The 144,179-nt window shown below is 37.1% G+C and overlaps 3 protein-coding genes, 1 long non-coding RNA gene and 1 pseudogene across 5 annotated transcripts in view; 4 read left to right on the top strand and 1 right to left on the bottom strand.

Moving 5' to 3' along the window:
• Positions 1–32,352: 32,352 nt before the first annotated feature.
• On the bottom strand, positions 32,353–35,772 carry LOC109081936 (tripartite motif-containing protein 16-like). The gene is made up of 5 exons (XM_019096895.2): positions 35,612–35,772; positions 35,191–35,466; positions 34,865–34,927; positions 33,383–33,430; positions 32,353–33,159 (listed from the first exon to the last, which is right to left on the bottom strand). Exons 2-5 carry the CDS (start codon positions 35,447–35,449, stop codon positions 32,648–32,650), a joined length of 882 nt encoding a protein of 293 aa, XP_018952440.1. The 5' UTR covers positions 35,450–35,466; positions 35,612–35,772; the 3' UTR covers positions 32,353–32,647.
• Positions 35,773–45,663: 9,891 nt separating this feature from the next.
• On the top strand, positions 45,664–48,905 carry LOC122134935. The gene is made up of 3 exons (XR_006153229.1): positions 45,664–45,812; positions 48,644–48,751; positions 48,844–48,905. It is a non-coding gene; the product is annotated as an uncharacterized LOC122134935 (long non-coding RNA).
• A 39-nt stretch (positions 48,906–48,944) lies between these two features.
• On the top strand, positions 48,945–51,546 carry LOC122134933 (annotated as a pseudogene).
• A 12,132-nt stretch (positions 51,547–63,678) lies between these two features.
• LOC109099903 (phosphofurin acidic cluster sorting protein 2-like) lies at positions 63,679–134,292 on the top strand. Its single transcript, XM_042712243.1, has 24 exons — positions 63,679–64,037; positions 89,601–89,688; positions 94,401–94,490; positions 96,061–96,186; positions 101,953–102,110; positions 103,343–103,421; positions 104,630–104,713; positions 105,796–105,855; positions 107,454–107,601; positions 111,538–111,632; positions 113,000–113,086; positions 115,878–116,014; positions 120,842–120,974; positions 121,086–121,190; positions 121,608–121,714; positions 121,861–122,015; positions 122,410–122,520; positions 122,619–122,721; positions 126,074–126,116; positions 128,782–128,824; positions 128,921–129,062; positions 129,393–129,616; positions 129,725–129,838; positions 132,854–134,292. The coding sequence occupies exons 1-24, from the start codon at positions 63,811–63,813 to the stop codon at positions 132,967–132,969; spliced, it is 2,775 nt and encodes a 924-aa protein (XP_042568177.1). The 5' UTR covers positions 63,679–63,810; the 3' UTR covers positions 132,970–134,292.
• Positions 134,293–140,465: 6,173 nt separating this feature from the next.
• LOC109057359 (kinesin light chain 1-like) overlaps positions 140,466–144,179 on the top strand; it is a 25,653-nt gene continuing 21,939 nt past the window's right edge. For both annotated transcript variants that reach the window (XM_042712241.1, XM_042712242.1), the window contains exon 1: positions 140,466–140,619. The gene's annotated coding sequence lies outside the window, so the exon portion shown is untranslated. The remainder of the gene's footprint in view (positions 140,620–144,179) is intronic.

Genomic DNA, 144,179 nt, shown 5'->3' with positions numbered 1-144,179 from the left:
TTAAAGTTAATGAGACAATTAAGTGACTAATTAAATGATGATTGTGCATTAGTGATGAACACCTGCTGTTATTGAGAATTACAGAGGATCAGATGTTGATGTTTTATTGGTTAAAATGATGCCACCATCATAGAAATCACTGTTTGCTTTAGTTGTGATTTTGACCCTTGACTTCTTATGTTAGATCTTTCTCTGTAATACTGCATGTGGTGTGGTAAAACAGAGAGAGATCAGTGTTGTACAGTGAGCAGCTATTAGCTGCTTTACATGATGAATTAGTTATCATGAGCTATCCTGAATATATCCAAATTAACCTTTTCTTTGTTGTATTTTTTCATTCATATATTTAGGTTTTGCATTACCAACCCTGTGAAACTACAGCTTCCAAGCAAAATGTTGATCTAATAGTTACTGTGAATAATTTTTTAACTCCTGTACTGAGTCGACACACACAGACATCAAGAACCAGCATATGAATCTCAACAATGGTGACAGTCAACGAACTGCTGGAATGCATGCTGGGTGACACCATAGTAAAAACTCCCATCATGCACTGCAGTATGAAAAATTCTTGTCACCACTACTAAGGATCATATGATAAGTGTTCATGTCTAAAAGAGCTGATACAGATCTCTATAATGATAGATAGAAAGAAAGAAAGAAAGAAAGAAAGAAAGAAAGAAAGAAAGAAAGAAAGAAAGAAAGAAAGAAAGAAAGAAACAAACAAACAAACAAACAAACAACTGTATTGGTTCTTTTATATATATTTATATATACAATACTGAAGCGTTAACATAAATATAAATAACATTAACTTTTTTCTCCATTCAGTAATAGTCAATGTCAGTCAATAAGCCACAGAGACCACTTCATCATGTTCTTATTGAATGTCAGTCAATAAGCCACAGAGACCACTTCATCATGTTCATTCAACTGAGTTATAAGCAGAAAGTGTAAACTAATTTTGACAAACTATATATCATTCTAAAGATCTAAGCCTCAAGCATTGATGGCAGATTGCTGTTTTTCAATGGAAAGCTTATAAAGAATGTATTTGCTAAATTTGTGTAAGCAGTACACCAAAACATGAAGAATCAAAAATCAGTATGTACCAGATTCATCTTAATAACGAGTCATAATCGCATTCACAGCTGTAAATCCCAGTTTAATTAGAAAGGTAAGTGCCCACTGAATGACATCCCAAAGAGCACATTTAGTCCAACGAAGCAATAACGGATAGTAATTCCTTTGTTTACATACATTTCAGATTTGAAATACAAACTCATGAGACATGTGTATAACGGATCCTGAAGGTTTTCTTCTGATTAAAAGAATCACGCTTCAACTGATGTCTTAACGTTTAATATTTTCTTTTCAAAGAGTACAAGTGTCATCTTCATCGCCATCTTGATTATTTTTCGACATCACTTGAACATCGTGACACCCTTTGGATATCGACATCTTTACATCATGACACCGTGAAAAACTGAAACAAATAAAATTACATTCAGATACATAACCTGTGAGTGTGTTTCTGTTTTTACCGCAGTTTAACCAAGTCTGTTTCTTACTGAACAGCAATACTGAATATCAATACACACAATACATAAACCTTGCAAAGTAACAGATGAAATCCAAAGTATAAACAACATACCGTGTGCGCCTTCTAATCAAAATCCAGGAGACATTAGGAGACATTTATGTAGACATTCTTTCTGCAAATCGTACAATTAAACAGCTCTTAGCATGTGCGCATTTCTTTTTGGATCTGATACTCAAAATGGCTAACTAGATCATGTGACAAATTCAACTAATGTTACACATTTCACGAGTAGGTGTCACTATTAACCAGTATTTATAATACTCAAATACAATTTACAAATGAACATTCATAAAACATTACACACCGTTTGTGAACTAAATACCTTTTCACAAAAATAAATGACTGAAATACTTAAAAGAAAATTCAACCTTTTCAGCGACAGCTACAATGTGACTTTCACAGTAGCCACAAATGATTAGTAATAAGAGTTAAGAGCACACTTAATGGAAACACCAATAACTATTATGGTGACTTAAAATTAAACAAAAGTTAGATTTAAACCCCTGTTAATTCTCAATAAGAACTTATGTAGGCCTCTCCCAGAAATAAAGTCAGTCTGTTTAGTAATAAGTGAAGCTGGTAATGCTGTTTATGGAGTTGTTTAATCCTCCTCTGCTGAGATCTTCAGAGATTTAATGTCTTTTATCTTCAGCTGATTTCATCTAAGGCTGTGGCTGCAGTCAGTTGTTGTTGTTGAGTTTCTGTTGATCTTTTATTTTCTGTTCTTTTCTTCCATGATTCTGCTTGTTAATGGGCTTATTAAGGCTGAGATGACTCTATATTTAATATACAGTGATTTTGTGGCACAGACAATTAGAGATGCACACAATATTTGACTGATAAATCATTCAATAGAATAATCAACACTTTATAAAAGAAAACACTCTTCAAATCTAACACTTTTTATAGCATTGCAGATGAATAATGTTACACTGTTTAAATCACTAACCTTTATGACTATTAATTGATGATTTTACCTGTTTTTCTCTTTCGCTCTGCAGGCTGTGGAACTGCAGTATTGGAGAGGAAGGCTGTGCTGCTTTGATTTCAGCTCTGAAATCAAACCCCTCACACCTGACAGAACTGGATCTGAATTATAATGATCCAGGAGACTCAGGAGTGAAGCTACTCTCTGCTCTACTAGAGGATCCACACTGTAAACTGCAGAAATGTTATTGAGTCAATGCTTTAATTTTTTATCTTGTATTAAAGCAGATCTTTTATTGTATTTTATCTTTCTCTATATTTTATCGATCTTAGAAGAAAAGTAGTTTAAATAGTAATAGTAGTTTTAATAAAGTCATTACTGGTGTGCTGTTAGGAAATGTCAACACTTGTTGATACTGTTTTCCTTAATCTTCCTTAAGCGAAAAAGAGGAAAATATTTAAAATACTAGAAAAGAGATATCATTGCTTGGCTGTATAATTTCAACACCATCAACATCAATTCCATGTGACAGTATTAAATCTAGAGTATGGTTCTGACAATGAGTAGGTCCTGAGACGTGTTTATAACAGTAATCTTGGGGGGTAGACTCATTTAAATAATGTAATCATCAGGTTTTAGCCAGGTTTCTGTCAAACAGAGCACATCTAGGTTATGATCAGTGATCATATCATTTATCATATGTGATCATTTATGATCATATCATATCATCATTTGCTTTCATAGAAAGGAACCTGATATTCAATAAGCCAAGCTTTATCATTAGTTTATCCATATTGCATCTGTTTTTTATTTGTTGAATTAAAATGTTACTTTTAAATTGGTTTGGTTGTTTTTTTGTATGTTCTAGTTCGGTGAACAGACACAGTCTCTATAGTGTGATATCTAGGTGAAAGAGTCTATGTGCTGAGAATTAACGGACTTATGTGACATGACATCCAGCCATTGAGTGACGACATTCTGTTATGTATCTCATCACCATGGTAAGCAAGGAGGGGACCAGAGCATATTACAGTGTCTGACATCATGCTTGCAAATTCACACACCTCTTTAATGTTATTTTTAGTGATCTCCGACTAGCGAAGTCGAACATCATTAGCGCCGGCATGAATAACAATCTTACTGTATTTACATTTAGCATTAGAAAGCACTTTTAAATTTGCCAAGATGTCAGGTGCTCTGGCTCCTGGTAAACATTGGACTATGGTGGCTGGTGTCTCTATTTTCACATTCCGTATAATAGAATCGCCAATAACTAGAGAACTTTGATCAGGTTTCTCAGTGGGTGCTTCACTGAGTGGGGAGAACCTGTTTAATGTTTTGATTGGAACAGAAGAGCAGTGTTTAGACCCACGACTATGCCGCCTCACAGTAACCCAGTTGCCCTGCTGCAGAGGCGCTGTTACTGGAACCGAACAATGTATAGGACTCCCTGAGCTAGTCACATCCAAAGCCGTATCTAGAGGCCTCACATTTTTACTGTCCTCAATTAAAGTTTGGATGCATGCGTCTAATTCTAAAACCTCTGTCAGCCTAACTAATTTCCTGCATTTATCACATGTGAATCCCTTGTCGCCAACAGAGAGAGAAACTATACATGTGGCAAGCGGTGTAAATAACAAAAGCAGGAGAAGCCATTACTCACCATGATTGATGAATGATTCTTACCACAGTTGTTTGATGAACTTGTAAAAAAAAAAGAGAGAGTGAGAGAGAGGAGATTAGAAAAGAAAACAGTGATAGGCACGAATGGAAAAACTAATGACAAGCTAACGAGTGCTAACGCGGTGCAGGTGCGCTGCACTCTTGGATTTAGAATAAAAGCAAACGGTCAAATTAATCAGATTAGATTGATAGATAATATCAGAAATATGGTGGGAATTAAGTTATATTTTATCACTTTAAACAAGAGAGAGTGATAATAATCTAGAGATTCTACAGAAAAACAAAGCTACAAGGAGCTACGATCACAAACCAGCAGCACAGGAAACAGGAAGCAGGAATAAGACTGTCCAACAGCGACACCCGCAGGTACCTCAAAGTGTGATAACAGTCACACTTTCAGTGGAAACAATACAAGATCTAAACAAGTGAGTCAAAACAACATGTTTGCTATAGTTGAGTTATAACAGTTAGACAAGCCAAGAGAAAAGGTGATTGAGTGGTATTGGTTATGTTTTTACATAATTATCATTTGACCTGAATCACTGAACTCATTTAGAGCCTAATCTCTGAATTAGATTTAATTTGATTTCAGAATCCCTGCTATTATATAGTATAATGCAACACACACACATGCACACGCACACACACAAAACAGTTTAAACTCAAACAATGGACAACAAAAGAAACTCCAAGAAACTGGTACTTCCTTAAACATCTGAAACAAAGTATTAACAGACTAAAACCTGAGTGTTTTGTGCAGGGGTGCCTGTTCTCCACAATCCTGTTCCTGGAGATCTGTCGTCCTGCAAAGTTCATCTCAACCCTGAACAAAGACAACTGAACCAGCTAATTTAGATTTTCAGGAGCAATTGGTCATGGTGTGTTTGATCATGTCTGGAACTGAACTCTGCAGGTAGATCTCCAGGAACAGTTCTGGGCAGAGGCCGGCACTAATTAGTTGTGGCAGAGCTACCAGAAGAGGCACAGCAATGATGGAACTTAACTCACCACGTTGAAACAAACAAACTAATTTTAAATACAATATCCAAAACAAAAAAGGGATACACAAGTGTAAGAAATGAAATGTTGTACACACAATTTACAACTTAAAAGGGTATATGAAATGAATAAAAATGAACACTGCCATTTTTGGTTCTGTACAGTACATAAGTGTAGTTTTCTCAATCACAATAAAAAGATAAAAAAAAAAATTATATATATGTGACCTTATTGATTCTTTAGTATATATAGTACACAGTATGACCTCCTTATCTGCAGTCCTAGCCCAGAATTCAAAAGACTTTAGGTGTGTTTGAATTAAAGTGACATTAAAGTACCCCTTTGTTTGCATTCACGTAATGATTACTAATGATCACAAAGCTGACTGACCATACAATGCTTTTATCTAAATGGATAAAACACCAAAACATTACATGCAATTCACAATTGCTTTAAAAACTTTAAAAGGAGGCATGGAATTACATTTTTCTGTGCAGCTGCTATTGTTAACAAGTGTCCAAATATGATTTTAAATATGGCTTCATAACCTGCAGTCCTAGTCTAGAATTCATAAATAATACTGTTTGCATTAACTCAGCTATTAATTAACCATTTTTAAACATTCAGGATGAACAAATTAACCCCCCCCCCCCAACCCACCCAAGCATTACAAATATTTGTACCTTTTTAAGCTTGATGTGCGTAATTCATTCATTCATTCATTCAGATTCTGACCATGAATGATGTTTCAATGTTTCATAAAAGACGCTAAGAAAAGTGGGGATTAAAGTCCAAAACCTGACTTGAAATAACCTAACAAACCGATCAGGACTAAAGTTTAAATTCACGCAATCTCACAAATTCAATCAATCTCAAAAATTCGACACAGACTCAATGTGTCGGGATAATTTGATGTGCAGGCTTATTCTTAAGCAGCCCTTAATGTCGATCACGGATCAAATCGATCCTCCACAGCAAATAGCAAGTATTTGTGCCGTTTAATGCATTTGAGACATTGTGTTTTCCTCAGTGCATAACTGACACGTCACAGGTATACTTTTTATCTGTAAATGCTAGAAAGTCATGCAAATATATCCATTTTGCTGTCAGGAGTGGGCGAGGCTTACGTGAGTGAAAGAGAGCTGCTGCATGCATGCGCACCAAACAGATGGAACGCAATAGAATAATAGCGCAATAATTCTGAATAAAATATGCATTCTGCTAAAATATTTGTTGTTGTACATTAAATGTGATGTAGAATTTTAATCCTACATATAAGTGTATTTTTATGATAGCAGTAACTTTAAATCAAATGTAAGCTAAACACAGCCCTAATTACTAGCTCAAATGAGTTAATGTGTATTCCTCTTATCATATAAAATATAGTCTGTTTTATATTTATTTTAATTTTTAATTTAGTGATTTTTAACTTTAAATTTAGTGTTTTTAATGCTTTAAAAACAAATTTTATATTGTAATGTTTTAATGTTCTACTAATAACCATAAATACAGCTGTTATAAAACCGGACAGAAAGGCTGCATGGCTAGAAACGGCTGATCAACTGAATGCGCATGTAGCAGCATGTTAAAATGTTTTGAAATATCTTAAAACAAAGTCATTATATCTTAGGCACAATACATTAAATACAGTCGATTGTAGCCTATATTTTTATTTATTTGATTTGTTGCATTTTTTGCATACTCTTATTTTTGGACTGATAACGTCAAATAATTGTATGTGAGAGAGTCCGCACCATAATATCAATGCGTTCTTATTGGTCAGTGTCAGAGGAGCTCAGCTTAGCCTCAGAGTTAGCGTGCTCCTGACCAGGTTAGTTTCCCAGCATAAGTTGCCAGAGTGACTGAGCTTGAGCTATGGTAATTTTGCTTTATGAAACCAAATCAAGTAAAAATAAGTCAGACTAACTGAAATAAGCCTGGCTTATTTGGTAAACTTGTTTTATGAAACATCCCCCAGGAAACAAAACTTAGGGTTGTCAATTGAAACTAAATTATGTGACAGAAATGTCTATCCACATAAACAACTGAATACAGCTGCAATCAGTGATGGGCACAAGCACAACATTGCATGCATTTAACTGTCTGTTAGTCTTTGCTTGTTAGTAATATGTTTTTATATTTTTTTTTACATGTGTTTAATCCGATAAGTATTTGGTGATTTTGGTAGCACTTAGCTAAAGGCTAAATTTTTTTTTTTAAATATAGGCATACTTCTATTCTTATGGGCCTTGAATTAAATCCACAGGAAACTAATAGAAAATGGAAAAATACAGAACATTTTCTGAGAGGTTCAAACTACAAATCAGTCACAGCAGTAAAAAGCCCACAAAAAACAAAAAAAAAAAAACAAACACACACACTTATGCATACACAAACTGGCGTGACTGTAGCAGAGCAGATCAGTGAAAACATCAAAAGTATAAAACAGAAGTCACATACACACACAGAGAGAGAGAGAGCGAGAGAGAGAGAAGGCTGAATTAGAGACTGTTTAGCATTTAGTTGACAGAAAACTCAAAATTAAAATTTATAACAAAAAAAATCTAAACTTTAAAAAAAAAGGTTGTTTGATTTGATGGTACTGATATTGTCTAAATGTACAGTATATCTAAACGAAATGCCTAATAAAAGAAATTCTGTCTGAAAACACTGTTCCCTTTCAGTCGGTCACGTTCTAGGTTATGTAGCGTATCAGACCCGAACCAGACAAATTAAAGATTCGATCAGGATCATAGTTGAAACATGAGGAGCCGAATTCCTCAGAGAGGCAACAGGATGTTGTAAATCAATTCCTAATGCAACAAGTCAGAAGCAAGTCCACTAAACAAACAACTCTTTCACAGAACAGCTTTCAACATTAACACCATTAGAACAATTATTGACAATTTAAGTTCGGAAAAGAGATTGTCAAATTTGGGGCAAGTAATCAAGATTGATGGTCAAAGAGATGCACAGCCTGACCATCACATGTAAACCCATGAGAGTAAACAAGATCGTTGGATTGACTTCCCCCCACCTAGCAGAACCAGACTGAAATTCCTAAGGGGACCTTTTAACCTCTGGTCTCCACAGAACATCCTTATGTCAAAGAAAAGCAGAGAAACTGTCTTTTACAGATGAACACAAAAAGACTTCTAAAGGAATATCAGTCCATTGCTTAACTCCATATCATTTATAAAACCCACACATTTGAATATCATGTTTCTAATCACTTATTGTTTAAGTCTTTTTAATAACTATTGAATAGCTTAAGTATTCATATTCATGTTTAGTATGTGTGTGTTCTAATCTTCTTGCTTGAAACGTTTCTGACCATCAGTTATTTGTCAAATGTATCATATTCTTATCATAGGAATCATGTCCAAAATTATACCCTGCAAGAGCGGGGAAAATTCGGACCACGTGATTGACAAGATAACATATGATTTAAGAATGGGTAGGACAAACATCGCAACACCCCGAGCAACTTGTGTGAATGTGTGAGTGTGTGTGCTTATGTGTTAGATTAGTTTATATGGTTTATATGTCTTAGATTTATCTAATAAAGCCTTATTCATATTGAAAAGAGAAGTATCTTGTGTTTTGTGCTTACAAGTTAATGTCTTAAACTCCCGATCTTGTTACTGTGCCAGTTAATAGTGTTTTCACTATACTTTGGATATTAATATCCAGTGCAGATTTGATGTTATATGGCTCGTTCAGTAAATCGCTGGCCGTTTCAGTGATCAGCCGTGAAACAGTGATTCTTTTCAAATTCCCTTTAAAACCTTAAATGATTCCCTTTGAGCTAAATTGACCTGTTTACCTTACAGTTACGTCATAAAGAGACTGACGAATGGGGTCTCACCCGAGAGCCCAATCACCTTCGAGTGGTAACAAAACGAGCCAATGGTACACAATGTACCTCGGTCTGCGGGATTTGCATCGTGAGCTCTGCCCCGCTGTGTGGGTATATAAGGAGCAGTGCAAGCAAATCGCATTCAAGCTTTCGCTTCGGAGCCGAGCACCTCGCTTGCTGCTTTCACCGGAGTGTTTACAAGCGAGTCAGCTGGTGTTGGTGTGACGGCGCAATTCAGCGTTTCATCTGAGCTTCCTACATTCAGCTCCCGTGTTCCCCTGAGTGCTTCAGCACCACTGAAAGAGCTATTTCATATTCCTAAAAGAGAAACGGGTTGTGTTTGCATCTTTTTAAAGATTTCATTCCGCCCATGTGTTTCTGGGTGTGGTCGATATATGGCTCCTCGTGACGGCCACGATCGCTGTGTCACGTGTTTGGGCTTTCAGCATGCTGAGACTGCATTCGTGGATGACTTATGTTCTCATTGCGGGGACATGACCATCTCGGCGTTATCGGCGAATCCTCCACCCTGTCCCAAGCGCTCGAGGCTGGATGATTGGTTCCTGGGGGCCGATCGTGCTGATCAGCAGCACCCCCCGCTGGTTCCTTTCTTTCCGGAAGTGCACCAGGAAGTGACCAGTTCATGGAAGGCACCTTTAACTGCCCGAAACCGTTTTGGTGCTTCCTCCGCCTTCACTGCCCTCGATGGCGGAGCAGCCAAGGGGTATGCTGGGATTCCCCCAGTGGAGCGCTCTGTTGTGATGCAACTGTGTCCTCAGAGCACCTCCGCATGGCGTGGTGGTCACAAGCTTCCCTCCAAGGCCTGTAAGTTCTCATCCACGCTTGTGGCCAAGGCTTACAGAGCTGCGGGTCAGGCCGCTTCTGCCCTGCACGCCATGGCCACCCTTCAGGTCTACCAGGCCAAGGTGCTCAGGGCACAGGCTCAGGGCTCAGGCACAGGGCAGCACTGACCCAGGGGTTTTGCAGGAGGCACGCACTGCTACCGACCTCGCTCTCCGGGCGATGAAGGTTATTGCGCGCTCCTTGGGTCAGGTGATGTCCTGGGTCACAGGAGCACTTGGCTGGTGGCCATGAGGGGAGTCTGATCAGACTCAGCTCCTCACCTATGGCTAAACCTGGCGGACATGAGGGAGTCTGATCAAACTCAGCTGCCTGGCAACTCTCCCCTGTGGTCTCCTCCACTCCCGCTGGCCACTTCGCCCCGCGACCCGGTGGGAGAATTTTGCCAGTTTCAGCAGAGCCGGCTTTCTCATGCTCTTTGCCGCTCCTCTCGGGGAACAAGGTGTCCATATCCTCATCTACCTCGAACTGCAGTCTAGCTCACTCTCAAACGTGGTTGGGCGAGCACAGGGATCTGGTTCTCAGATCGCAAAAAAGAGCAAAACTCTCCTCTGTCCTGCCCCAGGGTATTTTTTGGGCCTGGAGAAGGCCTGCCCCTGACATTTGTGCTTTTTTCAGTTTCTTATAAATATCTAAATGGCTAAAGTCACACTGCAGCACAAACTAGGCTATAATAATATGTGAGCAGCATGTATGTAGATGATTGTGCCAAAAAAAATGTTATGCGTGGTTAGTGAAAAACTAAAAATGTTAAATCACTTGAATCGTCAAGGGTGGTTCCCCTGAACTGGAGCTTGTAGCCTAGAATTTTTTTTCCTCATCTTGTTCCCTCACTCACTTACAGAAAACAATATATTGATTTAAATTTTCTTAGACACTTTTTGTTGGTAAAAGCATATGCGAGCCAACTATCGCCCCTGGCCGTGGTTTCTTTAATGAGCCATCAGTCACCTGTTCACTGAGAGGGATGAGTTACAAGAAAGAATGGAGGACAAAATAAATGTACTATAATTTTATGTTTGTAGTTTTATTTAGAATATATTTAATTATCCACACACCTGTGGAGTGCAGACAGTTGGCAACATGCTTCCTCACCGCTCTTGTTCCCAATCTTAATTTCTCCCATTGCCAGTTTCCAAGGGAGTCCTGGCTCCTCTCGGGGAAGCCGGCTCGAGAACGCATTGCCTTCTCATGCCTTCTTTGTCGCGGAGGGAGTCCTGGCTCCTCTCGGGGAACAAGGTGTCCATATCCTCATCTACCTCGAGGACTGGCTTATTCTAGCTCACTCTCAAACGTGGTTGGGCGAGCACAGGGATCTGGTTCTCAGACACCTCGCCCGTCTGGGTCTTCGGGTCAACTGGGAAAAGAGCAAACTCTCCTCGCGTTGTTTTCAGCAACAGAATTTTGTTTTCAGCAGCATTTTTAGTTTAAAAGTAGACATGGAGGGCAAGAGAGAACTCTCCTCTGTGCAGAGGATCTCCTTTCTCTGTATGGAAATAGACTCAGTCGCCATGTTCACGCAGCTTAAACGCGCTTATGGCCCTTACGAGTCACTGCTGAATTGCCTGAGTCAATTCGAGGGCAAGAGAGCGGTTCCACTGAAACTGTTTCAGAGGCTCCTGGGGCATATGGCGTCCGCAGCAGCAGTAATACCGCTCTATATGAGACCACTTCAGCACTGGCTTCACGACCGAGTCCCAAGATGGCCATGGCCACAGGGCATGCTCCGAGTGACCATCACTCCGGCCTGCCTCTGAACCTTCACCCCGTGGTTGGACCTCTCGTTTCTACGGGCTGGGGTGCCATTGTGCAACGGGCATACTGCGTCAGGTTCCTGGACAGGACCCCGACTTCAGTGGCATGTCAATTGCCTCGATTTGCTAGCAGCATGGCTTGCTCTGCACCGCTTCAGGGCCCTGCAGAAGGACAAGCACGTTCTGGTCCGTACGGACAACACTGTGACCGTAGCGTACATCAACCGTCAGGGCGGTCTACGCTCCCGCCGCATGTCGCAACTCGCTCGCCATTTCCTCTTGTGGAGTCAGAAGCATATGAGGCCGCTTCTTGCCATTCACATTCCGGGCAGGCTCAATCGTGCAGCCGACGAGCTTTCATGTAAGCAGACTCGCCCTGGGGAATGGAGACTCCACCCCCAGTCGGTTCAGCTGATTTGGGAACACTTCGGAGATGCTCAGGTAGACCTGTTTGCCTCTCCAGAAAATTCCCACTGCCAGTTGTTTTACTCCCTGACCAAGGGCACCCTTGGCACGGACGCTCTGGCGCAGAGCTGGCCACTGGGCCTGCGCAAGTATGCGTTTCCCCCAGTGAGCCTTCTTGCACAGACGTTGTGCAAGATCAGGGAGGATGAGGAGCAGGTCCTTATGGTTGTGCTGTTTTGGCCCGGCCGGACCTGTTTCCCCGAACTTGTACTCCTCGCGTCAGCCCCTCCCTGGCCATTTTCCTCTGAGGAAAGACCTTCTTTCTCAGAAAAGGGGCACCCTCTGGCACCCGCGTCCCAATCTTTGAAACCTACATGTGTGGGTTCTGGACAGGTCACGGAAGGTTTAGGTACCTTGCCACCTCAGGTGGTAGCTACCATCACCTCGGCTAGTGCCTTGTCTACCAGACACGCCTATGCTCTGAAGTGGAACCTCTTCGTCACTTGGTGTTCTTCACGTCGTGAAGACCCCTGGAGATGGGGTCAGTGCTTTCCTTCTTCAGGAAGGGTTGGAACGAAGGCTGTCTCCTTCCACCCTGAAGGTCTATGTGGCTGCCATTTAGGCTCACCATGACCCTGTTGATGGTAAGTCTCTTGGGGAGCATGATCTGGTCACCAGGTTCCTGAGAGGGGCCAGGAGGCTCAATCCGCCTCGCCCTCATCAAGTTCCCTCTTGGGACCTCGCAGTTGTTCTATCGGCACTGCAGAGGGCTCCCTTCGAACCCTTGCTCTCAGTAGAGATACAGTTTTTATCATTGAAGCTCCTGCACTCCTGACGGCTTTGGCTTCGGTTAAGAGGGTCGGGGACCTGCAGGCATTTTCAGTTGACGAAGCATGCCTGGAATTCGGGCCGGCCAACTCTCACGTTATCTTGAGACCCCGGCCTGGATACGTGCCCAAAGTTCCCACCACTCCTTTAAGGAGATCAGGTGGTGAACTTGCAAGCACTGCCCCCAGAGGAGGCAGACCCAGCCCTGGCGCTGCTCTGTCCAGTACATGTGCTCTGCACTTACGTAAACAGAACTAAGTGCTTCAGAATCAGAATCAGAATCAGAATGAGCTTTATTGCCAGGTATGTTCACACATACAAGCAATTTGTTTTCATGACAGAAGCTCCGCAGTGCAAACAGAATGACAGCGACAGAACAAAAAACACATAATAAAGAATAAAAAATACAAAAAATTCAAAAAAATACAAATAAGTAGGTAAGGAATGACAATATACAAATGGACAATTGTATGGCAGGTATATTACAATGAGCAGTTGTGTATGTACAGGTATATTGCAAAAAATTTAAGGTACACTAAGTATGTGTGTTAGATAAATAAGTGTATGTGTATGTAAATATAAATAATGTAGTGTGTTCCACAGTTATTATCAAGTGTTCATTAGATGGATTGCCTGAGGGAAGAAACTGTGCCTGTGTCTGGTCATTCTGGTGCTCAGTGCTCTGTAGCGTCGACCAGATGGCAACAGTTCAAAGAGGAAGTGAGGGGTCCAGAGTGATTTTGCCAGCCTTTTTGCTCACTCTGGATAAGTACAGTTCTTGAATAGAAGGGAGGGTTGTACCGATGATTCTCTCAGCAGTCCGGACTACCCTCTGTAGTCTTCTGAGGTCAGCTGAGCTGAACCAGACAGTTACTGAAGTGCAGAGGATGGATTCAATGATGGTGGAGTAGAACTGTTTCAGCAGCTCTTGTGGTAGGTTGAACTTCCTCAGCTGGCGAAGGAAGTACAACCTCTGCTGGGCCTTTTTCACAATGGAGTCAATGTTAATGTCCCACTTCAGGTCCTGAGAGATGGTGGTTCCCAGGAACCTGAATGACTCCACTGCAATCACAGTGCTGTTCATGATGGTGAGTGGGGGGAGTGCAGGGGGTTTCTCCTGAAGCCCACGATCATCTCCACTGTTTTGAGCTTGTTAAGCTCCAGGTTGTTGAGAGTGCACCAGACAGCCAGCTCTTTAACCTCCTGTCTGTAAGCAGACTCATCACCATCCCGAATGAGGCCGATGAGTGTGGTGTCGTCTGCAAACTTCAGGAGCTTGACAGAGGGGTCCTTAGACGTGCAATCATTAGTGTACAGGGAGAAGAGCAATGGGGAGAGAACGCAACCCTGGGGAGCTCCGGTGCTGATTGTACAGCTGCTGGATGTGTATTTTCCCAGCCTCACTAGCTGCTGCCTGCCTGTCAGGAAGCTGTTGATCCACTGACAGACGGAGGTGGGCACGGAGAGCTGAGTTAATTTGGGCAAGAGGAGGTTTGGGATGATCGTGTTAAAGGCCAAACTGAAGTCCACAAACAGGATCCTCACATAAGTCCCACCTCTGTCTAGGTGTTGCAGAACATAATGCAGTCCAATGTTTACTGCATCGTCCAGAGATCTGTTTGCTCTGTAGGCAAACTGAATAGGATCCAGTAAGGGTCCAGTGATGTCCTTCAGGTGGGCCAGCACCAGTTTTCAAATGACTTTATGACCACAGATGTTAGAGCCACAGGCCTGTAGTCATTTAATCCTGTAATTTTGGATTTCTTTGGGATGGGGGTGATGGTGGAGCGTTTGAAGCATGAAGGGACTTCGCATAGCTCCAGTGATCTGTTGAAGATCTGTGTGAAGATGGGGGCCAGCTGGTCAGCACAGGATTTCAGACAAGCTGGTGTAACACAATCTGGGCCTGGTGCTTTTTTCCTTTTCTGCTTCCGGAAGACCTGGCACACCGCATCCTCTCTTATCTTTATTGCTGGTGTGGGGGAGAGGGGGGTTGCAGGAGGTGTGAATGGTGTGAGCGGTTGTTTGGAGAGGTGTTCATGGCGGGTTGCAGGAGTGGATGGTGTGAACGGTTGTTTGGAGAGGCGTTCAGGGTGGGTTGCAGGAGTTGTGTGTAGAGCCCGTGTCCTCCCGGGTACTCGTCACTTCGGGCCAGTAAGGACCTGCTCGATGTCAATTCGCTTGCTGCGACATTCCACTCCACGGACTGGATACGTGCGCTATTCCCCTCAGGTGAGTTCCTCAGTTCAGAACCCTAGGTTCCTCCAGCACTGTTGATGTCCAGCACTTGCGTGCATGCCCTATCCCTCAGCCCTGTATGGGACTAGGTGCCTACATGTGTTGTGATTCCCCTTTCTGTGGGCAATCCGACGTGTGTATTTCCACAGTAAGTCTCTTCGTAGCATGTGTCTTTCCCTTGGCAAGCACCTTGCCAGCTCTGTCGTTGAAACTTCCACCAATTCTTGTGTGTCACCACCTCTCGGTTGATACCTGCCTTGTAAGTCCTCCTATGAGCAGGCAGCCTGATAGCATACGTCCAGCTGGAATATGCTACCCAGTGTATTCTGTGTCAGCTATAGGCCCTCACTCGTGCTGGCCTCACGACAGGGTGCTATCACTCACACGGGTCACTGGAAGACAGCCATGTGGCATTTTGTAAGGGACCCCATCCGTCAGTCTCTTTCTGAAGTAATGTAGAATGTGACCGACTGAAAGGGAACGTCTAGGTTACGTATGTAACCCTTGTTCCCTGAAGGAGGGAACGAAGACGTTACGTCCCTTCGCCACATCGCTGTTCCGCTGAACGGCCAGGTCACTGGGCTCGGCTCCTCAGCGAAGACTTGAATGCGAGTTGCTTGCGCTGCTCCTTATATACCCACACAGCGGGGCGGAGCTCGCGATGTAAATCCCGCAGACCAAGATACATTGTGTACCATTGGTTCGTTTTGTTACCACTCGAAGGTGATTGGGCTCTTGGGCGAGACCCCATTCGTCAGTCTCTTTCTGACGTAACGTCTCCGTTCCCTCCTTCAGGGAACGAGGGTTACATACGTAACCTAGACGTTCTCAACAACAAGAATCACACAGTTCTGATTAAATATAGGCCTATACAGTCATCTAGTGGTTATACTACAGTATTGCACTTGATTGCAAGCATTTCTTTCTATTAATATGCCTCCATTCATTGGATTTTAAATACCTTTGTTTTAACTTACCTATTTTTAACTTACTAAATTAATAAATGGTGTATAATTTAAGACAGAATATTGTTTAGTAGCAGGAGATGCCCTCAAAATACAAAATATTAAAGAAAAAGCCATTATTATATGCCTCTGAGGCATGTCTAAAATAATTGTATTCAGAAGAGTGGTCAAAACAGGAAGGGTTGAAACAACAACAAAGAATATAATCCACGGCAAAGGCAAAATAGTAATCCACAAAAACAGGCAAAGGTCAGGTCAGACAGCAAACAATCATAAAAAGCAGGTAAGCAGTCCAGGGTCAAAGAACACAAAGGCAAGATAAGGAAACACAGGAAAAACACAGGAACTCAGAAAAACTACAGGCTAGCAATACTCAGCGATGTGTTTAGATGAGTGCAACATTTATAGTGTGAGACTGAAAAGGTAATGAGATACAGGTGAAGGCAATCAGTGATGATGAGTCCGGCAAAGGATTATGGGAAATAAAGTCTGTGAGAGTGTGACAAGAGTGGTGGGTGGAGTGCCAAGAGTCAGGGGTGGAGTGCTCTCTGGTGGAGCTCATGGGCACTCTAGCTGATGATGATCATGACTGGTTAATCTTGACAGTTTTATGAGAACAAACATGAAGACAAAAAAAAAAAAAAAAATTCAGATAAATTCTGAACGATTTTATCAGAGATCGGAACTTAGAATTATATTTATCACCGAGACCTGGCAGAACGTTGGTGATATGAATGTTCTTGGGGAACTTGTTCAGAGTAATTTTAATGTCCTATATTCACCGCGAATGACTGGAAGAGGAGGGGGCTTGGCCTCGCTTTTCAAAGACTCTTTTACATGCACCCATCTTAATATGGAAAGTTCTTCCAGCTTTGAGTTTGAACTTTGAACATGTTCTGTTCTTTATCGGCCACCAGGACAAAATAAAGATTTTATTTCAGAGTTGTCTTCCTTTTTAGGGGACGTAGTATTGAATTATGACAAAGTTTTAGTGTTGGGAGATTTTAATATTCATGTCTGTTGTTTATCAAGCTCCTTGTCTAAATACTTTTTTAACCTTATAGACTCTTTAGGTTTTCAGCAAATGGTCAAAGGCCCTACTCACTCTCATTTGATGATTCAAAGGTCACACACTACATTTGATTCTGTCCCTTGGTCTACCAGTCAGTGACATTATCATAGATGATTTTATATTGTCTGATCATAACCCCATTCTTTTTACTGTCTCTTTTCCTCATCAGCGTAAGAGAGGCAGCTCTGTAAAGCGTTATGTGCGATCAATTAATTCTAATACCCAAGCTGATTTTAATGTAACTTTTATGAATACAATGCAGGATCTAGATGTAGATTTTTTTCACCTAATACTGATGTGGAGGAATCAGTTCATGGGCCTTATTTTAATGATCTAAACGCAAAGTGTAAAGTGCATGGCGCAGGTGCACTCAGGGCGTGTCTAAATCCACTTTTGCTATTTTAACGACTAGTGTTGTCACGGTACCAAAATTTCAGTATTCGGTACCGATACCACTGAAAATCCACGGTTCTCGGTACCAATTTCGGTACCAAAGCAAAACACAAAAATATGCTAATTAAAAAAAAAAAACTTTTTATCACTAAAAATAAAACCAATGCCATTCTTTATACTTATTTACAATTGTGTTTAAAGTTTTTCTACAAGTAATATAATTATGAAAAACAGTAAAACAAGTTTCACCCCAAATTTAATTTGTCTTTTAATTAATGAAATTTAAACACATTTTTATTTTTTGTTAAATAAAGAGGATTTGCTATTAAAATTAAAACATGGAAGAAATATTGTGTGATTTATTTCTTTAAAAAATAAAGTTTTATAAATTTTTTCAACAGTAGTAGCAGTATCATATACATTCTACTAAATAATAGTAATATTTCTAGCACAGTGCCTTTATGTAAAAATGAACTTTTATTTTGACGGGTTGCAGTGTGTCCAACAGCATTACACTCCCCCGCCCCCATATATACATATATATGCAAATTCATTTTCTGCCAGCAGGAGGCGCTTTTAGAGCAGGAGAGATACAGGATTCTCCGGTAACGCCTGCAAAGCAGCGCTGAGCTCACAAACGCTGCCTTATCAAGCATCACATGCAAAATGAAATGAAAATGAAATTGAAAATTTTCTAAATACAGTCGGTTTCCTTCTGAAATACAGTGAAATTTAACTCTCAAATTAGTGAAGTTGTCAAAGTTAGCTTTTTTATGCTACCCAGTGTATTCTGTGTCAGCTATAGGCCCTCACTCGTGCTGGCCTCACGACAGGGTGCTATCACTCACACGGGTCACTGGAAGACAGCCATGTGGCATTTTGTAAGGGACCCCATCCGTCAGTCTCTTTCTGATGTAACATCGAACGTGACCGCCTGAAAGGTAACGTCTAGGTTACGTATGTAACCCTTGTTCCCTGAAGGAGGGAACGAAGACGTTACGTCCCTTCGCCACATCGCTGTTCCGCTGAACGGCCAGGTCACTGGGCTCGGCTCCTCAGACTCCTCAACTCTCAAATTAGTGAAGTTGTCAAAGTTAGCTTTTACCAATTAAGAATGATTAGTAAGATCAAGCCTTTCTTAGCACGTACAGACTTGGAGAAGCTCATTCATGTTTTTATTTTTTCTCGATTAGATTATTGCAACTCACTTTATTACGGTACTCAATCAAAAATTTTGGACAGATTACAAATGGTTCAAAATTCAGCTGCAAGACTACTGATGGGTACTTGGAAGTATGATCACATTACCCCATTTTTGAGATCATTGCATTGGTTACCAGTATCTTATAGAATTAATTTTTAAATTTGAATTTTTGTTTTTATATCCCTGCATGGTATAGCCCCTCCATACATTGCTGATCTTATTCATGTTCAAGAGTCGAAGAGATCATTAAGATTAAATGGACAAAATCCCCTATATGTTCCTTGATCAAAATTAAAGTTCAGAGGTGACCGTGCATTTTCGGTAGCTTCCCCAAGGCTTTGGAACAGTTTGCCAGTGTCTTTGCGACAATTATTTTCTCTGACCGATTTTAAGAAGCAGTTAAAAACATATTTTTTTCATTAGCTTTTGATCAGGAATGAGTGCAAAGATATTGTTGCTGTAGTTATCCTTTGGTCTGTTTTGTATGTTGTGTACTGTCAATTTTTAGGGGTTCAAGCACGCAGTGCTGAAACCCTATTGTAATTGTTAGGATTTTTATTATTATTATTATTATTATTATTATTATTCTTCCGCCCTTAAAACTTAACGGGCAGCCCAAACCGTAAGGCCTAGAGAGCTGAAACTTGGTCAAAAGGTAGTAGTCTTGCTCGCTACTCAGGCACAAAGAACCGGCCCAATCGGCCTAACGGGGGCGCTACAGCGCAAAAAACTAAATTTTCAGACATTTTTGGCCGTAGCTCGTAAACCGTTTGTCGTAGACTCAAAAACATGGCATCGTTGCAATCCTTGGGTTAGCCCGAACAAAATTGCTCTGCATCGTTTTCTCGCAAAATCGAGTTTTATCTGAAACCTACTTTTGCGAACTAGTCCTAGGTTTTTCACCCGATCAGAACCAAACCACTGCAGAAATATTCTCTGGACACTCATTATCAATAATTATCAAAAAAAAGTTGAAATTTTTGATTCTTACACGAAACAGTACGCCAAAAAGCATCTATGCTAACGTTAGCCAAATGTTATTTTAGCTATAACTCTTGAACGGAATGAGATATCTTCATCAAACTCGGTACACATTTGTATAAGCTCAATCTTTGGTCAAATAAAAAAAATTGCGCACCTCTGCCACTTGGGGGCGCTATAAGACAGAAAAAACATATAAATAGCTCTAACTAGGCAACGGTTGGTCCGATCGACTTGAAAATTGGTATGCAGTTTCTTTGTCTGAAGGGGCAATATTGCCTATGAGGACATTCGCGTATCTCAAAAAACATGGCCGCCATTGGCCAATGAAATTCAAGCAACTATTAGACAAGGTTAACGGAGGTTGATCGGAACGAAACTTGGTGGGGATGTTCGTCTCATGGCCCGAAACGTCTGTAAGAATTTTGAAAGAAATCGGCCACTAGTTGGCGCTAACGAGTTTTTTGGCTCTGTAATCACTAGGCGTTTCACATATCCATGCAATATGGATATCATTTGAAAGATCTCCTCATAATGCACAACTTTGCCTCAAGAACCATTACTGTCAGTCAAATCGTTCATTAATTATTCATAATTATGTTAAAAACATACTTTTGCGAACTAGTCCTAGGTTTTTCGCCCAATCAGAACCAAACCACTGCAGTAATATTCTGTGGACTCTTTAGATCAATAATTATCAAAAAAAAAATTAATTTTGTCCTTTGGTTAGCTATAACTGGGTCATTTTTAAAAGGGGCGTGGCCAAATATACCCAATAGCCTATAAAACCTAAATGAAAACTCAAAACTTTATGAAACTTGGTGGAAACATGTAGCAGATGACTCTTAACAAGCATACAAAGATTCATGGAGATCACACCATAGGTGGCGCTATAACTGTTAAAAGGGCATCAAAAAACACAAGATTTCTACAGAAAATGACCTCAAATTGTAGAACATGTTCATATATTCACACAAACACTAGATCTTCATATCTTAAAATAGATCTCCTCATTATGAACAACTTTGCCTCTGGGCCTAATGCTGTCAATTAAATCGTTCATTAAATATTCACAAATAAGTTAAAAAACTTACTTTTGCAAACTAGTCCTAGATTTTTCTCTTAATCTCGATCAAACCACTACAGAACGATTCTCGGGACTCTCTAGATCAATAATTATCAAAAAAAAAAATTAATTTTGTACTTTGGTTAGCTATAACAGCTTAATTTAGAAAAGGGGCGTGGCCAAAATACCCAAAAGCCTATAAAACCTAAATGAAAACTCAAAACTTTACGAAACTTGGTGAAAACATGTGTCAGATGACTCTAAACAAGCATGCAAAGTTTCATGGAAATCGAACCATAGCTGGCGCTATCACAGTAGAAAAGGCCTCAAAAACAAAAGATTTATATGGTAAATGGCCTCAAATTGGTTGAAAAATGCTCATATATTCACACAAACACTAGATCTTCATATCATATGATAGATGTCCTCATTCTGAACAACTTTGCCTCTGGGACCAATGTTGTCAATAAAGCTGTTAATTAAATATTCAAGATTATTTTAAAAAGTTACTTTGGCAAACTAATCCAAGTCTTTAAGCTGAAAATCATTAAAACCACTGAAGTACAATTCTCTAGACTCTGAAGGTCAATAATTATCAAAAACATGTTGAACAATTGCATTTGGACAACTATAAACCAGTAATTTTTTAATATGTTCTTTTCATAGTGTACACAAAGGCCTATTAATACAAACAGAAAGCCCACAAATTATCAAAACTGTGTAAAAATAATGCATAATTTTATTCTAAACAAGCATGCAAAATTTAAGAAAGATTGGGCAAAAAATACACTATAACAGTTATGTTTAAAAAGACAGTGTTGTTTGAGTAAATGCATTTTATAACCACTAGATGGCAGCGGAAGACCACTAATGGTCTCATTCAGCTAAGTTAAACAGTACTGTTCAAAGGTTTCATGAATTCATGTCAAAACATTAATAAATTAACTGTTATAACATTTTAAATCTAATTGAGTCAACGTTTTCCATTTTGTTCATACAGATATATCAGTTTTTACAATTTGGCCACATTATGATTACAGTTTAACCAGAAAATGACATCTAAACTCTTAAAAAAAGAAGACTTGCAATAAGTTTATTGTCACCTATCACTTATTTCAAATACCTATATCTGCAACAAAATGTGTGTGCATGTATGTGTGTCTTTGTCTTTGTATATGTGTGTGTGTGTGTGCATATGCTTATAGAGTATTAATATATTAGTCTAATAATTTACTTTCAGTGTGTGTGTCTGTCTGTTAGCCTGTTCTCCATTTTGGATGTGTTAACTGTCATCCATACATCCAGGTTGGCCGAGACCACCTCAGAAGCCTTAATGTGCTTGAACCCCGGTAATCGCTGCTTGCAGCTTTAATATTATTTGTTTTTATATTCTTTTAGTTGAACTTACTGTACAGCACTTTGGTCAACTTCGTTGTTTTATTGGGTGCTTTATAAATAAAGTTGGAGTTGGAGTTGGAGTACACATTATCACTTTTTTTACATATCAAAAGAAAACAAAACCAAAGATAATACACAATCACTAGTGAAAAAATAAATAAATAAATGGCAAATTATTTTAATAATTTAAGAAATAAAAACTAAGTAATAAAATATTTATACGTAAATTATATGAACATAATCATGTTACACTTAAGGTACGATGGTAAGAGATTCAAATTAAAAAATAATTCAATTAGAGCTTACAATAGCATCAAGCTACATAAGACAATTTATGAGATTATTAGTACACTTTTACTCAAAACTCACTTTAAACCCAGATCGAGTGTTTGTAATAACTTCCTTTTGTGATCTCATGTGGAATTTGGTCATTTACTGTTGTAAAAATATGCTATTTATAGCCTTTTATATCGCTGGACAAGTTAGCTGTGACGAGTGGGGAGGGGCCGAGAGCCGTGGGAACGAAGCGAGGCCGGTGGAGTGATTGGGAAATGAGCGACACCTGCTCCAGTCACCGGTCTCGAGTCCCACGGAGGAGATCGGGAGGATACAAAAGAGGAGCGACGACAGTGAAGGAGAAGAGAGGACCAGGCCTGGGTTTTATTTTGTGTTTGGTTTTTGTTTATGCGCGGCAGTCGCCCGTGAGGGGCTGTCGCGCTGTTTTGTATTTATTTTGTCATCAAAGATTTATTTGAATGTTCACCGGTTCCCGCCTCCTTCTTCCCGTCATTATGGAGTTTTTATCGTTACATTGGTGCCGAAACCCGGGAGGAAGGAGGGACGCGCTGCCGAAGATCCCTCGCCGCTGGGGTGAATCCGCGGTGCCATGGAGTAGGGCGTAGCAGTCTGGCCCCGTGGACGCTTGAGGCGGTGGGATGGAGTGAGTTGCCGGGGACGGACGAACTTACTGCCGGCTGCACGTGATGTGGAGGGGCGGCTGCCATCCGTGAGGGGGCGGAGGAGTCGGCGACGTTCGCCAGGTGGCCAGAGCCTGCTACCATCCGCCAAGAATGGGGAGGAGCAGGGAACGGGGGACTCCTGCCAGCTGCCCGAAACCGGAGGAGCCGTCGCCGTCCACCGGGCGGCGGAGGAGTGTCGTGCCGTCCACCGAGGGCCGTCCAGTGCCACCGCCAGGCACCGCGGAGGACTTCACACAGCCGGTGGAGGGCCGAGCGGCAGCGTGTCTGGGAACCGGAATTTTTTTTTTTTTTTCTCCTCTCTCCCCTCTCTCGTCTCCCGTCGCTCCTCATCCTTCCATCTCCTTTTCTCTCGCCTCGTCTGTCCTTACCCCCGGGTTCCCGCAGGTCACCGTGAGCGGTCCCCCCCGGAGGGAGGAGGGGGGGGACTGGAGCGCAGTCTCGGGAGTACCCCCCCGGCCTGCGAGGGGTGATGGGGGTATGTGACGAGTGGGGCGGGGCCGAGAGCCGTGGGAACGAAGCGAGGCCGGTGGAGTGATTGGGAAATGAGCGACACCTGCTCCAGTCACCGGTCTCGAGTCCCACGGAGGAGATCGGAAGGATACAAAAGAGGAGCGACGACAGTGAAGGACGAGAGAGGACCAGGCCTGGGTTTTATTTTGTGTTTGGTTTTTGTTTATGCGCGGCAGTCGCCCGTGAGGGGCTGTCGCGCTGTTTTGTATTTATTTTGTCATTAAAGATTTATTTGAATGTTCACCGGTTCCCGCCTCCTTCCTGTCATTATGGAGTTTTTATCGTTACATTAGCATTTCAGATGTACATTTTCAATGTTGTTATAAAATGCCCCAAATTTCAAGCAAATCACATACAAACCATTAACTAATGTAATCGTTTGTTTATTATTTGGATATTTCGTGGGTACAGAGGTTTCTCTGTGTTGTTGTGGTCAGATATCAACACGGAAGTGTACAGGAACTGCATCACAGGATAGGACGGGGCGGGATATGATGCACAGTTATGATGGACAAGACATGGAAGAATCAGGTCTCTGTCAGTGGCAGCGCGAACACGGAAGAGTAAACACAGTGAGACAGTGCTGGGAGCGGATAATTATCACCAGATCGCGTAAATCAGTGGAAAATGAATAGAAATTACTATAAACCCTAAAGAAACATTAAATAAAAACCAGTAAATATATCTAAATATCTCCCTGTATATGCAACTTTGGACTATAAACCCTTATTGACGCTGTTCAGTGAATCTATGTGAACACAAATAAACCACTGCAGACATGACTGAATATGAATGTGTTGTGAATTTCTAATCTAAAAATGACTCATACATATTTATTATTTTGCACTCCTGACATAAATTACTAAATTACTGTCACTGCAACAATGTTTTATCAAAACAGTGGTCAAATATCGAAGCTAGAATCTTTAAACTTTCAACTGATGCACAGTTTCTCCAGATCAAGTAAGAGAGTGATGTTTAACTTGCTGTTAAAGTGAAACAACAATAATCTGGGGCTGTCGCCGATCTTTGACCAGAAAGGGGTTAAACATGTCACTTCCTGTTGCCAGCAGGTGGCGGTATGGCTATAATCAAATACGGGCATGCAGGTGTGTTCAGGACAGGACTCTTATCAGACTTGTTAAAGTTGGGGCAGATATTGGACATTGTATGTACGAGTTACAGTTATGTTTTGCTTCACTGCAGTAATAGCATGCTTTAACACTTAGCTATGTGTTGATAGCATGTTTTAGCATGGTTCTAGAATGTTGCCAGCCTATTTAACACTTGTTGATGCATTTTATTATGTTGCTATGAGTCCATAACAGTGTTAAACATGTCACTTCCTGTTGCCAGCAGGTGGCGCTATGACTGTAGTCGAATATGGGCATGTAGGTGTGTTCAGGACAGGACTCTAATCAAACTTGTAAAGTTTGAGGCAGATTGGACACTGTATGCCTGAGTTACAGTAACTTCCTTTTTCACTACATTAACAGCATGCTTTAGCATTCAGCATCGCGTTAGTTCAGTCAGGCCACGTTAGTCACGCTTGCATCAGCTGACAGTCAGCTGTTCCTGACGTGTACCAATCCAGTCTTGACACCTATCATATGCGGTCTATTTAAATTCCCATTCTTTAGCGTCTCTTCCGTCGCATCGCTGCTTGCAATTAACTCCCTCCTCCAACCCCAACTCCACCAAACTGAACCTGTAATCCAATCTAACTTTGTTCTTTCTTTACAGTCTCTTCATTGAAAGCAGTGTCTATCACATTTCGTTTACAACTCATGTAATTGTGAATTGTAATTATGTATGCATATAATGGTTCTGTTCTGTAACCCAGGGGGGTTTGTCTTGCTGCTCTCAGGCGTGTGGAGTCTTGCCCAGAACATAACCATACCGCCAACACTAACTGTATGCAATATAATTGTCATAAATATACTTGACGGAAGTGGTCCTGATTGAAACTTAGCTAAGTGCTGCTAGCATGGTTAAGTATGTTTCTATACTTTTTAATATGTTGCCAGCAGTCCATAACGGGTACTTGACACTGGACTTCAGGCATTTTGGCACTTCACTTTTTAATATGTTGCCAGCAGGTCAAATGTGTGCAGTTTGGGGCAGATTGATAACAGTGTTAAACATGACACTTCCTGTTGCCGGCAGATGGCGCTATGACTACAACCGAATACAGGCATGTTGATGTGTTCAGGGCAGGACTCAAATGTGTGCAGTTTGGGGCAGATTGGGCATTACTTGCCTGAGTTACAGCAACTTCCTGTTTCATGGCGAAACATCAAATTTTGTCAGGCCGCCAGGGACCTGCCCCTTGACGAAAACTTCGCAATTTAACGTCACAAAGGTCTTATGATGGCCCTCACCAAAGAAGAAGAAGAAGAAGTAGAAGAAGAAGAAGAAGAAGAAGAAGAAGAAGAAGAAGAAGAAGAAGAAGAAGAAGAAATGGAGCAATTCCAAGAGGGTCCTTGCACCGCGGTGCTCGGGCCCTAATAACAATTTTATATTATTGTTCCTATGACAGTAATACCCATATTGTAAATCAATTGCATTGTACAATAAATTAAAATAAGTATTTCACAGGAATATTATTTTACTTTACACTACAATAGGGAAATTACAATACTTTTCTCCTAATTTCTACACTTAGAAAGAAAGAAATTAGAGCCAGCCACTGCATTTTAATCATGATACAAACAAAGATGCTGCACACTTGTAGCATGAGCAGTATTCTATTTAAATATGATATATTATTTTAACAATTTAAGTAAAAACAGAATAGTATGACTTTAGCTATGTGAAATTATACTAAAACATGGCTGTCAAACTCAATTCCTGGAGGGCCGGAGCCCTGCAGAGTTTAGATTTAATCCTTATTAAACCAACCTGATCCAACCAGACAAGTCCTTAAGGTTATTTGAAAACTATATGGTACTGTATGAGTGTTGGAGTAGGGTTTGAACAAAACTCTGCTGGGCTCCAGTCCTCCAGGAATTGAGTTTGACACCCCTGTACTAAAACGCATGCACACAAAAACAGCAGACTGGCTGAATGAAAATGCAAAATGTATTCTCTGACAGCAGGTAGCACTTCTGGAACAGCAGTGATGAAGTGTTTCCTTGGTTACTCCTACAAACAAAGCAGGACTACACTTATTAACACTAGTTTAATATGCATTATACGAAGGTAAGAGGGGAAAATGCCATAGGGATTTTTTTGAAGACAGTCAATTCCCTTCAGAAATACATTCATATAAACCCCTACCCCAATATTTATATTTTTATTCCAATAAACTGTGCCTCTACAATATTTTCTCTGTTCGTGTCTGTTAATTTTAGGTTTTGTTTGCAAGTGATAAACCCTTGAGGTTTAATTTTGATGGAACTGCAGTTGAGGAATTTTTTTTTCTTTTCTTTTTTTTCTTTTTCTTTTTTTTTTTTTTTTTGTGGACAACTCCAGCTTCAGTAAAAACAGGTTTACAAATGCTCAATACAAATCTAGTGAAATACTGTAGTTTTTTTTTTTTTTTTTTCAATTATTTGTTATTTTTGCCTGCCCCATATAAAGTGATCATTGCCGAGCACATCGGTTAGTCTCGACTTGCAGCGCTATGATTCTGTTCCGCGCTTCTGACTAATGTTTTTGAACATAGTAAACAATAATGCGTGGTACTGTAGGGAGCGGCCAGAAGCAGCAACGAAATGTAGCAAAGTTACTTACCTGTTCAGGGCTTCAAGTCAGTTTCATCGTAAATAGGCTACTGTATTTTTTTGTTTGTTTGTTTTTTTTTTTTAGTTAAGTATTAAACTAAATTTTTGCCTATAGTATCCCATTATTATCCTCAGTCACAATACTGTTTGATACAATATCATTATATCATTATTACTGTAAAGCTGCATTAATAAATTTAGCAGACAGATGTTCACATTGATTTATAGTAAAGGAGGGAGCTAGAGCAAACAACACAAAAATATGTGTCATAAAAATGCAATAATGTTTTGTATCATTTTTCAATAAAATATATTGTACTAATTTTGACATTTGGGCACTTGAGAAAATTAATTGAAAAATATTTGAATGAAAAATGCTATAGGTTTGTTAATATTGGGTATTAAAGTGATTTTAAGATAAAATAATAACACGTTGTCCTAATGTAATACTTTGAATTTTATAGTCAAGTCACCTTTATTTATATAGCGCTTTTAACAATACAGACTGTAACAAAGCAACTGAACAGCATTAAATAGGAAAATAATGTGTCATTAAAGCAAAAAGGCAGTTCATCATTGAATTCAATGTCATCATCCAGCTCAGTTCAGTTTAAAAAGTGTCTATGCAATCAAGTCGACGATATCGCTGGAAATTAAGTGTCCCCAACTAAACAAGCCAGAGGCGACAACGGCAAGGAACCAAAACTTCATCAGTGACAGAAATGGAGAAAAAAACCTTAGGAGAAACCAGGCTCAGACGAGGCTGTAAAATAATGCTTCTACGGTGTAATTAAAATAATATTAAACGACTGTCTGTCAATTTCCCATCATGCATTTGGATTTACAATAAAAACATGAATACAATGCGTTGTTGTGAAATGTATTAATTGCTAACAGTGCAGTCACCAGACAGAGGATTCACCCATTAGCATTATATAACTGAGATGGCCCAACATTTAGACACATAACAGTAAACCAAGTTTATAAATATATATATAGAAAAAGAGTAGAGAGATAGAGTAGAAAAAAATGTCTTGATTTTGATTTTGTAGCCTAAATTGGCTTAGTCATAGCCAGCTTCATCTTTTCTAGATTTTGGCCAGATGTTTTAAATGAGGAAAAAAAAAAAAGATTTCCCAGTCAAAACTTTAAAGACATTAAAGCATTTTTTTCAATATATTTAAAATGTTTGCTGCGTGGATAAAAAACGCTACTTGTATAAAATTTGAGAGTGTTTAGCATATGAGAGTGTTTTGAGAGGAAAAAAATATAGGCCTATGTCACATTTTATTATTACATTCAGAAATAATGTAGGCTAAAATACCGAAAAATCAAAATGTTTACAAACATTATAAACACAGGCTATTTTATTCCCTTCCCTTTACAACAAATCCTCTGTATTTAACAGTATTTAGGCTATATAAACGTCAAGCCAAAAATAAATTAATTTAAAGGGAAACTGAAGCCTATACCTCTCGTTTGGCACAAATACAAATGTTTCCATATTTGCAACGTATTTGGATGCTAAAATAATATTTATTACATATGGGTTTTACACTCAGCTCGCATTATCTACGTAAATCATCATCCTTCACAAAGGCTGTAACAACACAGTGATGCTCTGGTCATGCTGAACGCAACAAAGGACTATTTCAACTGAGCATTGTAACTTTTATATGTTTCTTTGTAGGTGTTTTGTTTTGACAATAAACAGGCTGCGAAGTCAAGGGAGCAAAAATGTTGTGTGCGCACATGAGGCGCCAGTGCGATCACTGCATTGTTTTCCCAAATGTTAATTGTAATTTAGTCAGATACCAACGCTGGTTTGTCAAACAAGCAAGACATCATTCATCACTGTAAAGTGATAATAATAATGATGATGACAATAAAGAAAGAAAGAATGAAAAGAAAAGAAAACTGTAAACTTTTGAAAAATAGAGAACGGCTTTCCACCCTCATATTCCTTTATGTGAACTTTGGATCACGTCACAATGAATAGAAACTCAGCACATTTTTTTTCCTTTCATTTTGTTAATCTGTTAATGATTTAAGTGAAATATATTTATACGTTTTTGTGCCCTGGTCTGCTGCTGCGCTTCACTGACAATGACCTGTTTCAATGGCAAACGCTTTAGAAGTTCACTGACGACTTGTCACCAGATTTTGTCACGCAATTAATCGTTCGTTCTCGAAATTGAAAGTGATCAAGACATTTCTCTAGTGCACAATGTTACAAGAAAGAAGACTCCCCAGTTTAGCTGTAAGTAATAGGATTCTCCACGCTCGCAACATTGACAATAACCTGCAGTCAAAGACTTTGCACACCAAAATGCTCGGAGAGCACGAAGGATTCAGAATTTGTTTTTGCTTGTTTGTGGTTGTCAGTTAATAAAAATAATAAATAAGTTAATTTCAAAAGTTCAAAAATTAACACAAATATAAATACCCTCAAAATGTATCATATACATCTATTACTTTAATAAATTTAATTTTTTATTTTTTTTTTACTGTTCATATACTGAAAGACATGAACAAGACTTTTGCTTGTATAGTTTTTTTAAACAGTTAGTGAGTCTTATGTAGGACAGTGTTTGAACTGAAACATGTTGGCCATTAGCCTATATGAAATGCATCAATGCAATGATAATTCACCACATTCATGACTGATAAATCAGTTATGTAAATGGGAGAGACGGACTCAGCAGTATACTTGCAGCAGGCGGACAATAAGTTTTCGTAGCTACATGACATCACTGCTGGTGGGAGGGGCCCCATCTCGTTCTTTGCGGGGGGCCTGAAGAAACAGAAAAAACTGAGACAGACTAAACCCAGAAGAACTGTGGCAATGTCTCAAAGACGCTTCAAGAAACCTACAAATGTACCTGAATAACTATGAGCAAATGCACCTAGGGCAAAAGCTGTTTTAAACGCAAAGGGTGGTCACACCAAATGTTGATTTGATTTAGTTAATAGAAGTTAACTGATAAAGAAAATCTATTTATGGCATTATTTTTGACAGCATCCTCATTTTACAGTATTTTTTACACAAGTGCCAAACTTTTCACTGTACTATATAGCTTTACAGGTTGGTTTCTTGAGATCAGATCTCTGTGGAACACTGGCTGTTGTCAGATTACTTGTGCATACAAAAATCTCACTGGATTATTACAATTAATGGTAAATATAATGTTTGAAATGTAAACTGATATTTCCTACTGACACACAACAAAAGATAGAAATAACTTAAAACCATTTTTTGTTGGTGAAAATACTAGTAGCCTAAGACTTTTGCACAGTAGTAGCTTTTGTGTGGGTTTAAGAAGTGTACTTAAAAACATTTTCACACATCTCCTCCAAAATGACCAACAACCAAATTAGTTTATATGTGAAGAAATTAGTTTATTCACAAACTTTTTATGAGACGAGTATTTGACAAACTACTCAGCAAACTACTTCCTTTCACCGCTGCTTTCTGATGGTTTCCCTTATGAAAATTAAAAAAAATAATAATAATAAAATAAATAAATATATAAACATGGTTATAATAGTTAAACCACAAAGTAACCATGTTTTTGCTACACTAATCATAGTTTAACCATGGTATTTGTAGAAAATCTGGTAATAGTATTTTATATTTCAAATACATATTTTAAATAAATGTAGTGAAATACTGCCCGTCCCTGATGACAACGATGGGAGCTGAGAGGCATCAGTGGAGCAGATGAATCCAGTGGACTAGATGGAACCAGCGGTGAAAGCAGGGAAAACAGTGTGGGCAGGTGACAAGATGGGACTGGACCCGCTACAGGATTTCTTCATTGAGTTCAGGGGTGATGTCGATGGTGGGAGCTGACTTTGCAGTAAAACAGATGAGCCAGTGCATCTCAACCTGCTCAGAAGAGGACTGACCTCACAATACAGACTCCAGGATGGACCCAGTGGTTGGCTCTGGCTCGGTGGTAAGAGATGGCTCTCGCTCATGGTCCGTGGTGGGCATTTGCTCAGGTGTTGAACTCAGGTTCACAATAGAAGATCTTTCATGCTCTCTATAGGACACTCCAGACAGGGATGTTGAGTCCCGTCCCATCAGAGAGATGGCTGCTGGAGATGGAAAATGGGCCAAGGAGTCAGAGAAGGTGTTTTGTTGTCCTTGGTGACTCCCACGGTAAGAGAGAATGCACACAACCATAGGGTATACAATCCACAAACTCAGCAAAGGGACAATGATCCTCCCCCAACACACTCTCAGAAATAAAGATACAACAGCTGTCACTGGGGCAGTACCTTTTCAAAAGGTACACTTTTGTACCTATTAGGTTCTAATATGTACACTTTAAGTAGCAATATGGACCTTTAAGGTACCAAAATGGACCCTTTAGGTACAAATATGTACCTTTTGAAAAGGTACCGCCCCAGTGACAGCTGTTGCACCTTTATTTCTGAGAGTGCAGTAACATCTGGTCAAGGCTCTCGCCAGCCCCAGATGAGAGGTGTGAATCTCTAATGATCTCAGCAAATGTCATCGTATAAATACAGTGTCTGGCTGTTCTGCAAGTAACAGTCTCTCTTGTTTAAGATTCAGGTCGGTTCATCTGTCATGTAAATATTGTTACTGAAAAGATGCATGATATATCACAAAGAATATTTTAATCAACACAGAGAATATTCACAAGACTACACAGATAATTTAATCATATTTAACTCTGAACCAACAAAGAATTGAAGAACCATGTGTATAAATAAACAAGAGCGAAAAAAGGGACCTAAAAGAGTCGATAGGTGACAACAATCATTAACTAAGGAAACAATAAGAGGGAGTAATTAAGGTTAAAAATGAAACTTAAGGAACATGTAAATATGAACAGAAATACAACAAAATTTAATTAAACACAACAAAAAATAATTTAATTTAATGTATTTATTCATTTATTTTGTTTACATTTGTTACCCTTGAATTGGAAAGTTAGTTTTGTGTAAGAGCTCATTGTTTCCTGAAGGTGTTTACTGACACAGTTTCTTGTTTATTGCAGATTGGTTCAATAGTTTCTCTTCTTATAATGAGAAGAATGTTTGTCTATGTAAAGGATTTATTCCACACATTAATTCTGACATGTTATTTCAGTGACAGAGGCTCAGGTGCAGTATTAATGTCCTTAAGAGAAAAAAAGAGACTCTCTATAATCTATACTGATTCATCAACACAGTTTCACTGATCCTTTATAAACAGTAAACCCAGCATAGAGCGGCTGAGTGAATGTGGTCTGGACTGTGTGGATGAGGCTCATTGTGTGAGAGACACTGTAGAAGGACAGAGTTCCTACACTGTGATCCACATACACTCCTATTCTCCTGCTGATGGTCTTTACATGGAGATCAGTCTCTATGTTTTTGTGTCTGAATGAATAACTGGAGGAAGAGCAGTACAGACTCCAGGACTGATCATTACGTCCAAACACACACTCAACACCTCCCTTCCTGTTGATGCTCTTATATGAGACTGATATATACACACGTCCACTCCACTCAATCTCCCAGTAACAGCGTCCACACACACTCTCTCTACACAACACTTGCTCCCAAAGATCAAATCTGTCTGGATGATCAGGATACGACTGGACTGTGTCAGAGAATGTAATCACTCTGTTGCTCTCAGACAGACGGAGGCGTTTATTCACTGTGTTTGGATCCAGAGTGAACTGATGGGAATCTGATGGAGATAAAACACATCACGATCAGGAATTATGAATCTGTTTGAACATTTCATGCAGCTGAACTCTTCATGTTCAGTGTATCATCAGATTACCAGGTATCCTAAGCAAATCATCACTTACTGCATCAATTAAAACTCTCGTGTCATGTTTTCTTTAACCTTTATAGGCAGAACAAGAACACAAAAGTGAGATTTACTGCTTGTTTTCTTACTGACTTACATTGTAGGAAGTCGTTCCTGATCCTGGGAACAATGTTGGTGACTGTGACTGTGGAAATCAAGACATGGACAGTGTGATTCTCATGGCAAGAGAAAATTATCCCTGCACCCATTCCCAAGACATTTCTAATATGATGTTCTACATGAATATCTCATTTATGAAATCACACAAGATCTTTTTGAGCTTGTCTTCTCCAACAGAAAAAAAAAAAAAAAAAATTCTCCAACAGTGAAAGGATATTTTGAAAAATGTCTCTGCTGTTTACGGAGCCCAAATCATGACTGTATACATGAACTGATTAAAGATTTGATTTAATATGAGAGAATATTACTCGGGTTTCATTCTGTCCATCATACAAATCCCATTGCTTCAGAAGACTTGGGTTAAAGCACTGAAGTTGTATGGATTACTTTTATGCATTAGCAGTTGTATTATATGCACGGAGCCCCCCACATAGCATGCAAAAGAATAAAATAAAAATTATGAAAGAATAAAATAAAGCATATTTCATCATATTTGGAAACTTGTAAGGGTTCAGTTTGAGCAGATGATTTTAGCATCACTGTCATTGTCAGAGCGCTTTCCCCCAGTACATTCAGCATCTGGATCATATACACAATCTCAGCCATATTCTCAAAACAATCATTTTCAGTGCCTTCAAAATCAATATTTTGCTGATTGTGGTGGCTTTTGTTGCTTCTGTGAGAAATCACTCTCAAAGTCTTGAGGTCTTGAGAGAATTTATTATCAGTGATAATGAAGCCGAGAGACTGCAGAGAATCTAAAGAGTCTGTGACTACACACTCTTTTATACAGTTTTTTCTCAAGGCGTGTTCTGTACATTTCATACATAGTCGTAGCAGACAGGAGGCCTCAATTTATGTTTTATGAAATGAAGAGGCCCCATCGTATATTTTGTCTAATTTCAAAACTGGACGTGCAACTTTGCCATATGTCCACACATTTCATTCTCACGCAGGCTTCTATACACACAGGCAAATACATGATTTTGATAGTAAAAAATCTTAATACATAAATGGTAGTATTGCAAACAGATCTCTCAAGTGCTTTTTACTAAATTATTAGTATTACTTATACTACACTAATAGTATCATTGGTGTCAATTATTATTTCTTATTCACATTATATTGTGAATATGCTATTTATTCTTGAATAAATATGTTGTAATGTTGTTTTCTCAACATTAAACGTGCTGTTAATTTATCAAACACTATCAGAAAATTATGTTAATTCAATGTGTAACTAGCCTATAATGTAATCATCTATAAACCTATGAGAGATTTAAAGATTGATTCAAGACTAAACATTAATAACTTGAAATGTTAAAGAGCATCTGCACAACAGACCTAATGTGGGAATCACCAAGATCACACTTGACAAATTGTGCCTTCTTAAAGGCCACATCTGTAAGAACTAACTCAAATTTTGGGTTTCTCTGTACAGACAGTAATCGATATTTACCTCTCATCAGTTTTGATTTGGGTCCAACAAGCACAGGATCCTCAATGCTGCTGTCAGCCTGATCTGTGTGAGAGAGAAACAGATCAGAATGATACAGTAAAATTAAACCACATAAACACATCAGCAAAGCAAAGAGGAAAACTTCAGCTTAAAGCCAACATATATATGAAAAAAAAAATTAATTTCAATTTTTATTTTATTTATTTACAGGGAAATTAATTTCAATTTTTATTTTATTTATTTTTTTAATGGCACATTAAATTCCATTTTATTTTATTTATTTTTTTAATGGCACATTTAATTTCAGTTTCACTTCAAACGGTTACCTTGCTTTTGTTTGTTCTCTAACTCATTAGCCAGGTTGTTATGGTTCATCTTCCGCAGGATGTCCACCGTGATCTTCTCAGCTTCTTCTGGTCCAAAGCGCTTTAGCAGCAGATCTACTGTGTCAGTAGTGTCTGCCTTCTCCAGAGCAGCAGCTGAAAGGATCTTATGATTCTTTAAGAACCATTTAAACCTCTTCAGTCCTTCTGTGTCTAGATCATCCAGAGTGGCCAGAAGCCGCTCTGGAACATACGCCATCATCTTTCACCGATTCACTCCTGCAGAATAAGTAGTCAGTAACTGTCATCTGATTTGTGTTAAACAGCTGTATGTACTTTGAAATGGTTATATAATTGTTTATTAATGAAAAAAAAAAAAACTATTGTGATACATTCTTAGTGAACTGTGTATTTACTAACTTACCATGAAAAATTAGGACGTTTGTATACGTTTCTTGTTCTGTACATGCGCCCTTGTCCTTGAAACTTGTCCTTCGGAAAGTTTTAGTTTAAACTAAACCAAAACCTTACAGGAAACAAATTAAACTGGTTTTTCAAGTGACATGAGTGTTTTGTGTTGTGACGTGTAAGCCAAATCAGATGTCAGAGGCAGTATGTGGTTTCTTCTCATTGGTCAGTAACACCTGTCAATATGTATTATGAAGAATACAACATTGTTCATCAATAATCCTCCCTCTGCTCAAGAGATGTTAACACAGTTAATAAATTCATGTTTAATTATAAAGTATACTTGTATCTAGGTAATCTTTGTACTCCTCATAATAACACCCCAAACATGACATTGTGTCAGTGTAAACAGACTTTATGAGCAAGGATGGATGTTGCCGGAGTTCAAACACCTGCAATGAACTGGGAAGCAGCCAATCTGCCTGAAGCATGGTGCAAGTTCAAACAGCACACAGAGATAATGTTCAGGACCTCTGGGGAAAAAAAGAATGAAAATGTAGGTTTGAAGAGCCAATTTAATACATGATCACTGACTGCAGGCAGAGCAAAGATCGTATTATGTTGAGCCCAAAGCAAATGTGTTATTTGCACATTATAATTCCATGAGATCATGAGCGTTCTGAGCTTGTTAAGAAGGACTGTAATTATGCGAACAGTTACGAGATGAACTCTATAAGTACAAGAAGTTCAATATGATATCAATATTTTTTGTTACAATTAAAACAATATTGGTATCAATACTGATTATTTCTTAAATGGGTATGTGGGTAAGTTAAAACATTCCATTTAAAGACAAATCACATTTACAAGACACAAACTGGCCATTAATAACAAATTTATCACAAAAGCAAATATGAGCACATTTAATAAAATTCTGTGTACCAATAGGTTAAACTCAAATTTTACTGAAATAGCGTGATTAAATAATAATACATTTATTATAAAAAAGGGTATCTTAAGGATTTTTAAATCCTTTGGCAACATATTACACCATAAAATGACAGTTACAACAGTTAAAACAGTTACGATATGAACTCTACAACGTCATCGTATACATCAGCCAGGTGAGGATATTCCTGTCACAGTCAAACTGTCCAGAAAGTCACTATCTGACAAGGATACAAGCCTTAGTGAAAGTATATACATTCAATATTCAGTCTTCCTGTAAGTGACTCAAAGTTGGAAGAAATCAGAGCTCAAAAAAGAAGAAGGAAAAAAGAAAGGATCCACAATTTCAGCCATTTAAAGGAGTCGTATAAAAAGAGTTCTGCCTGAGGAAAAGAGAGGAAAATGTCCCCTGGATCCACTGGAATGAGCTTTCTCACCTGTGTGGATTAATCTTCAATGGTGAGAAGATTGTTGTTCCTGCAAGCCTTCGTCCAGACATCCCGTCACATGAAATGACCATAAGGGACGTTGGCTAACATGCTCATTTACAGTAAATACTGTAGCTCACGTTGTACCTGGTTTTACTACAAATTAAACCTAAAAACCATGGTTTTACTAAAAAAAAAAAAAAAAAAAAAAAAAAAAAAAAAAACATGGTTACTATAATAAAAACCACGGTAACCACAAATTAACCATGATTTTGCTACACTTACCATAGTTTAATCATGGTATTTGTAGTAAAACTATGGTTATAAAAATAGTACTAAATATGCCAAAAACCATAATTACTACACTTTTACTATAGTAAAACCATGGTTAATTTTCATAAGGGCTTCCCTCTGCCCAGTTAAACCCAGCTACTTTCCAGTTGTCCACTGCCTATTATGACCGAAGAATTGATTTACACACATTTTATAGCCGCATTCATTTCAAGCCAATAGGCTACGTTTATTATACAGTTGTGTTATACAAGCATTATATACCACCAGAAAATACACATTTATTTTTTATAAATAGATTAGTCTATGTGGAAATTGATTTTTTTTATTCACCGTTTTTCTAAGCTGGCGCAAAATACAGTGTATCACAGATCACATCAGGTCATCTGTAATGTATCTGCTTGTTTTACAATCTCTTTTTTTTGTAATCAATTTTTTTATTGTTTTTAATTCAACAAAACAATATCCATTCAAATAAACAAAACAGGGAAGGGGGAGCAACAGACACATAATTCTTTTTACAATCTGAAAGAAGAAGAAGAAGATAAAAAAAAAAACTTTTTATGGTCATTCCTTTATATAGTCCAAAATAGATGTTTAGCCTTGTTAATTCGTGCTGGGTTTAGACATATACATACATACATTTGTAAATTCACAAGTCACTATTTTAAGGAGGCTATGAATCCAAAATGTTTTTGCACACATGTGCAGAGTAAATCAATTTTGTATTATTGTCTTCTTTGCAGCTGTAAAACCAGCAAACAACATTCTCTTCTTTAATAGACTTATACGGGAGTTAGAATCGTCATTGAGAAGACATAAACATGGATTAGACACGTAATCAAGTTGTAGTAAAAAGGATAAAACAGAATTCACATGAGTCCATAGGTTGACAACAATTGGACATTCCCAAAACATACGGAGAAAAGTACCTGATGATACAGTGGTACAGATATGGCAGTTATAGGTTGATTGCAGTTTCATTTTAAACCTTTTGTAAGGAGTTATATATGCTCTATGGATGACTTTGAAATGGATAAAATGATGATCCAAGTTTTTACAAGTTAAGATTAGATTAGATTAGACCACACCCTCTCCCAGTCGACCGATAAGTCAAAATCTGTTAATTCACGATTCCATTCCACGGTTCTCTGAAGATTGTTTACATTAAGTTCTGCAATAAATTTATTCAGTAACTAAGAGGATGAGTTAGCTGTAGCATTAGGGTGAGATTTATCCAGTGCAGGATTTAAGACAGCATTAAAATCACCATCCATCACTAAAGAACAATCAATCTGAAAATATTTGTAAAAAATCTTCCTCATTCGGGCAGTAAATGGAGACCAGTGCTAACCTGTCATTATGTATTTTACAGCGTATGAAAACAAATCTACCCTCATCATCATTCCCATTATGTTCAATAGTTAAATCTAACCTCCTATTGACTAAGATAAGCACCCCCTTAGTTTTATTACGAGAACAAGAGAAGGCTGCCAGTTTGTAATACTTGTTTTGAAAATGCGGAAATCGATTTACGATGCAAATATTCTAATATCCGGGTACGCTTAATAGGAGAATTCAGGGAGTATATGATCATTGCCTTATGATATTGGGGTAAAATCACCCTCCGTAAAACCAGCATAAAAGAACAATCCCTCCAAACCACAACTTATGAGCTACACCATGTAAAATCTTACACATAACAGATAATGATCTGGGCCAATGGCTTGTGGTCATACAGGGAACACAAGGGCATCCTTCATGAAAGCATTATCCTAAAAAACACAAATAACACCAATAAAGAATACCTTTTATTTTACTTCTGAATTATGGTAGATGTCAAATTGTATAATTTATGCATTCAGTACTGACTGGAGAGGCTAGAAGATTGTGACATAACATGCATGTTGGCAGTGTATATGCCTTTGCCCTGTGAGAGTAAAACGAAAAAATAAGCAGACTACCACTTGGCATTCAAATATGAAATGAAGAAACTCTCTAAAATGTCTAAAATATACTACAGCTGATATAAAATAATGTGAAAAAAATTTACGCATGTACTCAAACCTCTTCATAGACGAGTATCATGCAGGCATTTATAGACCTATCTATTAACATATTAAAATTAACTGACATTGACTCTTAGCTAATAATTCAACTATAAATGTTGCAACGTTGCACGATTGCTGAACAATAATAACGTTAGTGATTATTTAACATACCTCTTATTCGTGTCACTTCTGCTCTGATGGCTCATACTGTACAGCCTCTGCCTACTGGACGCATCAGGAACAACAGGGCCGTGAAACTGTCTGGGCCATAGATCTGCCTGCTCCAGGTCTGCAGCCTCCCCCTATAGGATAGAACACTCATGCAGTGTATGTTTCATTCATACTAATTTAACACACAACCTGTGTTGTTTTTTTAACACATCTCTGTGTTTATATAAGGACTACACATTTTGTGTTACCTTTAACTCGACTAATGTGTTATTCCTCTTTACACAGAAATGTGTTGAAACCTTTACACACTAATGTGTTATAATTACACAACTTGTGTTATATGTTATTTTTGATCAATCTGAACAGAACTTGTCATGATTTACTTTTGATAAAAACAAAGGTTTATTATTGTATGTTAGTTTGGCATTTCATTTATTGTCTACCCTTTAAATTTGCTTATTAAAAGAACAACAGCAGCAGCAGCAGTATGGTGTAATAATTTTTTGAAACATGTATTTGGTACTTGCTACCTTATATCTTTACTCTTTCCTTTCATTCTTTTCATGGCTTTGGAAAACTTGTCTTGGATGTTTTTCTACGTCACTTTTTGCATAACTCCGGGTCGTCAACACCATGCTTCGTTGTAATTTCTTTCTAGAAATTAAATGCTTTCTCTGAATCTTTAAAGTCTCTCCACAAGCGATTATACAGGTGCGGATATATCTGTGCCAGCTCAGTTATTCGATACTCCAGTGTATTCATGTTGCTAGTGACTAGGCTGGAGATATTGTTCTCTCTTGTCTGACCTCCATTGAATGAGAAACAAACTGGGAAAAAAAATCACACGTCAAAGAAGGTGGAGTTTCAGAACACACCCACCGATTGCATAACCATCACGGACCAATGGAAGCTCAAATACAAAAACAAACTCCCCCAGATAGGTCGCTTTGGTCAGCTGTTTCGAACTGCCGAAACGAACTGAAAACGAACTTCGTTCCGGCCTGTTTTCTTTCGAAATGACGTCATATCAGTTCGTTCTTCAATTTTGTTTGAAGTATATCTGGGCCTTAAGTGTTTATGTCTAAAAGATCTGATACAACTCTCTCTCTCTCTCTCTCTCTCTCTCTCTCTCTCTCTCTCTCTCTATATATATATATATATATATACATACATAGACAAATAGATATACATATATCGAACTGTATCGACTCTTATATATATATTCAATACTGAAGCATTATGGTGTTATTTGTTTAATAATTTTTTTTGTAGCTCTCTGTTCAGTAATAGCTGAACGTCAGTCAATAAGCCAAAGAGACCACTTCATCATGTTCATTCAACTGAGTTATAAGCAGAAAGTGTAAGCTAATCTGTTACTTCAAGCTTTTGATTCAGCAATGAACAGAATTGCAATTGTTTAGAAGCAAATGACTTTATATTACCAAAAGGGTCAATAGACAAATTAAAGCAAAACTTGACCACAATCATGGTGGCATCTTGTGTTTTTTTTTTCTCTCTTTCTTTCTTGACCAATAAAACATCAACATCTAAACCTCTATTAATTCTCAATAAGAGATTCTGCAGACATAAAGTCTGTCTTTGATTAGTAATGAGTGAAGCTGCTGTTGCTGCTGTTTGTGGAGTTGTTTAATCAGATCCTGAGAGATTTAATGTCTTATTTTTTCAGTTCATTTCATCCAAGGCTGTGGCTGAAGTCAGTTGTAGTTCTTGTGTTTCAGACAGAGGTGGATAGTCCAGGGGTCAGAAAGCTGTCTGAGTACATGGATGGAATAAACATGGCAGGACTTTTACTTTTTGACCCCTGGACTTTACACCTCCGTCTGTAATATATTTGCTTGTTTTACACTCTTTGGCCACCAGGTGGTATTGTGAGCAAATTAAACCTCCAGAAATTAACCCTTTTGTGAACCACCTGGCTGAAAAGCATAAAGCTTCATGAGGCTTCACCTCGTCATCACTAGTGATTGGCTGCCAAAAATGAAAATAAAAACATGAACCTAGGTTTTATACATTTAAAGGGGACCTATTAAGCATGACACATGATGTAAAATAAGTCTCTGATGTCCCCAGAGTGTGTATGTTATGTTTTAACTCAAAATTGTTTTAACTCATTTTTTATAGCTTGTTAAAATTGCCACTTTTAGGGTATGAGCCAAAACGCATCATTTTCATGCCTTCCCCTTTAAATGCAAATTTCAAGCTCCAGCAAAATGGTGCTAGCCTTTGCAGATAAACACATCACTATTAGTACAAGCCTGTTATCTTTACAGAAAATGCACTTGGTTTAAAAGTCAGTCATCTGATTGTACTGTATATAAAAAATGCACTTTATGAATTACACAGACAGGAACACAGCACAATAAAAAATAACTCATGGTGCCATCGCATGCTGTTACAAACTTTATAAGCCCCACTTGTGAATTTGAGCTCGTCTAATTCCAGCGGTCGACTTCACATTGCTTTCATTTGCAATTTTAACTCCCACTTTCCTATTCACGATCATTCTGGTAGCAAACAGACAGACAATGGCAGCTTCAGCAACATTAGTCTTACAGAGTGCCTAGATGGTCTTTCAGAAAGGCAATTTGGTAAATTAACGCGTGATACTTACTTCTTCCAGAGGTGTAGCTGGATCACAAACAGTTGGCACTGCTCCATCCTTCAGGAGAAACTTTTATGCAAAACCTGCTTTATACTGACCTTCATTCACAAAGCAGTCTGGTGTAAATGATTTGCGCAGACATAAACAAATTTAGGTAGAGTTGAGGGAGTATCATCAAAAACAAAATGAATCCACCTCGTCTTCAGTGGCTCAGATTTCAGGAGTAAATGGAGAGAGCTATGTGCATTCATATATCCAGCTACAGAACACCTAAAGCGTTTGGAAGACATTCTCGTCAGTGCAGCAATGGTGGACTGTGTTCAACTCACCGTGAACTCGCTCAGGGCAGTTCTATGTATAAACGGCAGTGTCTGTCAACTTTCGTGGGAGGGCCCTGTGGCTAATGTGACGTCACATTAGCAGCAATGCTGAGAGACACTGCTTATTACTTATGGGGAGTGGGTGGATTTCTTATCATTATAGGGTGGTTGTGTACACACACTGCCAACACACATTTATGTCCAAACAACATGTGAAAGTGAATTTTGCATAATAGGTCCCCTTTAAGTTGTATTTATTTATTTTTATTTGTTTGTATTTATTTGTTTATTTTAGAGCTCTTTATGGGCTACTATATAAAATACATCGAAACTGCTCTCCACCAAGTGCTATTCTACCCAGAATTACACATTTTAACACCCATTGTGCATTAAAAAGCTACACAATATGTGTCAAAATGCAATCAACACACTCTGTGTTGTTTTTTAACACATCTCTTTTTGCAGTGTGTGTAGTCGCTCCGCTGAGAACTCCAGCCCCGTTGGTGTTTTTTACAGGATGTGCTTTGTAAGTATTATTATTGAAGTTTCTGCTCTCATCATTTAGTTTTATTCCTTGAGAATACAGTTCAGTTTATAAAAAATTATAAAAGGTTCTGGATATTCTTTTTGTAATTTTGCAGTAGATGCTATATTTGTCTTTTGTGAAAAAATAAATAAAAAAATAAATAAAAGATTACTGAAATTGGTGATGTAAATGCCTTAAATTGATGAAATTGTGTTGACTGATCACAAACAAACTTGTCAGCATTACACACTTTAAATTAAGATAAAATTGTGTAAATGATGGGTGTGATCCATCACTCCATAACAAAGGAGTTAATGCTCTAAAATCTAAATGGTAGGTCATGTAGTAAAAATAGCATATTGTAAATAAAATAAAAAATAAAAATCTAAATTCACTTCTATGATGTTAATAATTTACAATATACAAATATAATAAAGTAGTCCATAGAACTTGTGTGTAATATTACATGTCTTCTGAAGGAATGCAATAGGTCCACAAAACAGATTTCAAAGGAAACGTTTGAGCAAATGATAATTCACCCTTATGAGCTGTGATTTAATCCATTCTGAAATATGTAAATGTTAAATTAAAAGCATTTTTTTTTGTCACTGTATGCTTTTAGAGCATTTACAGTATTGGAATGAAGAAATTCACACTGTACCTATTTTTGTTTTTTTCTACTTAGGATGTGGATGTAGATGCAGAATTCAGTGAAGCAGTTGTAGGCCTGCTCACAGTTCTACCAGAAGACATGCCCTCATTGTGGAAGCATTAAAGGCAGTTGTGTTGGAGGGAAGAATTGTCATGGATGGGTTGTACAGGCCTGTATTTTATTTTTTGCTGTTCTGTTACAGTTGCTTGATGCGTGAAAACAAACATACAGTTCTGAAAATGCTCTGTATTTTTTTTACAGCGTTCCAGTAGGTCCAGATTATGTTAGGACAGCAGAGTGCTGTTAAGTCAAGAAGTCTGTAAAGAGTATTATAAGAACACAAATGTTTTAAAAGCTTAGTTTTGCCCTCATTAAACTCAGTGTTTGAAGTGGGCCAGTACACACAGTGTGCACGTCTATATTTTAGCCTTTAAAGTACCTACACTTTTTTGTGCGCACCGGCACTTCTGAAATGTTGCTTAGAATCAAAGCGTCAGGGTCTGGGTGATTATATGATCCCATGTATGATTAGAAAGAACACTATATAAATCACACTACCCAGGCGGGATCACCTCTCAACGTGAATGAATGCAAGCAGAGTGTGTGGGGCACGAGAGCAGGTCAGGAGAGGCACACATAGTAGAATAATTATTAGTTATTGATTACTAATTTGAATCAGTACTTTATAACGAAAATAAAATCTTAAAATGAAAAGAAGCAGGCTGTTGCGATCACATCATTGGTAAACTCCTGGAAAGCCCAAGTATCCAGTAAATTAATTCAATCAGTAAGTTCAAAACAGCGCTAATGCAGAGAAAACACGGCCGATTTCATCAGCGATTGTGGAGACAATAGTAGTCTCAGCCTCAGTCGTCACGCCCATGGAAGTGAGACTAAAGGAATAGTGACTTATGTCCAGATGTCAGTAAAATTATTCTTTTCAGCTTGTATTTTGTTTAAAAGCAAGAGTGTTTTATAATGAACGCTGATAATGCGGTGGTCAGAGATTTGGCGATTCTGAATGGATCCGTATAGCAGTAAAGGCAGGTGATTTAGTGGTCTTTGGCGTTTCCCTGTGGTCCTGTTTGGTATCGCAGATTGACTTGTGCTAATTTGTATTGAAAACCTTTTTTATTATTGATTGGTTGATTGTGGCACTATACATACATGGTGAATTATTAGAAAGTGCTTTTATTTATTTAATATAAATAAATAAATAATGAAATTAATTATTTAATAAATGGGGGGGCGGGGTTGAATTCCAGCACTTCGAGCACTGAGTAAACTTACTATTAAATCTTAAGTAAGATTAGTAAAAATCCTACGGTATTTTAACTAGAATTGACTTTAAACTAACTAGATATGTATTACTTAATTTACTTGGGAAGAGTTTGCTTTCTTTACTTTAAACTCATTATGAAATTAACTTCAGTTTTACCTTTAAGTTTACTTTGCAAAAATAAGGCTGTTTCCAATTTTTTTTTAAGTAAACTGAACTTAAATTAGAATTTAGAAATTTACAGAGCAGCATTGAGAGACTGTTGAGAACTCAGATTATTGTGTAGCACAAGTCAGTATTTATTTGTTTGAGATGTGTGAGAAATACATTCATGGGTTATAACTTTGAATAATACAGAATGAAATTCAGTATTAATGGAAGATTCTAAACACCGTATGATTTGTTAGGACACTTACTCCTCCTTGTCAGGTGACACATGAAAGCGAAACTATTACAGCAGGTTCTGATTTGTCATATGAGGAAATAAACAACATTAAGAGAGAAAACACAGTATCACGTGAGTATCACGATTTCACAATCATCTTTGATAACTAAAATCCATCTAGACTGGTTTAACGTGAACTACAACAATAAGCAGTATCAGATATTTTGAAAGTAATGACAAATGACAAATATTTAGAATTTAAATGACATTAGGAGAGAAAAAACAGAGTCTGTAAATCATCAGATTTATTTTAACACAGTACTTGAATTTATTATTCTGTTTGTAAATAATTTGATATTGTGTAAATAATTGTTTTTCATGTGTGCAGGTCATTACTGTGAGGCAAAGCTGGATTTGAGAAAATGAATTGCTGAGATGATTTATAACTCACTCTGTGGACCTGCATCTGCTTTTAGATGAAACCACGGCCTTCAGAATGAATCTCTCTGAAGAAAATGAAACAAAGATAAAGACAGTCAAGAGGTGAGAGAACTTGAAATGTTTGACATATTTAATGTTCAGAAACAAAAAATGCATACTACAATAGCATTTAAATTTTTAGTCTGATTCAGGGAAGTGAATCAGATTAACCTGTTATATATACTGTAGGTGTGGTGTGTTATAGACTTTGTAAGGACTGTTGCTGCTGGATGAAGGGGTGTAAAACACTTGAGTAAATTTATTCGATTACTGTACTTAAGTATTATTTAGTGCTATTTAAAAAGACTACATGTAATTCTACATGATAACAATTATGAAGAAAAAAAGTGCTTTTTACTCCTTACAAATTTAAAGTAAAAAGTAATTTTTGCATTTTTATTTTATCATATGCATATTCAATATGGAAAACAGAAGCTCAAAAATGCAGTGAGGCTTGTTTTCATGCATCAAGCATACACATTTCAGCTTCAGTTAATATTTTCATCAAGTAAATGTCTGGCTTCAAAAGTTCACCGTCATTTGAGGAAGTATATTGAGGTACTGAAGTCCCCCCCATTTTGTCCATTTTTATAAATCTGTCAGCTGTCTATGTAGTATAGTGGCTGAATGCACAATACTGAGGACAATTAAAATCAGACATGAGAATTTAAAAACAATTCATAATCTGCTGGGAATTATTGTTTTTTTAATTATTATTAAATGTAACAAATCTCCAAAAAGTGTTTAAATGAGCATTGTATGTTAAATCAATTATTTATTACAATACAAGCGTATTACAATGATATACTGAGTAACATTTAGGATTGTCAATTAATATTTTTATGATTTGCTCATTAATAAATTAATTAGTCACAAATATTTCTATATCAATATTTGTTGAGGGAAAAAGAACATTAATTTGTGTATTTGGTGTAAAGAAATGTGTTTATGTGGTTTAATGTTCAAAAAACACATTATTTTCCACATACTGTACATTATTGTTTCTCCTCTATGACCCACCTTCTGAAACGCGCCAATTTTTACAAAGCTCATCATGCTGAAAAGCGAGGTGTGCTCTGATTGGCCAGCTATCCAGTGCATTGTGATTGGCCGAATACCTCAAACGTGTGATAGAAATTTTAAGCCCCTTATCATACTGTGATGCCATCTCCCAGCAGCACGAGACTCAGTCCAGCTGCTCTGCTCGTGCACATCCCATCATCGGTTCTCTTTTAGCAGTTCAGTCAATGTACTGTTAGGAGTCACTGAATAACTCGGGATATTGGTTTATGTCACGTCAGAGGGAGTGTAAGGCATGTTTATAAATCGAATAACTTAAGTCATTTGTGGATTAGTGCGTACTAGAGACACGAACCGTTTCAAACGATTCAGTTCGATTTGTTGAACTGGTTCGATAGGTTCACTAAGAAGATCCGGTTAAATAGAAAGACGAGACAAATTGTCACTAGACGAGACAAAAACAATAAAACCAATTACAAACGAGGCATTTGTTGCATCTAGTGGGGACATAATTACTGATTATAATGACTTATACTGTCTTTTTATGCGTTGTGTTGTGTATCGCGCTGCGTAAACATAAAACCATGTCAGCATTTGTGATCTGAGAAACAACAAGCCTACTTGACTGCTCAAAACTTGCGTTTGAATCATCATTGGCAAATTATTTAAATATAAAAAACATACTTACAGGCTGTGAGTCAGAACCGCCAGACTGTCCTTGCAAAGTTTGAACTGCCCAACTTTATAAAAACAGCTGTTGTGCCACAAATGCATTGCAGGCTACTGGTTCAGGAAACAGTCCTCCATAAAATGCACTGCACACATCTGAATATTTGGGTTGAACTGTTCTGGAACAGTGTTGTAAATACAACTTAACCACTGATTTCTAGTTGTGTCCTCTTTTGCAAGGCCACTCAAAGGCTAGCTTCAGAAACCACACAAAGTGAACATGATGAGTTTAAAATATTAGTATCTGTATTTTTCTTACACACGCCTGTTATTTTAAGAAGACACTGAGGGGTTTATGGTTTAAAGTCATGTTCACTGTGTAGTTGTGTAGTTTTTGAAGCTTTATCTTTGGACGTCCTGTACACTTACATTATATGCAGAGAGATTTTTATTTTTCCCTAAATTTAGTTTGTGTTTATCTGAAGAAAGTAAGTCATATACATATGGGATGGCATGAGGGTGTAATGGGTGGTTTCCCTTTAATGGCTGTATTTATTGTGTTCCAATGTTCTGCATTTTAATAGAAGTTGTTGCACTAGATAGATGTTTTTGACATGTAGCCATTGTATTTTGTTTTCTCCCTTTAACCAAACCTTTGTATGTCTGTCTGACAAAACGTTTTGTGCAGTTTATTTTTAAACATTTTGAACATAATGAAACAAGAATCTACTTTTCTTTTCTTTTTTCGCTAAGGTATATGTACTTAATACTCAAATACAATTTGAAGTTGTCTTTTTTTACTTTTACTCAAGTGTGGTTTTGCCAGATACTTAAAGTATAAAGTATCTCTACTTTCACTTGAGTATAATTTTTGAGTACTTTGTATACCTCTGGCTGGATGTTTATGTGTCTGTTCATATATGTGTGTATTGGTCCTTCTTATTCTATGTTGCATGAATGAAAAGGGCACATGGGACAAATTACTTTTATTTATAGAAAGACAACACTTTAATATTATAATTCAGCAATTCAGAATGACCTGACAAACAAGACATACTTAGACATTTGAATATTATCCAAAAATGCTGTTTTTGGATAATATATATAATTAATAAATAAATTAAAAAGATTTTCAGAAAAAAAAAAAAAAAAAAAAAAAGATGCAAAAAGATTCAGAAACAGTTTTTATTGCTGTTGTGTTTCAGTCTGTGTGAGAGTGAATCTCCTGAACCCAGCTGTCTGTCCATGAAGAGTGACCGGTCAATGCATCGTCCAGTTAATTTCAACTCTGGAGACTCATCTGCTGATCTGAGGTGCTGTTTAGTTTATATTGGAAATATATATGAAATTCATTAATTTACTGGTGTGTATTAAATACAAAAATGCAATATTTGTTCAACTACAGTCAAAAACATGAAGGAGAAGAATCAAATACAGTAAAGAAGAACTTGGATTCCATTTTCAAGGTTGGTTTTGGTTGTGTGTGCGTGCGTGTGTGTGTGTGTGTGTGTGTGTGTGTGTGTGTGTGTGTGTGTGTGTGTGTGTGTGCATGTTAGTGTGTGTCTACGTGCATGGGTGTATGCATCCCTTTTTACCTCTGGGTAAAAGTATTAAGAAATCCTCTTTACGATAGTCACATTTACTTTCCCACTCACCTAATACATGTAAAGTAATATGTAGGCCACAACAAAGCTGATCAATGACCAGTAGAGAAGTTGAATCCATATGTGATCCATATGACTGCTGCATCAAGATGAACATCGTTCAAGCAAGCAGTCAGACAGTCCAACTCCCTCTTTTAACCTCAGCATCTCTTTAGACAATGATGTCTGAGGATTCGGTGAAAGATATTAGCAGGTGTCATAATTCAGTGATATCGTTTAGCATTTATGCTTTGCACTAAACTACAAATAAATTCAGTCTTGACTCTTGTAATCCTTTGTTCACCTTCTCTGTGACTTAATGCAGGTTCATTGTTTGAATATTCACTATGATTTCAGGAGCTTGAGCACAAAATCATCTCTGTAATGAAGAGTGAGCTAAAATGTTTTAAGAGACTGTTGAGTCCAGATTACCCAGAATGCTCTGAAAGAGACCATTATGATGATGAGGGTCATAGCAGAGTCAGAGAGGGGCTTCTGAAGATCACACTGCTCATCCTGAGGAAGATGAACCAGACAGACCTCGCTACCACACTACAGACCTGTATGAGCTCTGGATCAGCAGATTATAGCCTGTCAAAAACCTTATTTCTTCAGTCACTAATGTTCCTGATGTCATGACACAATCTAATATCTGACATATCAAATCTAAAAATACATTTCTAAAATATTGCTCTGCCAATAACAATAATTATTTTCTTTGCTCAGAACTGATGCCCGTGTATCAACAAAAACTCAAATCCAGACTACAGGATAAATATCAGAGAATCAATAAAGGAATGTCCAATCATGGAGACTCAACACGTTTGAATGAGATCAACAGAGCTGTACATAACAGAGGGAGGGAGTGAAGAGGTCAATAATGAACATGAGGTGAGACCGATTGAGACAGTTGACACCAATCAACTGAAATGACATAACTAAACCAAAACCAAACAATACAAACCAATCAAAACTTCGCTGACTAAAGGAGTCGCTGGAATTGGAAAAACTGTCTCTGTGCAGAAGTTAATTCTGGACTGGACTGAAGGAAAAGCAAATCATGGGGTTCATTTCATATTTCCACTTCCTTTCAGGCAGCTGAATTTAATACATAAAAATCTCAGTCTTGTGGATCTTCTAAACCAACTTCACCCAGAAACCAAAGAAATGAAATCTGCAGATTATGATGACTACAAAGTCATGTTCATATTTCATGGTCTGGATGAGTGTCGACTATGTGTAGATTTCCAAAACAATCCGAGCTTGTCTGATGTGACAGAATCAGCCTCAGTGGATGTGCTGCTGACCAACCTCATCAAGAGGAATCTACTTCCTTCTGCTCTAATCTGGGTCATCCCTCGACCAGCAGCAGCCAATCAGATCCCTCCTGAGTGTGTTGACCAGGTCACAGAGGTACGAGGATTCAACGACCCTCAGAAGGACCAGTCTTCAGGAAGAGAATAAATTATCTGAGTCTGGCTGATAAAATCATCACACACATCCGATCATCAAGAAGTCTGTTCATCATGTGTCACATCCCAGTCTTCTGCTGGATTTCAGCCACTGTTCTGGAGAGGATGATGGGTAAAGCAGAGAGTGCAGAGATTCCTAAGACTCTCACACAAATGTTCACACGCTTCCTGATCTTTCAGACAAAACTGAAGACACAAAAGTATGATGGGAAATATGAAATAGATGCTCATCAGGCTAGAAAGACTATTTTGTCTCTAGGAAAACTGGCTTTTGAACAGCTGGAAAAAGGGAACCTGATCTTCTATGAGGAGGACATGAAAGAGTGTGGCATTGATGTCAGAGAAGTGTCAGTGTACTCAGGAGTTTGTACCCAGATCTTCAGAGAGGAGTTTGGACTGCAGCTGGGGAAGGTGTTCAGCTTTGTGCATCTGAGTGTTCAGGAGTTTTTGGCTGCTTTATTCAAGCTGATTTCCTTTTCTGATCAAAACACAGGACTGAGGAATGTGTTCAGGTCACCAATGACCAGTTTACTGAAGGGAGAAGTGGACAAGGCCTTACAGAGTGAGAACGGACACTGGGACCTTTTCCTCAGATTCCTTCTAGGTCTCTCACTAGAGTCTAATCAGACTCTCTTACAAGGTCTCCTGAGAAAGACTGTAAGCAGCTCTCAGAGCAATCAGGAAACAGCTGCATACATCAAACAGAAGATCAGGGAGAATTGCTCTCCAGAGAAATCCATCAACCTGTTCTACTGTCTGAATGAACTGAATGATCGTTCACTAGAGCAGGAAGTACAAACATACCTGAGCAGAACAGGTGCCAGTCGTCTCTATGGAGTCAAACTGTCTGCTGCTCAGTGGTCGGCTCTGGTGTTTGTACTGTTGAACTCAGAAGAAGAGCTGGATGAGTTTATTCTGAGTAAATATGATCCATCAGAGGAATGTCTCCTGAGGCTGCTGCCAGTGACCAAAGCATCTAGAAAAGCTGAGTGAGTATTTTACAGTGTCTCTTGCAGTTTAAATCTAGATTAAAGACCCATCCCTTTAACCTGGCTTACACGTAACACACTAAAACGCTTCTAATATCCAAATCCGTTAAAGGATTTTTAGGCTGCATTAATTAGGTAAACTGGAACCGGGAACACTTCCCATAACACCTAATGTACTTGCTACATCCTTAGAAGAATAGCATCTACGCTAATATTAGTCTGTTTCTCTCTTATTCTGAGGTCACCGTAGCCACCAGATCCAGTCTATATCCAGATCAGATGGTCACTGCAGTCACCCAGATCCAGTACGTATCCAGACCAGATGGTGGATCAGCACCTAGAAAGGACCTGAAAGACAGCGGAGACCAGGACAACTAGATGAGCCCCAGATACAGATCCCCTGTAAAGATCTTGTCTCAGACGACCACCGGGACAAGACTACAGGACATTACTGCAGCCTGGAATTGAACTACTGGTTTCGTCTGGCCAGAGGAGAACTTGCCCCCGACTGAGCCTGGTTTCTCCCAAGGTTTTTTCTCCATTCTGTCACTGTTGGAGTTTTGGTTCCTTGCCGCTGTCGCCTCTGGCTTGCTTAGTTAGGGACACTCCATTTACAGCGATATCCTTGACTTGATTGCAAATGATTGCAAAGATACTATTTAAAGTGAACTGAGCTGGATGATGATATCACTGAATTCAATAATGAACTGCCTTTAACCCTCTGAAGTTGATTAACGCGTTTACGCGTTTTGGGGTATTTTCTCCTGATAACCCCGAAAATAACTTAAATTACACTTTCAGTTTTGATCGTACAGATAAGAGCAATACATCAATCGAATCTGTAAAGGGTCTACTTTTTTTTGTATACAGACATAATAACAACAAAACTTTGTGCACTTATAAAATAAAGATAACAAACAAGGAGTGCTGTCTGCAGCCTTTGTCTGCGCTGATCTTCAGTTACAAACGCGTCATTTAAATGAACTGTAACTCAGTGAATACTCAAACACAGAGACATGAGAGAGATATCTCTAGAAAGCCTGACATGTCTACTTTTAAACTAAACAAGTGCTGCCGAAAAACAAATATTCTGTGATAAAGTAATCCATATGAAAACAACGCGATGTCCGTTTTTCACGTCTCCCTTCATTATCCTCTAATGCGACCACGCCCCCACGCCGAGCGCGCTATTGAGATTCAAATGTTTCACTGAAGCGCGCGGCTTTTGAATACGCCCAAACAAAAGAAGACAACGCAGCGAGATTATACTTCAATTTCCTCAAATTTACTGTTTGCTTCGCGATGAGAGGAATAAGACATAATTCACCCCAAAAAGATGTGATGTGGTTGAGGATTTGAGATTTGGATTTCCTCAGAAAAAAAGAATGAAGCACTTTATTCAGCAGAGATCATAAACATGAGTAAGTCTCTTTTATTTATTTATATACTAGTTTTCACATAACGTGTAAACATTTTACTAGTTAGACTTTTTCCAAACTATAATTCCTGACTAAATGTATAATCAAGTGAAATATTATGACGTTTCAATAACAATATACACTACTATACCATTCAAAAGCTTGATGTAAATAACATAAATGTAACAATAAATGTAACTGTAACAAATGTAACAATCATTGCTGTTCTTTCAATTTATCCCCCCTAAAAAACCTGAAAAAAAAATTTCTCAGCTCTTTTCAACATTAATAATAATAATAATAATAATAATAATAATGATAATAATAACAATAAATGTTTGATTTTTTTTTTTTTTGTAGAAAATAAGATTGTTAAAAGGATTTCTGAAGGATTGCATGACTGGAGTAATGATGCAAAAATTCAGTTTGAAAGTCAGCTTTGATTGTTCCTAATAAACTGTTTAGCTGTCATTTTGCATTATTGACACACTGTTTTCCTAATTAATGTTGTTCAGTTGCTTTGACACAATCTGTTTTGTTTAAAGCTCTATATAAATAAAGGTGACTTGACATGACTTGACTATGCTTACCGGCACTTCTGACATGTTGCCGGTACTCAGAGTCAAAGTGTCAGTGTCTGGGTTATTAGAAATGACACTATACAAATCACACTACCCAGGAGGGGTCACCTCTAATCTTGACAAATCACGTGAATGACTGCAAGCGGAGCTGGTACACACAAAGAAATACTGGTGGTAAAGATTAAACTATAGAAGGTTCGTACCAAAAAAATCAAACTACATAAGTGTAAGCCAAAATTAAACGCACAAATAAATAATTACAAAAATTACAGACTGACAAGTCTTTTTCCAATTCATGAATAACAGTGGCATCAAGTCTTGTACATTTTAATCTGTGGAGTATTTATATCAGAGGGAACAGCATTCATAAATGCTACTTTCCCTAATTCAGTGTGAGAAAATAAGAAATATAAAAATATAGTGATATCTAAACTCATCAACCACACTAATATGTCAAAATTATAGTATAATGTTACTTATTTTAACTTACCTATATGGAAATTATCACCTATATAAATACTACAAACAATTTCAAGAGTGAAAATGATAAACTAGTTTAGTTTCACAGTCGGGAATCATGTGAGTAGAGTGAATTTCAAATAATGTCTCAGTTTGTGCTGGTAAGATAATATCTCTATATTACTGATCCTGCTGTGAGAGAGAAAAGCAGAGCTGATAAAAACACATACAAGGAGCTTTTTTTTTTTTTTTTACTCCATGTCACAGAAACAGACTCTCACCCTAAAGCTCAAACACAATCTCAGAGATCATTCATGTTCTTCACTCTCTGCAGGCTGTGTGACTGGAGTATTGGAGAGGAAGGCTGTACTGCTCTGATTTCAGCTGTGCAAGCCTTCACCTTTTTTGGTGTAGGCCGGGGCTCGCAACAAGAAGACCACTCACTGTTCTCGTAACACTACCTGCTTAGTGAGATTGGATAACACTGGGAAAACGTACCTGTTCCACTTGGAACAGGGACGTTGCAGAAGCCCCATCCTTCCCGAAGGAGGTCTCAGGAGCAAATACACAAATGAACATCCGTTTATGTGCATATGGAAATTTGGAGGTGATTGTAAACCTCTGGGAAATGGCAGAAGTCTGCCGGGAAAACACGGGCTCTGAGCCTACATGTGCATCTCAATAAATTAAAATGTCATAGAAAAGTTCATTTATTTCAGTAATTCAACTCAAATTGTGAGACTTGTGTATTAAATAAATTCAGTGCACACAGATTGAAGTAGTTTAAGTCTTTGGTTCTTTTAATTGTGATGATTTTGACTCACATTTAACAACAACCCACCAATTCACTAAATCAAATTAGAATACTTCATAATTGTTGGCCTTCTGGAAAGTATGTTCATTTACTGTACATGTACTCAATACTTGCTAGGGGCTCCTTTTGCTTTAATTATTGTCTCAATTCGATGTGGCATGGAGGTGATCAGTTTGTGGCATTGCTGAGGTGGTATGGAAGCCCAGGTTTCTTTGACAGTGACCTTCAGCTCATCTGCATCTTTTGGTCTCTTGTTTCTAATTTTCCTCTTGCCAATACCCCATAGATTCTCTATGGGGTTCAGGTCTGGTGAGTTTGCTGGCCAGTCAAGCTTACCAACACCATGGTCATTTAACCAACTTTTGGGGCTTTTGGCAGCGTGGGCAGGTGCCAAATCCTGCTGGAAAATGAAATCAGCATCTTCAAAAAGCTGGTCAGCATAAGGAAGCTTGAAGTGCTCCAAAATGTCTTGGTAAAAGGGTGCAGTGACTTTAGTTTTCAAAAAAACACAATGGACCAACACCAGCAGATGACATTGCACCCCAAATCATCACAGACTGTGGAAACTTAACACTGGACTTTAAACAACTTGGGCTATGAACTTCTCCACCCATTCTCCAAACTCTAGGACCTTGGTTTCCAAATGAAATACAAAACTTGCTCTCATCTGAAAAGAAGACTTTGGACCACTAGGCAACAGTCCAGTTCTTCTTCTCCTTATCCCAGGTAAGATGCCTCTGACGTTGTCTGTGGTTCAGGAATGGCTAAACAAGAGGAATACGACAACTGTAGCCAAATTCCTTGACACGTCTGTGTGTGGTGGCTCTTGATGCCTTGACCCCAGCCTCAGTCCATTCCTTGTGAAGTTCACTCAAATTCTTGAATCGATTTTGCTTGACAATCCTCATAAGGTTGCAGTTCTCTCAGTTGGTTGTGTATCTTTTTCTTCCACACTTTTCCTTCCGCTCAACTTTCTGTTAGCATGCTTGGATACAGCACTCTGTGAACATCCAGCTTCTTTGGCAATGAATGTTTTTATCAAACACTCCATTTTAACAATCACAAATAATGTCATCACAACAACTGTCACAACATAAATACTACAGATATTTTGAAGAGTGAAAATGATTAAATAGTTCAGTTTTACTATCGGGAATCATGTGAGTACAGTGAATTTAAAATAATGTCTCAGCTTGTGCTTCTGCTGCAAGATAAAATCTCTATATTACTGATCCTACTGTGAGAGAGAAAAGCAGAGCTCATATAAACACACACAAGGAGCTGTTTTTTCTCTTCATGTCACAGAAACAGACTCTCACCCTAAATCTTAAACACAATCTCAGAGATCATTCATATTCTTCACTCTCTGCAGGCTAAGGAGCTGCAGTATTGGAGAGGAAGGCTGTTCTGCTTTGAGTTCAGCTCTGAGATCAAACCCCTCACACCTGACAGAATTAAATCTGAACTGCAATAAACCAGGAGACTCAGGAGTGAAGCTGCTCTATGCTCTACTGGAGGATCCACACTGTAAACTGCAGAAACTACAGTAAGTTATTGAGTCAATGCTTTAATTTTTTTATCTTGTATTAAAGCAGATCTTTTAGTGTATTTTATCTTTCTATATATTTTACAGTATTTGACTGATAACAGTCACACTTACAGTAGAAACTCCACAAGCTTCAAGCAAATGAATCAAAACAACACGTCCTGAACAAGCATGTCATCTGTACAAATGCAGATACTGATCCAGTAGTTTCATATTTGAGGATATTTTGTTATTAATCTGCTTGAATATGTATCTAATCTATATGCAGCCTTGAAATTTTTCCAGTCTCATGGGTACATTTTTCTTGAAATTAGTGGATTTTACATACTACCTGGATAATAATAATAATAATAAAATAATAGATGTGATAAAAATGATAAAAACGAACCACAAATTTCATAACAGCAGAATCATTGGTTTCTATTATTTTCCATATATTCTCATGACAATAGAAGAACAGAACTAAATTTATATATTTTAACTTTATCCTAAACAATTAGTATTTGGAGTTTATAGAATGAGTATGAAAAAGTTTTTAAAGAAATATTGTTTAACACTATAGTTGTCAGACTCTGGGCCAGGTTTTGTGTGTGTCTTTGCTCCCCATGTGCTCCATTACCCAGTTTCTGTCTCGCGTGTTTTAGTTCATTGGTGCCAGGTGTTTCCTATGTTATCGTCTCATTAGTTCCAGGTATCCCTCGTCTTCCCCTCATCAAGTCCCGTGTATTTAAAGTGAGTTCTGTGTTTAGTTCTTTGTCAGCCATCAAACGTCATTCTGTTCTCCTGATGTGTCGAGTCCTGTGATCCCCAGCCTTTGTTAATTAAACCCTCTCGACTCACTCGCTCCTTCGTTCCCATGTGCAATTTCCCGTGTGTACAACATAACAGAACGGCTGACCAAGACAATAAGTGGCGCTCCTTCTCCCATGTTTTGTTTTCATTTTTAAGCAGTCTTTTGTTTTCCTTCCAACCCCTCCCCCATTTGTTCTCCGTGGTACGAAGACTGCCCTGCTGTGAAGCATGCCGGCTGCACCATTGTCATGCCTGCCAGCTGAGGCTCACCTCAGCCCGCTGGCCGTGCCAAAGACAGGCCTGCCATGCGCTTAGAAGTCCAGCATGCCGGCCGCGCCATTGTCATGTCTGCCAGCTATGGCTCACCTCAGTCTGCTGGCCACGCCAAAGACAAGCCTGCCGACTGCTCAGAAGTCCAGTGCATCGGACGCACCGTTGTCCTGCCCGCTGGCCACGGTGAAGATGAAGTTCCACCTGCCAAGACTGAGTCAAGTTTGCGGGCCGCATTGAAGTGTGCTGGCCACGCCGTTATCAAGCCGACCGGCCATGGCTCACTCCAGCCTGCCAGCTACGCCAAGGACAAGCCCATGGGCTGCCCAGATGTTGAGCCTGCCTACCATGCCTTTTCCCCCCTATCCAGAAGAGGAGAATAGGGGTGAGGAGAAGGGTGTCGGCTTCAGCCCCAGAGCTCACTCCAGTGTCGGTCCAGGCCCCAAAGTTTGCTCCATTGTCGGCCCAGGCCCCAGAGTTCGCTTCAGTGTCAGCCAAGGCCCCAGAGTTCACTCCAGTGTCTTCCCTACACTGCCATGGTCTCTTTTGTCCCCTACTTCGCCATGTCCTCCTGAGTTCCCTACTCCACAATGGTGCCCAGAGCTGACAAATCCACCATGATGCCCACTCTGGAGGCCTCTCGTCTGTTAACCCTGCTCCTAGATTACCCACCCCCCCTTCCCATTGGATGTTGTTCGGCGCAGGACATGCCTTCCGGGAGGGTGTGTGTCTTTGCTCCCATGTGCTCCATTACCTAGTTTCTGTCTCTCATGTTTTTAGTTCATTGGTCACAAGTGTTTCCTATGTTATTGTCTCATTAGTTCCATGTGTCCCTCGTCTTCCCCTTATCAAGTCCCATGTATTTATAGTGAGTTCTGTGTTTAGTTCTTTGTCGGCCGTCAAACGTCATTCTGTTCTCCTGATGTGTCGAGTCCTGTGATCCCCAGCCTTTGTTAATAAATCACTTTTGATTTATTTACTTCTCATCTCCTCGCACCTTCGTTCCCGTGTGCAACGTGACAGTAGTCTGTTCATCATGTCTGTTTTAATAACAATCAAATGACTGTGCTAAAGTGGTTTAAATAACTCAGTCATGTGAAAAGAAATAACTAATAACACTGTTGTTGCACTTTAGATGCTGAATGATGTCTGTGAATGTATAAATACTGTCATTGTTAACTTTTTGTTTAACTTTCTAGAGTGGATAAACAGGGAAATGCTTTTTGTGGCATCTTCTCCTGATAAGACCGAAAAGAACTTAAATTACACTTTCAGTTTTGATCGTACAGATAAGAGCAATACTTCAATCAAATCTGTAAAGGGTCTACTTTTATTTGTATACACACATTATAACAACAACACTTTGTGCATTTATAAAATAAAGAAAACAAACAGAATGCGCTGTCTGCCGCCTTGGTCTGCATTATCTTTGTTTAGAAACACGTCATTAAAATGAACTGTAACTCAGCAAATAGTCAACAAAGAGACATGACATATATATCTATAGAAAGCTTGACATGTCTACTTTTAAACTAAGCAAGTCTTATCAAAAACAAATATTCTGTGATAAAGTAATCCATATGAAACCAACGCGATGTCCAGTCTTTCACTTCTCCATCCATTAAATCTAATGCGACCACGCCCACGCTCTGAGCGCGCTATAGATATTATAATTATCCATGTGAAACGCCCAGTGTGTAAACGCCCACATCACAGCGAACAAAGCAGCGAGACTGTACCTCAAGTTTTTTAAACTTTACTGTTCGCTTCGCACTGAGAATGCAGTGGCTTGATCCAGCAGAGATCATAAACATGAGAAAGTCTTTTTTATTAACCTACTTGTATTAGTTTCACACAACTTATACACATTTTACTAGTTAGACATTTTTCAAACTATAATTCCTGACTGAATTTTCATTCACAGCATCTAAATGTCTCAAAATGCCAGGATTTTTTTGTTTGTTTGTTTGTTTTTTTATGTTCTGTGACATAGACAGCAATACAATATAAAAGTAATATGAGTTATAATGTTACTAATGTCAGTAAGAATGATTAGACAAAACTTGACTGTGATAGGCAATTCTCTGTTCACAAATATAGCCATATATGTTAATAACTAGTTTTTAGATTGTATAGGCCTACATACAAAGCATGCTTGTGTTTATGAATGTAACTAAGCTTCTGTTCAAAAATATCTGCTCTGGTGTGTCATACCTGGTTGTTGGTGTTTGCGATCATCTGAGGTGTAAATATGTCAAGTAAGCTGTAAATATCACTAATAATAATGTGTGCTATGTGGTAATTGTGTTCTTTTTTTCTTTTTTTATAAATTAGTACTAGTATCATTGACCATCCCAATAATGTTAATAATGTAGTTTTTTTGTGTGTAAACAGCATGCTTACTTAGATGTATGGATAACAGTGCAAAAGAACCTGTTGCAAAGCGAGCCAATGCAAATAAGCAGCCCACTCAGGAACCTGGAACACAGCTAAGACATGAGTCTCTTCAAAAAAAATTTTTTTTAATGTTCTTCAGAGCACATAAACAATATATACTTTGGAAATGCCAGGTATGTGATGTTCATTTATATATTTCAGCATGACACAATACTAGTCAAAAGCTTTTGAACAGTAAGATTTTTTATGTTTTTATAAAGAATTCTCTTCTGCTCACCAAGCCTGCATTTATTTGATCCAAAATATATAAAGTTGCATTTACTAAAGCAGTAATATTGTGAAATATTTTTACTATTTAAAATAACTGCTTTCTATTTGAATATATTTTAAAATGTAATTTATTCCTGTGATCAAAGCTACATTTTCAGCATCATTACTCCAGTCTTACTCCAATTGTAACAATATACACTATACCATTCAAAAGCTTGGAGTCAGTATATATAGAAATTAAAACTTTTATTTAGCACAAAAGTTATGATAAAGACATTTATCATGTTAAAAATGATGCTGTTCTTTTGAAATTTCTATTCATCAAAATTACCTGAAAAAAAAAAAATCTTTTCAGCTCTTTTCAATATAATAATAATAATAATAATAATAATAATAAATGTATGTTTTTTGAGCAGCAAATCAGAATTTTAGAATGATTTCTGAAACATCATGTGACTGGAGTAATGATGCCAAAAAGTCAGCTTTGATAGTTCCTAATAAACTGTTTAACTGCACTCGCAAATGAATCTCAAGTTATTTTGTGTGATAACTAAATATATTTTAAATAAACTACAAACAAAATATATATACATTTATTTTGTCATCACAATCTTTCATGCAGAGGTGGGTAGTCGAGGGGTCAGAAAGCAAAAAATCCTGCCATATTTTTATTCCACCCATGAACTCTGATAGAGGAACCAAGTCTTTCCTTTCAAGTCACAAGCAAGTCTCAAGTCAAATCCCAAGTCCTCAAAGAGTTAAAGTTCATGAGATAATTAAGTGACTAATTAAATGATGAATGTGCATAAATGATGAACACCTGCTGTTATTCAGAATTACAGAGGATCAGATGTTGATGTTTTATTGATTAAAATAACGCCACCATCATGGAGATCAGTGTTTGCTTTAGTTGGGCTCTTGACCCTTTTAATAACTCTTGCTTAAATATTGGGGGGAAAAAAACAGTATCAGCTCAGGCCTTTAGAAATGAACACTTATCATATTATCCTCAACAGTGGTGACAGTAATTATTAATGTTGCAGTGCATGATGGGAGTTTTTACTATGGTGTTACCCAGCATGCATTGCAGCATGAAGCATTTTATTGATTGTCACCATTGTTGAGATTCATATGCTGATTCTTGATGTCTGTGTGTGTCTAAATACTACAAAAAAGGACTTGTAATATTGAATTTCCAAGTAATTTTTAGGAGAGCATGATCCTTTTTCCAACTCTGTTTTTTTTTTTTTGTGTCTAACATGTTGGTGTGTGTCTAACATGTTGGTGTTATATTTTTCACAACTACAAACTACACATACACTCTAACTATACAATAACTATTTATCTATCTATCTATCTATCTATCTACTTTATCTATCTACATACATACTGTAACTATAGACTCTATATATATTTCTATACTATATCTTTAGAATATTTATATGTGTTTGTTTGTATCCTATCTATCTACATAAATACATACAGATAGATAGATAGATAGATAGATAGATAGATAGATAGATAGGTAGATGCAATTGCGAGTTATAAAGTCAGAATTGTGAGATGTAAACGTTCAATTGTAAGAAAATAGTCAGTCTTTTTTTCACAGAATTGGACTTTATAACTCATAATTGTGGGTCATCTCACAATTTTGAGAAAAGAAAGCCAGAATTGCGTGTTGTAAACTCACAACTGCAAGTAAAAACTCAGAATTGTGAATTTATATCTTGCAGTTTTGACTCCATTTCTCAAAATATGAATAACATAATAATATAGCATTATAACATTTAATCTCTAAGTTTCATCATATAAAAAGTGTCAACCTGTAATTGTTACCTTAAATATTTCTGTAATTGTTACCTTAGCTATTTCTTATGGAAGCATGTTTCCACCATAAAAAAATAATAAACTAAAAATAAATAATAAAAACTAAAACAAGGTAATTGTGACTTTTTATCTCACAATTCTGAGCTTTTCTCTGGCAATTGTGAGTTTACTCCTCGCAACTGTGACTTATTTTCTCAGAACTGTGTGATATATAAATTTCATTTTAAATTTATTTTTTTGTATCTTCATGAACCTTTTGTATATTGTTAATATATACAATATATAGTATCCTGAAGATGAAAAGAAAATTTATTTGAATTTGAAAATTCAAATTCATTAAATTTAATTGTAAGAATAGTATGACAATGTGTTCATATAATTAATGTCCTAATGCAGCCTCAAGAGGGCGCCATGAGATAAGATGCCACAGAGTTTACCAGCAGAGTGCTAGAGTCTGCTAGTAATGCAATTAAACAGCAAGCATCCGAGTTTTTTTTTTTTTTTTTTTTTTTTGGTTGAATTGGGCTACTTTTAAACTGTTGCCATGGCTTGATTTCCCCCGTGGGTTAAAGGTTTGAAATGCTGCATAAATTACATTTGACTGAAACGCTTGTATTGAAACATATGGCATTCTACCTATGATAAAACTCTGCTAGAGTTTTGTGAAGAAGGGCCACTGCTAGGAAGGGTTTTAGCTGTGTTTATGATCAATAAGCATAACAGTGACTGTAAAATATGTTTATTAGGTATGGAAATGACATATTTTTAGTTTTGATATTTGAGATTGTGCTACTTGGGCACTTTCAGAATTACTTTAACCACCAACTTACCAACCAACCCCTTATCACTTCCTCATCACTTTTCCTCATGACGGTCATAAATACAGTGTGATTCAAAAAGTCACATGTCTGAAAAAGATGAATACATAAAATTAGTGATATTAATATATCTACAAATATCACTGGATCCCACATTCCTGCTACAGTTCCTTCATTGTGTGAATGTTAATAGTAAAATAACATTCTGCGGCATTAATATGCATGTAATGGAAGAGTAATTTTTCTGGGAAGTCAAAGATTATGCAATAATTTGCGATTGTTACTCTTCTCTGTGAACTAGACGATATGTGATGCATCTCCCTTTATCACAAACATGGACGCAAAATGCCAGGGTCTGTTCATGATGCACAATATGAGTTGTGCCACAAGTAAATTATTTCACTTTTTAAGGCACAGTTGCTTGATTATTGGAGGACAAAGGCTAAGCTCGCTGGCCCTCTCTGATTATTTTTCCTGACACTGCACACAAGCACAGTTTAACCTAGCCCACAGCACAACAGATGAAGGCCAGGTTTCTGTGGCAGAAAAAACACTGGTTTTTAGGAAAAAGACAAGCCGCCATTGGAATAGAACACATTAATATTCATGAGCTGAGGATTCCATGTAGTATCCACATGCATTATGTGACATATAGCTTTTAGAACTTATGTTGTTGTTGTTGTTGTTTTTAATTGATTCGATCACTCTTGTTGAGTCTAATTGTGTTTTTCCCTATAAATGTTACCGCGTCCATATTTTGTTTATTGACAAACAGATGTTCTCGCTTATAAACAGTACAGTTAATTTCGAACAGTTCGCGAATCGGATTGACTGAATCACTTAATAGAACGACTCGTTAGCGAGTGGCCTACTGAACTGGAATTGGAACCCGTGATTTAGCGCCGCCTATCGACCGACCGCAGATCGCATCTGCTCCACATTTTCTTTTGAAGCTCCGCCTCTGACCATCGCAAATCTGTGTATGTGAGAGATGAGCAGCAGCAGAAAGCTGTGCGGACCTGGTGCATGAGAAGTGAGGTCCTCAACCATCCCAGTCCAGCTTGAGCGTCCGTTTTATGATGGCCGCGGCTGTGGAGAGAGGAGGGGTGCGGGCCGCCTTCATGAACCCGGGTGTCGGTGCACCCGCTCCCGCACCCGCTGCCGCTCTGCCCGGAGGATCAACCATGGCCGGAGCTGGGGGTTCGGGCTCGGGTGCGGCGGGTTTGGGTCCCATCATGCCTGTGCCAATGAATTTGTTTGCAACGTGGGAGATTGACCGCTCATCTCCGAGCTGTGTTCCGAGGTACATCAAACCTAATACTATTGTTCATGTGTGTAAATAACGCTTCAGAATTTATCAAACACTGTGCATTTGTTTGATTGCATGCTTTTCTGTGCATGCAACATGGGCTTTAATTTGCGCATGTTATGCTTAAGGAGGTCAAAACAAAACTCGTGCATTCAGAGCTGTGATGGTGAGTTCTGGGGGAACGTATTATGATACATGGAAACCTACATATGTTCATTTTAAAGGACCGTTATGGACATTTATGTTTGCAAGTGTCTATATGAACACAGAAAACATCAATAGTTGACCGGATTAATGTGCATGTTTGATAAAGCAGGTCACAACAGATCATCATGCAGTATTGTGATGCTGAAAAACGTAATTTTTTTAAACATAACGCCATATATCAGAATGTTTACATAGGCACATTTCTTTATGTGTTTAGTTTGGTTTATATACACAGAAAATCACAGTTAGCTAACATGTTTTGGGTGTCATATAAACACACCCACTAAAGTTAAATAATCTTTAGTGCTTCATTTCAATATCTGTCTTTTTCAGATATATGCCGTTCAACATGCCATTTTGTCTCATTATTTTGCATTAATATCATTTAAGTGCAACTTTGCATATATTTACTGAAAATTCGTCTTGTTTTGGTTTCAGGATGGAGCATGTTTTTAAAAAGCCTGTGTTAATTGCATGGAAGGCTTTTAAGTCTGGAGCAATCAGTGGTCTCAAAAGCCCTTTTGTATTCATTACAGTCAAATCAATGCACATTTGTGCTTGTTGTAATAACCATGAGTGCCACTTGTTTGTAAAAAAATGCATATTCAGGATTTTGAATGACGTTAGTCACAATTATTATCAGTTTTCAGTTATTCAGTTTTGAATTATCTGTTATTATCAGTTATAAATGCTGCATTACGTAATTATAGCTGTTGTTGAACATATAGAAAATCTCTTCTTTGCCCAGTGAGTTCCTGTGTTACACATGATGCATTTTGTCCAAATGACCCGAAACTATCCAGTGTTATCTATTTAAAACCGAGAGTTCATCTGGGAACGTCATCATGACAGTGAAATTAAAAGAGTGGCGGGATGCTTTACACATTTAAGGGTAGCAAGTGATTCTCTCATGCTCATTTTAACATTGCATTTAACATTGTCCATTTGAAAAACCCGTATCAGACAATTTTGACAAAACAAAAAATAACAAAAACATAGAACTAAATGTGATGTAATGTTTCTACATTTAAACTATAGGGGGATTCATAAATAATTTTTTACTTATTTAATGATAAAATGTTCTTAAAATCATGTCTTAACATATGTGAAATACAGTAATATATATATATATATATATATATATATATATATATATATATATATATATATATATACTTTACTTATATTAATTAAAAGTAGTTCATACTTTCTACTTCGTATTCTTTTTTATACAATATTTTATAGTATTTTTATAATAGAATGAAGTGTATAGTACTCAGGATTTTACTGTAGTATTTTACATAGTAGTTTGTAACTACGAATTGGTTGCAAATTAGTATGATTGCATTTGTACGTTTTTGTACAATCTGCATACACTGCACTGAGAGTTGAATTATTATGAATTACATTGTTAAAATTCATACAAAATTTAGTTCCGCTCATAAAATAGTTCAGTTTTCTCATGAGATTGGGTTGTTTTTTTCACACGACTTCACACATTACAATCCGTGTAACATAAATTACAATTGAACACTTTTTTTTTACAGTTGTTGACTTAAAACATACAAAAACAGTAGGACAACTCTAGATTACACTTTTAAGATTTTAAACTTTTTGTTGTATTCTGTTATACTTGTGTAAAGCAGGTTTATTGGATCGGATCAGTGCAAGCTCCAGTGTTTACATGCTTATGAATGGAAGTGAATGTCAGACTGGATTTTGTATTTGTCAAGCATTGTAAAGTTAAAGCAAGCACATCCCTGGTTTGTTGTTTTAAAGGCCAGGGTGGTTTCTACAATCTTCAGATCCAATCTGATGATGATTTGTCAATATAGTGTTTAATTTGTGCTAAAATATATTAAGCTACTTAATGAATTTCCGTAATAATTTTTTGTGTCTGTAATATTTATGTAGTAAATATGCATTTTGTTTAAAAAACATCCTTTGGCTGTTACTGTATTCACAATATACTGTATCACAGCTTTTTTTTTTAATCTAAATATGTAGCAAGTGGGGATGTGTGCTACCTTCCTGTTATTGTTTTTTTTTTCTGTTATTTTGGATGATGGGCTTAGGATAGCGAGTAATTGCCTTACTAAAAGCAAACCTGGAGGCACATTAAGCTCCGCAGAGAGCTGTGAGAACTTGTGGGACTAGATTAATCAGCCCGGCCCAGATGTGTCCCGATGGCTTTGGAAATAAGAACAGGATTGCTTCCTGCATGGAGACATCCCTCAAGTATCTGGACTTCAGCGGTTCTCAGCTCGAGATGTGACTCTGCTGGCCGCCCTCAAGTCCTCTCAAAGAAAGGGCAAATGTGTATTTCACTGAAATGCCAAAGCTGTTTGCTTCATCTGTTCTGCTTTATACAGCATGGCTGGAGTCCCTCTACCGATTAGGGTTGGGAAGCAAAACCTGTGCTGTTCTATTTCAGAACAGGTTCCATTTTTTAAATACATATAAAACATTTTCATGACTTTCAGTTCAATTAGTGCTTAATTTTACTTAAATGTTGTGACAGTGTTTCCTGCATTCTTACTGAATATACAGCATCATGACCCCCCAAAAAATGTTTTTTACTTTTTTAAGTTGTGAGCTTGTCATCTGAATTTAAAGTGATGATGTAAAAAGATACAAAATACAAAGACAATAAATAGACGTCAGACCTTTTTAGAGATTAACTGATATTAAAGGGGTCATATGATGTTGCTAAAAAAGAATATTATTTTGTGTATTTGGTGTAATGAAATGTGTTTTACAAAATGTGTTTAAAGACAAAAAATAGGACCACACACTGTCATTATTGTTTCTCCTCTTGCCCCGCCTTCTGAAACGCGATCGATTTTTACAAAGCTCATCATCTGATAAGCGAGGTGTGCTCTGATTGGCCAGCTATCCAGTTGTTGAATTTTCAAGCGGTGACGAAAATGTTACACCCCTTAAATACTGTGATGCTGTGTGTCCCGATGTGACGAGACAAAACCAATAAAACACATTAGAAACGAGCCATTTGGTGCATTTGGTGACATAATTACTGATTATAATGACTTATACTGTGTTTTTACATGTTTATCACGCTGCAAAAACATATAACCATGTCTACACTGCTCAAAACTCACGTTTGAATCATCAGTGGCAAATCAAATATGAAAACATACTTAGAGCTTGTTTGAGTCAGAACAGCCGGCATTGTAGGCTACCATCCAGATTCAGGAAACAGTCCTCTGTAAAATGTGACCAAAGAAAGTAATTTCTCTTTCACAACTAAACAAAAACAAACAAAACAATTACAACTTAACCACTGATTTCTAGTTGTGTCCTCTTTTGGAAGACCAAAGAAAGTAATTTCGCTTTCACAATGAAACACACAGCGTCTCCACAACATGGCGGAGGCAGCAACAATAGAGTTACACCTTCTTTCTTTGCGTGAACATTTGGGCGGCGTTTTGCAAATCTTCCCACACAGTGATGTAGACATGTGGGGGCGTGTTTAAACGAGGCGTTTTAGGAGGGCGTGGACGAGTCTTAACTTTTAGAACTTTAGGGATCTTATCTATTCACGAACAGCTTGTAACACTCCAAAGAGAAACGAAAACTCGAAATTGCATCATATGACCCCTTTAACCTGTGCAGTGTTTCTAATCGTGTCTTGTATCATGATGTTTTAGCATGTTGTGAGGTCGTCGGCAGTAGCCAGTCCCAGTCCCAGGCTCTAGTAGGAGACTCAGCTGCCGTAAATGAATGACGAAGGCCACTGGAAGTGATTTATAGATTCCTCCCCTCCTTCCTCTTGTCCCTGCAAAGACAAATGAGTGTAAACCCATCCAGGCATAGATCGAGCTGCCGTAATTAAAGATGCGGCTCCAATCAGTTTATCCAGCCAATAGCATGTCAATTATTCATGCTCGTTCATCAGACCTTAATTGGTGTGGGACTCCGTGTAGGGTCATTATTTCTGATGAAACGCCAGCTGATGTCGGCAAGGTACATGATGTTGTCCTTTCCCAGAGATCCATGGGTTGGAAATACGTGCATCATTGTACCTCTTAAAAACCATAGGTTTCTGTTGCTCAAGGGTCCCTCGGGAAATTAGCTGCACACTTCAGACTCATTTTCTATTTTAAACCACTGATACACACTAAAAGGACTTCGGGGCATCAGTAAATGTCAGCGGAAATGTCTCAATGTTTACATAAATACCGCAATATGTTCTGTAGAAGAAATAAAGTCATAGAGGTTTGGAATATAAGGGTAAATGATGACAGGATTTTTATTTTGGGGTGAATCTTCTAGGGCTGCTACCATTGTTGGGGGTAATGCATTACAAGTAACGTTATGTAATCAGATTACTTTTTTTCAAGTAACTAGTAAAGTAACACATTACTTTTAAATTTACAAGAAAATACCTGAGTTACTTTTTCAAATAAGTAACGCCAGTTACTTTGTTTAAATGTGAACATGCATTTACTCATTACTCATTTAATATTCCTCAAAATTAATAAAAACAATAAAAATGACTCAAAATGCACAAAAAATCATGTTACTGTAATTCTAGACTGAATATGAACATGCATTTACTTATATCGCACAAAAACAGATTCAGTGTTTCTCAAAATGAATAAAAACAGTGAAATGCAAACTCAGAATATGATGCAAAACTGAAATAATTAAATTTGTTAAATAACACAAATATCCTTTAGGGATTTAATCCTGTTTTATTAACCAGCGTCTTTGCTGCTGACCTTCGATGAGCCAATTCAACCATACGAATAAGCAAAAACAACTTTAGTTAATCATGACATTTGTGTTTATTTTTTCCATTGCTGAACAGTGTTGAACTTTCTTCTCCTGCATCCTATTCTTAATGAAATTCAGAGTGGTTTGAGCTGCGCCCTCTACTGTACAGACGTGAATTTACACTTCCTTCAGCCTGAGGCTTATTCATTTCGCTTTTGGTAGAAAATTAGAACTTTTTTATATTAAAAACAAACAAGCAAACCCAGCCCAGATTGAAAATGTAACACAAAAGTAATGTAACACTTTTTTTTTTTCCATAAAAAGTAACTAAGTAATGCAATTAGTTACTTATTTTAGGGTGTGATGCAATATTGTAAAGCATTACTTTTGAAAGTAACTTTCCCCAACACTGGCTGCTACTAACAATAATTGTTTTCTATTGATTTCTCTATTGATTATTATTATTATTATTGTCATTAAGGAACCAGAATAACACAATTCATTATAATTCCCATCCATACTGAACATGCATTAATGGCTTCAGATGTTTACTTACTTCAAATATAAGAAGCAATCGGCCAGTTTTTTTACTACTTTTATCGCAGACTCAAAAAAGGAACTCAGCTATTTAGCATCGGATCTGTGATCAACCATATAGTTTCCCGCTACGGGATGATTTGAGTTCATCATCTTCAGTATTTGTCTGCTCAATGGGACGCATTTTAATTAATTTCGGAGTGCCTCAGGACCCTGCTGTGTCACCGTAATTGTCACAGATTTATTTATTTATTTATTTATTTACAGTGTATGGTGAAAAAATGGTTTAAAACCACATTATATGTAGCTTTATTGTAAAACACGGTCAAATGTATGGTTTTTGCTAGTGAAAAATATGAATTACAATCTAATTTAATGTAAAAAAAAAAAAACAGCAAGTTTATTAACATTAAATCACTTGTAAAAATATATTTATACACATTAAAAAATCCAAAAAACAACAAAACAATACTCATATACCCTCATATAATTTCACATTATAATTTAAAATTTAATTCCATTCTTTGCAGTTCACATCAGTAGTGCCAAAACAAAATTGATGTATTGCAATTTTTTCTCATATTATTGCATTGAAACTTTAGATCAGCAAACATGACTAGCTTTATTACATTTTCTGTGTGTGGGTGGGTGGTTACTTGGATGTTGCTATGTGGTCGCTAAGGTGTTTTAGTGCATTACCATGCGGTTGCTAGGGTGCTCTGTGGGGTTGCTAGGTAGTTTCTGGGGTATTATGGGTGACAGTACGGTGACCATGCGTCCTCTTTTTCCCAGGCACGTCCTGTCCAGGATTTCTGTATCGCCTAAAACATCCAGGTTTTGGCTTTTCATTCTTGCTGAAGGTAGTGATAGAAAAGTATTTTGATGAATAACATGCAGGCATTGTACATAATCGACCAATCATGGCACGTGAGAAGGTAGGAACTACAGAGAACGGTTAAAGCGGCGCAAATATGGGTACATATTAGGTGTGTTTGATTTGAAGTGGCTCTGCGCAGACCGATCAGTGTTTAACATCAAAGTGCCGCAAGAGCATTTCAGAAGCATGAGGAGCATCTGCTCTCTAGCTCTCATGGCACTTTGATGTCATACACCATCATACACCATTAGTCTGCACAGCACAAACAAAGCCAAAACCTGGATATTTTAGGCATATAGAAACCCTGGCCAGGATATGCCCTAGGTGACAGCAACTTAACAAGGTTGTTCCTAAGTGGTTTCGAGGGTGTTTTGAGTGGTTGTAAGGCCATTGCTATGTTGATGCTTGGCTGATAAAAGTAATTATGTGAGACCGGGATGCTGGCAGCACTTTAAATTGTAGCAGACAAATGTGAGAACATCAAAGTTTAGATAAATAGTGCAAAAAAGGCCAGAAGTGTTCCAACAATCTCCTTTCATATGATAACTTACTGAGCGAATCAAAAAGAGACAGAGTGCATCTCTGGGGGCAGCGAGGGTGCTTGTGTTTGTAGGGTCTGGTGTTTTCATGCTTGCATGCATCGAGCTGCAGAGATGTGGCTGATGTGGTGAGAATGACCTCCTTTTGTTCTGAATGCATGTGTCTGAATGCATGGAGGAACAGTGTGTATGTACATTACTGTTCAAAAGTTTAAGGTTGGTAGATTTATTTATTTTTATTTTTTTAGAAATTAATATATTTAGTCAGCAAGGATGCGTTAAATTGTTTTTTGTTTTTTTTCATCAAGGAATTGTTAACTTTTTATTAATCAAAGAATCCTAAAAAAAATGTTTGATGGTTTCCACAAATATATTGGACAGCACGACTATTTTCAACATTGCTAATAATCAGAAATGTTTTTTGAGTAGTTAATCAGCATATTAGAATGATTTCTGAAGATCATGTGACACTGAAAACTGGAGTAATGATGCTGAAAATTCAGCTGCGATCACAGGAGTCAATTACATTTTAACATTTGTAGTTTTCAATATCAAATAAATGTAGCGTTGGTGAACATAATAGACTTTAAACATTTTTTTAAAAACTTACTGACCCCAAACATTTTAACAGCAGTGTGCATGTGAATGCTTGTGAGTTTCATATGGTTTTGAAAATTTGGTAACTCTTTAGATTAGGAAACACTATTCAGCATTAACTAGTTGCTAGTTGACTATATTGGCTGTTTATTAGTACTTATAAAGCACATATTAAAGGCTTATTCTGCATGACCATATTCTAGATCCCTTAACCTGACCCAGTGCCTAAACATAATTACCACAACAAATACCTTATTAATAATCAATAGGCAACAAATAAGCAGTTTGTCAATGGAAAACAAAATAGTGAATGTGTTAATTAATCTAAAGTGTTACCAAAAATTTTAATACACATTTTCAAGAAAAGTTTAAACCTATTAACCAAAATGTGATAAAAATGTTGTCAATGTTTTTTTTTCTACATGTTAGTTTGACCACACAACTTTGTTGGTCGCACCACATTTCTTTGGTTTGGTTTGGCAGTGAAGCAGTTTTTTTTTTTTTTCAAAGAAATAATAATAAAAGATTACGCCCACCTACTACTAAGAATTTCCTTCTTTTAATTAAGCTTTTTCTTCATTATGATATCAGACAATAATAATAGAATTACGGTTAAAATTTACTGCAGAATGCACTGCATTTATGCTAAACTTAAACTAAAATATACTTTAATATCATTTCCATTAAAACTTGTTAACTTTAAATATAATATTGAATTACACAATACAGTTTAATACTTTACATGTGTGTTAGTCGAGAAACCAAAATAAGTGCACTTCTTTAAAGCTCGAAAAGATTATTAAAGATTACAATAAGTGTTAAAAAATATAGTGATGAATGTGTCTCTCCTTACAGTACAGTTTTTTAAAATATTCTTATAAGATTTGAAGTGCACTGCAAGTGTACATTCAATACAATGAAGCACACTTCTTTTTCAGAAGGGCTAGCAAGGTCCAAACACAGTTTCCAGCTAAAGCAGGATTGTCTCATCAGGGAAGACATTTCCTTCAGGATTTCATCACTCCCACCTTCTTTCCTTTCATCTGCTTCTCTCTCTTCCTCCCTTTATCTCAGGAAGATATAGCATAGGTTTCTCTCTGAATCTACTCCTATGCAAGTGGAAAATTACCCATCAGCCCCCAGAGCATTACTGAGAGTCGAGGCGACCAATTAGCAGTGCAGCCAGCGTGAGAGTCCTGAACTTTGATAATTTGCAGTAAAGTAACAGTTCACTTACACATACTGAGAAGAAACCAAACCAGAATAATATATTTTATAATTAAGGCTGATTAAGTCTGAAATATGAGGAGCAGTAACGATGCTTGCCTCAGCAAACACCTCTAAAAATACACTATCTCATAGTGATTCCTGATAGTCCTACACTGAATAGATAATTCCTGTTCAAATAGAGTCATAGGGAAGACAGATGGTAATGCCTTTTTCATTTGAGCATTCTGCCATATGAGCACTTTTATTAACACTTTGTGGAGTATTTTTAACTGGTGTCCTTCATTATTGACTCACGTTGTGAGAATGTGTGTGTGTGTGTGTGTGTGTGTGTGTGTGTGTGTGTGTGTGTGTGTGTGTGTGTGTGTGTGTGTGTGTGTGTGTGAGTGTGTGTGTGTGTGTGTGTGAAGTCCAGAGGCACTCGGTTTTCCATAAGAAGTGTTTCCTCTTCAGGAAGGAGCTCCGTGCAGCCACTTCCTGTGACTGTTCAAACCATCCCAACCGTAGTTTATAAATGTATTAATACACAGTAATGAAGTCAGTGGTGTAAATGTGTGAGAATTAGCACCTAACAGAAGATTATACTCGAAAACAACACATCTGAACAAAGAAAAACAGAATCTAGAACCCTCACTGAAACATTGCTAAAGGATTCAGCTACCAGTCAAATACACTAGATTAGAGCATTATAGTATATCTGAAGATAGATAATATAGGAGCTGATCTGAATGGACAGAATAAAGTGACAGTGAAGTGACAGAGAGCTGAGATAAGAGTAGAGACTAATGGATGTTGCGTAGCCTTATGGTCTGTAGCGCAGAACACACTAAAGTTGGGTTTAGGAGTATGAATAATGATGTAGTAATGATGTTTCCCTTTGCACCACCAGTAACAAGCGAGGAGCACACCCATACATTCCTGTGACTCAAAGAGTTGAACATGTTAATGTGTAATAATAAATAATGATGATAAAAATATGCATATTATCATTAACAAAATGAATATTATACAGTTAGTGTAAAAGTATAAATAATAAAAATAATAACTATAAAATGAATGTTGTTAGTAATAATATACATCACATTGAGACTGTTTAACATATGAAGATGGTACTCAACACTAAAAGGTAAAAGTTAAATTTGGAAGAAATTTGGATTTACTAAATGAATAAGGCAAATGTATAATTATAATAATACAAAGCACACTGAAATTTCAGCATGTTATTTTGGTATTATTTATATAATAGTATAGTATTTGTTAATATTTGTTATCTTTATATTTTCAGTTTTTATTTTAATTGTAGTTTACATTTCAGTAAATTTTTCGTTTTTATTAGTTTATTTTATATTTACATTTATTTTATTTTAGTTTTAGCAATTTTAAAGGGATACTCCATCCCAAAATGAAAATGTTGTCATTAATCACTTACCCCCATGTAGTTCAGAACCCGTAAAAGCTTCGTTCGTCTTCAGAACACAATTTAAGATATTTTGGATGAAAAGCGGGAGGCTTGAGACTGTCCCATAGACTGCCAAATAAATAACAGTGTCAAGGTCCAGGAAAGTATGAAAAGTCAACGTCAGAATAGTCCATCTGCCATCAGTGATTCAACTGTAACATTATGAAGCAACGAGAATAATTTTTGTATGCAAAGAAAACAAAAATAACAACTTTATTCAACAATTTGTCTCCCCTCTCTCTCCCCACATCACTGTAGTACCATTTTGGAGAATATGAACTGTACTCAGGCAGCTTACGCTCTTCTGTGTCAGTCGCGCCACAAAGATGCACTGTTTTCTTTCAAATCAAAGCGTAAATATACGTAGAAAATGTATCCTTGTCACGGCTGACTCAGAAGATCGTAAGCTGCCTGCGTAAAGATCATATTCTCCAAAATGGTGCTACGCTGATGTGGAGTGACACAGAGGAGACAAATTGTTGAATAAAGTCATTTTTTTTAAACATATACAGCTTTAGTTCAACTACCAAAAATGTTTTTAATAAATGTTTGATTTAGGTTTAGTTAACAATAACAACACTCGTAAAACCTTTTAAAAACAGTTGCCTTGTATTCCTTGCAAAATGAATTCTGGCATTCAAATCCTCAAACAAACACATCTTTATGTTCAGCCCTCTTATAATGATATTCAGTTTGTGTGTGTGTGTGTGTGTGTGTGTGTAAGGAATTACATTTTATCTGCACACAAGACAGATCAAGACAAAGAGCTATGCTCCAAATACCATCAGACAGCACTGAAACACACCGATCTGTGAGATCCATGAGTCACCATCACCATCTGTGTCACAGCATACAGATACATGTGAGTGTGTGTGTGGTGTGTGTGTGTGTGTGTGTGAGAGAGAGAGCGAGAGCCGTGTGTGTGTGTGTGTGTGTGTTTGTGAGAGAGAGAGAGAGAGACAGCAATATACTGTCATTCATCTCACGCGAAAGAGTGATTGCGCTGAACTGAAAGAGGGAGCTGTATGGATGTGGGACAGGGATAAAGTGCGTAAGAGCAGACGTTCAGCCACGTCATTGTTCTGAGCCGGCCGAGTGGAAGTGATGTGCATTAAACACAATGCACTGATCAATAGGAGATTAATAGCACTGTTTTACTGCATTATCTCCCCTTTATTTATTCCAGGAGATTGTTGATGTTCCACTAATAACCATTATGAACATATATAAAAACAACAGGACAGGACTGTCATGTGCATCTGCAGTATGTTGCATCATGTGTAGCTGCATGTTTGTACACGGTTTGCACTGATTCCTTACGGACTGCTTCAGTATCGGGTGTCTTTCAACTAAGAATGAGACTGATTTCATTTCATTTGAGAATCTTTATTGGTGTGGATGTTCAACTACTACAGTAGGAACAGCTAATGTCTACCTACAGCTTTTCACAAACAGCAACAAAATGCCATGTGAAGAATGCAGCATCCTGCCTGACATTATAAAATTAATTAACATATCCTAAATAAACACAAAGTCACAGATAATACAACGAAAATCCTACAAGCACATAAATACAAAAAAAAAATACTATAATAAAACAAATATAACAACACCACACAGTACTAAATTAATTAACATGTGAACTTTTCAGTACTGAATGAATTTTTACCACAATCATAATTATAAATACTTTTTTTTTTTTACCCCAATTTTTATTATACAGACAAAATGAAAAACAAACAATCATAAAAGAGAAAACATTGTCTGCACTTTTTTCTTTTAACACATTTCTTTCCCACATATAACTAAATGAGGAAAGAGACAAGGAGAATAGTAAAAATAAACCAATAGACATAGCCACCCCCAGCGTTTCCTAAGAAACACCCCACAAAAGGATTAGAAAATATAAGACAAACAGTCTTTGTATACAATTATACTAATAAGATGCATATAATAAAAAAGAGAGAGAAAAAAGAAAAACAAGTATAATCAACTATACTAATAGTATATATGGATGGTAAAGTATTAATTGGAAATAGTATAAAGAAGCATACACACATACACATATGCATCCAAAACACAATACACACATATACCGGTTACAAAAATCGGTTCAATGTTTGCACAACCCATGATTTATATAATTAGTCGGAATCTAGAGAGGACATGGATCGTTGTGATTTAGAATCGGGTTCCAAGTTTTATAAAATTTTATTAGTTGAGCCCCCGAGTAGCATATTTCAATTTTTCAAGTGAAAAGGAATGACATCAGATCCTTTAACCAAGAGGACGTTCTCCACAGGGGTTGGGACACTTCCAATGCAACAAGTATGCACCTTCTAGCTATAAGAGAAGCAAAGGCAATAACCTCTGCTTTCTGCCTTGTGATAGAAGACAGGAGAGACACGCCGAAGATGGCAACCTTAGGACATGGAGATAAAGAAAACATGCAGAGCCCTAGACATGAACAAAAAAAGAAGCCCAAAATGAGGCCAATTTTGGGGCAGCTAAAGAACGTATGAGTGTGATCAGCGGGAGAGAAGGAGCATCTGGTACAGGAGTCTTCTGTTTGTGGGAACATTTATGATATCTAGCTTTAGTCAAATGAATTTCGATTTTGAAGGAAAGACTTTTACTTTTAGCTGAATGAGACCTTAGCCGAGCACATACATGGTAGAGTTAACTCTAGCAAGGGCCTCAGACCATAGCTCTTGCGATATTGATTTTATGTAGTTCTCCCAGGTTATCTTCAAGCAGTTTAAGAGAAGATGTACTATAAAGTAACCATGGCATGGATAGAGGATATACGACTACCACCTGAGAAGCTTTAAATAATTTCTCAAGCATTAGATTTATCTGGTAAGTAGAGGGAAATTGGGGAATTGGTTTTGGCAAAATTACGGAGTTGAAAATACCTGAACAAACCTGTAGAGTGTAAGTTAAATTTGGAAATTAAGATTGGTAAATGTAGCAAAAGAATTATTTCAATAAAAAGATCTGAAAAAACAAACAATGCCCTTATCTCGCCATCTTTTTAAAGGTCGATCAATACCTGGTGGCAAAAACAAGTGATTATTGCAAATAGGACTTGAGACCGATAGTGACATCCAAACGAAAATGTATCGAAATTGTTTCCAAATTTTTAATGTCGATAACACCTTGGGATTTTAGTATAACTATAGGGACGCAAAAGACAAAGGAGCAAAGACTAGTGCTGGGATGAGGGAAGAAGAACCTGCAAGAATTAGCTTCTAAGTGCACCAGTTGACCTCCGGCGCATTAATGCCATAAGAAAATCTTAGAAATATTAGTACCCAGTAATAAAAAATAAAATTTTATTAGAAGGAAAGATATATCTAACAAAATAAATAATACCTGCCCAAATGAATGAAGAGAGAATTTTATCTAAGCATTTGAAAAAAGATTTAGCACTGAAAAAGAGGGAGAGTACTGAAAGAGAAATAAAGTCGTGGCAAAACATTGTTTGTGTGTTCTTTTGAATTCGATCCTACAAGAGAAAGGGACAGGCTGTCCCACCGTTTTAAATCCACTTACGTTTGATCAACCAAAAGCACTGAAGTTATTCTTCAAAAAAAAAAAACTGAGGAGAATTATAATTTCTGTCACTTTGTCTACAATCTTGGATTAAAAAAAAAAAAGATTATTATTATTATTTTATTATTATTTTTCATTGAGCTTGAAAAATCTATAAACAAAAAATCCTTACTTCGCAAACAAAAGATACACACAAAGTTCACTTTTCAAACATAAAAAAATAAAATTAAGTTAAATTATTTAAATTTACAAAAATAAAATTAAGAAAAATTAATAAATAAAACTCATATATTTATAATTCAGGTATCACATCAAAATTAAAATACTAAAAAACACCACAAAATTAAAAATAATCAAAAGTAAATCTATGCCAGATGACGGTTTGGTCGCTAAACCTTTATAAAATTGTCTTTACCCATGTGAACAGTTTTATTTTAGTAATATTAATATACTATAATAGTATTTATTACTATTTTGAATCAGCTTGTATATATATATATATATATTCATATGTGCTTCTGTCATTAGCATATTTTCTACATACATTACTCTTTAGATTAAATATTTTTAGTTCAAGTTTTAGTAATTATCATATGTGCTTCTGTCATTAGTTTTTTTTTTATATATATTTAACTTAATCATTAATTTAATTAAACCAATCATAATTATGTAAATTTAATACTCAAAACAAATACTATTTAGTGGGAAGACAAGGCCACATTTGAGGGGGTTAGATCCCCAATAATCGACTCACAAAAAAAATCTCAACTTCAATTAATTCTTCATTTCAAAAAAATATCGGTGGGAAAAAAGATCTAATCTTAGATCCCCAAGAATCGACTCACAGAAGCAAATGGTTTGAAGTGATCTAAGACAGATGCCTATTAAAATGCTTTGTGTTGTCATTTCTTCTATTATAGGTCAGTGAAATATATTTGGAAGCAATGTTTTGTCTATGGAGTGTTTGTTTACTCAGATCCTAGCAGAGAGAGCTGCACTGCACACACAGACAAGAGAAAGTCTTGCAATGCAAGTTATTTCCTGGTTGACTCAGATCCTGTCTGCCGGGTGGCAAACCTGTGGCCTGTGAGTCAGCAGAGAACAGGGCACAAACTTGCCCTCAAAGTGATCACACAATAGTCTGTGCTGAGTCAAGCGACATGTATTCGTTTCAGAAAAGTAGAGTAGGGCGGCTGGTCTCTGGTGCTCTGCTGGTGAGCGTGAGTTTGCATATCTCTGCGTGATGCAACAAAGATTACTGAAACACTTCCCCATCATATGGAGGGAAAATATACCGTACTGGAAGAGCAACGTGGTATTTGTCTTGCAAATATTGCAGTTTTTCATTAAAATGCTGGAACCTGACCTCTGAATGAGGGGTTTTTTTTTCCCGGGAGGGTGCTCATTATGCAAATGCTGCAGGTTATTGTTAATTATGCTTGAGATGCTGCAGCTACGAGACAAACACGAGGCTTTGATCTATGACTGCTCAGAGGGTTTTCAAAGGAGAGGTGTTTTGTGTTAATAGTGAATACAAAAAGTGAAATTTTGCACATTTTCACACTCGTTGTCATCATGTTCCATTCAGACCTGCTCAAAAAAATCAAATCAAAATTTGTGTTTAAAGTGAATGCAGAAGAAGCATTTGCAACTAAATGATTGCATGCTATTTGTGTAAAGAACAATGGGACTTTTTCTGTTGTGGGAATCAAAAGCAGAATTTTCCTGCATGCAAAAGAAATCTTTTGCATGTAATTAAATCAAAAGCAGAATTTTCCTGCATGCAAAAGAAATCTTTTGCATGTAATTAAGCAATGCAAAATTTTTCAAACGAAAATCTTTTGCATGTAATTTTCCAGTGAATGGTCACGGCAGAACAGCAGACGGGAAGAATGAAAGTGCAAATTCCCTGTAGGTGGCACTTATAAAAGAACAGCAGACGGGAAGAAAAAAAACACAAAACCCAAGAATGAAACACCAAAATTCAGAATTTCCTAAATAAAAACAGTAACAAATGCAAATTGGCCCTGTAGGTGGAACATTTAGGGTTGTCCGTCAAAAGGAGATTTAGAAATACCCCAGTTCAGGTTTACCCTCATTGATTAGCCCTGGTATAATATGGGTGTTGGTCTTCTGTCCTGCTAATGTGATTTCCTTTAGTGTTACAGCCCGAGGCGGCTCTGAAAATCACTGCTTATTACAGCCATTCACTGGTTTTGGGAAAAGACACAACCTTGAGTTGCTGTTTGAAGGTCAGTCCCGGTGTCATAGGTTGCATTAGTGCCGTCCACTTTTTCAGCCGCCTTGGTTCCAGAAGTGTTTTAATGAAGTGTTTTTGATAAAGCCTTTATTAAAGAGTTACAAGAAATCAACCAAACCAACCAGCTTGTATGAAGTGAATCAAAACGCTACAAAATTCGATTTGAAACAAACAAACAAAAAAGTATCTGAAAATCAGACAATAAGGCAATGTTACAAGACTGTATACTTAATGGTTTTAATGAGGAAATGAACTATAATCTCATTAACCATTGCAAAATGACGTAGTAAAAAAAAAAGATGGATAAATATAAAAATATTGATTAAAAGATGCTGAATATGTTTAACTCCCTTAATGGGACTGAGTGGGCGCTAGAGTGTTATTTCGGTGTGTTTCGTTAATTTTGGCTCTGATTGGAGGAGATGTTCTGCAGAATCATGGGTAATGTAGTTTTTCCAACAGGAATTATTTATTCCACTATAAAGAACCTCATGTGGAATAGAAAGTTTCCATGGATATTAAAGGTTCTCCATGGAACCATAAATCCCAAATTCCCAATAAAGAACCTTATATTTTAGAATTTAGCAAAATTGTCTGTTCGTAAACATCACAAAGCCATAGTGGTTCTGGGTTTAAAATCACATTGCATTACATATCACACTTTCATGGCAAGCTTATTGCAATAATCTTGTTGATGATATTTTTTTCATTTGGCTACATTTTCCTAACATTGTCCCTGCAGTTGGTTGCTTTGGCTTTTTTATAACAATGGTTTAAAAAATATTTACACAGAAATTCATTTGCTTATGTTTCATAAATAAGGCTCTGCATCGTTTAAAATAATACCTTTCAAGGAACTTGCGCCCCCTGCAATACACACAACCTTCAGCCTACACTTTAGAATTGCATAATTCACATCCTGTGGCATAACACGCACAAACAGAGGAACAAGGTGTTTTGACAGCATATACAGATTTGTGTTTGTAGCTGTTTATGCCTCAATCTGTATTTTCACCCGCGTGACCTTAAGCTGTGCTGAGATTACGTTCATAATCAGTGTCTTAGACAGACAGATCAAAACACACACACTCCTCCCTCTGGAAACAGGCTGTGTTGTTTGCTGAACAGATTGTAGGGCAGGTACAGACTAATCGTCTGTGTTGGCGGACCATGTTTTAAGACTTAGTGGGCTATTTATCAAGACAATAACCTCCCCGTCTGACATCCACCATCCTCTGTTCAGTGTGGGAATATCTTAAAGTATTCATAATACTATCATGGCTGCAGCGTTTGTGTGTGTGTGTGTGTGAGTGTGAGTGTGAGTGTGTGCTGTCTGGCCTCGTGTGCCACGGGCAACGCTATCTCTGTTAAGCTTCTTACAGTCAGGGAATCATTATGGAGCAACCTGTTTCTGTTCATGCCAAGAGTCTGCAGTGAGATTTGCACATCCTCCCCGAACACAGAAAATTAAACCCGGACCGAAGGCTGAAAGTGTCTTCACACTGGGTAATGTGGCTCTGCAGTGCCTCTAAATTGGGTTGCTTTGACCCTCCACGACCCAGAGTATATGAGGACATGTGCAGATCACATTTGGCCTTTTCACATTAGGTTAAAATATTACTTTACTTCAACATTATTAAAATACTTCAACATTAGTAAAAGACACAAAAATTTATCTTTACCACAATAAAATATCCATAATACCAAGAAATCTAATTTTAAATAAAAATAAGGGTTATTATACCTTTTGTTACTTGAAATAAAATAAATGTTAACTAAAACAAAATAAAATATAAAAACAACTAAAAATGTATTTTAATTTAGGTAGTTCTGAAATATATATGTACTTATTAAAAATAAAAATAAAACTAATAAAAATGACAAAAGCACACAACAATATTATTAAAAAATTAAAACAGAAAATATAAAGATAAAAAAACAATTTAAACTATTAATAAAAACTATAATAGTATAATCTGAAACAAAAAAAACAGCAACAATGCCATAAAAATGCTGCAATAAAAACATTGTTTGTTTTTTTTTTTTTTTTTTTTTTAGAATAAATTAAAGGCAATACAACATGTACTCTCATGATATACACTACTGTTTAAAAGTTTGGGCTCAGTAATACTTTTTTTCTTTTTTGTAAAGAAATGAATAATTGTATTCAACAAGGGCACATTTATTTAACCGAAAGTGACAGTCAAGATATTTATAATATTACAAATAAACTGCTATTTCAAATAAATGTTGTTCTGGAAAATTCTATTTCTATTAATCAACTGTTTTTAATATTGATAATAATCAAAAATGTTTCTTGAGCACCAAATCAGCATATGAGAATGATTTCTGAAGGATCATGTGACACTGAATTCCACCTTAGATTTTTTAATACCTACAGTATATATATATATATTTTTTTTTAATGTTTAATACTGTAACGCTGCTTGCTTCAAAGCAATCTGTTGTGTAAAGTGCTATATAAAAAAATGTGTCATGTTGTGACTTGATTTGACAGGAGTGCCGAATTGCAGAGCCGGTGCTATCATATCCACATCACTGTGATCAACTGCTTTCTTAACTAATGCTTTCTCACCACTTGTCATTTTAGTTGTGTGTTTATTTTGTTATTGAGGGGAAAGCACATAACACATATTAACATATTCATAGATGATTGCAGCAGACGTTAGGCTGTTCGCTAACAGTAAACTGCTGCTCAGGTATTTCCAACTTCTTTTTATCCCTAAAACGGTGGTCTCCAAACCTGCTCCTGGAGAGTCAGTGTCCTGCAGACTTTAGCTCCAACCCTAATTAAACACACCTAAACCAGTTAACCAATGTCTTTAGACTTACTATAAACTTATAATTGTTTTGGAGCTGGCTTGACCTAAAATCTGCAAGATGTTTGCTCTCCAAGAGCAGGATTGGACAACCTTTCCCTAAGAACTTCCCCGTAAGTGTATCAGGGCCTTTAAGAAGGAGAAGGTTGGATGGAGACGTGGCTTGGCAAGGTAGTACACATGCTCTGACACACTAAGCAATCAGTATTTATCATCTTGTTTGGGGTCAGTGGTGATTACTCACATTGTTTTTGCGGCTAAATGAAATGCTGGTGTGACTGGCCAGAGTTCTGACTGGGATGTTGTCCTGAGGAGATGCTGGATCAGCAGCCGCGGTCAGGAACTTATGTAAGACTGACACTGGATCCTGAGAGATTGAGCCAGAACAGTGAATGCGCCTCTGTTTGTGCTTTTTCTCATGATCTCTGGCATGGAATGTTTGGGCCGTTCCAGGGGCTTTTCATGCCACAGGGCCTTTCAATTGCCAGCGCTGAATAGCTTCAGTCGGGTGGTCGTGATTTGAGCTGACCCAGCATAAACGTTTCTCTGCCTGTTCTCCATCAGAGCCATGAATGAAGAGCAGGAGAGGTTGATGGGACTACAAATAGAGTTGCACATCCAGTTAAAGGGGTCACTTTATGGAAAACAGGATTTTCGTTGATCCTTTGGACATAAAAGTGCTTAAAGGAGTCATGAACAGGAAAATCAAGATGTCCTTGATATAATCACATATTCACAGAGGCAACTCTACTCTGAAAAAAAAATGTATGATTTACTTTGAAACAATTTTCACTGAGAAATTGCTAGTAAATTTCACAATTACAACTCGCAAGTAATACATTGAATCAGAAATAATTAATGTTAAAAAAAAAAACAGTAATAAACATTATTTACAACTGTTAAAAAAAAGTACACAAAAAAACTTTTACAACAACAATATTTTTACAGTAAACAATAAAAACATACTGCAAGTTTCACACCTTAAAGCTAACTCTTCAGTTTTAAATATTAATACTAGGGATGCACAAATACCGCTTTTCCCAGAACGAATCTGATACTGATACTTTCATATTTGATATTTATCGATACAGAGTACCGAAACATACAACATACTTCACTCTCTACAATCAAAAAAAAAAAATATATATAGAATACAAAAGAATATGAATCGTGTTAGGTGGCTTCACATTGCAAATAGATATTTCCTTTAGTAAAATTCACACTACAATATTCTTTTAAAAACTCTGTTCATTTTATTGTTCTGTGATGTTTCATCTTTAATTTAATTGCACAGTGCTCATCATATCTACAACATGAAATGTGCTACGACTTATAATTTAATCACAACGTTTTCCTGTAATAATATAAACAAACACACGTTATAAAAACATTAAATTATATACAACAAACAAACCAAAGTTTACATAAACTGAAAAGCCCAAAGACTTACATATAGGCTCGACTCATATAGTGCAATTATCGTCAAGCAAGCAAAAATCTGAAATGTGCTACGACTTATATTCCAAAGTGACTTATACTGTATAGCCTAGAGCTTTTCATATAGGCTGCTAGTTTCATCTTTACTGTAACAGGGTTTCCACGGGGTCTTAAAAAGTCTTACATTTAGCTGTATCAAATTTAGGGCCTTAAAAGTCTTAAATTGTACAAGAAAGTTTTAATTATGATACCAAGAGGTCTTAAATTTGGGGATGGAAAGACCAGAATTGCGATATGCTGATTGTGATGATAAAACTTCAAAAGGCTATGATTTCATGAGCACGGCACGTTCAAAGTCCGGTGCTGCGTTGCTTTGTGTTCCACTGTTACTGGGGAAATAGTTATAGGTCTGCCAAAAACATCACCTGCTGGCAGAGAATGAATGTGCATTTTCAATAAAACTGTTGTTTTGTTTAGATTTCAGACAAATGCAAAAATCGACCCGTTTTTTCCCTGCAAACACACAGAGCTTTAAATGTTAACTGGTGGTTCAATAAGAAGACAATACGTTATAAAAATCTAAACAGAATAGGGGTGTGCGATATGTATGGTTTTTAATAATATCGTAATTGTTTTAATTGTTAATTGTTTTAATGATGTGTGATTTTATATTATCGATTATATTGCGAAAAGAAACAAAACACATTTAGCGCATTTAGAGTGCGTTCTTTCACTGAATGCATGAATCAGTCTATTAAAATGCATTTAGAATTATCACATAATTAAAGATATGGGGCAGAAAATGTATATATTTATATAATTTCATACAGTCAATATCACACTAAGAGTGAAGTTTTTTCTCCAAAAATCAGCATGATTACAAATGTGATATTGATTTTATACAACAATTCAATAAAAAATAAGACTTACGTTTTAGACACCATATTTGCTCCATTTCTCCAACAAAATTAATCCCAAACACAGCTACAGTGCTGTTTTGCGTCTCTGAGTAACAGGACGGTGTTTCGTTCCTGAATAGGGTTGGGTATCGATTGTTTTTTTTACGATACCGGTGCCATATCAATATTTTTAAAACGGTACCGGTGCCTAAACAGTGCCTGAACCGATACTTCAAAGAAAAAAAAAGAGCCATGAAAAAACTATGGATAACATTAAAGAACATTAAAAATATTTAAAATAAATCCATAGCATTCACACGCTCCTTGGACGCTCTCATTTCCCAAGTTGTGCTTCCCTTACTCTAAGGCTAATAAATGTATTTCACGATCTGGGTCATTATTTAATACAAAACCACACATAATGTTTCTACTGAATCTCTGTCAGTCACTCTGATATTTAGTTAAAATGAGTGCTGTGGCTTTAATCAGTTCTGTGAATGACTGTATGACTGTCATTCTTTATAAAGTAGCAACAAAGTTGTTTGTAAAGTACAGTACTGAGCAAAAGTCTTTAAGTATTTTCAACCCAAAAAAGGGGTTTAAGCCAGTTATTTCTATCTTTTGCTGTAGTGTGTCAGTAGGAAATATCAGTTTACATTTCTAAATATTCATTTTGCCTTTAATTTTAATAATAATCTAGTGAGATTCTTGAATGCACAAGCAGTCTGACAACAGTCGGTGCTCCACACAGAGATCTGATCTCACCATCATCAAATCTGTCTGTGATTACATGAAGAAACAGATGAAACTGAGACACACTCATTCCAGAAGAACTGTAGCAATGTCTTCAAGACATTTTAAGAAACCTGCCTCCAAAGCCACAGTACTGTGAGAAGTTTTAGGCACTTGTTTAAATATGCTGTAAAGTAAGGATGCTTTCAAAAATATAGTCATAAATGGATTTTATTCATCAATTAACTTCTATTAACAAAATCAAATCAATATTTGGTGTGACCAACCTTTGCATTTAAAACAGCTGTTGTCCAGGTACACTTGCACATATTTTTTTTTAGGTAGCTTTGCAGGAAGGTTTCTTCAAGCGTCTTGGAGATATAACCACAGTTCTTCTGGATTTAGTTTGTCTCATTTTCATCTGTTTTTTTCATGTAATCACAGACAGATTCAATGATGATGAGATCAGATATCCATGTGGACCACTGGCTGTTGTCAGACTGCCTGTGCATTCAAGAATCTCACTAGATTATTATTAAAATGAATGTTTGGAAATGTAAACTGATATTTTCTACTGACACACTAGAGCTAAAGATATAAATAACTGGCCTAACACCATTCTTTAGGGTGAAAATACTAACATGCCTAAGACTTTTGCACAGTAGTGTATGTATAAAGTAAGTATAATTAAAACAAGTATATTTAAATAAGTATAATTAAAGTATATGTTAAGGGCTAGATTTTCGCTGAAGGAAACAGCTGTGGTGTGATGAGCGGTGAACGGAGCGAAAACTACAGTAGATGGGAAACTGATTGCTCCCTCGTGACCTTTTGTAAACTGTATTTATGACAAAGAACTGCACAGATACAGATATTCTAACAATCTATTGATAAACACACCTTGTGTCCTCTGTTTGAGTCCGCTCAATCTGCTACACAGCATTAATCCAAATGAAGAACATGCTAAGTTAGCAAATAACAGCAATTCATATTTGCTATTTAGTTTTAATCCAAATGATGCATGTGCTAAGTTAGCAAATAACAGCAATCAAGACCATGTAACAGAAATGTGCTCTCGCACTCTCTCTCAACTTACCTTCAAGTAATTTAAGCAATTTGTGCATTGTTTTAGGAGTGCAGTATCAGGCCCAATGCCAATACCAGTATCGGTATTGGTGCATCCTTAATAAATACATAAATAAATAGAGTTTTTGTTGTTCATCGTTCTGAAAAGCCAGGATGTGAAATTGAATTTTCAAATCAAGTTGAAAAAAACAAAAAAAAAAAAAAAAAATTTATGGTTAAAACTTCACAACTATCATGAACTACTGTACATTTTACATGTGAAGAGATTAGCCAATCATAACAGAGCTCATTTACATATAAAAGTGCAGCATCAAAAACAACCTGTTTTAATTCTAAAGGTCATAGAAAGCATGGGAAATACTAATGAATAAAACTACACACTATGTCTGTTTGTTCTAGACATAAGTGGATAATGGACCAAAGGTGAAATTATAGGATGAATGACATCTTTAATGTCCTCACCACGCAGAGTACATAAAGTGTGGCTTGCAGTGTGTGTGTCTATAATGTAGGACTCGAGTGTCATTAGTGTGTGTGGTTGTGTCTTTGTTGTAGAGTTACTTAGAGACCAGAGCTGGGTTTACAAAGAGGAATGGAGGGAAAATACTGAGCAAAAAAAAAAAAATCAAGAGTGAGATATTTCAGTCCTCAGAGAGGGTGAGTCATACAGCACAGAGGAATCGAGGTGTGTGCATGTGTATGGGTGTGAATCTCAGGATAAGTCTCATTCACAGTTACTGGAACGTGAAGGTGAAGAAATCTCCAGGATGAAAGTGTCGGCTGGGTGGTATTTGAAGTACAAAGGCTCCTTTCGAATACATGTTCCTTACATTTTCATTTCCGAAAATGTTCATTTCAGATTTAACCGAAAATTGAAGTGCAGTTCACAAACACATTTTGATATTTCACTAAATGCAAGGAATGATAAAACAGATTCATATGAATTTCAGTTGAAACCTACCAGGTTTTGTGCTACTTGATCATGATGTGTAGGGCACAGCTTCCTGTCTGGCCAAAGGCATTATTGATCCTCATAAACACTCAGGACGGCAGAGTAATTAGCTCCCAGAAGACCATAATATGAGTTCATACCTGCTTAACTCCTGAATCCTCCACACCGACAGGCCACTAAAAAGTGTGTAGATTCTCTAACATTAGCAGTGGAGAAAATAATGTTTCCAAACAGGCTTTCCAAACAATCTGCCTGTCTACCATTGGTCAGACAAACAGGAAGTCCTGCCCCAAACCATGCCATTAGTTGAGCTAACTGACATGTCATTCAAACAAACAGAGCCATGTTCTGAAAGCACCACAGAGTCCATATTCTTTAGGATGTTAACGTTCTGAACCCCTCACATGAGGATTTGTCAAAGAGGGCATCTGTTGTTGTTGATTCTCCAGCAGCTGTTGTTTTGTCACTTCCGTTTCTTGATTGACTGTGAAACAATGGGACGGGCAAGTGCTGCCACCTTGTGGATAAACTATTTATTGCAAAAAATCAATGCACAAATGTAAGATGAGCAAAAAGTATGAGGTGTTAGAAAGATAGCCTGTGTGCATACAGTACATGTGCACTATGTCACGATGATACGTCAAGATAAAATTTTACAGCATGCACACTATATGCACATAAAGCCCAAAATATACTTACGTTTTGACATGAAAGCTTAATGTATGCATACAACCATCAAACTATACTTTATTTGATAGGATGTGCAAACACAGGCACTTCACATATGACCATTAGAAAATGTTATCCTTGTCCAGTGTCTGCGCAATTTCTCTCCAGAAGATATTAAACAAGGATACAACACAATGCATATAAACATAAAGTTGCATATGTTAGCATGCACAGACATATGCATACCTTCATGTTTTTGTATTGATAAATGTGTGTAGATTCTGTTTTATAGAGATTTCTACATCTGTTTAAGCCCATATCTTATTTTATGTATGGGATGTATTTATTGTATGTATTTTAACAGTTATAATTTTTAATTCAATACTCTGTAATTTCTGTTTTAAATTTACAAGCCTAACCAGGGACAGGGGTTGCAAATTAGTCATGGCTATAAACCTGTATGCATGGCATCTACTTTGTATTTTATAAAGCAATGTTCTATGTGTTTGTCCCTGTCAAATAAACATTAAATAAATAAAATAAATTATGTATAATCTAGAGCGTGATTTTCTGAATTACAAATGCGCAAACATTGAACAATACAATCATCTCTAGTCTCCAAAGCTCCACAATTCCTTTATTCCTTTTCTATTTTTAAATACTGCCAAACTCAACCTTCCCAACACGACTCACCCGTATTGAGGATGGAAGGGAGCGCTGGATATTCACTCCCCCAACCTACAATCCCTGCCGGACCTGAGACTCGAACCCGCAACCTTTGGGTTACAAGTCCAACTCTCTAACCATTGGGCCATGACTGCCCCGTCATGCAAGCAGTGTCACAAATAAATCAGATTGAAGCAGAAAATCATAACTGCGGACTGATTTAACTATGAGGATGTGTAAATGGCACCTAACCATGCTGTCTTTATTTGTCTGTCTCTCAGGTTGTGCAGTCTGACCCTGAAGAAGCTGATCGTTCTGAAAGAGCTGGACCGTGAACTCAGTTCTGTTGTTATCGCTGTCAAGATACAGGTAAAATGACATCGTTATTACGTGACTTCTGCATGTGTTCCGGCCTGTCGAAGGTGGAGTGTTGCTGTGTCGCTCAGTGTTTGATATCACACGGGCTCAGCGCTTTACACAAGGCACTGTGGTAACTGTGAGCTGTTGCCAAGGCGACAGCTTGCTCAGTGGGAAGATAGGATTGAACTCAATGGCATGTGGGGGGGGTGGCTGAAGAGGTGCATTGTGGGATATACAGGGGGGTAATTTCAGAGCACTTGGAGGCCCTTAGCATTCCACATAGGTCGCTTTGGTCACACTGTGTTTGGTACTTCTGTAAGGCTTTAAGAGTTTAAAAAGAGAAATATTTTGACTTCTGTGTATATTATAAATATTACTAGATATTAATTTTCTTAGGTAAATAGTACAGCTTGCAATGCATTAAAAAATCATGTTTTAGGTGCCATCTTTGCATTTAAAAACATGAGACACAGTGATCCGGAATGGTTTTAAAAAAGCGCAGCACAGAATGCCTCCTCCGCCTTGTTGTCGTCAAATAAAACAGCCAACTTGCTGCGGTGAACAAAAGTTTGCAACGCTTGCCCCGCCTCCAGGGTCTTCTGATTGGTTCACTGCTTTGGAACTTAACATTGATGGCCAGTGCTGCGTGAATAAGTTTAAATTCTTTTAACACAAAACCAAAAAAAAAAAGACCAATCATGTGACCAATCAACCAATGTTGGTTAGATTTTGATTGGCAAACATTCTATCAGTGTTATTAAAGGGAGATTTTTAAACAAAGACGCTTTCAAACCAAGACAAATGGACAAAAAAAATGTGATGCAATAAACATTTTAATTTGAATGAATGCCTGTTAATGCATCCGTTCCGACCGACATTAGCTTTTGCATGCTGTATCTAATCTGGTGTTCTAATCTTTTTTATCATCACATTGTGAAAAAAAAAAAAAAAAACTGGCCAACCAATAAATTTAGTTTTTTTTGGTCACATGTTCATAGATGCCATGAAGAAATTATCCACAAACCTGAACAGTTAAGAAAATGAAGAGGGTTTTAGAATCATTGAAATTTTTTATTTTCTATTGTGATATTATTGTAAAGTATGTCAATTATCATGGTTATCCATCAAAACAAATGTTTATTCACGATTAAACGTGATCATATATTTTAGATCTTTCCTCACAGCATGGATGTGATCTTACATGTCCAAAGATATATTAATTTCATGTATTTGCACATTAGCTTTACCTAGGTTTTATATATCAAGGTAGTATTTGATGGACTGCCTTTAATTTATGCTAAATTGAATAAAAATCACTGTATTGCTGCATTTTGTCACAAAATACAGTAATTACAGTATTACAGTAAAGAGAATATAATGATAATCACTTTTGATAATAAAAATGTCTAGTAAAAATTATTTGCAATACAGTAATGAGAGTTATACTGTATTGCATGTGCTTAATCGTCACAGTTGAAACTGAGTGTCAGTGATATTTAAAGATCAGTCTTAGACGGCCGTTTCTTACACCTTCAGATTTCATTCCCAACAGGAAATGATTCTGTCACTCGTTCTGTGAGGATTAGAGCACATCCTCTTAGGTAACATGAAGTGCACTTGTCTCGCCCACTCATCTCTTCCAGATGGATCATTGAAGGTTTTAAACAGGTTTACTGTGTGCTCAGCAGACACTGAAAATAAAGGTTGTCTTATACTCCCAAAGTGGCGCCTCAGCGATTAAAATAATGGCTGTTCTTCAAAGGGACAGAAGATAGGTTTCTGTCAGATATCTCATTATTTCTCCTCTTCTGCTCACTGAAGTGTCCGCCTGAATCAACACTTTGAAGGCCAAACCATTCACAGCTCTTCCGCAGTCCGGACACAAGCAGACTGAGCTATTTGCTATTCATTCAGAGCTTGTTAGTGCAGCGAGACATTTTCTCTATCTCTGTCTCTTTGTTTTGAATTCAAGAAACAGAAGGGTTGAATGTGCTTTGCAGAGAAACCTTGATGGATGTATTCTGTGGTTCCCAAAGAGCTTCTTCACATCATGTTAGTTCTGCTCATGGGCTTAGATGTTGGTTTGGACAGTAGCGTACCAAAATTAAGAGACTACTGAAAAATCACTGGCAGTATTTGTTCATTTGCACATCTTTTGTATTTACAGGGGGAAATATTTATTTGATCCCCTGCTGATTTTGTTAGTTTGCCCACTTACAAAGAAATGAAGGGTCTATCATTTTTATGGTAGTTTAATTTTAACGTATAGAGACAGACTACCAACCAAAAAATCCAGGAAAAAAAAAAACATTATATAAAGGTTAGAAATTGATTTGCATTTTAGTGAGTGAAATAAGTATTTGATCCCCAAGCAAAACATGTGAAAGTGAGGTGACACAGCCAAGTATGGTGACCCATACTCAGAATTCATGCTATGCATTTAACCCATCCAAAGTGCACACACGCGCACGCGCGCGCACACACACACACACACACACACACACACACACACACACACACACACACCTTGTCGTAACACACACACACACACACACACACACACACACCTTACACACAAACACACACACCGTGAACACACACACACACACACACACACACGGAGCAGTGGGTATCATTTATGCTGCGGCGCCCGGGGAGCAGTTGGGGGTTCAGTGCCTTGCTCAAGGACACCTCAGTCGTGGTATTGCCGGCCCAAGACTCGAACCCACAACCTGTAGGGTTAGGAGTCAAACCTCTAAAATACATTAGGCCACAACTTTCCCCAAATGCTTGAATGGGCTACAAGTACATCAGAGAGAAGCTTGGTGAAAAGGAGACAACTGTTGGTTCGATTATTCGCAAATGGAAGAAATACAAAATCGTATCAGCCATCAATCGGCCTCCGTCTGGAGATCTGTGCAAGAACTTAAACAAAAAAAAAATCAACAAACAAGATAGAACATAAAATTAATTGTTCAGTAATTGTTACTTGGTCATATACAGAAAAAGAAGCAACAACAAGGTTTGAACTTTAAATTTACCTACTGTGGTATATTATTAATTGTTCAGTAATTGTTACTTGGTCATATACAGAAAATGGACAGCTACAACAAAGAAGAAAAAACAGTCTCAGACAGAGTGGGAAGGTTGTGAAGCGCTGACCTTGCCTGTGTTTCTGATTAATATACTGTGCTTAAACATTATAGAGCCTTTAGAGCGCCCAGATTATTTATTTTTTTATTTTATTTTTACATTTAGAGTAATTAGCCACCAAGAGTCATTTTCAGAATCTACCAGGAGTCAAACTTTTTTGTCAAACTCTCAATGGATATACTGTATATCCATTGAGAGTTTGATAAAAAAAAAAGTTTGAACTAATAAAAACAAAAAAAACTATATAAAATAAAATTAATAGTTTTATTCAGCAAGGTGTCACACATCAAAGGGAGCGTGGAATGAGGAGACTACTCAAACACAAACTTTTAATAACAAAAACCATAGGGAATCAAAAATGACATGGGGAAATGACAATTAAGATTGAACGTGAGATTCGGGAAAACACTGGGCTAAATACAGGATCGACATGGGGAACACCTGGATCTAAACAAGCGAATTAACAAGACACAGCTGAATAAAATGGAACTTAATGGGAACAGGAACAGGACAGACCAAATAAGGGCATAATCAAACATGGGGGGAAAACTAGGACATGGAGCGTGTGGGGGAGGAAAACACACACAAAACTGTGCATGGGCATGACTCAAGGATGCATTCAGTTGATCAGAAGTGACATTAAAGACTTTTACATTGTTGCAGAAAAAAAAAATACAATTTCAAGTAAATGCTGTTCTTTTGACATTTATATTTATCAAAGGATCCTGAAACCGTATTGTAGTTTCCACAAAAATATCCAGCAGCACAACTGTTTTCAACACTGATAATAATCAGAAATATTTCTCGAGCAGCAAATCAGTATATGAGAATGATTTCTGAAGATCATGTGACACTGAAGACTGGAGTAATGATGCTGAAAATACAGCTGCGCATCACAGCAATGAATTATATTTTACAATATATTCAAATAGAAAAGATCTATGTTACATTTTAAAAATATTTAAATTTTTACAGTAGTTTTGATAAATGCAGCCTTGGTAAGTAGATGAAATATAACTATTGGCCACTCTGCCAATGTTTAGATATGTGTGGATATGTGCATTTGTCATTAAAACCCCATATCAGTCAACCAGTAGTGATTATCTGTGTGTTTGTGTATGCGTTTCACGTGAGCTGGGCTGTGACGGATCGCCACATTAGCAGACAGATGAATGCTAAAGCAGGGGCCCCTGTTGTCTAGTTAGTATGACAGCTCATATCCGTGACTGGCCTCTCAAATGTGCCTAATTTGCAGTGAGCGAAACGGACAGTAACAAGAAACAGAACTGATTCAACACATTCAGTGTGACTGACTCATTTTCTGTCTTGTTTTATGCTTTCGCTGTCAAACCATACGGACAACACTTCAGTTTGCATCAGTATCAGTCAGTACTCAGTGGCATCACATTCCTTTCAGTTTTGAGACTACGTGGGTTTATTTCCAAACTTTGCTTCAGCATTTGATTTGATTTGCTTGAGAGTTCATCTGAAGTTTCTTCTGTGATTATTAATGAATACATGTGTTCGTAAGAGACTGAGATCAGATACATGTCTCTCTGTGTTCTCAGGGGTCGAAACGCATCCTGAGGTCGAATGAGTACATGCTCCCACCCAGCGGCCTGATGGAAACAGACCTGGAGCTCACCTTTTCCCTGCAGGTACATCTGTCTGAGCCTGAACTGAACATACACTGTTTAGCACTATTCCATCAAGATTAGTTTGTCTGAGTTTCATTTATTAACAGAGGACGTCTGTGACTTCATGTGCCAATTTTGATGGGCCTAGGTGTTACTTAGGTGAGAATGTCTACTGTCTGAATGAGGGTGTTATAGAAGGTCATGTGATCTGAATATTTTAGGTAATAGGGTATATGTCGTACGTCACCTGACCAAACCAGGAAAACAGGTCTCATCACTTCCGCTTGTCAGAGAACATGCTAACAGCCATAATTAATAATATTTAAATAATAAATAATATAATAATAAATAATATAACATTGTTGATGTTTTATTAAATCTTTTAATATAAATGTTAATGAAAAGAATACAAATAAAAAACTTTTAGATATCATTCCGCATATGTGATGGACATTGTTTATAATAATCTTTGGTATCTACTTTGAAGGCATCTTGAGTAAAACTGCTTCATATTTAACGAAGCATATGCAAAACGCTTGAACCAGAAGCGGCGAGACCCGGTTAACAGAATTCAGTCTATGATATTGGAATGAATAATAAGTCCACTAAAATAAGATTAACTATTAATATTTATATAATGAATTAAGATTAAATTCTTCTTTACTTCTTTCTCTAACCTACTTGCAAATGTAAAAAAAAAAAGATTTTGAAGTTGTAAAAAAAAAACATTGGAGAACTTGAGTACAAACTGGAGTACTTTCTACTTTGAAATTTCACATTGAATTTAAAGTGTTACTTGTCCTTTAAAATGATTTGTGATATTTACTAGCAAGTTGTTTCAAAGTAAATCCTACAACATTTTATAGGGCTTTAAAGGAATAGTTCACCCAAAAATGTCAAATCTGTCATTATTTTCTGACCCTTGTCTGCAAGAGGTTCAAGTCCTGGCTCAGTTTTTTTTTATTTTTTTTTTCAGGTCCCATTCCCCATAAAAATAAAACAGAAAAGAAAAATGTGTTACATTTAGGGAAAAAAAAAAAGTACAACAAATATTTTGTCATTGCAATTACATGACTGTAAATTTAATCTAAATTAATCAAATGAGTTGTAGGACTACCTTTACTTTTGAAATTGTATTCTTAAATTATATATGTTGTTTAATGCAACAAATTTCTTGATATAGCATATTTTTTGCTTTTATTACCGACCTATCTATTTGCATATTTAACTGAGATAATGTGTGAGAATATATCAGTAATTTAAAACTGCCAACACTATTATGTCTAAGCAGAACAATTTAATTACTCTGAAATCTTTTATGTTTTGTACTCTTTGCATGGAGTGTTTACTTCATTACCACTTTCCCTTTGTTTCTTCCAAGAACCCCCTATGTTTTCCTCAGTTTGGGTCAGATATCCGGCATTTATAGTCGACACTTTATGAGTTGCTTTGACAGGAAGTATGATGGGAAGATTTCATGAAATAAAGTGTGTATGTGTGCTACCGTTGTCACAATGTTGTTGATATAAATGATGTAATCTCAAGCAACAGTACGCTCAAATGACTGTACTGTTGTGCTTCCTTTCTTTAGTACCCACATTTCCTGAAGAGAGATGCCAACCGGCTGCAGATCATGCTTCAAAGGAGGAAACGCTATAAAAACAGAACTATTCTGGGCTACAAGACGCTGGCTGTTGGTGTTATTGATATGGCTGAGGTACGGCAAATCAATCTCACACACACCCGGTGTCCAGTTCATTGAAGCTTCTGCCAGACAGACTGTGACCTCTTTATTTGACCCTTCTCCAGTAGTAAAATGGCACATGCTAACAGCTTTCATGTAAAGTCAATATGTCAATACATGTTCTCTCACATCACACATTAAAGGAGCCATATGCTTTGGTATCATAGCGATGGGTTGGCCATTGTTGCCGCAATGCTTGCCAGCTCTTTGATAGTCTCAGACGTCACGCCCACGGACCGTTGGCTAAGCGCCTGATGCATATGGGGCACAAAAGCGGCAACACTTCAGGAGTGTCGAAGTCATCGAATTGGTTGAATTCTACAGGATTTCCGGGAGACGTGTGTTTGTTGCATTCTTTAAAGTCTCCATGAAATCAAAATTTAAAAGCCTTATTTTTAAATGGAATACTGCAGTGTTTATTATAAATAATTTATCAGTGCACTACATAATTTTTTTTTAATTCATGTGCCCTCGTAATCTTTAATCAGAAACGTTATCCTCCCCTCCCCCTCAAAACGACTCATCTTCTCTTCCGGTCACTGTAAACACTACTAGCCGTAGTGTTTACAACTGTGACGATGAGCGCTTATCACGTCAACTAAACGCTATAGTTTCAAAAGAATGTGAAATATTTGAAGTTCGCGGCATAGAACCAATAAAACATGTCGGTCAAACGGCCTTATGGGCAGGCCTTGTGCAATGAAAGCTGCCATGGATTCCAGACCTTCAGCCGTCAGTTTGAAGGTCTGGCTACGCGAGACTAGCTCTTTGACAATAATGGCAGATATCTAAATTCTCCATAGATTCACTAAAGAGCCCAGTGTTTATGTGTCACCCCTTGTGAAGAACAGGTGTATCTTAAAAAGTATATATATATAAAAAATAAATAAAAAAAAACTACCTTCAGATAATACGTAGTATTACAGTTTTTAATTGATTTGACACATTTCTCCAAACTCTGGTCACTGATCTCTAAATAGTTTACACAGTGATATGAACACTCTGTAATTGTCCTAAACAGATTAGAAGTTTTCATTCATTTCATACAAATTACAAATCATGTGAATAATTTTCTCAAAACACTGTCCACAAAACTCTCAAATGTTTTCATAATAGTTCATACAACCAACCGATACTTTAAAATATCTGAAAAAAGCAATTGTAGCTCCTTTTATTTGTTTTACACAAATCACAAACATTGATGTACCACCATTTGTCCAAACACAACAAAACAAAACTCTGTAATTTGAGAATGGGCAGACTGGTTAGAGATGATAGAAAGGCAACAGTAAATATACCACTCAAATACTCAAATAACCACTCGTCACAACCAAGGTATGCAGAATAGCATCTCTGAACACACAACACGTCGAGCCCTGAAGCAGATGGGCTACAGCAGCAGAAGACCACTATGTTCTTGGCACACTTTGGGCCCCTTAGCACCAATAGAGCAGCTTTGGGATGTGGTGGAACGGGAGATTCGGATCATGGATGTGCAGCCAACAAATCTGCAGCAACTGCGTGATGCTATCATGTCAATATGCACCAAAATCTCTGAGGAATGTTTCCAACACCTTGTTGAATCTATGCCATGAAGAATTAAGACAATTCTGAAGACAAAAGGGGGTCCAACCCAGTACTAGCAAGGTGTAGTAGTAGTAGTAGCCCTTTACCTACACTGTTAAAAATTGCTGTAAAAAAAACGGCCAAATTTTGACAGCAACATGCTGTTTTTCATTAAAACAGTGCATTCTGGGTAATATTCTTCATTTTCGAGAAGGTAGCCTGCTGCTATATATCGTAAATTAACAATGTTCAAAGTCGACACTCTGAGGCTGTGTTTCAAATCACACCCTACACCGTCATTCACTATTCCCTACATGAGTTTACTAATATAGTCCACCTGACAGAGAGAATGAGAACTAATGAGTGAATTCAGACTAGGATGAACAGCTGCTGTTAACGAGCAGAATCACTGAAGAAAAGAGAAACAAGACAAACACAAGAACTACAACTGACTTCAGCCACAGCCTTAGATGAAATCAACTGAAGATTTAAACAATCAACAAACAGCTTTACCAGCTTCACTCATTACTAAACAGAATGACTTTATTTCTGTCAGATCAGAGATCAAAAGATCTTATTGAGAGATACAGAGATTTAGATGATGATGTTTTAATGTTTCGTTTGACGTTACCATTGTGGAGATCAGTGTTTGCTTTAGTTGGGCTCCTGACCCTTGACTTTTGAACTTTATGTTTGTTTGATTGCTATATCTGTGTCTTTACGATACATCTGTTATAACAATATTTCTGTGGGTGGTCAAAAAACTATGGCTGTTTCCGTCAGCCACGATCTACTAGACTGACTTAAAGTGTTGCTAGAATAATTTGGTGTTGAAATATATGAGTGAATTACAATTTTTTTTAATTTTATAAGATTGAACAGTAATGTGACAAACTGAACATATGGATTTAAGAACAGTTTGGCTTTTAAATATTTTAAGCTTCAAGTGTCAGCAACACTCAAAGAGACACATCAACTATCAGCATATGAATCTCAACAATGGTGACAATCAAAAGGTTCATGATGCAATGCATGCTGGGTACCAGCACAGGACAAAACTCATCCATGACTCCCAGCATGCATTTTGGCATTAATAAATTATGCCCCTGAATTGTACACTTATTTTCTTGAATTCATATGTGCTTGTATTTTTGCTTTTGTCTTAAGTTTTAGTAGCATGTTTTGTGATGTTCAGAACTTATCTGTTTATTTATTTTTTGTGATTGTCACCATTGTTGTGATTCATACGCTGATTTTGATCTGTCTGTCTAATTTACATAAAGGTTTTTGTTTAATGAGTGATATTTTCTTAAGTCTTTCATAACTTACGGCTCAGCAGTGTTCTTCTTTTGTTGTAGTCTCAATATTCAATAAGAGAAGGGACATGAGATTGGATCAGAAATAAGAGAATGTTTGTTTTTATCAATCTATAAACAACAATACCACATTCTTTTTTTCTGGTGACTTTTTTGCTATAATAAGTTCCAAAAATGTGTTTTTACAGCATGTGTTAAAGGTGTTGAAAAAAAAAAAAAAAAACTAAATTAAAAAAAGATCTCCATCAAGAGCTAAACTAAAGTAAACACTGATCTCCATCATGGTAGTGTGAAAAAAACACCTAAACCTCTTTAAATCTCAATAAGATCTTCTGTAGACATCTGACAGAAATAAAGTCACTCTGGTTAGTAATGTGAATCTGGTGAAGTTGTTTTTTTAGGAGTTGTTTAATCAAATTTTGAGAGATTTGATCTATTCTTTTATTTCAGTTGATTTCATCTAAGGCTGTGGCTGAATTTAGCTGTAGTTCTTGTGTTTCTCTTTCCTTCAGTGATTCTGTTTGTTAACAGTAGCTGTTCATCACTAATGCTCAATCATCAGTTAATCACAGAATTGTCTCATTAACTTCACTGATTCATTGTTACTCTAAAACTCTGTAGTATGCGCACATAAGTGTTCATTTTAAACTGAGGATTTTGTTTTGGGGTTTAAAGGGTTAAAGATTTAAGATGAAGAAGAAACATAATTTAACAGTAATAAACTGTAATTAATTTACAGGAAACAAACTGTAAAAAAAAACAAAAAAACAGTTATTTACTGGCACCCGTGCTGCTAGTAAATAACTGTTTTTCTGCAGTTTGTTGCTGTTAAGTCATAAATAGAACGCAGCAGCAGTTTTCTGTCAAGGATTTGTCATGTCGTGCCGCACGGCATCTATGGTGTAGACAGCATCACTGATTATAATGAGATCTATAGTGTTTTTGTCGTGCCCTGCCGCTCGCATCTGGTGTAGAGACATGGTGTAACTCGTTAACACATTTGATTAATTTTACAATCCTAATCCTAAAATAATTTAACGCAGTTAACACAAAATTACTGAAGTGCAATTTCTATTCTAACCCTTTAGCCAATTTTGCTTCTCTGCTTGCGATTATCAGTCCAATGCATTCAAACAATCCGTCCAAAACACAGTCCAATGCATTCAAACAATCCGTCCAAAACAGCGCTAATATAAAGGAAACCAGGCTGATTACATGAGAGATTGCAGAGAGACCAAAGACTTTTGTCCAGTTAAAACACAAACAATGTTTTCTCGACTGGATAACCAGTCTCGCTAGTAAAGTCATAAGAGCGTGAGCCCTCACACGTCACACTGCGCTGTGTGAAGTACAGACTAAACAGATTGTCAACACATCCCACCGCTGTATGGCCAGATAAGACTCGGGAGTCCATTTTTCTCGACTGGATAACCAGTCTCGCTAGTAAAGTTTTGATGGATAAATACTGCAATCAAGGTAAAGACAATTGCGGTGGCGTACAGGAGTCGTACAGTAAGCACTCGTGAGTCCATTATATTAATGCGTGTATGAGTGCTCTTGACGCACTGATCGCACATTGTATTTATGCACAGGCACAGACATTTCCATACATTCACGTTGTTTCCACACACATTCATGATAATGTTTTGATTTGTCATGTTTATGTTGCTGTGTTTAGTTATACTGAATGGATCCATGTACTTTAGTAGATATATACAGTCAGCAGGCGATTGGTTTTAAGGTTCTTTTGGCATCTCCATGTGGTCCTGTTGGGTATCACAACTTGGCTTCTCTAAAATGTAAAAAAGCTCTTTGCTGTTGCACTGTACACATACTATAAAATTCTGATTTTTTTCCTTTCATATGTGCTTATATGGACTCCTTATATAATTTGGTTCTTTGGTGTCCTTTTGGAGTTTGTAAGTGTCCTTTTTTGGAAAGACATCTAAATTTATGTTTTAAAAAAGCTTGCAGAAGATATAGATTTTTGAAAATCACCCTTCAATCTTTTGGTTTACTTTGCTGGATATAGCAAATGATGACAAAATAAACATTTGAAACAAGATAAATGGTCTATGCTTAATTTCATGAAGTGTGCAATTAATCACAGAAAAAGGATGGTAAAGTTCTTGATTATAATTATAACTTTGTGTTAGTCAGTATTACTTTTAAAGTTAATGTTCTAAATTGCAACTTCATCATTACAAATATAATAACATAAAAGTTTCAGGCAATAGATACCAATAGATTAGGTGAAGATTGTGAAAGTATCAGTTCTCAGAATCTTTAGAATGCAAATATTATTAAGTTATCTGAATGATTAGTTGGATATTCATTAAAAGTAAGGAATGAGTGCAAAATTTTCATTCTCTGTTGTATTTGTAAGAGTCTCTCAATTTGGGGCCACTCGAGTTAATAATAATTAGAACGTTAGAACACTCAATGACTAATATGTCTTGTTCTTTTGTTTCAAGACAATTATTCCTAAAAAGGTCTAGTGTATAGGAGTGTTGGGGGCCTTTATGTGAGCATGGACCTACTGGTACATTTTATTCAGCTATTTAGCTTTCTGTAAATGCCTGCAATTAATCTCGGCAGTTTCACCCCCACAAATTCCAAATTCCTCTCTGCTGAGATTCCTGCAATAATCATATTCAGTTGAAACTCAAACACAGAAAACACCAAACATAGGGGACAATTCATCTGTCCAAGAGGTCGATGGGGAATGCAACTTCGAATTGACAAAAAACTTAGGCTTTCAGATGGAGGTCATGAGCTGTAGTTGAGCTGAAAGCACAAGAAGGCGTCTGACTCTTTTATCCATGTGTTACTTATTTCTGAGTGTTTATGTTTAAAGGTGATGCAGCACCCGACAGATGGAGGCCAGATTTTGGGTCTCCACAGTAACGTGAAGGAAGCACCAGTGCGTGCAGCGGAACTGAGTGTTTATTCACTGTCCAGCCAACCGATTGACCCAGAAGACAACATACATAAACCACACAAAAATAAAAAATCAAAATATAACAAAAAAAATAAAAAATACATTAAAAAGGGAAATGACTCTGAAAGTGTGGTCACATTTAATACAAAGTTCTGTCATGAAACTCTAGATGGTGCAGGCCGATAGGTTCTACCTCGATCTGATATAATCACATCTTTATTCACATGGAGCAGGTGATTGGTTTCTTTTGCATCAGCAGCCAATGAGCTTGCTGGTCAGTATTCAAAACTTGGCTAGTGCTTGCTGTAGCAGCCGCAGCACACTTCAGAAACCCTCCACCTTCCCCAGCTCCACCTGTATAGATCTGTTACAGGGTTATTCCATATATATATGCAGCAGCAGTATTTCTTACATGCTCACATGTATTGGAAGTAGCAAGTCTCAGTACTTGCTTTGCCGCAGCATCGAAGCAGATCTGTTCCGCCAAGAGTAAACATTAACATTAACATTGCCATTTATATTACCAAGCTAAACTCTCAGAGAGTTGTCATGACAGAACTGTTTTCAATAGGAATCCACACAATCACGAATCACGTGAGGGCGAAAGATTTTACTAAACAAAAGTAACTACAGGTTCTAACTGGTCATGCGGATTTGCCATGTTGACCAACAGAAAGCTGCTTGGTTTGAAAGTAACTTTGGTGTGAGCTGTGCTTCATACATCGCTACAGTATTGACAACAGGCAGTGGACCTTTTTTTGACCATGAAATTTCACAAATGTACCAACATCTAAATAGCAAGGAGGGGAAAACATACTGGCTAAATCTTTAACCACTGCGCCAAACCACTTCATATACCCAGTTGTCCTTACAATTGCATGACTGTACAAACCACAATATTCCATCAGTGATTGTTTTTTTTTTTGTTTTTTTGTACAGTCATTACATTGACTTAAAGATGCTAATGGGTAGTCTGAGTGCATTAAGCTGCAATAAAGATAAAAAGTCCCCCGGAAACACTCTCTACCACAAAACATCCTCCCATCCATCATCGCAGAGCACACACAAAGAAAAAGTCACTGATGCTGCAGTACATTAAATGGGAAAGTAGCTTCAGCAGCTCAAGTGTTCTCAAATTGGAGTGATAAAATTTCTACAAGCTTTTAATGAATCATTTTTCAATGCTTTGGGTTTTTTTTCTGTTGGATGTCAGATGGTACTGTATGCCTGAGACCTTTGCTGCATTAAAATGTCAAGTAACATAGGGTCATTAAATGTCTCATTATCCTACAGACCGTTCTCCAGATATGGATAACTATTCTGAAGATGACGATGATAGTTACTCATCAGAGCAAGAGGCGAGTGATGACGCTGTTCAAGGCCAGGTCAGGAGTTCTTTCTAACATGTCTTTATTGCTAACATGTCTTTATATGTCTTGCTCTAAAAAAAATTAAATTTCAAATGAAGTGAAATTTCTATATAGCAACCTGTTTTCTGCTTTGAATGTAGTCTTATTGGTGTTAGTTTGCAGCGCTTACATTAACTTATTGGGAGTATTGGGAGAATTTCCCTAAAAAAGAATTCCATCACTGATAGCATTGTTTAAAGGGGTCATATGACGTTGCTAAAAAGAAAATTCTGTTGTGTATTTGGTGTAATGCAATGAGTTTATGCGGTTAAAGTTTTAAAAAACATTATTTTCCACATAATGTACATTATTGTTGCTCCTCTGTGCCCCGCTTTTCTGAAACATGTCGATTTTTACAAAGCTCATCGTTCTGAAAAGCGAGGTGTATGCTGATTGGCCAGCTGAATAATCCAGTGCATTGTGATTGGCTGAATACCTCAACATACTGTGATGCCGTCCTCCATCCTCCGACAGTCCTCCATAAAATGCATCACACAGCGTCACACACTGCGAGCTTAAGTGAGGAACGGCTGGAGGACTTGAGAATGGCGCAGCTGGTTTTGCGGCAACCACATGTGACACCCCCATGCTGGACTCCACTTCATCCACGGTGAAAGCCGTTCCAACGATCCACGGCGCGAAGTTAATGTATTTCCTCAGCGACCAGCACGTTCTTTCTTATCGCGAAAACTACAACAGAGGCCAAACAAAGTAGTTTCGCTTTCACAATGAAACACACAGCGTCTCAACAACATGGCGGCAGCGACAAGAGCGAGAATAAAAGTTACTTCTTCTTTCTTTGCGTGAACATTTGGGCGGTGTTATTTAAATCTTCCCACACAGTGACGTAGACATGTGGGGGTGTGTTAGAAAGAGGCATTTTAGGAGGGCTTGGACAAGTCTTAACTTTTATAAAGAATATCTCTTTGGATTTGAGACTTTAGTCTTTGCAACTTTACAGATCTTCTTTATGCACCAAGAGCTTGTAACACTCCAAAGAGAAAGGAAAAATTGAAATCGCATCATATGACCCCTTTAATGGCTGATTATACTAGACTTCGGGTGGTAAGTGATTAAGAAACTAGTTTTTTGCACTGTGTTGTTAATTAAAAAATGTGCCTCATATCTTTAGAAAAGCATCTCTACCTAACAAAAGCATCAAATTTCCTGAAATTGTTTTTTAGGACCTTTATGATGAAGATGATGATGTTCAGCGGAAACCAAAAAAATCTCGGAGGAAAATGATTAGAACCACATCAATGACCCGAGTATGTACAGATATACTCCCTCTGCATTTATCCTTGGGGGCCAGTAACAAAGATCTGAGCACTTTCAGAAAGATATTGGACCTAGGATCAAGCCCTGGGGAACACCATTTGTAAAATCTTTGTATACCAGAAATAACAGTTTTGCTAACTAATATGATAACTGTGTCGATAGCTGATATGATTCAATTATATTATACTGCATATTGCTGTCAAATAATCCACCCTGTTCTCTATTTGTTTCTGCATGTCTGATCTTTACAAAATCCATATTGGCTGACCAATATTCGTCAAAATACACTGAAGTCTTTGTTATCACAGCAGTAGTCTGATGACCCAATCTATTATCATAGATTAATTGTCTTGATACAAGTCACTTCAGGCAGCTACCTGATAGAAACATAAGACAAATTGCCTTTTTGTCCTGAAGGTGGTGTTCGGTTCAGTGTTATCTAGTTCACAGAAGGACATAGAATGTGATGTTCTAATCCTCTTAAACTAAGCTCACCATCAGGAACAGAATTGTTAACCCAGGATCAATGTGTAAACTTAAGAGACATTAATATAGATTTCCTTACACTTTTCTGAAGCATATTTTAAAAAATTGGGACCCACTATATATTAAGTGTTTAAATGTGATACAGTGAACTTGTGTTGTAACTCTGTACTTATATTTAAAAATAAATACTTGCATGTAATTACACCTATATTTAATTTCTGTAGTTACAGCTTTAATTACTCCTTAACCCTACCTTAAACATACATTTACATTTATGCATTTAGGTAATGCTTTGATCCAAAGCGACTTAAAATCCTAACCATAAACCAAAACCCTAACTGTATCCCACATAGATAGCAACAAAATTGTTTAGCAATACAACATACTGTAAGTTTGTTGTACCTAACGATTTTTTTATGCAAGTACATAGCAGTTAAAGACGCCTAATAATAAGCCAGACCAAAAATGGTGAATGCTGATTTTTTCATTTAGTCTTTTGCTTTTACCTATTTTACTGTCTTAACTAAAACACATACCAAAAATTACCATCATTTTTTATTTTGACATTCTCTCAATTTCTCTATAGCAACCCAATTTCAAGCAGAAGTTTGTTGCCCTCCTGAAAAGATTCAAAGTATCTGATGAGGTGAGAATTGTCTCTCATATGTTACATCAGAAAGAAATATGTTTGCCGGAAGTTCTGAACTCTCCACTCTCTACTTTGCGGTCCTGTGCATTGTAATCACAGAATCACTTCAGCCATGAAATTCAACCTTTATAAAAACAGCCCTAGGACTTGGCAATGATTGATCTAGTAGCTGAAATGTGAGAGGAGCTTTGATTTCTGCAGTTTTAAGATACAGTATGATGAAGAGCTATTCTAAAACTAAACTTACTGCTTTGCTTTAAGAGGACAATTCATGTGGCCATGACTTAGGCCATACATATTTCTAGAGCCTACTGGCATGATTTAAGCAGCTTTATGGTCTCATTGTTAGAGTCTAAGCTTGTTAGTTGATAGCTGTTTGACTCTTTGACTTCCTCGTCCTCTTGCCTTGGCTGCCATATTCCGTTATCCAAACCCTACAGCAAATGATCCAGATTTATTTGGCAATCATTCCAGCAACTTCCTGATTCAGGGTGATGACACAGTTTTGTTGCATTGGCAGGCTGTTCCCATGAGTAGCATTGCCAACATGGGCTTGTCAATGCAATAGTTCACTTTGGGTGTGTCTCAAATATGTAGTGTATTTCAAAACATCTATGACATAAACGTGATTGACATTTGAAAAAATGATATAACTTTTGGGAATTTCCAACAGCAGTCACGCCTTTCCAGGTTTTTTTTTATATATATTTTTTTTTTTGAGAAAACATTAACCACCATTCATAGCAATGCAAAACATACTATGGAAATAATTTGATCTATGGTGTTTTGCTGGTTTAAGTTGGTTTAGTCCTGGCCAAGTTAGTGTTATGCTTTTTTAAGCAGTGATAGTGGAGCAAAACAATGCTAATGTAAAGTCTGTTTGTGCGCTGACACATTTTAAATCAGTGTCCACTTATAAAGGATGGATCAGCTGTGAACACAATGCAGTGCAAAGATGAGTAAAATGAGTGAAATTTGTTTATTTTATTATTATCTTGGAAAAGAAAAACAATAGTGTAAATTCCCATTATTATAATAATAATTCATGTGCCTCCTTTACTTTAAGACCATCTTTTATCCTCTTTCTGTCTTTTGTTTACTTTTACAGAATGAACTCTCTGTCTTTTAGTCTCAGCTGCCTGAGGAGATGCATTTTATAGTATGAATGGGTCATTACTGGTGATTGTACTGTCCTGTGAAAATCCTGTCTGAAAAAGATTGCATTGAATGCCTGGTTTTTCAGCACATATTGGCTTTTTAAAATAGGCGAATCACACAACATGATTAAGTCACATTTTCCCACAAAAAACATCTCATTAAGGCATTGTAGTAATTTCTCATTAACTATAATATAAAATACCATAATGATATTTGTTTGGCATGAACTAAAGGCATTACATCACAATTTTAAAATTATTTATTTTTGATTTACAAATATGTAATTTGCTTAATTGCTTAATTATGTCATTATGCTTAATTGTCATGAAGTCATTGTGGTTTAACGTGACTTGGTCATGTTCTTCATGTTTTATGAGGTTTTTTCTTACATTTCCATACATATCTACATTTTATTTATTTTTTGCTGGCTTAAAAAGGTCCTGGACTCAGACCCGGTTGATCAGACGCAGGAGGTTGAAGATTTGGATCTTCTGTATGACAGTCTGGAGGTTTATAACCAGAGCGACAGTGGCCCAGAGATGGAGGACAATGAGAGTCTTCTCAGCACTCCCAAACCCAAACTAAAGTAAGAGCCATGAGTCACAGCGCTAGTCTGATGCATATTACACACAAAAATGGCAAGTCATTTTCAAAGTCACATCTGATTGGCTGGCTTAAACCAATTTGCTTTTTTGTCATTCCACAGGTAAATAAAGTCATGCAAAGTTCCCTGGCTGTTATAAAGACTTCTAAAGAGGAACTAGTGTATTTGACAAAGTTGCAGCATTTAATTGGAGACAGTTAGTAGCGAGCAAACTAGATATCCTTGTGGATATATTTCACATTGCTTCCAGTTATTTCAACTTTCACATTTTTCGTTCGGTTCGCACTGTATTGTTAGATGTAGTAGCTGTTCCTACTTCTAGATGCTCTAATTTCATTGGTAATCTTCAAATCTTGAGACTCAACAACAACAACAGCATTTTTTGGCCAGGGGCCTGTTTCAATAAGGAGGTTCAACCAACTCTGAAACTTAAACTCTGAGTTGACTTGCCCTGAGACTACAAACACTAAACTTTTCTGACCCAAAGTTTAGCGCGTGGACTACGACAATCAAATCGGAGTAGGTTTACTATGAGAAGTCATGATCAATGGAGCTCTGAAATTATGATTCACCATGGCAACAGCACCGACAAAAAGACGTCTGCATACTTCAGAGTCAATAAATAACTTTAATTCTTAATCACTGTTGTAATATCAGAAGTAAAAATGGTAAATTATTGAACTAATATTCATTTTAATGGAATCCCACAGCAAAAAAAAAAAAGAAAAAAAAAAAAAGAAAGAACGTAGCAGCATCTAAAAAATGAATTATAAAAACACAGTTCAATCAAGGTAAAGCTTTAAGCATAAAAGTTGCATGGTTGTAGGCTACATGACAAAAAAAACACATAAAATAAATATAATACAATTCATATTCCAATTCAAATAACATAATTAAATAGCTAATTAAATATAATCCAACCCAACACATTACATAACTAAATTAAATAAATTAAAACCTGACTTGTACTGGGCTGTTGCTAACACATTAGTCTTGTACTGGGGGGATAACCTGCACCATCACCACTGACAGATGAAGAGGAGATGGTCAAGTAGAAGAATTTTTAAAGAATAGGAAAAAGAATAACTGTTGCTTTTGTATTTGTAGAAAATAAAGATGACCAAATAAATTGTAAATAATTTGTTTAACAGCTGTGGTGGTGGTTACGGCTTATATCTCATACTACCCCTCCATCTGGCATCCTTCCATTCCATACAGTAATCCAATTCATTTTCAGAAGGTGCGGTGATGGGAATATGTGTGTCATCAATGCATTCAACCACACTGGAAATCCTGAAGAACATTCTAATTATTGGGTTACTTCTAGAGGTCACAGCAAGATGTTATCAAGTGAACATCATTTATCAGATTAGCTTCATTTAAAAACGAGACCTACAGTCCAATCAGTGAAAATCCTCTTTGACGGATTTGTGCCCAGGAAATAATTATCAGAAAGAGTGTGAGAGCAACGCACATTTTCCATATAAGTCTGCATACAGCGGGCTTACAAATGTGCTCCTCATCTCTGATGTTTCAAATAAAACTACCATTTAAAATGCTACCACTCAAATAAATATGCATGTGAATATGGCAAAAAAAAAAAAATGAAGAAAAAAACTCCCTACCCATTTATGCAGCCTCCTCGTCTACGGGATCCTGTATTTAAGGAGATGCCATTTTTGTCACTTTGACCGTGTCTGCATAATGAAAATATGCGCAATGAATGAATACCTGCACTGCAAAAAATTATTTTCTTACTTAGAATTTTTGTCTTGTTTTCAGTCAAACTATCTCAATATTCTTAAATCAAGATGCATTTTCTACATAAAAAAGAGATAAGGTATTTAGTTTTGTTTCCGTTGGCGGGGGGAGATGATTTAAGTGCATTTTTCTTATTTTGCTAATTATCTGCCAGTGGGGTCAGAAATTAAAAATATGCTTGTTTCCGTTTGCCGTATGATGGACATTTTTATATGGTTTACGTAAAATGCACTTAAATGCACTTGTTTCCCCCAGGAAACAAGACTAAATACCTTACATAATTTTTAATCTATAGAAATTGCATCTTAATGTAAGAATTTTTAGATATTTGTGCTCGGTAAGAAAAGCATTTTTGCAGCATTAATGAATGAATGAGGTATTTAAACATTGCTTACGCTTTAAAAAGGGGGAGGAGACTGTAAGAAACTCTGGGTTTGCCGAAGAAAACCTTCTCCCGACCAGGGGTGCATTTCCCAAAACCATAGTTGCTAACCTGTTGGTTGGCAATGGGTAAAATTGCATTGCAACCAACAAATATAATAAACCACTCATCAACAAATGTTCTTAAAAAAGCACCCCAGGTTAGGTTCATAGAGTAAGTTACCACGGAAACTGACTCTGAGTAGAAGTTACCTCTCTTTCAGAAATGGGCTTGACTTACCCTGCTTTTCTGGGTTCGACAAACCTCCCATTCTGAAATGGAAAACCCAGAGTTTCCCTCATTTCGGTGTTAACATACTCAGAATTTTCACTTAACCTCCTTTCTTAAACGGGCCCCAGGTATGCATAACATTCAAGGAATTTTTTGCCGGTATGAGGCATCCCACACACACACACACACACACAAAGAGAGAAAAAAAAATTACAATATTACACAATTACATAGTAGAATTTAGAGTTTGTATGGCTACTGGTAAAAAGGCTATTCTGAAATCTGCTAGTTCTCTTCTTTACCAAACTATAACGCCTTCTAGAAGGTAAAAGTCTGAAAAGATTGCAGGATGTAAAGGATCACGGACAATCCTCTGAGCCCCTCTCTTAACCTGTGACAAGTGCAGATCTTGAAGGGAAGGTAGATCAGTCCTAATAATGCGTTCTGCCATTCTCACTACTCTCTGAAGCCTAAACTTGTCCCTATGAGTAGCAGAGCTGTACCAAACAGTAAATGAAGAACACAGGACCGATAGAATCATAGCCCTATAGAATTTGCATATAGTTCCACTAGACAGATTTTATTTTTTTAACTGATGGAGGAAGTACATCCTCCACTGTGATTTCTTAACCACATGCATAACATTGTTCTCCCGCTAGAGATCACTACAGATGGTAGTGCCAAGAAACTTATAAGAATCAGTGATGCTCAAATTAAGTTTTGATATACTTATGGTAGGAAATTTACAAAATATCTTCATGGAAAATGATTTTTACTTAAAAAAATCGATAATTTTGACCCATACAATGTATTTCAATTGTTAAAAATAAACCTCAGCGACTTAAGACTAGTTTTGTGGTCCAGGGTCACATATGCTGATCCGTTTACATCATGAATAAGGCCAATGATTGTAGTGTCATCAGAAAATTTTTAAAGCTTGACCGTAGAATTTGAGGAAGGGGAGTCATTCGTATAAATATAAAATAACAGTGGGGACAGCACGCAGCCTTGAGGGACACCAATACTAAGGGTGCTCGTTCTAGATGTAAATACCCCCAGTTTAACTCGCTGCACTCTGTCCGTGAGAAAATTAATAATCCAGTTGCAATTGTTGCAGTTGTTCCTACTTCTAGCTGCTCTAATCTCATTGGTAGTCTTCAAATCTTGGGACACACCATTTAAAATATTATTTTTGACAAGGAATCAGTTTTTTTGTTTTGTTTTGATTTTTGTTTTTGTTTTTTGCTGCTAAAAATGATCGTTCTGGAGGAAAAAGAGTTTGTATAGGAATTACAAACAAGAGGAACAATTTTTAATGCTTGAACCACCAGAGTGAAAAAGTGAATGACTTCCAGTTGCTTTGTCTTCGCAAATCGCCGCCAGTGTAAACGCCTCTTAAAGAACACTTAGGAAAAATTAACTGATACTTTATCGCTGACCATGAAATCCAACTCTTGGCTCTAAGACTGTTTTTATATTCTTAACATGTGTATGTTTTCCATTCAGCCGTTCTTTGAGGGAATGTCTCACTCCAGCTCACAGACAGAGATCGGCAGTTTGCACAGTCAGAAGAGCCATTCGAGAGAGCAGACTTCCACTGTACGTCTGACATTTTGAATGTTTGAATTATCAGAATTAATCTGCCTAAACAAAGGCAAATACAGAATATGCAAATGTTGATAATATTTTTATATTTAATATAAATTTTCACAATTTCTTTCCTAATCTAAGCAAAGTCAAGCCAAACTCATCTATCACGGGACAGATCATAATACACCCAGTTTCTCTCATAACTCAGTTTTGACAAAATATGTAGTAAATGCATATTGCCTTTAGTGATCCCATTCATTGTCTCCCCAGGGGAAATTTATTTTTTTATGATAATGTATAAACTTTCAAATATAGACATGGAATCCAAGGTTACTAACTGATTATGCCTTTTGTTGTTGAAGCCAATATTTCATATACACAACTTCAAATGTGTGGTATTTTATACCTAATTAATATATTCTACTTTTAGATTCCATGTCATTCACAGTGCTTCATGAGATAAGAAATTCAATCCCCTATAAAATAAATTACACAGTCTTCTTTTTTCTCTTATTTTAAAGTAATTTTGCATCAAATCTAAGCTTGTAGTGTTGCGATTTATCTCAGAGTTGGTTTGTTTGGTTCATTTCTTGCTAATCTTCATTAAATAATTTTTTGCATCCCCTGCCCTTGTAGGAAAAAAGTGCACTTAATTTTGAATGTGCACTTGTAGTATACTTCAAATCTTCGAGGTATATTTATTTATTTTTTTAATCTATAATCACACATAATATTAATGATATAAAAGGCGACTTAAGTGCACTTTAAGAGAGTACACTTTCAGGACTGTTTCTTAACGCTCCTCAGTAAACTTTTAAAATCATTGATTAATAATCGTTAAATAAGTACACTTATTCTGATGTGTTGTCTAACATAATAAAGCATAAAGCACATGATTATAATTTGAACTGTAATGTGTTATTCAATATTATTTTTAAGGTTAGTATAATTTAAATGTACTAAATTGAATATATTTTAGACACTAAATATATTATAGTTTACCATAAATGTTCGTCAGTACATTCAGCAGCACTTTAACCATATTTCAAAGACAAAAGAAGTAATTATGAAATGACCTATAAAAATGCATTGAAGTCCTACTTATGGGGGCCATAAAAGCACTCTAAAGTTTAAGCTACAATACATTTTCATTTAATTGCCGTTACCATGCAGTTAAGTGCCAGAAAACATCACTTTACATTCGGTTCACACTTAAGTTCTTTTAAAATACATGTTTTCTATAAGTACTCTTTTTAAAAGTATGCTAAGGTGTACTTCTTTTTCACAAGAGTATGGAGGAGATAAGAAAATACATGCAGAACCAAAGCCTGAACCCCATGCTCACTATAGTGCTTTGTTTCTGTGTGTGTTTTCAGGGTGGCGATCTGTTAACAGTGGATAAGAACAGGATGGCGGGTGGCCGATATCATGATGACCCTACAGTGGTGGACTCTGCAGCTGGGGTCAGTGACAATTTTTGTATGTTTATACATTTATCGTACAGCAATTTTTATACAGCTGTCTGGAATAATGTAGAATATTGATTACTTGATGTATAGCTGATATCTGTTGTTTACTATCCATCTTTCTTTTCTTCTGTTGATTACCCTGGTTTCTCTCTGTGTCTATCAGTTCACATCTGCTTAAAGGGAAGAGTAACAGTGTGTGAGTGTTTAAATGTGTTTATTACCCAGCATCAGCACAACAACAGCCCTAATGAGGCACGTTTAGAGGGATGGGAGGAGAGAGAGAGACAGGGAGAAATAGAGCCAACAAATACAGTGCATCCATGTGGGACTTTAAAAACTTGTGGAGTAGGGTATATGTTATAATATTCTGCATAATTGGGATAGAATTATAGGCCTTTAAGTCATTATTCCTGGAGAGCCACAAGTCCTGCAGAGTTCAGCTCCATCCTGACAGTGGCTCTCCAGGACTGACTTTGGCCACCCCTGTGCTAAATCTTATACACTCACCTAAAGGATTATTAGGAACACCTGTTCAGTTTCTCATTATTGCAATTATCTAATCAACCAATCACATGGCAGTTGCTTCAATGCATTTAGGGGTGTGGTCCTGGTCAAGACAATCTCCTGAACTCCAAACTGAATGTCAGAGTGGGAAAAAAAGGTGATTTAAGCAATTTTGAGCGTGGCATGGTTGTTGGTGCCAGACGGGCCGGTCTGAGTATTTCACAATCTGCTCAGTTACTGGGATTTTCACGCACAACCATTTCTAGGGTTTACAAAGAATGGTGTGAAAAGGGAAAAACATCCAGTATGCGGCAGTCCTGTGGGTGAAAATGCCGTGTTGATGCTAGAGGTCAGAGGATAATGGGCCGACTGATTCAAGCTGATAGAAGAGCAACTTTGACTGAAATAACCACTCGTTACAACCGAGGTATGCAGCAAAGCATTTGTGAGGCCACAACACGCACAACCTTGAGGCGGATGGGCTACAACAGCAGAAGACCCCACCGGGTACCACTCATCTCCACTACAAATAGGAAAAAGAGGCTACAATTTGCACGAGCTCACCAAAATTGAACAGTTGAAGACTGGAAAAATGTTGCCTGGTCTGATGAGTCTCGATTTCTGTTGAGACATTCAAATGGTAGAGTCAGAGTTTGGTGTAAACAGAATGAGAACATGGATCCATCATGCCTTGTTACCACTGTGCAGGCTGCTGGTGGTGGTGTAATGGTGTGGGGGATGTTTTCTTGGCACACTTTAGGCCCCTTAGTGCCAGTTGGGCATCATTTAAATGCCACAGTCTACCTGAGCATTGTTTCTGACCATGTCCATCCCTTTATGACCACCATGTACCCATCCTCTGATGGCTACTTCCAGCAGGATAATGCACCATGTCACAAAGCTCGAATCATTTCATATTGGTTTCTTGAACATGACAATGAGTTCACTGTATTAAATGGCCCCCACAGTCACCAGATCTCAATAGAGCATCTTTGGGATGTGGTGGAACGGGAGCTTCGTGCCCTGGATGTACATCCCACAAACCTCCATCAACTGCAAGATGCTATCCTATCAATATGGGCCAACATTTCTAAAGAATGGCTTTCAGCACCTTGTTGAATCAATGCCACGTAGAATTAAGGCAGTTCTGAAGGCGAAAGGGGGTCAAACACAGTATTAGTATGGTGTTCCTAATAATCCTTTAGGTGAGTGTAGACTGAAATGGATATATATTTATGCCATGGAAGATATAGATTGAACTGTGTGTTAGCTTGTTCACGTCCACAAGTCCACATGTCTTACTAACAAGAAACTATTTTTCTAACCACAAGTGCTGTAGTTCCAACCATGCAAGTTTGCAATGCTGTTTGCGAATGTTCGTTGGAACTATAGTTTCAGAACTGTGTTGGTAACGATGGAATTTGTTACTCTAGTTGGCTAAAAATTTTGTGTACGATAAAATCGGGTATATGCTCCCCAGATCGTTCTTTCATCAATTAATTGTTCAGTTCGAACCAGTTTAAGAGGTGCATTGGAAAAAATCAGCATGTTTCCTAATCAGGCATCACTATTGCGTCTCAGAAGGGGTGGTGATTTCTCTAGTCTGGAATAATGAGGAACTGTATGTTTTTTATGAAATGTAGTGGAGTAAAAAGTACAATATTTTGCTTTGGAACGTAGTGAAGTGTAAGTTTCCCAAAATAAAAAACAATACAGATACTTGACAAATGTATCTAAGGTAACAAAAGAAATAAAAAACACTGATTAACAATAACAACACTGCTAAGTACTAAACTTCAGCATCTAAATCGTCCCACACCATTTGTACCCAAAAATTCAGACTCATATCCACAGACCAGAATATCATATTATGAGTCTTGGGGGTGTTTTTTTTTTTTTTTTTATCTGGGCCAGTAAGCAACTACCTAGCAACCATTCAGAACACCCTAGCATTGTAGTGTCAAGTTTTATGCAAGCAATCACCAGTCACATTTTCTTCATTTTTTGTCATTAGTTAAAGAAATGCTCTATTCTTCTTTCATAAGGCCCATCCTGTTTTTCTGTTTTTGTGCACTGACTGCTGATAATTAAAGGCTGTGGTCTGTGTCGCACACTTAATCAGTTCTAAGAGTATCTAGCGTGTGGAAGTCAAACACACACACACACACACCGCAATTCTGCTTTGTGGCTAAGTGGCTGTCACCACAGCAAGATGACAATTCTCACGAGCCCTTGAAGAGAGTGATACATGTTCCCGTCTGATGTTTATCTCTCCACGCAGGAGCTGGTGGAGGACGAGGCTGGTGGCGGCATGGCAACATGTGACACCAGCATGAGCTGGGACGTGAGCGCGGAGAAATTAGCAGGAACGGTGGGCAAACTCTGCAAGGCTGAGTCGCAGACTCTCATGTCACCTAGGTAACAGGCGCGACCTTATATTCTTAATAATAAATTTTTTTAAATGTGAATAAACTGGTGGCAATGCACCTGTTCAGACAAATGCAAACATTCGCATGCCATCCATTTGACATGTCTTTTCCATCACACTTCAGAAAACTCTGGCCAACCAATAAGATTCATACTTTTGGTCACATGCCCAGAGCCACTGATGTGACATAAAACTATAACTTGGTGGTGCTCATGAACAGACTATTTGTCTAAGCGGCAGTAAACAGTAGAGTAAACTGGCTCTGCCTCGTCTTCCTGTGACAAGTGAATGTTGAACAGGAAGATGTGCAATGTTTTGCATCACAGAGATGTTTCCTTAATGTAATGTTAATGTAAGCACCACCTACTTTCAGAGAGTGAAACTGCATTTTCATTCAGCCTGTTTGATGTTTTTTTAAACATTAGTCTCAACATATGAATCATAAATGTGAAAATCTGACAAATTTTTTGTGCTGAACATTCATGTTGGTGTCAGTAGGCCTTTACTGGACATTAAAATGAAGATTACAACTTTTCTTTCACACTTTATTTTTAGGTTCAATTCATGCTAAGAATTAACTATTAAAGTTTTTGCCGCTAGAGGTTGCATTTTCAAAACAACAACAAAGGCGAAGCTTTATGACGCCATGAAGGAGAGTGGAACGAAGGGAGATGTGGTTTTCACCATCCAGAGATGTACGAATCATGTTCTCAGATGTAATGAATAATTTTTTTTATTACCTACCTGTACCTTCCGAAGTTATTCAAACAGCAAATAAATTATATAGAGGAAGCGAGCAAAGAACATTTAACATTAGTGAGTTTAAGCACTCTCAGAAAACTCACCTTATAATCAGTAAAGCTGTCTATACACTGTTTGATGAATGAATCTCCTACTTATACTGTATCATACGTACATCTGCAGTTTGTTGTTTATGATGAGAGAATACACTGAACAACAAAACTCTGGTGTTTCAGCAATGACTCATCTAAACGCCTCTGACTGGCCGATGCATTAAAAATGCAACAGACTTGTGTGTGATTGGTTATAACATGGAACACTGTAAAAACACGGAGAAAAATTCATGGTGCAACATTGAGCAGATCTAAATTTAATGCTGCAGCCAACACTTTTCATTTCATTTTCATTTTATTTGTGACTGCCGTAATGGATTTAGTTTAACTGCAGCAGCATTTTTGTCCACGTGTGTTGCCATAGTTTCTACAAGCAGAAACCGATAGTGTGGATATTACGTCATTGATGAAATACATAACAATGTGCAAGTGGTTTTTGAATATTTTATTACGAAAATCTTTCATAATGTGCCTTTAACTATGACTTTTGCCTCAATAAGCTCCTAATCACTGCTTAGTTGTAGGGCTGTGCGATTTGGGGAAAATATCTAATTGCAATTTTTTTAAAGATATTGCTATTGCGATTTGATTTGCGATTTTATTTTTGCAAAGTCAAGCTTCAGCTTCATATTGTCAATAGTGTGCAGCACAGTATGGGTATCATTAACCTGCTGAAAAAAAACAAACAATAGAAACCATCACAGAAATTCTTATAGTTTCCATTAAAACAATAACAAAATTCCTTTTTATATAGTGTTTTGGGCATTATTCCAATAGGAATTACTGTTGTTCTATGGTTTCCCATCTGACAGATTACGTCCCACCAATAGAATCCATCAAATACCAGTAGACACCATTATAGTTTACATTAAAGCCAATATAATTACCAGTATATATAACCCTTAAATCCATTACATTTTCTATTGTGTTTTGGGAGGGGTTCTATTGTTTGTTTGTTTTTTTTGTTTGTTTTTTCAGCATGGAATATTTTAATGCTATTTCTACTTTTACAGAATTTACTTAATTACTGGATTTCACAGAAAAGATTAGTTTATTTTGTGCAAATAATGAACTGTATTACTTCAGTCAATTATTACGTAGGCTGATTTATTATTTTTTAAGCATTTGGGATTTTAAGAACAAGTGTGCTGAATGTTTCATATGTTTCATCTTATCCAAGTGAAATTAGCAAAGCAGTTAGACTGAATTTACACTTGTTTTAAACGCGGAGCTAGGTGCGAGTTGCCACAGATTGCGCACTTGCATCAACCTCGTCCTTATTGCCAGATGTGCTCATAGAGACATGTGGTGCGGAGCCGCGCGCGAGTATAACCAAGCATTACGAGACAGACTGCGTGTGTGCGGCAAGTGTAACAGATCCTCCGTGAGACGCGGCAGAGAGGAGCGAGTATGAGAATCATTCAGAGACAAAGGCTGTGTGTGCACTCTTCTGAATTGGGAATAGTGAACATGCATTATAAACTTCTTTCAAATTAGAAACTGTTGGGGAGATAAAATGTGCAACATAGCGTATATGTATTAATAAAAACATCTAAGAATGTACCTTTTATTCTCCAGCACTGAAAGCAGAACCGATAAGGGAGCTCTTGACATGTGTTGTGACACAGCTCTTGCAAATTAACGTTACCTTTTTGGTGTCTCGAAGTAATCTCATATAACATAAGTTTTTCTTTAGTATTACTTTACCAACTATCAATCTGACCCTGTAGACGCCATAATCACACACTCTCTCTCTTCAGCTTTCTGTTTTTTTTTTTATGGTAGACATTTATGCAGTTGGCTAGAGCAGAGCTGATTGGGGAGAAAGGAGGTGCGCTTACTCTTTTGGTTAGTAAGGATTGCCACTCAAGTCATGCATATGCTCTGTAACGATTCGATTAATCGCACAGCCCTACTTAGTTGTCAGGATTATACTGTCTATTTTGTGTTTTGCTCCCCATGTGCTCCCCTGACCCAGTTTCTCCCTCATGTGCCCTTATTTGGTCGTTACTGTTCCTGTCCTTGTTGTCTGTCAAATTAGTCATTCTGTTCAGCTGTGTTCCTCCCAATTCCCTCGTTATCCTGTATATTTAGCCTAGTCTGTTGTCTGCCAGTTGTGTACGTGTGTCTTCCTTCCCTTCCAAGTGTGGATTTACCCTGTGTGTTGGATTTAATAAATGGTGGCCCCTTCATTCCTTCCGGCAGCATATCGTGACATTAGTAAGGTAGTTGTTAAGTTTAGGTATTGGGTAGGATTAGGCTGTAGAATATGGTCATGCAGATTTTTTGCTTTATAAGTAAATAGGAAATATACTAGTAATATGCATGCTAATAGAAAACTAGTTAATAGTGAGAATTGGTCCGGATTCTAAAGTGTTACAACTTTTTCTATATGAATGTCTTTTTTATTTATAGATGACTTTATGTTTTTTGCGTTGTCTTAAAACATGAAAAACCATTATAAAAAATGAAATATAACCACAAATATGTCACCACAACCTACAATAAATTTGGTGACATACATCAGAGTGAAATGGCTAATGAAAAACAAAGTAGGGACTTGGTTCTATGCACCAGTTGTTGATTGAATGGAGACGGATTGGAATCAAGCTTGAAGTCAATTGTAGAAAGGCATGGGGTTTAAGTAAACTAAAGTCTGGCATACAGTACATTGGCAGAGAGAAGTCTGTTGTTTCACCGGAAGATTGAATTTGTGCCATTTTGATTAAAAATCTAAAAATTACTCGCTGCCGGCCGCCTGGGATGTGGAGGGATGGAGGGATGGCTGCCATCCGTGAGGGAGCGAAGGAGTCGCCGCCGTTCACCTGCTGCCCTCTGCCATGATGGGGAGGAGCAGGGAACAGGGGACTCCAGCCGGCTGCCCAAACTCGGAGGAGCCGTCGTCGTCCACCAGGTGGCGGAGGAGTGTCGGGCCGTCCACCGAGAGCTATCCAGTGCTAACGCCAGGCATTACCCAGCTGGTGGAGGGCCGTGCGGCAGTGTGTCTGGGAACCGGAACAAGGTGTTTTTTTTCTCTCTACCCTCTCTCGTCTCTGTCTCTCCTCATCCTTCCGTCTCCTTTTCTCTCGCCTCGTCTGTCTGTCCATACCCCCAGATATGCAGCGGCCACCGTGATCGGCTCCCCCAGAGGGGGGAGTAGAGCGCAGTCTCGTGGGTATCCCCAGGCCTGCGAAGGGTGATGGGGGTATGTGATGAGTGGGGCTGGTCCGAGAGTCGCGGGATCGGAGCGAGACCGGTGGAGTAAATGCTAATGCGCCACTCACCGGTCTCGAGTCCCACAGAGGAGCTCCGGAAGGATAAAAGGAGGAGTGATGACAGTGCAAGACGAGAGAGGACCAGGCCTGGACTTTACTTTGTGTTTTGATTGGGGCAGTCATCCGCGAGGGGATGAAGAAACACCCATCTGTTATCTTTCTCTTGTGGTCCATCATAACATCAAGTCGTCTCTTCTTCCATGTAGTTTTCTAGTTGTTTGTTCTCACAGACACGTACTAGACGGCATATGTGTGTGTTTGCATTGGCTAAAGAGCTCATTAAGACTCAGTCCCCGAGCGATGGGCTCACAGACACTTTAGTAAATGTGGAATGCAGCAGTGCATCACTGATTCGCCTCTTTTTAGCTTCTTTCTGTGGTGCCTTGGGAGGCAGAAGATGGCACAAATTGTGATGCACGGTCAGCTCTATTATAGTGCTACAGCTCTCAGTTCAGACTGAAATGACAACTGTGAAGTGTTCTTCATCTGTGAGTTGAATATTCTGCATTTATATCCGGTCCTGCTGGTCAATCACCAGACCAGCTTGGATCGTCTAGAAACCAGCTACAATGTTCTGAAACACACCTATTGCCTTCAACGGGTTTTAGCTTGGTTTTCCAGCAGAACCTATAATGTCTGCTCTCATTACAGCAGTTCTAATAAATCTTTCTCCTTGTCCGGTGGCCAGTAAAACAGACAGTAAGCTGCAGCGACGTCCACGAAGCACATCCATGAAGGACAGACAGAACTCTAAAGCTCAGAGCGATCGCACCAGCAGCATCGAGAGCGAGACCTCGCCAGACTCCAGGCTCATCACACAGGTTTGTGTAAGTGTGTGTTTGTGTCTGTCAGGATAAGAATAAGGAAATACTGTAAGACTGATTTATGTACACGAGTGCTCATTTTCTGACCTTATGTCCTTCCTGTCGCAGGTCCCGAGGAAATCAGTCTACGATCAACTCAACCAGATCCTGAACTCTGACGAACATCTGCCAGAGAATATCATTCTCATTAACACTACAGACTGGCAGGGACAGGTGTGTACTGTAAATGTTTATATACTAGTCAATCCCACATCCCTATAGTCTGGATACGATGGTGCCTTCAAAACAGTAACAGAGTTATAAGAGAGTTATAATTAAAGAAAAGAGGAGACTTGGCCTTTATTTAATTTTCCAAGAGTTCAGTGTTTGGTTTATTTAATAGTACATTATTTTAACAAGGGATGGTTATGGTGGTAATACAGGGCCGACGCATTAACCTGGGGATACAAACCCTTTGTATCACTTGTCTTGTCTGTTTGGATTTATTTGGACATGCATCCTTACCCGAGGCTGATGTGTGCCGCAGGGGAAGCCATTATTCACATCCCAGTCCTCATAACTTGTGTTTTTAGCATTCGCACTAATTCCCTCATGCTGCTTTTTGAACCGGGAACTCTGTTTCTGTGGCAGTATTTGAATGAGATTCTTCAGGAGCACAAGCAGCCGATTGTGTCCACCGTCTCCCCCGCAGATGTTCAGGCCGCCTTCAACACAATCGTCACCAGGATTCAACGATTGTAAGCCTCACCGGCCACAGAAAATCCTCACTGTGCACTCACAATACACCCCAGCACGCTTAACGAGTGAGAACATTAATTGAGTGGGTATTTTTGTGAGAACTGGAGTATGATTTTTTGTCTTTTGGTGTTTGTCGTTGTGTCAGCTGCAACTGTAATGCACAAACACCACCCACCATTAAAGTGGCGGTGGCGGGCGATCAGAGTTACCTCAGCACGGTCCTGCGCTGCTTTGTGGAGCAGCTCGCCAACAAGACGCCCGATTGGTTGAGCTACATCCGGTTTCTAGTCATTCCTGTCGGTAAGCAGAATAAAGCATCTTAAGCACATGGCAAAAGTATCCCTCAAATGAGAGATGTTATGTTAATGACAATGGGTTTTCATAGCTGCTTTTTCATATACACCTCCCTCAGTAAAACTGTATGTGTCAGAAAAACACGGAGACAGATTTTGTGACAGATTTTTTCAGATTATTTCTGTTTTGGCAGCTTAATGGAAGGGTTCACACAATTCAATTAAAACATGCATTGTGTTCCTAATAGAGTTGCCGCCCAGCTGATGGTATTATTTATGCACCAAAGCCAGGTTTTAGACATATTTGGTGCTTAGTGAGTGTTTATTTTGGATCTGATCTAATGTGAAAGACAACCAATTTATTCTCTGGTATTTCTTCAATGTATTTTGTTTTTGATCAGGTTGTCATCCACTGGCCAAGTACATCTCAACATTTGACAGTAAGTTCAATAACATCTTCATGGACGCAGGATGGAGGGACGTGTTCGCGAGGTTAGAAGCTCCTAATTCAGGTTAGAATCTCTGCTAATATGGGCTCTTCAAATCTGATGCCTTTATTATCTGATTTGATGCTGGTTCTTAATGTGTGTGATGTTAAAAATGTCCACAGATAATATTGATGTGGCCGGACGGGTCTCACAGTATCTGACTGGAGCCAGCCTCTCCCACCAGTTCCCAATTTCTGAAGCAATGCTCACCTATAAACAAAAAAGGTATTGTTTTGTGTATGCATGCTTGAGAATATGTAATTAATGATGTGGCACGTGTCAGTAGGCGCATTTCCATTACAGATTTGCACAAAACTTTGGCGATATTTTATGAATTTCGATAAAAAAGTATTGCGAAATGACGGCGTTTACATTAACCGATGTTGTACAACTAAAATATAATTTTTTCTTCTCGCGATAAGTCATGGCAATGGATTTTGGCTACACTAGCCATTATATTTAATCAAAGGAAGTGTATGTGTGTATCTTGACAGAAGCAGCATGGAGAGCAGCTTCTGGGACGTGCCGTGGGGCGACTGTAACACAAGTGTTTTTTGGAGGTTATAGTACATTGAAGAATGATCATATGACTTTTTACGTATGCCATGTGACCTGTTAATTCGGAAAAAAATGTGAAATATTGCTTTTTCGAATTGCCTGAAAAACTACCTCATGTGAGTGTAAAAACTCTTTTGCGATACATGGGTGTTTTTGCGAAATTGACGCGTTTCCATTAGGTGTATTTTCAATTCGCAATTTCAGTTTGCGCAATTTGAAGGGTAATGGAAACGCAGCTACTGATACTTGAATGTAGTGTATGTTTGTTCACCATCTGGTCAAAATACAGTTGAATAAAGTGTGTCATAACCCCAGAAGTCTAAATGTAAAGGGTTAATCTTACAAAATTTACAAAGATACCGAAGCCATATTTTTAAAAATATATTAAATTTATATATTAAAAATATTTATTTTAGTTCAAGAAAATTAAGCCTTTTTTATTATTATTACAGTAAAGAATCTAATGAAAATCACCACTGACAATAACAAAAAAGTACAACTGTGTGCAGATACACTGCAGTAATGAGAATTTAGGGGAAATCTGATTGATTGTCATAAAATAATCTTAATAGTACTTAAAGACTTACTCTTCTAAATGCAAAACCGTCTTTTATTGCAAAATATAAAAATATGAGGTGAAATGTGGCAAGCAATGAATTATTATGAGTATCATGAGTATGAGTAGTTAGTCCATAAAGTAGATCAAACAATCAGTTACACTTGCATTTTCTTTTTTTTAATTGTCACTTGTTTGTTTGACCTTGTTTTATTTTGTCATTAAGAAGTGGATGTGTGTTGAGGATGGCGCAGTAACTGTTATGCTTTGGGTTTTTCCCTCCTTTTCTTTTGTTTTTGCCTTCAGAAGAGAAGTTTGTATTTTGATTTTTACATCAGGTACCTAATCGTGTGTTTGGGTTGATGTGAATGTTTGCTGTGGTTTAAATCACTCATGCTCTCAGTATGTTAACCTCACACACCTGTCGCGTGAATACTAGTTTTTGCTCACTGTGTGTTTTGTGTTCATAATTCAGTCTTTTTGTGTCTTTAACTGATTTAGTTTGGTTTGAGTTTAACAGGTTTGAAGATAAGAGATGACTAACTGAAATTAGACGAGTGAATTACGGTGGTTTAGTGGTTAAAAATGTGGTGACTGACAGGTTGCAGGTTCATACCTGCTAGAGTTTCTATACGAAATATTACGATTCTGTTGAGTGAGGAAGACTCTTAAGAGTTTTTGTTAATATTTTGTATGATCATGTTTTTCAGCATCAATTTCATTAATGTGATCAACTTATTAATAGTAAATTAAACTAATTTGATTTTAGCTGCTTGCTATATATATATATATATATATATATATATATATATATATATATATATATATATTATATATATATATATATATATATAAAACATGATAGTTTCTTGTGTCCAAAGCAACAGGTTTTGGAATGATTTGGGAATAAAGGAATGTAGAATCCTGTTTTACCCGTTGGCAGTCTGTCAACAATCATCCAAATATTGGATGAAACATAGTACATACTGTACACACTGACTGGAACATAAATCTGTGATAGTCTGCAGTTCTGCAGCAGAAGGACGAGCACAAATACAAAAGGTCACACAACCAATTATCACTTTGAATGCGAACAAACTAGAAAAAGATAAAGGGAGGTATACAGAGAGAAACCCAGGGGTACAGAAAGTGATAGAACACCTATAGAGAGACAACAAAGAGAAATGAATGAAGTGATAATGGACAGCAGAGGATGAGTGTTGTGCTGCAGGTGTGTCATCAGATCACATTAAAATATCAACAATAACGCCAACCCTTCCTCGCCATCATTTTACAATTATTTTAGCTGATGCATTTGAGCAGGGCCTAAAATAAATGTTCAACAATGTTCAGAACCCATTTTATTTCTATAATGTTGTGCATTACGTGTTCTGAGTGAAAAGTTCAGCAAGGAAAATAAATGATGAATTGATTTCACCCATTGAGAATGAATTAAATGGTCACATTTTACGATTTTGTTTATGCTCCCTGGCCAAGCCAATCAAAACTCAAGAAAGTTAATTTTCTATTTGAGAAGACTGCTGAAATCAAAAGTCAAGTGGTTTGAACAACAAAACATGCAGAAATAAAAAATAAAACAGGAAATCATGTCATAGAGGGACTGACTTTTTGTACAGATCAATATGTCTCTTAAAATACAAAATAATTAAAGCGCAAGGTTGGTCAATGTCATGTGGTGCAACTACAGTAATTTGATATTTATTTTTTTAAAGTAATGATTAAGTTGTGCACGCACATGTATTCACGGTATAAGGAAAATATGTTGGGTTTAATCTTTACATTTAAAATTAAACTGTTACATTTAAACTTTTCTTTAAAATAGTAAATAACCTGGCACATGCATTATAATTATCATTATTATTATTTTATTTAAATTTTTTAAAGGTTTTCCTTGTTTTTACTATTACTATTACCATGGAAACTCTTTAAAGGCATTGACCCAGTTGGTGGAGTTTGCCAGTTCATGTTAGTCAGACAAAAACACTGCAATGTGGATCAGGCTTTATGCTGATAGTCAAGTCTGGCTACACGTGAATACATGCCAGCTCTGTTTATGTCAACTACAATCAACTAAAATCAGAATCTTGGAAGTTCCTTGTTTTCTGGTTTCACAAAAGATTAAAAGATTATATAACAGTGAGTTCAATAATGAAGCGCCCCCATAGCCTGCAGCCTTACACCCCCCGATTGGTGGAGGATGTAAGAAGCTATCCCAGCATCCTCTCATGGCATGAGCCCTCACACTCACTGTGGCCTCACAGCACTCTGTCAATTAGAGGGCACCACTCTGTGTCACACTATCTGATCTGACACCCCCATTCTCACCCCCATACCCTGACGACTTCACAAGCATCTCTCAGACCATCCGCCCTCACTGACAGCTTAACATTACGCGTCCTGTCAGCCCTGTGCTAACGACTCCCTCCTGTTTGACCTCCACAGCCCTGACGAAGACTCCTGCCAGAAGTTTGTCCCATTCATTGGGGTGAGAAATGCTTTCTCTTTCATTTCCTCTCTGTTGTTGTTCTAAAGTGTCAGTTGCACTTTCCACAAATATACTTGGTTGTCCAATTACAAAAACATTAGAAGCACATATCCCATGTTTGTTATAGTGGGAAATATATATTTTAATTATAAATAAATACTTAATCTTAATCATATAAATTAGTATCTAATTTAAATAGCCTAAAAACAATGTTTAGCACCATCCTGTTATTGCATGATTTTTCCTTGTTACACAAAATGATAAATTCCAACACAATCTCATTCCAATTTCTCAATTTTGACACAAATTTGTTAGCGCAACCTCATGAAGCTCAACCATTCAACCCTGTTACCATAGCTATAGTAACAAACAAAAAAGTGTTATCTACTAAAATTTTGTTTATGTAATGTTTATTGCAGGAAAATAACGAGATCACTCAAATTTGTATTTAGAGATTTTGGTAACAGGGTTGAAAAAATTGCAAACCTCATTTAAAATAGATTTAAAATAAAACGCCTCATATAATATTAAGTTTGACCTCCTGAAGTCCTTTTTTTGGGGGGGGATAAAACAAGACTTAAACATTTTTTAAGTTTGAGGCTTTTTTTCGCTTTTAACAAACAGAGAACCATTAATAGCATTAACAATATGTTCGGTAGTTCTAAGTGTGAAAAACAAGATTTTTAACAGCCGTCATATTTGTAAATATTAGAAGTTATTTTTTATGCCAAATTTGTTCATTGTGTAGAGCAAATTATGTATTGGTTACTATATATTGTATATACAATATAATGAAATATTTGAAACAAAATTGTTTAAAAGATAAACTTTAGATAAACAACAGTATGCTACGTTTCTTTTACATTATTTCTTTTACATTATTGTCACAACTTGTCATGATTAAATGTGTATATTTCCAGTTATCTTTAAAAAAAATTGTTTTTAACCCAATTTTGTATAAAATCGGCTTTAAGGGATCATATGTTGCGATTTCAAGTTTTCCTTTCTCTTTGGAGTGTTACAAGCTCTTGGTGCATAAAGAAGATCTGCAAAGTTGCAAAGACTAAAGTCTCAAATCCAAAGAGATATTCTTTATAAAAGTTAAGACTCGTCCACGTCCCCCTGAAACGCCTCGTTTAAACATGCCCCACATGTCTACATCACTGTGTGGGAAGATTTGCATAACGCCGCCCAAATATTCACGCAAAGAAAGAAGGCGTAACCTTTGATTTTCGCTGTTGCCGCCGGTGCCATGTTGTGGAGACGCTGTTTCGTTGTGAAAGCGATAATACTTTGTTTGGCCTTCCAAAAGAGGATACAACTAGAAATCAAGGGATACAAGACTACAGTGCCGGCGCTTCTGACTCACAGTCTGTAAGTGCATTTACATATGTAAAGGATTTGCCACTGATGATTCAAACGTGAGTTTTGAGGAGTGTATAGCAGCGGTTCTCAATTCCAGTCCTCCCCCCTGCTCTGCACATTTTGTATGTCTCTCTTATCGCTTCAGACGTTTGTTCTATTTGAACATAAGTGCCCTGCGAAGTGGACATCACAGGATATTCCGCCATGATTCCAGTTTAAAGCGAGCATATATGTTCCATTCAAAGTGCATTGAAGTGTGCGAGATGTAAATTTAAACTGTATTTATTTACAGAGATATATGATGTCACACTTGCCCGTGTATGAAGACGTTGCGCAGCGCAAATCTGTGAATGAATGTTCCGAAGTGAAGTAAACTTAAATAGATTTCCCCTGCTCAGGGAGTAGAGAGCAATGAACACTGTGTAGGGACCATGTCAATGGGAACACATTTCATGCACGGAGCTCACTTCTAACGAGCTGATTATCTGAATCAGGTGTTTTAACAAAGAGAGACGTGCGAAGTATGCAGAGCTGGGTGGTGCGAGGACTGGAATTGAGAACCGCTGGTGTAAAGTAGCGCTTGTCATTTTTCTGATCATAAATGCATACATGGTTTTATGTTTACGCGACGCGACGCAATGTGTAAAAACACAGTATAAATCATTATAATCTGTAATTATGTCCCCACTGGATGCAACAAATGGCTCGTTTGTAATGGGTTTTATTGTTATTGTCCTGTCGCGCTGGTGTTCTGACCGGGACATGCATCACAGTATGACAAGTGGCATAACATTTCCGTCACACGCTTGAGGCATTCGGCCAATCACAATGCACTGGATAGCTGGCCAATCACAGCACATCTCGCTTTTCAGACCGATGACCTTTGTAAAAAACGATGCGTTTCAGAAAGGCGGGGAATAGAGGAGAAACAATAATGTACAGTATGTGGAAAAAATGTGTTTTGAACCCTAAACCGCATAAACACATATCATTACACCAAATACACAAAATAATGTTATTTTTAGCAACATCATATGACACCTTTAACTTTTGTCATTTTGATCAAGAACAAGATATTAGAAATCACAGTTGATATCACTAGCAGTTGGTACCATCACATTATAAAAGTAATGTTAAGTCTAGTGTATTGCATTGTGGGATACAGTATTGTGCACAGTGCTGGATGTATATTGCACATTTTGTGGATATTCTGTGCATATGAAAAATACTACAGAAACTATGCTGTTCCAAACATAACTGACCTATGTAATTTAGGATTCGGATGTGTTTTTTCTTGCAGTTGGTGAAAGTGGGAATTGTGGAGCACAGCTTATCTACATCAGGTACGATTTATTTGAGTCAAGACCATAATGAAAACAATAACAGCAGTGAAACATGATTGATATGTGTGTGTGTGTGTGTGTGTGTGTGTCTGGCAGTGGACTCCGATGACGCAGTGATGGTGGGCGGTGTGAACATGCTCTCCTCACCTCCAGCACAGACGGGAACACCATACGGGAAAGACGTGACCTCCACCCCTCCGTCATCCCCCTCTGTTTCTGCCAGTCTCTCTGGAGCAGGGTACGAGAAACTGTGCAGATGTAGCTAAACAGCAAAGAATCCTGATCATTGTCCCAGACAACATACCGCAAACCATTTCAGTGGGAAATGAGGTTGGAAATGAGCATGAGTCAAACATGACCACTCAACCCTGTTACCAAAGTTACCAAGTTTAGTGCAAACGAATGCTGATCATTTTCCTGGACAACATAATGTAAACCATTTCACTGAGGAAAAAATTAAGTTTGAAATGGAAGTCGAACATGACCATTGGTGTCAGTGAAAAAGACACGTGAAAAACCTTACTGTATATCTACTGTGCACTTATATCTAAATCGTGTGTGTATGCAGCTCTCCAGGCACCGGGGGTGAGGTGATGGGTCTTCAAGTGGACTACTGGACATTACAGGGCGCAGAGAAGAAGAAAGAGGGTGAAAAAAGAGATGTGGGAAGTAAGTACACACTTAAGAGCAACTTCCGCTCACTGCAGGTTTCCCGAATCCCCAGCGGAGGAGAGCCAACACCCCCTCCTGGAATGGCCATGACCGTTGTCATGAAGGAGAAAAACAAGAAAGGTGTGTTTGGTTAAAATGAGCTGCAGACTTGTAAAGCTAAAAAAGTGGTTCATTTGTCTCCCATGTGTTGTTACTGCTGCTTCACATCTGGTTTCCTTCTACTCTCAGTGATTTTCCTGAGCAAGAAGCCAAAAGAGAAGGATGTGGATTCTAAGAGTCAGGTGATAGACAGCATCAGCAGACTCATCTGCACCGCTAAACACCAGCACACCATGCTGAAGGGTAAACCAACACACACACACAAACCCACACAATTCAGTGTAGAAACGCCAAGTAGAGCAAGTTCAGAATGAATGTGAAATTTGCTGGTTGTGATCTACTGCCACCCTGTGGTCACTTGTCTACTTGTAATTGCAGAACCTGACTTTACCAAGTGCAACATCCCAGCTAACAGAATTTTGTTATAAAAAAGCTCTCCAAATATTCAGTGTTGGTTCTGGGAACATAAAAAAATGTCCAGTTTTCTTGAAGTTAAAGGAACGTTTTTAAAAGTAATATTCTTCAAACGTTCTTTCAACTTAATTTTGATTTAAAATTCAACATTCTAGGAATGTTAATTTGTAACATTCCAAAAACATACAAATGTCTAGTTCCCTTAATGTTAGTAGAATGTTATTTAAAGGTTAGTATGATGTTCCTGAAGCATTCTTTCAATCATTCAAATGCCTGCTGTGAACAAGCACTGAAATATATAGAAATAAGAACACAAAATACAACTTTCTTCAGCCACAGCCTTAAATGAACTGAAGATAAAAGACACTAAATCTCTCAAGATCTTATTAAACAACTAAACAAACAGCATTTCCAGCTTCAGTTATTACTAACCAGATTGACTTTATTTTTGTCACACGTCTACAGAAGTTTGTTTGAGGTCACCATCATGGAGCTCTGTATTTTCTTTAGTTGTGCTCTTGAGCCTTGACTTTTGTTGAGTTGCTTATTTTACAGCAATTGCAGGTGATTTCAGAAAGCATTTCTGCATTGATAAAGCAAATCAACATGTCTGTTTTAGTAACAGACAAATGACTGCTTTATAGTCGTTTAGACCATTGGTTCAGGGGGGCGCCAGAGTTCACAGGGGGGGCGCGGAAGCGGATATGCTTTGAGGTGAATAAAGATGCATAAAATCAAATGTGTAATAAAAATATTTTTTAAAGTTTTAAATAATCATTGCTAACATTTTCAGTGACAGTATTCGTTATTGTCAAAAAACTACTTAAAAGTTTAATACCAAAAACTTAGAAAACAAAAAAAAACATAACAAAAGTTAGCCTTTGAATGTGTTTTGTATTAAAAAAAAATTGCAGCAAAACACCCTTTGAACCTTTTAAATATTCTATCAAGACACGAAATCACATCACCATTGTTGTGTTTCTGTTGTGTTTCAGTTTCAGCCGAATGAATATTTCATTTATTTTATTAAATAAAACAAAAAAAACATGTTTTAAACAAAATATTAACAATGACAGTATTTATAAACTCACAGACATCAACATTCAGCATATGAAGTACAACAACTGTGTTACAAATTATTTCTCTTCATATTGGTTATTTAAACCATTTTAATGCAGTCATTTACCTGTTATTAAAACAAACATGTTGATCCGCTTTATCAACGCAGAAATGTTTTCCGAAAATACCTGCAATTGCTGCAAAAAAAAAAAAACAATTCAAGAAAAGTCGAGGGTCAACTAAAGCAAACACTGATCTCCATGATGGTGACCTCAAACAAAACATTTTCCAATAAGACATCATCTATACCTCGGTTAATTCTCAATAAAAACTTCTGTAGACGTGTTACAGAAATAAATTCAATCTGGTTAGTTATAAATGAAGCTGGTAATGCTGTTTGTGGATTTGTTTAATAAGACTTAATGTATTTTATCTTCAGTTCATCTAAAGCTGTGGCTGAAGAAAGTTGTATTTTGTGTTCTTATTTCTCTTTCTTTCAGTGCTTGTTCACAGCAGGTGTTTGAATGATTGAAAGAATGTTTCAGGAACATCATACCTTTAAATAACATTCTACTAACATTAAGAAAACTGGATATTTTTATGTTTTTGAAATGTTACGAATCAACGTTCCTAGAATGCTGAATTTTAAATCAAAATCAAGTTGAAAGAACGTTTGGGGAACATCAGACCTTTTAAAAACATTCCTCTAACTTCAAGAAACCTGGACATTTTTTTTCGTTCCCAGAACCAACACTGAATATTTGGAGAACGTTCTTATAACAAAATTCTGTTATCTGCGATGTTCCTGGATAAACATCTTTGTTGACCCTGAAACAAAACTGTGATTAACCAATCAGATTTGAAGAACCATAGTTTTTGTGAAGTTTAGGCTTACAATCAGTGTTTGGTGCTTGTACATCAGTGTCATTCATCTATTGTTTCCTCTGATTACTAATGGTTAAGGCTAGGGTTAGGTGTAGGGATATGGACAAGACTAAATTTTTAGATTAAAATGTCGTTCTAGGGTCAACAAAATATGTTGACCTAGGAACACATCTAACTCAGCAAAATCAGGATGTGTACTTGTAATTATTTTAGTAAAACCTTGCATGGGTCCTTGTTAAAATAAATAAATGCAACTAATTTGAACATTCTATTCATCAAAGCATACTGAACAAAAAAAATCACAGTTTTAACTAAAGTATTAAAACTGTTGATTTTGGAGAAGCATAACTGAACAAAAAAACATCTTTGTTTTAAACTAAACTATTAAAACTGTTTTGAAGAACCATAGATAATAAGTCAGAAATGTTTTTGAGCAGCAAATACATCATATTAGAATTGTTTCTGAAGATCATGGTGAAGCTGAAGGTTGGTGTAGGGATATGGATGACTGATTCAGATTAAAATGATCACAGGAACAAAATAAATCTTAAAACATCTAACTTCAAATAGATAATATAAATTGTAAAATAAATTAAAACGAACAATAAATTTAAACAATATAACTGTTTAAACTTTAATACTAAGTATTTAAAAGTATTGTAAACAATAATAAATATAATAAATACTGTATTTCAGGATTTATTACAGTTATATATTAAATTAAAACAAAAAACAAAATTGCAGTGTGCTTTTTATAGTCATTCTAAATTTGCTATTACATAAGACATGATTGCAGTGTGCTTTTTATAGTCATTCTAAACTTTCTATCTAAATTTGCTATTAGATATATTATTGTGTGACTTCTAATAGCAGTCAGTTAAACTGTCTTTGTCTCTGCAGTGTCCATCGATGGCGTAGAGTGGCATGACGTGAAGTTTTTCCAGCTGGCCGCGCAGTGGCCGACTCACGTGAAACACTTCCCTGTAGGAATCTTTGGCTACAGCAAACCCATGTGACCTGCTGCTGCCATTTACAGATGGGGGATAAAACAGACAAATGGATTTTCCTGTGGAAATGGTCAATTTAAAAGCCTGTGTCCTTGACAGAAATGTTGTTAGTGATGTTACTTGTCATTTTTTGTTGCTTTGGCGGTGGAAGGATCATTGGTCTTTAAATTTAAGATGAGCAGCACATGTTGTGGTAGGAATCGTACCAGCACGTACAGCAGAATCAGTTTGCACTTTGTTGGGTTAAAGTTTGTTATTATTTCTGTGAAATTTTCCGTGTTGATAATTGTTCTATGTACAATATTATAGGGTGGGATATATGAAGTGAGCTTGTTTGAAATTTTATTCTAAAAGTTTGTGTGGGGTTTGGTAATGTCGTGTTAATATTTACAAATGGGAGAGGTTAAAGGAATAGTTTGCCCATCTTATGACAGATATGTGTGAAACAGTTCTCCGTAGCTTGTAAATCTCATTCTGTGCCAGTTTTGACATCGGTAAATTGATGATAGCATTAAATTAAATTTTGGGTGAACTGTTCCTTTAAATGACAAATAGGAGTGATTCAAGTGCAAGTGGGAGGGGCCACATAACTGGTGGGAGGAGTTTATGTTACTGTTTGTTGAATGATTTTAGTGTATCTGTGAATTCTAAAGGGCACGTCCTTTAAATTTTAGTAACGAACACTTTTAGATTAAGTAAAGTGTCTTTGGTTATTTAATACAGTACTTTATAATTTCATTACCTGGATGAATATGACAGGCGTGTTGAGGGGGATGGGAACACATGTGGACTAGTGGTGCTTTGGTATTTTGTATGAAGAAGGCAGATTGTGTGGGTTCAGCCTAAAGGGAAATATCAGTTTTTAAAATGTTAAATGCTTTAAAAAGCCCTTTAAATCGTTTTATTCCCTCTGTGTAGGGTGATGAGGAGAAATTTTCACTTTTTACTCTTTTAACATTTCTACCTTCCATCTCTGATCGTTCATGGTGACCATGTTACCAGGTGTTTTTAGAAAGGCTGTGTCTTTGTGTTGCATACAGGGTCCAGTTACTGCCGGCTAATTAGGGCTCATACTAAAAGATTATTGGGATGATTACAGGACGTCCGGCCAACTTTTTGTAACTTCTGTGGTGGATCTGTTTATGTTTTCTCACTCTTCAAAAGTCCCTTTACAAAAATTGCCTGTTTGTAAATACTGAGGGAGAGTGATAGTAGCTTTACCTGTGGTTGTGTGTGTGTGTGTGTGTGTGTGTGTGTGTGTGTGTGTGTGTGTGTGTGTGTGTGTGTGTGAGTGTGTGTGTGTGTGTGTGTGTGTGTGTGTGTGTGTGTGTGTGTGTGCATAAAGCTGTGTAAGAGTGAGAGACAGATAAAAAGAATTTCAGTATTAATTTCATTGAGTTTGCTGTTATGACTTGTGGCGTTATTTTACAGCCAATCTCAAACTGCGATATAGTTACAATACGCATAAAATCGATGTTTTCATGTCTTTCATGAACAGAACTGTTACAGTTCTTTTTATTCTATGTTTTAACCAAGTTTTTGTACTGGTTTTGTTTTTTGAGGTGGACTGCTGAGGTTTGTTCAACCATTTTGGGCCTCTGGTTGTTTTTAAGCACTACTTTTAGGGCAACATAAGATGTTTTTTTTTTTTCTTCTTCTTTTAATCTTTAAAACTGAGAGAACACTAATATTTGATCTGTCTGTTTCAAATAGAAATGCAGACATTTGCACAAACCGTATTTTTAAGTTAGACAGTATTGATTTTGAATGAACCACTGAGGAAAGCTTCTCTTCTTCTATTCTCTGTAATGTGTGTACATAAACGTACAGTATACTGCCATTTCATATACTTTATACTTATTTGAATTGTCATACAAATACTAACATGATTTTAACCATGGCTGCATTGTGATTTTTTAACATTTACTATTTGTTTTTCTATTTCCCTTTTTAAAGGAGTTGAACTCTTTTATAGTCTTTTTCTTTTTTTGTTTTGGTTTCAGACATTAACATGTAAATGAAAATAAGAGAGTGACCCAGTGTGTTCTGTTGAGTGCACAGAAAAAAACTTTTTTTTTTCTTTTTTTCAGTATTTGATAAAAACGTACTGGAGGATTGTGCAAATAAATGACAAATAATAAAAATATGTTTGTGTTGTTTGTTCTGAAACCGAAGACATTAAATGTTGTAAATATTAAAGTATGATCCTTTTTAGATTCAAGTATCTTATTAATTGTAGAAAATCTATCTAATTTATATTACCAATACAATATTTAAACTTATATGGTAAGTATTATGCTACCTATTGAGAATTTCCCAATACAGTAAATATGCATTCAGCGTTATCATCGCTGTTTTTAGTGTAACGTTACTTTAAGGTGTTAAATGCTGCACTGCCATCTGTCGACGGGAATCAACACAATCGTTTCTTGAGTTTTATGCGAATTACACTGATTCTAATAAGTTTTAAAGAGTGGTCTACACAATACACAATTCCCTTACTTGGTCAACAATAAAAGAAGCGACTTACGGCGTCTGGCTTCAAACCTTTTCAGCTTCTTCGGTCTAAATCAAGTTAATTACTGTCTATAAAGTCCAGTGTCCTCATTTTTGTTCACCAAACATCCTTATTCTTCTTTTTTTTATGAGATTTGTGACAGACTGGGTGCTCGCTAACTCACCAAACATTAATACTAGCATATCAACAGGCAGCAGTCAATGACCCATCTAGAAATTTTTCATGTTCTGTGAATGTTTTCAGCGGCAAGTTTTATTTTAGTTCCCAGAATGTTCTGCTGAAAGGTAATATAACATTCTCTAAAAACATTCTGTGTGTTGATAGCATTGTTAGGACATTATCCTTTAACATTCTAATAAAGCTTCTCATCACACTAGATGAGGACTTACATTGCTCAGAAGTCACATTTAGGTTGAAAGTGAAAACCTAATCAAGCTCCAGCATAAATAACTCCAAAAACAGCAGTTTTAACTGTTTATCACGGCAAAAACAGTGAGCGAAATATGTGATCCGGTGATGCTGGCTACTTGCTGATGTTAAAGATATTATCATGTAGTGACCTGAATTCATCTAGAGTCTAATCTTTGGTATTAATTTCATATTAGAGACTACAATAAATGAATTTCAACAGCATAAGATGCAGCAGTATTTCAGTCAGTCAATCTGTATTTCTATCTGTACTTTTCAAGAATCAGTGCATGAATCTCAACAATGGTGACATGCTTCATGCCGCAATGCATTCTGGGAGCCATGGATGAGTTTTGCAAGATGCACCCAGAATACATTGCAGCATGAAGCATGTCACCATTGTTGAGATTCATGCACTGATTCTTGAGGTTTGTGTGACAAACAACTTTTTTTTTTTTTTTATCCTTGAAACGATCTGATTGAAATACTTCTTGATCCATTGATTTTCAACAATATATAATCTACAACAAACAACATACAACAAACACCATAAAACAAAACTTATAAAATCAGACATCTAAATTATTATAAAACAACAATTAGCAAACAACATCATCATCATCATCTAATCACGTGTTGTCTTACTGTTTTTGCCATAACATACATAGCTAGAGAAAAGCATTGAAAAGTCAAGTGTCAAATTGCCCAACTAAAGCTAACACTGATCACCATAATGGTGACAGCAAACCAAACAGTTACTTTTAAACAGACATCAACATCTAAACCTCTGTTAATCTCAATAAGACCTTTTGTAAATGTATGACAAAAAAGTCAGTCTGGTTTATAATAATTGAGACTGGTTTCACTTTCCCTTCTACTTAACGATCGCTGTCTGTCAAGAGCGCTATACTGCATCATTACACAAACAGACTAACGTTTCCCTGAAGAGGACAGTTTTCTGTTGTTTATCATGATGGGCATGGTCTCTGAACTTTTGATCACCCCTTGCATGTTTAGATAGCACGAATAGTGTACCTTGTAGTTTACATTTAGAAAAGTGAGCACAGCGCACCTGTGCATATAACAGACTGTCATTGGACTCCTCCTCTTTAGTATCTTCATCATCTGATCCTTCATCTCTGGATGTATAATAGTCCATTATAACATATTTTAGGGCACTGACCAATGTTAATGCCAAGTTTAAATGCAGCCCAACTGACATTGTGTTTACATTGCACTGAGATCCGATCACAATGTGTCCTGGACTACCTCTGGACCGTGACAGGCTGATCAGATAACATTACGATCAGAAGTGCGTTTACACTTGTCTTTTCAATGTGTATGTGGACAACATCCAGATACAGGTCGCATGTTAATGCCAAGTGTAAATGCAGCCTAAGTGAGCAGCTTCAGACTGCATTGTTTTCTTGCGCTTCGCCATCTCACGATATTAAAAAATAAATACATTTTAAAAAAAACTTTGCGTGCCATAGTTTACACAGGACTGGCAGGAAATGTACATGGATACACCTTTGTTATGTCACGAGATAAATACAGATACTTTAACGCTTGCTGCAATAAATCACCACCTCCATGCACTAAACAAGTGTAAGGGAAACAGGTCAATTTAGCTCAAAGGGAATCATTTAAGATTTTAAAGGGAATTCGAACAGAATCACTGTTTCACGGCTGATCACTGAAACGGCCAGCGATTCACTGAACGAGCCGTTTAACATCAAATCTGCACTGGATATTAATATCCAAAGTATAGTGAAAACACTATTAATTAGCACAGTAACAAGATCGGCAGTTTAAGACATTAACTTGTGAGCACAAAACACAAGATACTTCTCTTTTCAATATAAATAAGGCTTTATTAGATAAATCTAAGACATATAACACTAATCTAACACATAAGCACACGCACTCACACATTCACACAAGTTGCAGTAGGATAGAACGTTAGGAAAGAGTGAGTTTAAGAGAATGAAAATGTGAAATCCCAAGTTTACAGCAATACGTGAAATTGCATAGACATGAACCACCATTTAATCACTTAATTAACCCTCGCACTGAGTTCCTCAATGAGGTTAAAATTATATTAGATAACACCAGTACAGATGTGAGTCTGGAGGTTACTTGCGTTGCCTGTTTAACGGTGTTCCCTTTGTTGTCGCTGAAAAGGGGGTTTCCCGAAGTTGCTGATTGGCTGGAAGTTCAGTAGTCGCTGAAGTGACGTCTTGGGAAGCCCGTGGTTGGGGGTTGGCTGAAGATGCGGAGTTGTGGGCTGGCTGAAGTTGAACGGGCACTCGAGGTCAGACTCGGAGATACGGCGTTACAAAACTTAACTCAGAACACGAAACTCTCAAACGGAAAAGAAAAAGAAGTAAAGTTTGACGAGACTAGGTGGTGTTTCTTCTCATCGTGGCTAAGTAGCAGCAGGCGTGCAGGCCGAAGCACGCTGGAACGGCGCCCGAAGAACGCTAAAAGTGATGACAAAGCATGACTAAAAGCTAAAGCTAAAAGCTAAAGCTAAAAGCAGGCTAAAAGCCGGCATGACTGATAGCAAAAGCTAAACGAAAGCTAAAAGCATGACTAAAAGCTTAAACTACAAGCAAAGCTAAAAAGCAAATTTGATGGGTGTCCTGAGTATTTAAACTGGCCTTTTGGCCACACCTCAAATGTCGTCTTGACCAATTAGATACTGTCTTTTCTCAGGGTGTTGCATTGTCTGTCCCACCCATTCATAAATCATATGTTATCTTATCAAGCTCGTGGTCCGAATTTTCCCGCTCTTGCAGGGTATAATTTGGACATGATTCCTATAACAAGAATATGATACATTTGACAAATAACTGATGGTCAGAAACGTTTCAAGCAAGAATATTCGAACACACACATACTAAACATGAATATGATCCCTTAAGCTATTCAAGAGTTATTTAAAAAGACATACACAATAAGTGATTAGAAACATTAAAATCAAATGTGGGGGTTACATGTATGATATGGAGTTAAGCAATGGACTGATATCCATTTAGAAGTCTTTTTTGAGTTCATTTTGTGCATATATGCATTGGAAGGCATTCTCTGTGCCATTCTGGGGAGTAAGGATATGTCCTGTGGAGACCAGAGGGGTTAACAGGTCTCCTTAGGAATTTCAGTCTGGTTTTGCTAGGTGGGGGGAAGTCAATCCAACGATATTGTTTACTCTCATGGCTTTACATGGGAGGTTTAGACTGTCCATTTCTTCGATTACTTGCCCCAAATTAGACAATCTCTTCTTCGAATTGAAATTGTCAATAATTGTTCCAATGGTGTTAATGTTGAAAGCTGTTCTCTGAAGAGTTGGTTTGGTTATCAGATTGTGGTGCTGGGAGTTGATTTACAACATCCTGCCTTTCTGTGGAATTCGGCTCATGTTTCAACCAGGCTCCCGATCGAATCTTTAATTTGTCTGGTTCACGCTACACATGAGAGAAAGACAGAGTCTTTTCTGCTTGCTGCAATAAATCACTATTTTTCTGCACTAAACAAGTGAATTTTGCCAAGATATTTAAAGAGATGATAGAGAAGATGTTATAGAATAAAAAATACTTTGTTAAAGGGGGTGTTAACTTTTTATTCCTTTTTTATTTTATCCTTAAATTTTATACCTTGAAAGAATTTGTTAAAGGGGGTGTTTACTTTTTATTCCTTTTTTATTTTATCCTTAAATTTTATTCCTTAATTAAATTTGTGTTTAATGTTTAATATCAGATACATAAGCACACTCATACAAATTACCTTCATCTTTATCATTTATTATCTTGTATTGCTCTTAAAGCCGAGCTCATCCTCACTGTTAAGACCTGATAATTTAGTCCTTTATAGATGTTTGTTTCTTTGAAAGACCAATTATATTGTGTTACAATTCTAGCTGCATCTTATAAACAAGTCAGTATAATTAAATAACTAACTGGAGTAATATAATTGATTACAAAAATAGCTAATAATAAAAATGCATCACTGAAATTCTATTTCAAAACTGATGCACAGAACTGCCACATGTCACCTTTCATATTTGTATGATCAGCTTCTAGGTCACGTGCACTTCTGTGTTCCGCCAACAGGTGGCAAAGTAAACTGTGATCTGACGTCATCCGTCACAATATAAACATTATTATGCTGAGCGTTTTATTCCTTTATGGATTACTTAAATAACGTTCTGTTTATAAATTCGAACCCAGACAGTAATAATAATAACAATGTGAAGTAATAGTGGCAGGAGCAGGAGACGAAAGCAATTACATATGTAAATTTTACACCCTTAGCATTCTAAACTAAGTCTAATTACAGCTCTATGCTGACATGATTTATGAGACATTTGCCTTAAATCAAATTCATCTGTAAATTATCAGATTTATTCCTCTCAAGGCCTATCTTATGAATATTCATTATGTCTATCATGTAGATTACTTCGCCTCCATTCGTCGAACCGCCTCCCACTTACTGCATTTCAGCCAATCAGCAAAGACTGCCACGTTAAATGATGAATATTAATGAGGCAAGCCTTCACCATAGTAGGATTGGTTGAGCGCAGCCGCAGAAGAGCGCAGTGCCGGTGTCCGGTACTCGGTGCTGCTGACCTCTCCTAGTCTACCTCTGGATGTGGGATGTATTTCTCGTAGTCTGGCCTTGATTTAATACGGTGTCGTAGATTAATGCAGTGGGCGCAGCAGTGATCGTAACAGGTATGTTATGATATGTTAATGAGCATCAGAGAGTGTCTGTAATAATGTCGATATGTACAAAGTGTTCATACTCTGAAGTAATCATTGCATTTATACTGTAACGTTTAGTAGCTTTACACTTAATCGTGTGTGAGTGTGTTATGTAGTAAGCAGTGGCTCTAGAGATGTGTATTGAGTGGTAGTGTCAGTATATCTAGTGTGTTGTGAGTGTGATGAGTGTGCTGAATTGGGCTGTGTTTTTTCGGACAATGGGTCATAAACTCAGATGATGGTACAGTGACCTATGGACTGTGTCTCGCATGCATCAGCAGTTATGCATCATTCAGGACAACACCCCACCCTCACACATTCATCCCTTACATATACACACCTGGAATACAGTATTACAGCAGATCTAATGCCTGCTCCGGCTAACAACACCCTATACATACATCATAATCATAATCATAAACACTCAGTACAGTCCAGCAGATGTATGTTTACCGTCTCTGACAACCCCCTGTTCGTGTAATGGCTGTTAGATCATCATGCAAACACATCATTTTTTGCAGCTTGTAATGTTTTGACATGTTTTTAAATTGTGCTTCATGTGGTAACAGCTATATGAATTAGTTTTATACAAAGATTTTTATATATGTATATATATATATATATATAACAAATAACACCATAACTTAAATCACACAAAAAAAATGACAAAAAAATACAGGGAATAGAAAATAATTTCAACAAAACTGCTTATTAATATTTGTGGTAAAACTGTAGTGTGGTGCAGAAACATACAGAGAAAACATAAAACACAAATTACAAAATGATACATTAAAAACAAGATCTGTCATATATATATTACAATAAATTCAACAAAATTTTAAAGAATAGACACCAAACAACAATTTACATAATTCTTTATGAATTAGGGACACGTTGTGCACAAGATGCACAGTATGCGTTATATAAACCTGTATTTTGCGTTAATCTCAGACTGTCATGTATCTCACACCCTCGCTGGCTCTTTCATACCTCAGCAGGAAGAGGTTTAGAGCATTTGACTGTAGACACGGCCACTCCTCACTTCAGCAAACACTTCATGTCAATAATGCAGCCTGATAAGAGCCACCCATCACATCACTATATCATTCACAACAGTCAGTGCTGAAGTTAGCCGTGACTGGATGTGCAGTTTAGAGTCTGACTGATCTGAAGATGCTCAGTTTGAATTATTCTGAAGAAAATACGAGTGGTGTTTGCTCAGTGCTGGTGCGCAGTGGATTGTTGCCAGGCTGGGTGCTCAGTGTTTTGACTGCGCAAGTCAAAAATACATTTTTAGCTCTTCTACCTGGAGGAAAGTGCAACAGCACAGCAGACAATTTAATGATTCAAATCACAAAGGCTGAGCAATATTAGCAAACATAATTAGCAAACTTCACTAGTAATAATTAAAAAAAAGGCTGAACCATCAAACACTGAACTACAAACCAACATTATTTATTTACCAAAAACTACACTGAAAATGCAGTTAATGCTTATTCATATGCATTCATACATACATTAAAAAGGTTTTTTCTTGTAAAAAGAACTTCAATAAAAATCCAATGAAATCTTACTTAAATATTTCACATTAAATTCAATGTTTTACTTGCTGAAAGTAAATACTACACTATTTTGTTTTTAGTGTAGAATGACTTGATTTTACCTCTGTTGACTATGTTTTAAGACGTATTTCTAAATTAAAATTAATTTTAATACTTTTTTTGGAAGTCAAAAATGCCCTGATATCGTAATGAAGAAAAAGACTCATTACAAAAATTCTAAAAAAGAAAAGTAGTTTGGCTTAATAATTATTTTCTTCAATAAAATATTGCCTATTAATATTTGAAAAACGATTGTCAGCCTATTCACGGTATGCAGAAACATGCAGAGAAAACATAAAACAGGAAATTATATCATAGAGACAGACAACCCTCCTGACTTTGTGTCGAGGTCAGTAGGTCTCTTAAGAATGTGACCTTTTATGACAAGGAAAGTTTAGGTCACATGATAAAATGTCATGCGGTGCAACTCCCTAAAATATAATGATAATTATGAATTAAAAAGATGTGCACACTCACATAGAGTTGTAGGGAATTTAAATGTAAACTTTTGTTGAAAATAGTCAAAGAAAATATTTTCAAACTGTATTAGACCAATATGAATACAGCATTGTATATGTGTTTTACATTAGATTTTTTGGAAATTTTTATTTGTCATCAACCCAGATAGGTTTGAAGCGTTCAGGTAAGGGCTTGCCTGTAATATGCATTAGAGGTCATAAATCATATGCTAGCTCTAGCTCATTATTGAATTCAGAATGCTAAGAGATTTAGGAAGCAAACCCTTTCCCATTGACTCATGATTGGTGAATCACAAAGCACTGAACGTGCACTAGCACCATCTGCATCAGTATCAAGCACCACAACCACATGCATTTGCATAGATCTACACCCTCACTAGTAACAAACACAGTCACAATCCAGGTTGCATCTGGTCATAATGGCAGTGCCAGAAGAGCCTCCATAAGCCTTTGATGATGGGTTAATCTGGAAAAGACTCGCACACCTGGAAAGATGCAGAAGATGAGTCCGTATCTGTCAAATGCAGCACTGACAATGGAGTCTACATGTGTCATTCATTATCTCTGTAGAAACACATCCTGGTCATATTTCATCCCAAAATCTATATTTAAAAAAAAAGAAAAAAAAAAAAAAACATTATTACATAAGTAAAGAAAATCTGTTTTTAGCACTGTTACAGTTTTCACATAATCATTACTGTAATGGATCGGATGCATTTTTTGTAATTTTCATAAATGTCCGACAGATGATTGTCATTAAATCAGCATAAATGTAGAGCATTCAATGATATTATGTAATAAACACTAATAATGAGCGGATTATTTTTTGATTACAGTAATGACAGCAACGGGATTTCTTGCATCATGGGAACGAGGCCTGTGAAATTAAAAGTGTCGCAATGCATCTTCATTTTTAACCTGCAATGTCAAAAAAACAAAACAAAACTGTTCATTGTAATAGCACACACTCAAAAAAATGTACTCTCCCTTTCCACAAATAAAATAAATCCGTACATGCTGGCATAACTGCACATCCACCTTGTGTTTTTCATCTCTCAGAGTTCATCACTGACTCAGTATTTGTGCTCTATTTCCGTGTCTTTGTTGCCATGGATAATAGAGAGGGATGAGCGGTTAGTTCAGTGGAGGCTGCCGACTTTGTAAACGGTTACAGAGAAAAACGTGGCATCATACACTAAGCTACTGAGGATCACACATGAACAGACTTTCAGGTCTTTCCAAACTCATGCAGAAACACGTGTTGTGTTGCTAGGAGATGCGTGAAAAATGAAAACAATATGCAATGAACACAGTTGACTCAAAATATCAAACAGGTTTGATATCCTCCGACTGGACGAAATCATAGTCTGAAGCTTAAAAATGACGGCCTGTGACCATCACAGACTACTAGATTAAAAAAAAAAAATCTTTTGACTTTAACTGCCCAAAA

The sequence above is a fragment of the Cyprinus carpio genome, chromosome A22 (genome assembly GCF_018340385.1).
Source record: "Cyprinus carpio isolate SPL01 chromosome A22, ASM1834038v1, whole genome shotgun sequence".
Lineage (NCBI taxonomy): Eukaryota > Metazoa > Chordata > Actinopteri > Cypriniformes > Cyprinidae > Cyprinus > Cyprinus carpio.
The sequence above is the reverse complement of the archived record's forward strand: the minus strand, read 5'-3'. Positions and strand labels throughout refer to the sequence as shown.

Bases quoted from the DNA above. Each gene is read 5' to 3' on its own strand.
- LOC109081936 (XM_019096895.2), bottom strand. From the start codon at position 35,449: ATGATGGCGTATGTTCCAGAGCGGCTTCTGGCCACTCTGGATGATCTA. The intron at 34,928-35,190 runs GTAACCGTTTGA...TCTCTCACACAG, and splicing joins AGAGAACAAACAAAAGCAAG to ATCAGGCTGACAGCAGCATT. The intron at 33,431-34,864 runs GTAAATATCGAT...TGATTTCCACAG, and splicing joins CAAATCAAAACTGATGAGAG to TCACAGTCACCAACATTGTT.
- LOC109099903 (XM_042712243.1), top strand. From the start codon at position 63,811: ATGATGGCCGCGGCTGTGGAGAGAGGAGGGGTGCGGGCCGCCTTCATG. The intron at 121,191-121,607 runs GTGTGTACTGTA...TTTCTGTGGCAG, and splicing joins CTACAGACTGGCAGGGACAG to TATTTGAATGAGATTCTTCA. The intron at 122,521-122,618 runs GTTAGAATCTCT...AAATGTCCACAG, and splicing joins GTTAGAAGCTCCTAATTCAG to ATAATATTGATGTGGCCGGA.